The sequence below is a fragment of the Meles meles genome, chromosome 11, assembly GCF_922984935.1.
Source record: "Meles meles chromosome 11, mMelMel3.1 paternal haplotype, whole genome shotgun sequence".
Taxonomy (NCBI): Eukaryota; Metazoa; Chordata; class Mammalia; order Carnivora; family Mustelidae; genus Meles; species Meles meles.
Genome location: NC_060076.1, coordinates 48298899 through 48443077, shown reverse-complemented (window position 1 = coordinate 48443077; position 144179 = coordinate 48298899). Strand labels below are relative to the sequence as shown.

General features: G+C 42.7%; 3 protein-coding genes across 6 annotated transcripts in view; 1 reads left to right on the top strand and 2 right to left on the bottom strand.

The window, feature by feature from the left end:
- The first annotated feature begins 36113 nt into the window (after nt 1–36113).
- On the top strand, nt 36114–81378 carry LOC123953535 (methylthioadenosine phosphorylase). Its single transcript, XM_046023880.1, has 8 exons — nt 36114–36356; nt 47883–47969; nt 49350–49408; nt 52748–52915; nt 68669–68771; nt 73213–73452; nt 77778–77900; nt 80454–81378. The coding sequence occupies exons 1-8, from the start codon at nt 36324–36326 to the stop codon at nt 80490–80492; spliced, it is 852 nt and encodes a 283-aa protein (XP_045879836.1). The 5' UTR covers nt 36114–36323; the 3' UTR covers nt 80493–81378.
- A 23601-nt stretch (nt 81379–104979) lies between these two features.
- Nucleotides 104980–133309, bottom strand: LOC123952882 (cyclin-dependent kinase inhibitor 2A-like). 4 transcript variants are annotated; one of them, XM_046022500.1, is made up of 3 exons: nt 133135–133309; nt 107460–107766; nt 104980–105132 (listed from the first exon to the last, which is right to left on the bottom strand). In XM_046022500.1, the coding sequence occupies exons 1-3, from the start codon at nt 133300–133302 to the stop codon at nt 105107–105109; spliced, it is 501 nt and encodes a 166-aa protein (XP_045878456.1). In that variant the 5' UTR covers nt 133303–133309; the 3' UTR covers nt 104980–105106. The 4 variants fall into 4 exon arrangements, with proteins under 4 accessions (XP_045878456.1, XP_045878459.1, XP_045878458.1 ...); XM_046022503.1 differs by lacking the exon at nt 133135–133309 and adding an exon at nt 132612–132736; XM_046022502.1 differs by lacking the exon at nt 133135–133309 and adding an exon at nt 132510–132637.
- Nucleotides 133310–142186: 8877 nt separating this feature from the next.
- CDKN2B (cyclin dependent kinase inhibitor 2B) overlaps nt 142187–144179 on the bottom strand; it is a 4685-nt gene continuing 2692 nt past the window's right edge. The window contains exon 2 of the mRNA XM_046022504.1: nt 142187–143882. Coding sequence (XP_045878460.1) covers nt 143622–143882 — 261 coding nt within the window. The 3' untranslated portion in view covers nt 142187–143621. The remainder of the gene's footprint in view (nt 143883–144179) is intronic.

Sequence of the window (144179 nt, the reverse complement as noted above, 5' to 3'; positions counted from 1 at the left end):
TTATTTGACAGACAGAGATCACAAGTAGGCAGAGAGGCAGGCAGAGAGAGGAAGCAGGCTCTCCGTGGAACAGAGACCCTGATGTGGGGCTCAATCCCAGGACCCTGAGATCATGACCTGAGCTGAAGGCAGAGGTTTTAAGCCACTGAGCCACCCAGGTGCCCCCACTGGTGTTGGATTTCAAGTGGGATCATTTTTTGATTACTACTAAGGCACTATTTTTCTTCCCAACTTAGTTAAGCTATAATTGACATATAACATTGTAAGATACACTCTTGATGTAGATCTTGGACTAGTCTACCATGACTTGACTTTTTCACCAGCTCATAGCCCTCAATGACATTTTTGAAAGATGCTGACTAACTGTTCAATGAGAAAAATAGTCTACATCCTCCAACTTACCTAACAAACATTCCTCAAGTTTCTAAACCCTTTTAGATATCATTAAAATGGATAATGATAGTGGGATATCAGAAAGCTTCTTTTTCCACTGAAGACAGAGGAATTCAGAAGAGTCTGAAATTGCTACAAATGGGGTTCAAGTTAAACCTAAGGGTTTAATTCCCAACTTGAAGGTTTTAAACTTAGTAGAATAATGAATAGTTTGTCGTGTTCTTTGAGAAGTTTTAGAACAGACAAGACAGGGGTCCCTGGGTGGCTCAGTCAGTTAAGCATCTGCCTATTCATTTTAGTTCAGGTCATGACCTCAGGTCATGAACTCGGGGTCAAGGGGCAGAGCCCCACATTGGGCTCTGCACTCAGTGGAGAGTTGGCTTGAGATTCTCTCTCTTCCTCTCCCCACCTCCTTCTCAAATAATAAATAAATAAATTTTTACAAAAAACAGACAAGACAATTTTTTGTATAAATATTTGTTGAAAACTTACTAAATACCAAGCAACAAGAACCAGTAAGATGCCATCCGAGTTCCCATGGAGCTGGCAATATAGAAGCAAGGCAGCTAACTAACCAAGAAGTTATGATAAAGTTTGATGTATTTTATGACAGAGGATATTCAGAGTACTGTAGCATCAAGGAGAAGTCGAGAAAAGAGCTTGTTGAAGAACATACCCAAAGGGTGGGTGGGAGTTAAGAACAGGAATAGGTAGAAAGATGTTTGAAACACTTTCCAGAGCATTTGTTTGTCTCTGCAAATGTAAACACAGTGAGAACATGGAACCCACAGAAATTCAGAGTTCCTGGAATTCAAAGGGAGAGAGTGGAAGGTGCAAGACGAGGCTAAACCCCAAAGGTGAAAGGGAGAAAACTGGAAACTGTCTTGGGAACTTTTTCCCCTAAAGAATATAGAAACTACTAAAGGAATTCTTGTTTTAGGGGGAAAAATGTTACCGGCAACAATGTGGCCACTGGATTAGGGGTAAATCAGGATGTAGGAAAACAGGTAAGAGGCTGTGAAGGGTAATGGTGACTTGGACTAGGCTAGTGGCAGAGTGGATAAAAAGAAATGGATGGAGTCAGGAGAGTTTTATAAAGTCCAGCTGACTGATTGGAAGGGGAGGGTGAAGGAGAAGAAGGCAGGAAGATGGGAAATGAGTAAGAAAGCATCAAGATAATAGCTTGAAAAATGATGCTGGTACTGAGCTCGAAAATATGATTCCAGGAATTTAAGCATAGAGCTCTGTTTTCATCAAAGACTATAAGTAATTTGATTCACAGCCTTGTTCAACAGTTCTATAAGTATCTCTTAATCATTCATTGCTAAGAGGCAATTTTATTTTTTTTTCAAGTCATCCCTAGCTCTATGTTAAATCCACAGTACTATCTGTGAAACAATGATTTTCATTCAGACCAGTTGGCTACCCCCATATGTCGGAAGAAATCCAATGTTCACACTTTTAACACTATAAAATATATGTGTGTAAATATTGATCAACTTAGCATAATTTAAGAAAGTACAGATTGGGAAAATTTTGATATGAAGTAATTTGAGTTACACAGCAATAAAGCATATTTTTTAAAGATTTTATTTATTTATTTGACAGAGAGATCACAAGTAGGCAGAGAGGCAGGCAGAGAGAGAGGGGGAGGCAGGCTCCCCACTGAGCAGAGACCTCCCAATGCAGGGCTTGAACCCAGGACCCTGGGATCATGACCTGAGCCGAAGGCAGAGGCTTAACCCAATGAGCCACCCAGGCGCCCCAATATAGCATATTTTCTATATGATATTATCCAGTCTCTTAAGAGATATGAAGAATTAACATATTCTTCATGTAAAAATAATTGAAACAAGCAAAATCTTAATGGATCCCATAATTAGATTCCGTTTTAAAGGATCACTAAAAGAATACAGAATATTGATCTTCTCAGGGCATGGGAGATTTTTAAAATATGTGATTCTTTTAAAATATTTATTAGGTGTTCTATATCTATGGAAATTGTTGATGAGGAAAGATACTGGAAAACAGCCACCTACCAAGGGTTCCCATCAGAAGTACAATGAATGTTGAAGAAGAGGGAAAGAAATAAAAAATACTGAAAATAAATGTTAGAATTCTGTCCTGCTCAATATCAATATGCTGGGAATATATTCAAGAAACCCAACATTACTAGAAGGACACATAGTGAATTTGAAGTCCTGGGATCCAGTCCCACATCAGGCTCCCTGCTCAGTGAGGAGACTGCTTCTCCCTCTACCTGCCATTCCCCCTGCTTGTGCCCTCCCTCTCTCTCTCTTTTTCTCTGACAAAGTATTCAAAAAAAAAAAAAAAAAAGGAGTTGTGGGCTCCACTGACTAGAGCCAACCAGGTACTCCAGTCACAAGAGTTCTTAAACATGGAACAGAGAAGGAGAGGAGTCAGTGCCAGAGTGATACAATGTGAAAAATATTTCATTGGTTCTTGCTGGCTTTGAGAAGGGAAGGGGACCACAAGCCAAAGAGTGGTTGCTTCTAGAAACTGGAAAAGGCAAAACAACAGCAAAAAATAAAAGCCCGGATCCTCCCCAAGATCTCCAGAAAGAATGCAGCCCTGTCAACATCTTTTTTTTTTTTTAACATTTTATTTATTTATTTGACAGAGAGAGATCATAAGTAGGCAGAGAGGCAGACAGAGAGTGAGAGGGAAGCAGGCTCCCCGCTGAGCAGAGAGCCCGATGTGGGACTCGATCCCAGAACCCTGAGATCATGACCTGAGCTGAAGGCAGCAGCTTAAACCACTGAGCCACCCAGGCGCCCCCTGTCAACATCTTAATTTTAATCCAGTGAGACCCACATCAGGCTTCTGACCTACAAAACTGAAAAATAAATGTGTGTTGGTTCTAGATTCTGAATTTGTGATACTTCGTTGCAGTAGCAATAGGAAACCAATACAAGGAGATATTATTACTCCCCTGAATTTTAGATGAAAAATTTTGAGTCCCAACCAAGGGGAGCTAATTCCCTGAATACAGAAATACTTTGTTGTAAGATAGTCTCACTTTTGGACTATGAAGAAGACCAAAAAATGAAACTTCTGTTTGTTTTCTTTAATGACATTATTCTTCCTGCCACTCCTACTGAAAACGGGGTGTGAAGCATTGGCTGACTGGGCTTGACAGTCGTATAGCACATGGCACATGACTTTAAAAACTAGAAAATTGGCCTGCTCATATTAAAGGCATTTTTCTGGAAAATCTTCATCTCACAATCATGGGATAAATTCTTCATATAACTCAAGTGGCAAAAGTATCCTCTTAGCTCTAGTACTATTTTCCATGTACGAAGTCCAAGAACAAAAAAAAGGGGGGGGCAATAAAAAGGAATTAGCCATGTAAAGAATCCATCAGAAAATGGTTTAAATCTATCAGAAAATGGTTTAAAACTGGGGACAGCATCTGGATGTTTTTGATGGAGCTAAAGTGGTTTTTGTTTTTTGTTTTGGGGGGTGTTTGTTTTAGTTTTTGTTTTTTTGTGGGTTTGGAGGGGTTTTGGGGTTTTTTGTTTGTTTGTTTGTTTTTCTCTCTATAAATCAAACAGTTGTATCTCTGGAAAAAAACCACCTCATATTAGTGTCTCTGGCACCATGTAGCCGAGCTTTAGTGTTTGTGCCAAATTCCTTAGGCATGTCAGACATAGCACATGGTCTATTTCATGATAAGCCCCATGCCTGTTTTTACTAAATATTACTGTAAATCCTCACCTTCATGAATCTGAATAATACATTTCTGTGGTAAATCCTTCAGCTGATGATGATCTATACTGAGACTAAAATTGCCGCGAGCACCTTCAGTTTTAGTGCTTTGTTCCAGTGACTTTAATCTATCGCTTACTTCATGAGCAAAGTTTATGCCAATATATCTAAGGAGGTCTAAGCCCTAGTTGGCTTAAGATATCATTCTCTAGGGAAATGAGATGTGGTTACTATTATGAAGGCACCTAGTAACATAAAAAGGACGTTTAGCGATTTATTAATTTCGTTTGTAAGGCTGCAGAGCTGAGAGCTGAGACAATGCTTTAATCCTTCTTTCCTTATCGTGTTTCTCCCTCTGACAGTCAACAGCCGCTTGGCTCCCAGGGCAAAGCTTAGGAGTCTGGCTGGGGAACAGCTTTCTCCCTTGGTGAGGCTCCCCTTCAGCCCTCACCTAGCTTACCCTGCTCTTGCAAATAAACATGCAGGAACTGTTCTCCCATGTGCTCGGGCCATGGATTCAAGTCCCCTACTCATGGTCCTTCATTTCTGGCCTTCTGTCTTGTTGATTCAGAAAGAATTAAAATCAGGGAAAGTATCTTTCTTCTCCCTCCAGAATTTTATGTGCTCCTGATGGCTCTGTTAGTCACCTAGAGCCACGAGATTGCTGCATAACAAATGATCCCTAAACTCAGTGGCTTACAGCAATAAACGTTTATTCAACTTACCCGTGGGGATCTTTACAAGATAGGGGCTGGTTCCTCTAGGCTAATTTTAGGCTGTGGGTGGGCTGGCCTTGGCTCCTGGCTGTTGGGAAGGTTCAAGTCTGTCCTAAGTGTCTTTGTTCAGGGGCTGGGCAGGTAGGGAAACAGCTACCCAGGTGAGGTGTGATCTTCTCGAGGTGGAACTCTGGAGCACCAGAGGGCAGCCACAACCATTCAGGTGTGTTTCTGGTGTCTGCTTTTGTCACTATCATTCCGTCACCGAAGTGGGTTACATACATGTCCAAGCCCAAAATTGAAGAGTTGGGAAAATGCACTTCATTCATATGGGAACAAGGCAAGGGAGAGAATGATATAAATCTGCCATGACAGAATGAAGAATTGAGACCCCAAATTCCACCTACCGCAATGGCCCATCTGCGTAGGGCAGGTTGAGCCTCCTGCTGAAATGGTTCCTGGCAGGACTGGGGTAGAGGAGGGTTAAAAAAAGCAAACTGATGTTAAAATGGTAATAAATCAAATTAGGCAGTTATAAAGTTATAAATTGTGTTTGCTAGCATCCTTCATTCTTGCATTTTTAGGATAATTACAATATATCCACACCTTCTCCAGTTACTCTGTTTCCTCCCTGTGGAGACACTCTGCTGTTAGCACTGAAGTGTTTTAAAGCAGTCCTAGCTCTGGAGTTTGAAAGAGCTGAATTTGAATCACAGATCTGCTGTGGATTTGCTAAGTGTCCCTGAATGAATCCTTCTGTGTTTCTTGACCTCAATTTTGTCATCTCTAAATTAGGATAATATCTGTGCCTGTAGAGTTCTTGGGAGGATTCGATGTAAATCTGCAATCCTTCTGGCCCATAGTAGGGATCTAAAAATGGGCCACTGATTTTCTTATCTTTTCCTTAGCCTTTCTCCCTTTTCCCTGTCCTATTATCCAGCATCTACCACAGAAATGTGCTTGTTGGTTCAGCATGACCAGAGGACATTTGACCATTTATCACTAGACAAATAACAATTTGAGTCCCTAACATTGGCCAGGGGTCGGGGGTGGTATTAGGAACACACCATCCGGAGGCTGGCAAGTCTCTGGCTTTGCTGTCATTCCTGTGGGATATCTTCAGGGAAATGTTAAGTACAGAATCTCAAGGCATGTCAGTGACTAATTATACAATCAGTTTTCATCTAGGCTACAAAGAAAAACGGATTTCACCCCCTGGCAGGGGGCTTTAGGTGAATAGGATTTAGAAGCTTTAAATATTTCTTTAGAAGAAAGGATCTCTTGAGATCCTATACTTCACCTCCGATTTAACGTTCAGCCCCCTTCAGCTTCCTGATTACATCATCATTTCAACTCCCCGATAAATGGTGCAATCAGTGGACTAATGTATGGTCTGTTTCAAGAAGCTATGGTTCATCTTCACTTCACCACTGTGTTCTTAGCCCTTGACATCGTGGATGTTCTATCAATACTTACCAAATAAGCAAATAAAACAATTAATGCCTAAACCTGAATTTTAAACAAGCAGAAGGATTTCCTAATTAAAGATTTTATTTGTTTATTTGTCAGACAGAGAGAGAGAGAGCGCGCGCGCGCACACACACACACACACACACACACACACACACAGGCAGGCCCAGTGGCAGGCAGAGGCCGAGAGAGAAGCAGCCTCCCCGAGGAGCCAGGAGCCTGATGCGGGGCTCAATCCCAGGATCCTGGGATCATGGACCGAGCCAAAGGCAGCGGCTCAACTGACTGAGCCACCCAGGCATCCCAGGATTTCCTAATTAAAAAGAAACTAAATCCGTTAGTTTTATTTCTCAACTCCAAATGTATTTTTATTACTCTTTTTCATGTTGTCTTTAAACTGTTATTTCAAATCATGATCAGTCCTAGGCCATAATATTTGAATTATAATAAACTAATCTTTGAGATTTACTGTGGACTAGCTCAATTTTCTACTTTGCGTGCATGCAGCATTTGGGGGTTAAAGAGGAGGTCATTATAATCTACCAGGGATATATTTGAATTTATAAAATGAATAATAATGTTAAAAGGAAGGGAGCTGGGTAGCTCAGTGGGTTAAACCTCTGTCTTCAGCTCAGGTCATAATCCCAGGGTCCTGGGATAGAGCCCCGCGTCAGGCTCTCTGCTCAGCAGGGACCCTGCTTCCTCCTCTCTCTCTCTCTCTCTGCCTGCCTCTCTGACTACTTGTGACCTCTGTCTGCCAAATAAATAAATAAAATCTTAAAAAAAAAGTTAAAAGGAAGCTCCCATTATTCCACACTTCGGTCTTTAAACAACTGATCTTCAACTTTTTAATTCTTGTTAAATGATATAATTGCCCTGAGACTTGTTTATCTTTATTGTATTTTCTTTAGAATAAAAAAAATGGCATTCATTTAAAGGAATTATCATAAAATCATGCTTCAGAATTTGAACTAAAGTACTAGCAGTTCAAAGCTTCCAAGGAATTCACTAATCTATGAAGTTGTATATGTGTATGTATAAATATAATACATGAAATATATTCTAATTTGTTAGGTGATATAAATACATATGTAACACATAGTTATATATAATATTTAATCATATAGTTTCATATGTAATGTGCATATAATGCAGAAGTATAAGTGTAGTTTCAAACAATGCATTAAATCTTGGAGTGTTCTTTCCACGGAAAGGTTTCTAGGTAACATGGCTTTTTATTATAATTAATTTAATTTGAAAAAGTTCATAAGACTATAAAGAAAAAATAAAATCACCCTTAAGGGGGATATTCCTATCGTCTTTTTTGTCACCATACAGGAAAAAAGAAGCTCTATTAAATTTTTGGTGTATTTCTTTTTTTTTTTCCTTGAGAAGATATAGACAGATAGATATGACGATATATACATATACACAAAGAGATAGATACAAAGATACACACACACACAGACACACACACACAGGGAGAGAGGAAGGAGGAGAGATGGGGCAGGGGGAAATTAACAAAATTGGAGTCACACAGCATCAACAACTTCATTCTCAGCTTCTTTCACTCAACAACACACCGTATACAGTAAGCATCATTCAAAGGTTTTTATTGATATCATTTTAGTAACTTCAGTATAATATTCTATACTGTGTATTTACCCGGCCCTCTACTGTTGGAACTTCAAGGTGTTCTAAATGTTCTAAGGCTACAAACCAGCCAGTAATGATGCTCTGCTCCCAGCGCGTCATCGCATCCAGCAGCAGGCTTCAACCTGAGTCCTCATGCCCTTTTTCATCAGATTCGTAAGCCAAGCCAACCAGTTGGTCAGTAATCAACCAACAGATTGTTGCTTCTTTGGCTAGGGTCTCACTCCTGGTTCAACCAGCCAGGGTCAGCAAAGATCCTGTGTTCACGAGGTGGACAATAGAGCCACTATGGTGACTGGGGTCGTGTTCATAGGCAGGTGAGATGGTTTTAGGTGGCACAGACTCCCATGAGTAGTCACTGATTTTTGTTTTGGTTTGGTTTGGGTGGGTTTTTTTTTTTTAGATGTATTTATTTATTTGGTGGGGGGAGCACAAGGAGGGGGAGGGGCAGAGAGAGAGGGAGAAGCAGGCTCCCCACTGAGCAGGGAGCCCGATGCGAGGCTCCATCCCAAGACCCTGAGATCACGACCTGAGCAGAAACCAAGTGTCAGAAGCCCAACAGACTGCACCACCCAGGCACCCCAGGTGACACCTAGACATTTGACTGTGTGCTTCAGGCGATGGTGATGCCATTGCCATTACTGAAAAAGAGAATCTATGTAAAGAGCAGATTGGAGAAGAAAAATTCAATAACTTTGGTTTTAACATGTTATTCTTTTTAGCACATAAGTGCAAGTATCCAGTAGGTAGTGAGATTTTCAAATCTGAATCTGAGGGGAAGGAGGGAGAGGGATTCTCACCAGCAAGAAGATGCTCCTTAAAGCCAGGTGCCTGGATGAGCTTAGCTAGGGAGTGATTCCAGCCTGTGAGGAGGGCAGGACCAAGAACTTGCAGCTGGACCACTCCAACATGGACGGCGCTGGAGGCTGGGAAGGAAAAAAGGTTAGACAGGAGGATGGCCCAGAGAATATCGTGCGCAGGGAGGGCTGAGAAGAGAGTGCTTCCAAAGAGATGATGTATGTGCCAGATATGCTGGGAAGTTGCATAACACAAAGATTAAAAACTGACTGCTGATGCTTGCCAAGGGGGAGGGGGTGGGAGCGGCCAAAATGGGTGAAGGGGATGGGAGATACAAGCTTCCAGTTATGGGATGATGTACGTCACAGGAATAAAAAGCCCAGCACAGGGAATAGAGTCAACAGTGTTGTAATAGCATTGTGTGGTGACCGAGGGGAGCTACCCTTGTGAGCACAGCATAACTACAGAGACGTTGAATCACTGTGCTGTAGAATAAGAAGGAGGCGAAGAAGAAGGGGGGCAGGGAGGGGAAGGAGAAGAAGAAGGAAACTGACCACTGCTTTTGGCAATATGGAGATGGCTGGTGGTGTTCGCAGAGCAATTTTAGGGAAGCAGTGAGGACCAATCCCTACTGAAGTGAGTTAGATCCGTGAGGTCAGAGAGTGTGACAAGGAATACAGGAGAGTCTGTTAAGTTTTGTATAAAGAGGAGCCCAGGGGGCGCCTGGGTGGCTCAGTGGTTTGGGCCTCTGCCTTCAGCTCGGGTCATGATCTCAGGGTCCTGGGATCGGGCCCCGCGTCGGGCTCTCTGCTCAGTGAGGAGCCTGTTTCTCCCTCTCTCTCTGCCTGCCTCTCTGCCTACTTGTGACCCCTCTCTCTGTCAAATAAATAAATAAAATATTTAAAAAAAAAAAAAAAAAAGAGGAGCCCAGGAAGGGAACCAGAGTGTGAGAATAGGTCTAGGAAAGTGTTGCTACTGCATTATTGAGATGGGAGGTCTCTTTGTACCAGTGAGGATGGTCCTGTGAGGCAGAGAAGTAAAGGTGCAGGGAATGGGCTCAGAGTGGAGAGATGGTCCTTAGGAAGAGCAGGAGCTGCTCATTCTTTGGATGGGCGGGAAGACAGAAGATGAGGGCGTGGCACAAGGAGGCTGGTGGATTTTGTGGCGATGCATGCAAAGAAAATGTCCTTTTCTCCCATCCCATCCATTCGGCTGCTTGCATGCAGATGTGGGGAAGACAGAGTTGAATATCACCAGGGTCCGGGTTTTGTCAGGGAAGTACAGCGGAGGTGGAGACAGTCAAAAGAGTTGAGGAGGCATCCAAGGACATTGTGGTGACATTCTGTGGCATCTAACCTGGGTCAGGAAGTAAGCCAAGAGGGGAGAATTAGGCAGGGGAGAGGTCATGAAGTGGATCCCTGAATTACCAGAATGGTGTTTTGGGGTGAGGAAGAGAAGCTGTGGATATCACAGAGTAGGGTGATAGAAAACCACATTTTGGAGGTTGCTGATGTAACAACAAGATCTAAGGTGTAACTGGCCAGAGCAGGTGGGTGTGGGCGGGAGGTGGGTGGAGAGGAGCTGTTGGCATGAGGTTAAGATACTGGAACTGGTATCCTAAGTAAGGGGTTCGGAATCCTGCCTGCACGTTCAGATCAACCAGTGAGCTGAACAAACAAACCAACCTAATGCCTGCATCCCATTTTGACCAATTCAGTCAGTATTTCTGGGGCTTGGAGACGGCCTGGGCACAGGTAATCTTTAATAACATCCTCAAGTGATTCAAATATGCAAGCAAATTTGGGGATCAACCATCAACACATGCATTGAAGTCACCAAAAATGATGTCAGGAGCAGTCATGGTTGGAAATGCAGTGAGCCGGTTGCTAAAATCTGCCAGGCATGAAGCAGAATGAAGGGTGGGTAGGAAATGAAGGCAGTCTAATATCACTACGAGAGAACTGGAGTGTCTGAAGGAGAAGCGGTGAGGAGAAACAAAAATACCTGTTTCCCATTCCCACCCCCGGGACATGGACATGCAGGGCGTGGAAGCAAACATGGCCGCCAGGTCTTAGAGCAAGAAAGTGAAGGTATTCGAAGAAGAGTGTGGAAAGAGGAATCAGAGAAGGGTTTGAAGGGAAGAGAGATGTTGCTATTCAAGCTCTGAGTTCCAAAGGCCACACTGGAAAGGACAGCAATTTGGGAAGGAACAGAGAGTGGCTCAGATAAAGGACTATCCAGAAATGTACGGACGAGAGTTGCCTGTGTTGATCTAAGAGGCTTGCACTTGTGGTGACTAAGGCCAGTGAGGGTGTAAGACACGATCGTTAGTCCCACAACCTCTTAGGGAAAGGGGGAAATTAATTCTAAGTGCGGCTTCCTTCCTGGGGTAGAGTGCGGAAAGGTGGAAATTAATTCTAAGTGCGGCTTCCTTCCTGGGAGAGAGTGCTTAGGTAGTAGGTGATGATGAAGCAGATGGAGGAACTGGGTGGCTAAGGTAGTGGGAGGGGAGCCCATGTGTCTCTAAAGCCCTTTTCTGTCAGACTGGAGACAATATCAAAGAGGGTAGGAGGATAGTCCTACAAAGAATAAAGGGGCCTCCCTTAAAATCTTGGACACAAACAGTTAAATGCTTTGAATCTCAGGACTTGAACTACATTGCAATTATCTGTTTATGTACCTGTCTACAAGTAGGCTTTCAAATGCCTCAGCAAAATCTTTTTCTTATTTATCTTTTTATCCCCAGCACCCTAACATCGTTCCTGGCACAGGGGAGGTACTTAATAAATGTTTGATGTACTGAAATGAAACGCTTAAAAAGCCAAGTCTTTCTGTGTCTACAGTGAAATAACCAAGGGAGACCCAGTATTTTGCTAGAATTTCTGGATCATAACCTTACCAGGCTGGACCTATTGCTTAAGTACACTTACATTTCTAACCGCAAACAGCACTTTTATTTTTTACTCATTAAAAGAATTAAATTAAAATAGTTTCTGCCAGGAATTGGTGCCATAATATATGTGGTTTAAGTAATACATTAAGAAATCAATATTTCTAGCCTACACTAAGTACATTAAGCATCCTTAATTCAGGAGCACGAACAGTGTCTGCACTTAAGATTAATTTCATGAAAAGAAAAGATAAATTAGATCAGCCAAGCCAAGGAGACAGTGAGACCTCAACGTGGTCTTCGGTTCTAAACTCTCTGCTCTCTACTCAAAGAATCAGCTATCTGTTCGCAGCCTCTGAATAGAATCCTGCTGTAGTTCTCCCTTATTTATAATACCTTATCTCAAAAACACAAATAACAGCTGTTTAATGTGGTAGTTTGCTAGAATGTTATTTTTCTAAAAATCTTCCTTATGTTCTCTATCAAAATAAACCCCAAAGTTAAGAATCTACATGTGAGGATAAAAAAGAAAAATGAAGAACAAGGTAATTCTGGGGTGTCTGGGTGGTTCAGTCGGTTAAGCATCTGCTTTGGCTCAGGTCATAATCTTGGGGTCCTGGAATCAAGCCACGCGTTGGGCTCCCTGCCTAGCAGGGAGTCTGCTTCTCCCTCTCCCTCTGGCTCTCCCTGCTGCTTTATTCTCTTTCTCTCTCTCTCTCTCACGTGAATAAAGTCTTAAAAAAAAAATACAAGATAATTCTATCTTGATGCAACCTAGATGCAACAGTAGAGATTCAAAGGAAAATATTCAAATATACAGAAATTTATAAAATCACAAATATGTAAATCACAAAACAATAATTGAAAGGAAAAATATTTTCATCGAATGTGAAGGATTGATATCCATATTCAAGTGTATAAGAAAAAAATCCTAATAATTAAGTATTCAGAGGATATAAGCCGTGACTTTCACACAGAAGGAGATATAAATTGTAAAGAGAATTAACAAAAAACAACAATCAAAATATTAGCTTAAGCCTGTCAGATGAGCCAAACTGGATTATTAGTAATCCACATGCCAGTGAAGATGTGATACAATAGACTAGTCTCCGCTACAGCTTGATTTAGGCAGCGTTAACAGAGCTGCCTCTCTCTCTGTTCTCTGGAACAATCAGCTCCTCCATCCATGCTGGGGTAAAGACGATATTCATGTGCTCTCACTTATCCGGTGAGCACTGCACTCGACCACAGGTGAATGCGCCCATGCTGGAGAAAGAACAGCAATTAAATCACAGAAAATCATGTTTCCTGTGTGGATAAATGCAGAGGAACCGGCTAGAGACAAAGTCTTACAACAACTGGGTATTTTTTTTTCACTTATCATAAATAAAATCCGGTGGGAAATCCTGCCTTGAACATTTTTGCCGGATGTTGCCGCATTCTCTCTCTCTTTTTTTAAGATTTTATTTATTCATTTGAGAGTGTGCACAAGCTGAGGGGAGGAGTAAAGGAAGAATCAGGCTCCTCACTGGGCAGGCATCCTGATGCAGGGCTCGATCCCAGGCCCTCAGAATCATGACCTGAGCTGAAGGCAGACGCTTAACCAACTGAGCCACCCAGGTGCCCCTAGAAATTGCTTTTATTTTATTTATTTATTTTTAAGATTTTATTTATTTATTTGACAGAGAGAGAGAGACAGCGAGAGAGGGAACACAAGCAGGGGGAGTGGGAGACGGAGAAGCAGGCTCCCTACAGAGCAGGGAGCTCGATGCTGAGGCTCCATCAAAGGACCCCGGGATCATGACCTGAGCTGAAGGCAGATGCTTAACGAATGAGTCATCCAGGTGCCCCAGAAATTGTTTTTATTCTCTGGGAGTGCTCACAACTATTTGGACTTGGCAGGGGTTTTTTTTCCCTTGTGATTCCCATCTCGGTGACCTGGATAGTGTATAAGATGTCCAGCAAGTTGTTCAGTAAGTAGGAGGAAATCACTGATTTATCCTCCCTGTTTTACCAACTACCAAGCAAATCCATTTAGAGGCGAGACTCTAGAACTACCTTCTGAATGACTGACCAACAGTTAGACAGTGTGGCCTCTGGGACAGAATGGTGTCGACAGACAGAGTTGAAACTTTGCTGATGCTTCTCAACTTGGCATAAGTCATTTCAGCTCTCAGTGTTGCTTTCTCTTAGTGGCCAGATGAGGAAGAGAACAATGGTTAAAATCTACTCCAGGGCCTTTTTTGTGAAGCATTTTAAGATTCTCCTAATGGGATTTTTTTTTCCTACAAAGGGCAAAACACTTAATTACATTTACTATCTTTAATGCTATACTAAGGGGGAAGTTTTTATGTATATGTATTTAAAGAAGCACTGTTATATTGAGGAAGAAAATGTATACATAATATACATGGCATATATTATCTGATGCTGGTTGAGACTTCCCTTAAAAAAATAGTGTCTTAAATTTATGTTTTAAAAAGTAAGGCTGTTTAGAAAGGACATAAAGATTCATAAAGGTGGAAGATGTTTTGTAAATAAATTATGATTTGGTGTAAGATTTGTAACTTAATTTGAACAAAGGTAGAGGAAGGATTTCACAGCTCTCAATTTTAACAACGTTAAGATACATTTTCTTCAGTCAGTGTGTTTGATTTTCCTCAAAGTGATCTTGAAATGAAATGAATGAGCATCTGCTACCTGGCACGGGAATGAAAATTTACTTCCTTCAAGCTACGGGAGTTTTGCTAGGATTTAATTTCTATATAAAGTGGAAGGTTAGGGGGAGTCAAGATGGCGGGGAAGTAGGAGGAGGCACCATTTCAACCTGTACCCTAAAGTGAGCTGATTACCTACCAAAGAACTCCGACCACCCATGAAATCAGCCTGAGATCAGAATTATACACGTCTGGATCTCTACTGGAGCAGAAGACGCCAGTGGCAGGTAAAGCAGACTGGGAGTGTCGGACTGATATCGGAAGATAAACAAAAGGGGGAGGGAGCCACCAGAGGTGACCGATTGGAAAGTAACACCCCAACACGAGAGTGCTCTGCATCTGGGGACCAGCATTAACTTGGAGTCTGGTTGAAAGCGCTCAAAAAACAAACAGCAAAGGATTGCGGGGGGGTAATAGTGGGAACCTGGGCGGTTAGGGTCAGGGACCTAAGTCCCCGGACCCAGGACAGCCTCCCCTGGCGCGGAGCCAGAGAGAGTGCAGCGGAGAAATCAGGTCTCCGTCCCTGAGCCGCCAGTGCGCGTGAATGCCAGCGCGCCCGAGAACGAGTGGGGTCTGGCTCCCGTGAGGGGCTGGGAGCCTGGCCAGACGGCAATCCTGAAACGCACGCGTCCCACACCCTCCCTTGGGATAGGTGCTCATAGGCGCTAGCCTGGAGCTCTGGCATCCGGAAAAACCAGACATTCCCAGCCCGGGACAGCGGGAAAATCTCAGTGTGCGATCTCTGCTCGGAACCTCTCTGGCGGTCTGGAGCTGCCTAGACAGCCACCGCTGCCCTGGTTTTGGGTACAACGAGGAGCTCCTGCATCCCCAGGGACAGTGACTCAGAACTGACTCTGCCAGCAGCTTTTGCAAAACAGTCTGAGGCTTCTCTCTGAGAGGGAGGTTGGGGTGCTGTTTGCTCTCCTCTAAACCTCCAAAAACCATCAAAAGCTGTCAAGGTGAGAGAAAGCAGATGAAAGAACATAAAAACGCCCAGAGAACAAAAGGCTGAAAAAAAACCAGTTTCCTGAAAAAAAAAGAGCTCACCCCCTTGAGGGGAGCGGGAGGACCTAACTCAGGGAACATCATTGTCTGAAAACCCACGTGGCAAGCCCCTCCCCCAGAAAAGCAACCAGGAAGGAAGGAAAAAAAAAAAAGACTACAAGAGAACAACCACCACTACTTCATAAATACAACTTTTATTTTTAACTCTTTACCAATATTCTGGTTCTTTTTTTTTATACATACAGATAATTTTTTAACCTATTTACCATCACATTGAGATGTCCAGTACATCAAATTCTTTAATAACCTTCTAACCTGAACTTTTTGATACATACACCGTGTTTTTCTTTTGCTTTTCTATTTTTTTAATTCTTTTTAAATTTTCACTTAGTTTAGTCTAGTTTATTCTTTTTTAATTTTTATTTTCTACTATACATATAGAGTTAAACTTCAAGGTAATCCCCTTTCCCCAATCAATGCTACCCCTATAGGCAAACCAGTTTCTAATCCCCCTGTAACTTAGGAAAGTTGAGTCCCTTAACAAAAACATCAAGATACCTTCAGGAAGAATCAAAATAACCTTCCTCACCCACACTGAGAATCTATAACCACTCTCCCAATTTTTCCTTCTGTCAGTGTTTCTGTGAATTTGTGTTTGTCCTGATAATATATAAATCTTATACTTGGGGTTCTTTCTGATGAGGTTCTTCCCTTTTTTTTTTTGCTTATATATACATATTTTTTTCTCTTGTCATATACTTTTATCACTCTTTTTGTTTGTCTGTTTTTGTTTGTATACTCCACAAAATCTTACCTTGTGGCCCATTTGGGCTGAGCCTTCTCTTTTATCTTCCCTTTTTTTCCCTATCTCTCTCTCTCTTCTTTTTTCCTTTTTTCTTTCCCCTTTTTTCTTTTTTCTTCTTCTCTATTTCTTTTTCTTTTCTCTTTTCTCTCATTTGGGTGGGGAATCCTGATTGCACAGAAGCGTTCCAGGGTGCACATTGACTGCACCACAATCAATAAGTCCAGCTGCATCTGTTTAGTCATCTCTTACCAAAATGACTAGGAGGAGGAATACCCAACAGAAGAAAAATACAGAGGATGGGCCTTCTGCAACAGAGCTAATGGCTATCGACATAGACAATATGTCAGAAAAGGAATTCAGACTAACAATTATCCAGGCAATAGCTAGGTTGGAGAAAGCCATGGATGACCAAACAGAATTGATTAGGGCAGAACTGAAAGCCACCAGGGATGATGTTCACAATATTAGGGCAGAACTGAAAGCCACCAGGGATGATGTTCAAAATGCTCTCAATGAGTTCCAATCCAATCTAAATTCTCTAAAAGCTAGGGTAACTGAGACAGAAGATAGAATTAGTGATCTGGAGGACAAACAGATAGAGAGAAAGGATCAGGAGGAAGCCTGGAACAAATAGCTCAGAAGCCACGAAAATAGAATCAGGGAAATAAACGATGCCATGAAACGTTCCAACGTCAGAATTATTGGAATCCCTGAAGGGGAAGAAAAAGAAAGAAGTCCAGAAGATATAGTGGAAGAAGTTGTCTATGAAAATTTTCCCAATCTCACGAATGGAAACAACATTCATGTACTAGAGGCAGAAAGATTTCCTCCCAAGATTTTAGATTCTCGAAAGTCCTCACGGCACCTTATAGTTAGAATGGGGAATTATGTTTCAAGAGAGACCCTCTTAAAAGCAGCTAGGACAAAGAAGCTTCTTACATACAGAGGAAAGCCCATTAGAATAACGTCAGACCTTTCCACAGAGACCTGGAAAGCCAGGAAGGGCTGGCAAAATATATTCAGAGTACTAAATGAGAAGAACATGCAACCAAGAATACTCTATCCAGCAAGACTGACATTTAAAATGGATGGAGAGATAAAGAGTTTCCAAGACCGGCAAGGCTTAAAAGACTATGCAACCACCAAGCCGACACTGCAGGAAATATTAAGGGGGGTCCTATAAAAGAGAAAAAATCCTAAGAATATCATTGAACAGAAATATAGAAACAATCTACAGACAGAAAGACTTCAAAGGCAACACGATGTCAATAAAAACCTATCTCTCAATAATAACTCTCAATGTGAATGGCCTAAATGCGGCCATAAAATGACACAGGGTTGCAGATTGGATAAAACGACAGGACCCATCCATATGTTGTCTACAAGAGACCCATTTTGAACCTAAGGATACACCCAGACTGAAAGTGAAGGGATGGAGAAGCATCTTTCATGCCAATGGGCCTCAAAAGAAGGCCGGGGTAGCGATTCTCATATCAGATAAATTAGATTTTAAACTAAAGACTGTAGTCAGAGATACAGAAGGACACTACATAATTCTTAAAGGGACTATCCGCCAAGACGATCTAACAATTGTGAATATCTATGCCCCCAATATGGGAGCACCCAATTACATAAGAAAACTATTAATCAAGATAAAGAGTCATATTGATATGAATACAATAATAGTAGGAGATCTTAATATGCCTCTCTCAGAAATAGACAGATCATCGAAGCAGAAAATTAATAAAGAAATAAGAACATTGAATGAAACATTGGACCAGATGGACCTCATAGACATATACAGAACATTCCACCCTAAAACAACAGAATACTCATTCTTCTCAAGTGCACATGGAACCTTCTCCAGAATAGACCACATACTGGGTCACAAAGCAGGACTCAACCGATACCAAAAGACTGACATTATTCCCTGCGTACTCTCCGATCACAATGCTTTGAAACTGGAGCTCAATCACAAGGAAAAGTTCAGAAGCAACTCAAACACCTGGAAGCTAAAGATCACCTTGCTTAAGAATGCTTGGATCAACCAGGAGATCAAAGATGAACTAAACAATTCATGGAAACCAATGAGAATGAAGACACCTCGGTCCAAAACCTATGGGATACAGCAAAGGCGGTTCTAAGGGGGAAATACATAGCCATCCAAGCCTCCCTCAAAAACATTGAAAAATCCAGAATACACCAGCTGTCTCTACACCTTAAAGAACTGGAGAATCAACAACAAATCAAACCAACTCCACATGCAAGAAGGGAAATAATCAAGATTAGAGCAGAGATCAATGAGGTAGAAACGAGAGATACAGTAGAATGTATCAATGAAACTAGAAGCTGGTTTTTTGAAAGAATCAATAAGATCAATAAACCATTGGTCACACTAATCCAAAAGAAAAGAGAGAAAGCCCAAATTAATAAAATTATGAATGAAAAGGGAGAGATCACAACTAACACCAAGGAAATAGAAACAATCATCAGAAATTATTACCAACAGTTATATGCCAATAAGTTAAGCAACCTAGATGAAATGGATGCATTCCTGGAAAGCTACAAACTCCCAAAATTGAACCAGGAAGAAATTGACAACCTGAATAGACTGATATCTAGTAATGAGATTGAAGCAGGGATCAAAAACCTCCCAAAAAACAAGAGCCCAGGACCTGACGGATTCCCTGGGGAATTCTACCAAACTTTCAAAGAAGAAATAACACCAATTCTCCTGAAGCTGTTCCAAAAAATTGAAGCAGAAGGAAAACTTCCAGACTCTCTTTATGAAGCCAGCATTACCCTGATCCCCAAACCAGGCAAAGACCCTACCAAAAAGGAGAATTTCAGACCAATATCACTGATGAATATGGATGCAAAGATTCTCAACAAGATCCTAGTAAACAGGATCCAGCAGCACATTAAAAAGATTATCCACCATGACCAGGTGGGATTCATCCCTGGGTTGCAAGGTTGGTTCAACATTCGCAAATCAATCAGTGTGATAGAACAAATCAATAAGAGAAGAGAGAAGAACCACATGGTCCTCTCAATTGATGCAGAAAAAGCATTTGACAAAATCCAGCATCCGTTCGTGATGAAAACGCTTCAAAGTATAGGGATAGAGGGAACATTCCTCAGCTTCATAAAATCTATCTATGAAAGACCCACAGCAAATATCATCCTCAATGGGAAAAAGCTTGCAGCCTTCCCGTTGAGATCAGGAACACGACAAGGATGCCCACTCTCACCACTCTTGTTCAACATAGTATTAGAAGTTCTAGCAACGGCAATCAGACAACAAAGAGAAATAAAAGGTATCCAAATTGGCAAGGAAGAAGTCAAACTCTCTCTCTTCGCAGATGACATGATTCTTTATATGGAAAACCCCAAAGACTCCACCCCCAAACTACTAGAACTCATACAGCAATTCAGTAACGTGGCAGGATACAAAGTCAATGTACAGAAATCAGTGGCTTTCTTATACACTAACAATGAAAATACAGAAAGGGAAATTAGAGAATCGATTCCATTTACTATAGCACCAAGAACCATAAGATACCTGGGAATAAACCTAACCAAAGAAGTAAAGGACCTGTACTCGAGGAACTACAGAACACTCATGAAAGAAATTGAAGAAGACACAAAAAGATGGAAGACCATTCCATGCTCTTGGATTGGAAGAATAAACATTGTTAAAATGTCTATACTGCCTAGAGCAATCTATACTTTTAATGCCATTCCGATCAAAATTCCACCGATATTTTTCAAAGAGCTGGAGCAAATAATCCTAAAATTTGTATGGAGTCAGAAGAGACCCCGAATTGCTAAGGAAATGTTGAAAAACAAAAACAAAACTGGCGGCATCACGTTACCCGATTTCAAGCTTTACTACAAAGCTGTGATCACCAAGACAGCGTGGTACTGGCATAAAAACAGACACATAGACCAGTGGAACAGAGTGGAGAGCCCAGATATGGACCCTCAACTCTATGGTCAAATAATCTTCGACAAAACAGGAAAAAATATTCAATGGAAAAAAGACAGTCTCTTCAATAAATGGTGCTGGGAAAAATGGACAGCGATATGTAGAAGAATGAAATTCGACCATTCTCTTACACCGTACACAAAGATAAACTCGAAATGGATAAAAGACCTCAACGTGAGACAGGAATCTATCAGAATCCTAGAGGAGAACATAGGCAGTAACCTCTTCGATATCAGCCACAGCAACTTCTTTCAAGATATGTCTCCAAAGGCCAAGGAAACAAAAGCAAAAATGAACTTTTGGGACTTCATCAAGATCAAAAGCTTCTGCACAGCAAAGGAAACAGTCAACAAAACAAAGAGGCAACCCACGGAATGGGAGAAGATATTTGCAAATGACAGTACAGACAAAAGGTTGATATCCAGGATCTATAAAGAACTCCTCAAACTCAACACACACAAAACAGATAATCATATCAAAAAATGGGCAGAAGATATGAACAGACACTTCTCCAACGAAGACATACAAATGGCTATCAGACACATGAAAAAATGTTCATCATCACTAGCCATCAGGGAGATTCAAATTAAAACAACATTGAGATACCACCTAACACCAGTTAGAATGGCCAAAATTAGCAAGACAGGAAACAACATGTGTTGGAGAGGATGTGGAGAAAGGGGAACCCTCTTCCACTTTTGGTGGGAATGCAAGTTAGTGCAGCCACTTTGGAGAACAGTGTGGAGATTCCTGAAGAAATTAAGAATAGAGCTTCCCTATGACCCTGCAATTGCGCTGCTGGGTATTTACCCCAAAGATACAGATGTAGTGAAAAGAAGGGCCATTTGTACCCTAATGTTTATTGCAGCAATGGCTACGGTCGCCAAACTGTGGAAAGAACCAAGATGCCCTTCAACGGATGAATGGATAAGGAAGATGTGGTCCATATACACAATGGAGTATTATGCCTCCATCAGAAAGGACGAATACCCAACTTTTGTAGCAACATGGACGGGACTGGAAGAAATTATGCTGAGCGAAATAAGTCAAGCAGAGAGAGTCAAGTATCATATGGTCTCACTTATTTGTGGAGCATAACAAATAACATGGAGGACATGGGGAGATGGAGAGGAGAGGGAGTTGAGGGAAACTGGAAGGGGAGATGAACCATGAGAGACTATGGACTCTGAAAAACAACCAGAGGGTTATGAAGGGGTGGCGGGGGGGGGGGGGGGAGGTTGAGGAACCAGGTGGTGGGTAATAGGGAGGGCACGTACTGCATGGAGCACTGGGTGTGATGCCAAAACAATGAACACTGTTATGCTGTAAATAAACAAATAAAAATAAAAAATATAGTGGAAGGTTAGAATGTATTCATCTCTACTTGGTCTTGTCCAGCTATAAGACAGTATCTCTTTTCTAGGAATTATTCCTAGGCATTCTCACAGAAAATTGGGGGGGGGGGAATGAACTCTCATTTCCTTCTTTCCAAAAACCTAATTGTTTGAGCCTCCCCCCAGATCAGAATTCATGGCTGCTTCTTCTGGGCAGGGAGCTGCCTACTCTGCCCCTTGAGTTCGCTCATGTGCCTCTGCTCCGAACTACAGTTATTTATTTGCAGACTGATTTTCTCCACCAAGTTATAAGCTCCTTGGGGGCCAAACCTTGTGTTTTCTTCATTCAAGTGTCCCCTTCCTCCAGGTACTTAAGACAGCAAGAGACTCCCTAAAGGGTAGAATTTTCCAGAACTTCCCACGTCGCAGGCTTCCTACATTTGTTCAGTGAATATTAGATGTAACTCAGAAGTCGCAGCTTGGTTTCAGAGATGAGCATAGCTCAGTGGCACAGGGGGCTTTCTCTCTCCAGCCCCGGACGCCCAGACAAGCCTGCTTCCTGGCGGGATGATCGGTTTCCCGTCTTATCCATCTGTTTTCTCAGCACCTCAAGCAGGGCCTGGTAGATCATTATCACCTTTAACACACATAGTTCTTACTGCATTCCCAAGGTTTTACACGTGTTAACTTGAACTCTCACCCCAATCGGCTATTATCCTCCTCATCCTACCGATGAGGAAATTGAAGCAGAGAGTGTGACAATATTCAACACCAAAATAGCGCAGGGTCAGAGGCCACGCTTCCAGACCATATTTCCTCCCGCGGGGAGCAGTGTTATTCTTTGGAAACAAATTGAAATCTAAGGGTCATTTCCTGGCAGTTGACCATTCTTCAGGATTGCTAACCATTTTCAATGTATGTTTCAGTTGCTAATCAAACAGAAGAGCTCAGAGCCTGTTTTGCCAAAAAGGCCAAACTTTATTAAAATAGTAGTGTTCAAAGAATCAAAACTCACCTCACTTTCTGAACCCATTTTCCCTCAATTCAGTCCTGGTGAAAAAACAAGAGTGCAGCCTGACCCAGTGATAACCCCATTAGGGAGTTTCTTTCAGGGCAAACAGCAATTTAAGCAAATATGCCCTTCTGTTTTTTCTAGTGCCCTTTGTTATTGTAGTAAAATCCAAATTGGGCTTCATGTGGGAAATCAAAGAGCCGAAGACAGGGGCACTTTCCATTACACGCAGAAATGCAACAGAATGCTTTTTATTCCCATCCAAGCAGTTATTGTTTATCTGCACGGCTAAGGAATGGAAGATCGAAAAAGCAGCCAAGTGCTAGACCGGCCCCTGCTCCTTCACCCAGATGGAAGTCTCCCGCCGTATGCAGAGTCCGGGCAAGTGCCCTGCCTCTCCAAGCCAGCTGGTCTGGGATTGCCCTGGCGGTTCAAGTACGCCAACTACAGACGTTCCTACTTTCAACCTGATTATTAAAAGCCAACTAAAGTAGTTAAATGTTTAAAAAAGGTGAAGACCCGATAAAATGTAAAAGCCTCTGAGTATTCTATTGACACTCAAATAAGGTAGCCAAGGGACAACGCAGGAAGCCATTCAGTGCTATTAATCAGTAATCTGGCAGCATTGTGTAGGTGTGCAAGTGTCTTTCCCTTGGCTAACATCTATGAATTGATCATTGAAACATCTGATAAAGGAACATTCTAAAAGCACACAGTGAAATCCAAATGATTGCCATCAATTACAGCTCACCTTTTGTAAGACTCACACTTGACATTTTAAAACGTTTCGTTATCGCCTTGCTTCCAAATGAACAATGTACCTATGGTTAAAATTCTACCTTTCTTTCAGACCTAGAAGATCGCATCCTCTAATTTGTGCTGATTTTACTTCCCTAGTTCTTAATTTTTTTAATAAACATATAATGTATTTTTATCCCCAGGGGTACAGGTCTGTGAATCGCCAGGTTTACACACTTCACAGCACTCCCCATAGCACATACCCTCCCCAATGTCCATAACCCCACCCCCTTCTCCCCCTAGTTTTTAAAATAAAAAATTCCTGCCCCCCCTGTGCCCAGCTTGAGATTCTTTTTCCATTCCCCTGCTCCTCCCCCTGCTCCTTCTGTCAAATAACTACACACACACACACACACACACACACACACACACACGCATACAATCTAAAAAATAAAGATTTCATGCCCTCTAAAGGCTTTTTCTTCAAACTCTTGTTCTTTAATCCTGACCATGAGAAGTACTGCCATCTGCTGGCCATTGGTATACAATGCAGTATGAACAGTTTGGGGTCCTTGGAGAAAGGATTGTGGAAAAGCACTTGCGTTGTTAGAAGCAACTCAAGTAGAGTCCACTTGTCACTTTAGAATTGACTTTAAATTATAGCACCTCTGTGTGTATGTGTGTGCGTTTGTCTTTCTCATAGAAAATCAATACGACAGTATTGACTTGCTAAGTTTTTTTTTAAAAAAGCTAAGTTTTGCTGCCCCCTGCTGTTCAAGTGCCAGCATTTCTGAGCTTTCATTCTTGCTGAAACTAAAAGCATAATTAATGTGTTTGTTCTTCTACTTATTTACTCATATAGTCATTCAATCGGTTGTTCGTTTAATGACTGACTATAAGCTGTGCTCTGCACCTATGCCCCATGCTTTGTGCGAGATGACTGGGACACAAACCTGACCAATGAGACAAGCAAAGAAAAACGAAGAATTTCAAGGCAAATGACATAAGGATCTGTTTTAAAGTGTCCCTAGATCTAGTCCATAAATTCAGTTGTATCAAATCTCTGACCCCTGCCTTGACAGTAGTCTGAGGAAGAAAGGGACTGGGAAGAGAAGGGGGCGGGAGAAAGAGGGGGAGTAGAGAGGGGATGGGCACGTTGGGCATGACTGTGATCCAGTCGCAGCCGCACCCTGGAAAAACCCGTTGCTTCCTTTTTACTTTAAGTGCATCATAACCGTAAAACTTTTCTATAAAAAGCTGGATGAACTTAACAGGAGTGTGTTCCTTTTGGAGCAAGATTTGTGTCTAATGTCTTAATTTATTTCTCGCTGTTATGGGCAGGTGGTCTAGAATCTGTGGGTCTATAAAATCTGTGGGGAGGTCTCTGGAATTCTCAGCAACACCAAGTTTCCTTTTACTCACCTGTGCTCCATTTGGCCAAAAAGAGGCATTTTCAGTTTGACAGAAGTTATATCAGCGATGGCCGATACTCATTACCTACTCTTCAATTTGGCCGCTTGGAATCTATGGCAGTACCACAGAGGTGCCACATCTCTGGGAAATAATATCCATGGACCTGAAACTTGGCACCTCCCTCCCCCTTACCTCCTCCCTCCCCATTTTACCTAGCTAACTAAGGGTTGTCTTTCATCACCTCTTCTGGGATGTTCCTCCTGATTCTTCCTGAGCTTGACCAGTCTGATTAAGAAATCCTGTCTTCCATTTTCCCTCAGCACTTTATAAACACATTTTCCACTGCACTCTGTAAAATGATTATTTAATTATTAATAAGCTCCTCTACAGGCTCACCCTCCTTCTGGATGGCCCTTTCCACTTCCTTGCCTTTATCGAAACCGAGTCAACCATTTCCCTCCATGACTCTCTCCAGGGGAGGCCAAATGTTGTAGCGTTCCCCATATATCATGGGACTGCTGGTTCCTCACTGACAACTCCAGATTGACTTGCTTCCTGATGTCTGTAAAACTCATACTATTGTGAGGTCTCTGACCAGCCTTGTGGCTCTCTCTTGCCAGCCCCTCTAGCAACTGGATCCTGGCTCACCACCTTCCCCTTTCCCAAGCTCTGTCATCGTTCCAGGAGCCCCAGAATGATCTCAGACAATGTACACAAAAAACACCTTCTGTCCTATCTGAAGACTTGATTCAGTTGTTCACTTTTTGGATCTTGCCATGACCTGAGGTTACAATTCTTCTAAAACCTTGAGTTTCAATATCTCCCTTCAGGACCTGCCCTCTTTCCATCTTTCATACCCTTCATTCTACCACCTCAAAGAAGCTGAGACTTCTTTGAGCTGTTTCTTCAGCATCACCGAGCTCCTCCTTGGCTTCTGCTCCCTGTAAAGCTGGATTCCCATGGTTGATAATACAAAGTCACCCCCAATACCCTCCATTCCTTGAGACTCTATCAAGTTGGACAATAGGGGCCTACCAGGGGAAATTATAAACCCCTGCAGACTGGTACCATTGCAAATTTGTGCTCCATAATTGGACATGGTCTCTCAACCATGCCAGAACTATGCCATCTATCTTCAAAGTCATTTTGCAACCCTATCTCTCACTTTGTTGAGAATATTAGACCATCAGGAGGGATCTCCTCTATGTTCCCAATACCTTCTCTTAAATTTATCTTGAGCCCCCAGTCTTACCTTCGTTTTTCAGACCCATATCTTCTTCCTCTGATACAGGACTATGCTCCCCATCAGTAAAGTCTGATCCCATTCCTCTGGGATACTCTGGGACCCTGCCTCATTAGATGTCCCTCTCATTCATATCTTCCATTTTTTCCGTCTGTGTGAACTTCTTGCCCTCTGCTTCCCTCTCTCATCATGAAAGAAAAGAGGAAGAAAACCAACATTGACTTCCTATCCTTATGTTTCAGTGTCTCTCCTTTTTCATCCCGACTTTATGAAGGAGGTATCTGTTGTCTCTTTCCCTCACTCCCAGACCATTCCTTATGCTCTTCAATCTGGTCAGTTTCCTCTCTGGATGGACTAATCACTGTGTGTTGTTTTTATGTTTCATATTCTAGAGTCAGGTGGAGTCTGGAGCTTGGTATGTATAAAGAAGTGTTTATTTGGTTTTAAAATTAATATTCAATTTATTAGGGCCACAAAATAAAAAACAAGTCATAAGTGTTTCTTAAACAAATTGTTATTCTATTTCTATATTGGGTACAATGAGAAATACTATCTGTGGTTTTTCACTGATGATTGTATTAACTATTATTGGTTAACATTTCCATAATAAACAGAATAATTTTCCTCAGTTCTCTTTTACAATTATATTCAATTCAGTATTTTAAACATTTTTCAAAAATTTTACGTATTTTATTTCACGTTGAAGCCTTTCACATTCCTGACAGGACAAATTTGTTACACCTATAAGCAAAGAATTTCCAAGAACTCAAATATTTTTAAATGAAATTATTTAAATACTTATAGAATTACCTATATTACTCAGAAATAGAGTAAATCAATTTTTTTTGTTTTTGGGGGGGGGGGGGTGGTTGCACACAGCTTACTGTCATCAGGCCAGAAAGGAAATGCAAAGATTTCAATAGCAGCAGCTTCTTTCACATTCAGATATTTCCCAACTTTGTTCATCCCATCAGAAATCATTACTTCTGCACCATGAATGGTTGCAGGAAACAATTTCACTTTCTTCTCAGCAGTGCAAGGTGGCAGTAGTTTTCTCTAAGATGATTTGACTCTATGAGGTGCTTGCAAGTGCCCACTCCTTCTGAGTCCCCATCCCCACTTCTAGAAATTTTTTTTAAAGATTTTATTTATTTATTTGACAGAGAGAGAGAGAGAAAGACCACAAGTAGGCAGAGAAGCAGGCGGAGAGAGAGTGGGGGAAGCAGGCTCCCTGCCGAACAGAGAGCCTGATGTGGGGCTCGATCCCAGGACCCTGAGATCACGACCTGACCTGAAGGCAGAGGCTTAACCTACTGAGACAGGCAGGCGCCCCCCCCCCCCCACTTCTAGAAATTTATCCTTAGGAAAAAAATTACATTTAAACAAATATTTATAAAAAATAGAAATAACACGAACGTCCAATTAAAGGAAATATTGATTAATTAAATGGCTACACAAAGTATCTTTTATAATCCAATATTGCGTAAAAATGTATAGTGAAATTATCTTTATCTTTTAGCTTAAAATCAATTGTACATTAAATTAGAATTATAGGAGGGCCTGGGTGGCTCAGTGGGTTAAAGCCTCTGCCTTCGGCTCAGGTCATGATCCCAGGGTCCTGGGATTGAGCCCCGCATCCAGCTCTCTGCTCAGCGGGGAGCCTGCTTCCTCTTCTCTCTCCACCTGCCTCTCTGCCTACTTGTGATCTCTGTCTGTCAAATAAATAAATAAAATATTTAAAAATAAATAAATAAATTAGAATTATAAGGCTAATCTGTGAAATTTTATGCATTTGATACACTTTACAACGTTTAAATAAGAAACAGAGATTTAACATGAAGGTATTAATACTATGTTTACTTTATTTCATTTCTATATTTCATCTAAAACTTTCCCTGGGATTGCAAGGCACTTACTTAGGGATATCATAAAATTTATTTTCTGAACTCGGACACTTCGGTGAGGGAAAGTGGTAATAATAACAAGAATTAAAATGTGATAATTGATTTATATCAGAGATAAACTACGATTGTCCCAAGCAAACCAGGTCATCCCATATTTACCCAAGTACAGGGAATAGTTCACTACTTGGGTGAGCAGACCTTCCTGGATCATGTGTTCATGACCACACACAGTTGGAGAGGTCAGAGTTCAGACCAGGTCCCAGGACCTGAGTTTCACCTGCTTTCTAAATGGTTCTATCAGTGCTACAGGTGGACCACGAAGTCTTTTTACAATGGCTGAATCAGTCAGGGCCTTCAAGTTGATATGCTTCGTAATGATTTTGCAATTTATACCTCTCAGGTTCTCATTTAATTCTTTCTTACTCCCTTTTATTTCCTGATTTGAGTAGGCCGTGTCTCCTGCCACCACCAGCATAGATTGCTTTTACTGTTTCCAACCAGCCACAACTCTGTGAAGTTATTTTAATCTCAGCTCATTGGCTTTGGCTTTTCCTTCCTTTTTTTTTTTCTTTTGGCTTTGATCTGAAACCACAAATTTTTGTTCATGCTTAGGATAAAGGTCACGAACAACTTCCTAATAATCAAACAATCAAATCAAATCAATCATTTTCATTCCAGATCTTAACGGACCACCTGGTAGTTAATCACCTGAACCACTCTCTCTAGCAACTTCCGTTCCTTTCATACCCACGCTCACACACACACCCACACACACACACACACACCCTCACTCTCTCTCACACACACACCTCACACACCCACACACACCCTCACACACACACCCTCACTCTCTCTCACACACACCTCACACACCCACACCCACACACACCCTCACACACACACCCTCACTCTCTCTCACACACACCCTCACACACACACACACACACACCCTCACTCTCTCTCACACACACCCTCACACACACACCCTCACTCTCTCTCACACACACCCTCACACACACACACACACACACATCACTTCCATAATTTCTTGGCTCATCCCTTAAGACCCAGCTTGAATATCACTTTCTCCAGGAAGAGGAGGTAATGAGCCCTGCTCTGTACTTTCAAAGGACGAAGTAGGCAGTCTCAAAGCTCATTGTACCACACCGCCTCACAATCTCTGGTGCCTGCACCCAGACCGCAGTTTCTTATGGGCTGAGAGAGTAGAAGTCACGCATCTTTCTATCTTCAGAACTTAGCTAAAAACCAGTGCACGGTAGGAAGCATAATGTTGGAATCAAGGGTTCAGGCTTTGCTGTTATGACAGATTTAGGACTGAATCCCAGTTACCCCAATTATAAAAATTTGAGAAGACTTCACATGACAATAGTGATACTAACTCCCTTCCTTGTGCTTTCTCCAACTTCACATCCCATCCAGAGTTTTATTATCCTAGTTTGCTTTAATCTTGTAAGATCTGCAGGCCCCGGGAGAGGTAACACTTTTTTTATTTATTTTTAAAGATTTTATTTATTTATTTATTTGACAGACAGAGATCACAAGTAGGCAGAAAGGCAGGCAGAGAGAGGGGGAAGCAGGCTCCCTGCTGAGCAGAGAGCCCGACGCGGGGCTCAATCCCAGGACCCTGGGATCATGATCTGAGCTGAAGGCAGAGGCTTAACCCACTGAGCCACCCAGGTGCCTGAGAGGTACATTTTAAACTGCTATTGGACGTTTACACCTTAACAGGAATAATAGATTTGATTGACTTCTCCATGGGTCAGGGAAGACTTGAAGGCCCCAAACAATCAAGGAAGCTTTTGCCAGAGGCAGATCAGCCAAAAAAAAAAAAAAAAAAAAGAGGGGTCAGGGTAAACCAATGTCTCCTAATCTCATCTGTGGAATGGAAGTTAGAACAGCGTATGAGGATTAAATGAAGAACAGATTGTTTTTTTTTTTTTGTTGTTTTTTTTTTTTTTTTTTAAGATTTATTTATTCGACAGAGAGAAATCACAAGAGAGGCAGGCAGAGAGAGAGGAAGGGAAGCAGGCTCTCCGCGGAGCAGAGAGCCCGACGCGGGACTCGATCCCAGGACCCCGAGATCATGACCCGAGCCGAAGGCAGCGGCTTAACCCACTGAGCCACCCAGGCGCCCCCAGATTGTTTTCAATAAAGACTAACTATTTTATTGCTGCTTTTGAAGATGCTCAGAAGACAAAAATGACCCCACTCCCAGTTTATTTTTAAGACTTTATTTTTTTTTAAAAAGACTATTTCCAGAAAATACATGGATTTAGCAATGAAAGTAAGAAATGCTAATAATTTCCTATAATTTAATTTTTCTCGGCTGCCCCTAGGCATGCTTTAAGTTCTAAAAGCAGAATGAAGAGCAGAAACCACTGAAAGACCCAATCTCTGAGTCTCTCATTGCCTTGATTTGGGCTGCTGTAACAAAAACACCACGGACTGGTGGTATAAGCAAACGTTCCTTGCAGTTATGGAGACTGGGAAGTTGAAGACGAAGGTGCTGACGAATTCAGTTCCTGTTGAGGGCTTGCTTCCTGGTTTACAGACGGCCATCTTCTCATTGTGTCCTCACATGGCAGAAGGGGCTGGGGAGCTCTCTTGGTCTCTTCTACAAAAGCACTGATCCCCTGGGGAGCCTTGGTGGCTCAGTCCATTAAGCTTCCAACTCAGGTCATGATCTCCTGGGTCATACGATGAAGCCCCAAGTCCTCAGGCTCTGTGCTCAGCAGGGAGTCTGCTTGAAGATTCTCTCCCTCTGACCCTACCCCGACTTGCGCACTCTCTCTCTAAAATAAGTAAATAAATAAATAAATCTTTTTAGAATTTTTAAAAATAAAAAAAAAAAGCACTAATCCCATTCAGGAGGGCTCCACCCTTATGACCTAATCACCTCCCAAGGATCTTACTTCCTAATAGTCTCAGCACCAGGGTGTTGGGGGGGGAGGGGTCATGATTTCAACACACAAATTTTGAAAGGACGCAAAGATTCCCTGCATAATACTTGTCATAGTGCTGACTGTGACACACTGAACAGAACAGATTATGTTGCAACTGCAGTATTAAAACACATCCGAACATTACAACTTCCTGCTCCTTTCCTATATGGAGCACAAGAAGGTTCTTGCCTCCTTAGAATAAGATCAAACATCCTCTCCCTCACCAAGGGAGGTGTGTCAGGCTGTAGCCTGCTTATCCTATTACAGAAATAATAATATCTGCCTCACAGGATGTGAGGTTCCTGGGATTCCAAGATAGAGGATCATTCCGTTAATCAGAATATGTTCTTGGTGAGCATTATTCTAGGGACAGTGGAAAACTAGACATGATTTTTCTTCCATAAATCCAAATTAAATGCAGCTTGAGTCATCTTCCGTAGGGTCTCCAGAAATGAAAGGATAGATCCAATTTGAAGTGAACACTGAAGAAGAAATAAGATGAGTTGGAATGAAAGCTATTTCCAGCCATTTCCGGGGTCAAATGGACTTGGAACAGAAGGAAGAGATGGAGAAAACTGGGTGAGTAGTACTTGACTGGGTTGCAGCAAGACAGTTCAATAGTGGGGCACCGCCAGCTGTCTCCAGCACACCGAGTTAAATATAGACCGTTGGAATTGACTTGATTGTCTCATTTCAAAGCATGTGGTTCTTCCTTCAACCAGAAATACAGATGCCGAGTTATATTTATTGTTGGACACTCTACTTTCATTAAAGGTCATTCTTGGGGATTGCCACCTAAAATGTGTTACAGATATTTTTTAAGGAAGTTAATTTCTAATTCCTTCTACAAAGTGTCCTGCAATAAATGCATTATAAATATTAGATTTAAGTTCTATTTTCTTCTCTTGTGACATAAACCTACACTTCTTTACTCTGGCAACAGGAGCATGAAGCATTTTTCTTTATTTTTTTCTGAAAATTTTAGTCCAAGTAATAATTACTGACCTATAAGAGAAGTATACGTAATTTAGAAAGGTCAAATTAATTAAGCCTTCTGTGACAAAATAAACCCCAGTATCTAGTACTAAAATATTCATGTTAAATGGTATTATGGCCTACACTATATGGTGTCAGAGAGAAGATACATAACTGTATTTTTAAGAAACTAGTAAAATAGTTTAATTCATTCAGTTATTTCCCACAATCAGGAGTGTTAAAGAACTTGAATTATAGATAAATATTTTATTTACATACCAAATATATATATTTATATATTTTAACAAAACATTACCTGAAGGCTGGTTTGGTACATATTTACATACCTTTTACTTTTTATCCTAATAAACACCAACCACTACTCCCCATGGCAGGGGAAAGAGAAGTTAATTATTTTGAACACTGCCTATGGAAAAATTTCTCTGAACACAATTTTGTTAAGGTTTGTCATGTCTATTTGGGGTTAATTTTTTTTCAGTGGCCACACTGTATACAATGATGACATTAACGTTTCTGAATCTGAATCTCTATCAATTCAGACATCTCTGGGAGTCTTTGTGCCTTCATCAAGGGCTTGCCTAGCTGGAAATCTGAAGGGCAACAATTGTTAAAATGTATTATTATTACTATTAATTTTCTGGTTGTCCTCTGAAGAGATTTTGTTGACAATGTTCTGCTACATCCAGAGTAGCTTTCCTTAGCTTCCAATGCCAGCCTGGAATGGCCGAAACGTCCCTACCCATAGTACCTGTGATACAGGAATACTGTAAAAAAGATCGAACCCACAAGAAATCGGGGCTCTGCAGGGACACTCTCTGGTCATTTAGAATTGTTATTTTGTGAGTTGCTTCAGCCATCACAGTTCAACAGCTTTGACACGCCCACTTGAGGAGTCCCCATCCAGCACGGACACGCTGGGCAGGAGCAAGAGATGTGACCATTCACTGGGAAAGCTAATGTGGTTGACTGAGATAATACACTGCACGAATTTGTGTGAATTTCCTCTTGGATACTTGATGATCTGGGATGCTTAAAATCTTAAAAAAGTCTTTTAAAAAATAGCATGTCATATAGTCATATTTAAAGACACAAATTAGTGGAGGTTCTCCCCCTACAAAGGGACCATGGGATGGTGAAGAACCATTGCTCGAGACATGGTATGGACATCTATGGGCAATACCGGCTCAGTACGCTGCTGGCTAGGAGCTAGAAGCTGGGGAGGTGTGCATGAGGGACTACCCAGAAAGGAAGAAGCTATTGAAATATCTGTCCAGTGTCATAATCAGAAGGTGGCCTGGGTATTCCTTTAGGACTATCTTAGAAAAACAAGGGTACAGGTGAACAGAGGGAATTTATAGGGCAAGAACATTAGGGCAGAGCAAGATGTTACTTTCATAGACAGATTCTTGAGATACCTGTTGTCCTGTTGAGAATTCCCCACACCGATCATAAAGAGACCACAAACAATTACAAATTTTGTTTTCCATTGATTTTAGGGCCTGTTAAGAAGAAATTATCTAAAACGGGGAAATAAGCCAAAAAGATTACTGTCTATCTTTTCAAAGACACATTAAGGCCTATCCAACAAGTCTGCCCAAGGGTCGTCTGCTTCCAGGGTGGGTGGCAAACAACGGCCCTCACCCTTAGCCAAACCAGCTCTCTGTTTCTGCATAGATTCAAACTAAGAATGATTTTTACAATCATAAGTGGTTGGGGGGAAAATCCAAAGAAGACTAATATTTTGTCATATGTAAACCATATAAAATTCAAATTTTAGTTTCCATAAAACTATATTAGAATATAGCTATGTTCATTTGGTTAGACCTTGTCTATGTTTTCAAGCTTCACACACTCCTTGATTTTTGCCTCTTAATGGACAAGGTTTGCAGACCCCTAACTTAAGGGCTATAACTTTGTTTTATTTTTCTTTTTGAATAGTGTTCAGATTCTGAACAAATTACTATTTGTTATGATTACCTTTTTTTTTTTTTTTTGCAAAGCTGAAAATGGTATCTGTTGGTAGACAAGGCAACCCCAAAGGCTGCAGTTTATTTTTTTGTAAAACATAAATCAGTTTTGTATCTAATTTTGCCATCTTATTCTAACATTCTCTTTTCTGTTGTTTCAGCTTCTTACATCCTCCTTTGAACTAGCTTTGCCACCCCGCTAAGTACATCTTCTGACACAGGCTGACTCTGTATTTATTTACTATGTTTTTAACTTTCTGACAACTTATTTTGACACATTCTTCTAAAATGAATTTTTATGAAAAGAACCCTGTAGTTTTTTCATTTTTATGAAAAGAACCCTGCATGGGTGGCTCAGTTGGTTAAGCATCTGTCTTCAGATTAGGTCATGATCCCAGAGTCATGATCTTGGGATTCAGCCCTATGTTGGTTTCCCTGTTCAGCAGGGAGTCTGCTTCTCCATCTGCCCCTCAGCCCATTTTCATGCTCTCTCTCACTTTCACTCTCAAATAAACAAATAAAATCTTAAAAAAAAAAAACAAAAAAACTGTAATGGCTGTTGCGAGTTCAAATCACCTATAGTTTGCCGGTCCTGTGCTCCTAAGTATTTGTATGCTTTTTTTCTCATCATTGTGCATAATGATGAAAAGTCCCCTTGGGAGGTGGGTGAATTTGTCTTGAACTACCTGTCACACACACACACACACACACACACACAAATAGTGCCTGACAACCAGCAGGTGGGTGGGTGCCTGGGTTTCTTACAAGAGATTAGAAAATTGCTTAAATTTTGTCTAGAATTGCTAATTTCCCCCTCTTAATGGCTTGTGAATTACATCCCTCAAGAAAAAAAAAAAAAAAACAGATTTGTGACAATTTTCCCTTCACAGACCTCACATGTTCAAGAGCAAATGATTGAGCGCAGACCTGCAAGTTACGGTAGAAAAGTCCAGAAGTCCAGTTTACCCCCTTCCAAGTTTCCACCTCCTTCTCCGAGGGTCTCCTAATGCTTCCAGGATCTAACCTGTTTACAGGGTCAAACGTTTGTCAGAGACACAATACTGAGTAGAAACTGGACTTGCTGGTCATATCAAAGCACAGAAACTGATCAAGGACTCCTAATTACCAAGCCCCCGTAAACCCAAGGGTATCAGGTCCCCCCAATAGTTACCTGCTGATCAGTGGGCTTCCTGCTCCCCAGTAGAGCAATCAGCAGAAAGGCTCCTAAAAAAACACATTGAGGGACTTCCAGCCTTCTGCCCTTTCAAAAGAACACCCCAATCTTCTACTTTCTATTCCTTAGCTACTTCATTTTATAACTTAAGAGAAATCAAAAAACAAAACAAAACAAAACTTTACACCGTAAGAAAAGTTAGACCTAGAGCAAAATATAACAAGGGAGTGAAAGTCTTTACTATATCGGTAAACAGGTTGTATGGGCGCCCCACCCCCGCAGTGATATTTTAAATGAAATTGTGTTTGTGTCTTGTGTCCCTGTTTCGCTGCTGATGGGAAAGAGGCAGTATATTCTCCCACAGCCATCCTCCCACCCCCGGGTAATGTGCAGTATTTTTGTGTCTCAGAACACGACTGCCATCCACCATGTCGTTTTGGAGAGCTTAATTCATCAATGGAGGATGAACTGGATTATCCCAGCAGGGAAGGGGTGGGGACTTTGAGAAGGGATTATCCAAGTGGAGTGCTGGTGCGGTGCGCTCGGGGAGCGGGAATGACGAGTGTAGAACGATGAACCCACGCGTCTGGATTTCGAATCTGTGTGTGCCTGACATCCGCCGGGGTGGGAGAGGTTAAAGATGGCCTTGGCCGCCTCGAGCCAAACTGGGGGTTGGCAGTGTCTCACCCTCTTAAAGGCCTCCTCCTCCCAAATTTAAGATGAATAAGCACATCAGAAAGGTTATCCGGTAGCCGGTTACTCTGTTTCTTTCCTCTTTGTCATTCCTGAGTCTGGGGTACCCCAATCTCTGCTCCGTCCCCCAGGAATTAGGACAGGGGCAAACCCCTGGTGGCGGTGGCGGGAAGAGCAAGGCGCGGCCGCCGGGTGTCAGCAGCTGGAAGGAAGGTCGGCGCACAGCCAGTTCCCTCCGGAGGAGTCTCCCTCCCGCGAGAACTTCTGGAAAGCGGACCGGCCGGATTTCCCCCGGGAGGCCGAGAACGCAGCTACCGGTGTGCAGAGTGCGGGGTGGCGCTCTTCCTCGTTAGGGATCTCGCAAAAGTTAACGGATCTGGCTCAAGTACAGGCACAGAGTGTGGGCCAACGTCAAGGCTAACCAACGGTCTCCGCTATTACCCTAGTCGTGAACCCGTTACTTAAAACCGAGCTGGAGAGAGAAACCACGGAGAACCGGAAAGGTCTGCAAAAGGGGCGGGACGCGGGAACCTCGAATTGAGGAAGGGGGTGGCGGGGGCGATCCCACGCTAGCAGCCAATCCAGCTGTCCCGGGGAGGAAGAGGAGGAGCCAGGGCCATCAGCGGGACTCCGCACTGCTTAGTTCCGCGCTGCCGCTCCAACCTCCTCCGCTGCTGGGCCCCGCGAATCCGCCACCGCAGCCGCCACCCCACGCAGACATGGCCTCGTGTGCCACCCCCACGGCAGTGAAGGTGAGAGTAGCCGTCCCGGCGGCTGCGGTCCGCCCTGCTCTGTGCGCTCGCTCCCGCCCCGGGGGACCGCGCCCCAGGGCCACGCGCCTGGCCTGTGCGCCCCCACCACCGCGGCCAGGGTCTCGGGCCCGGCCTCGGGGTCGCTTGTCCAGGGGCGGGGGTTGGGGGAGAGGGAACGCTTGCAGTCTCCCCCCACCGCCCACCACCACCCACCACCACCACCACCACCACCACGGGTCAGCGAACCCGCGCCGCGCCGAGAATGGGCAAGCCCCTTTGGAGAATAGCAGTGGGCGGAGGCTGCGCCCGCCCCCCAGCCTTCCCCTGCACCACTCCTTTCCCGGGGCCAGCGCGGGGTGGTCGCCTGCAGCTGCTGAGACCAACTCCTCGTGCCTGCCGGACTCAGTCTTCCGCTCCGACTCGGCTCGCTGAGCCCACGTGAACTGGGTGCTTGCTTTTTTGCAGGCTTCCGGCTTTTTTCTTATTCTTCCAAACGTAGGACTTTTCTGGCCTAAAGTTTTCCCTGCAGCGCAACGCTTGGGGAATTCTGAGACTTTGGCACCTCACCGAAATGGAGCACAGGGCCGCTCCCTGATTGGAGGCCTCTGGGTTTAAACTGCATTGTTTGCAACCTTGGAAGTTAGAGATCAGTTTCCTTGTGCCCTCAGATCGCACAGGTCTCTGTACAAGGCATCATTGTTCAGTAAGAGCTTTGGCCAGAGGAGTGCACGAGTTCTGAAGGGTGCAGCGAGCTTCCCTGAGGCTTTTAAACACTTACATCCTGGTTGGTGTCTTGGGAGAGAGTGTGTAGAATTACAGTGCAATGGAAAAATTGATGCTAAAACTCAAGATCTCTTCCAGGTTGTTGATTGGCCAAGAACTCAGTTAATTTGTTTGACTTTCGAAATTCTTGGTGGGTGGGATAGAAAGGTCTGGGATAGATCCTTCCTCATTCTTCCTGATGAATCAGCTCCTGATTCCCGCCTTTGTGTTGGCTCTTCTGGGAGAAGGCAGGTCTCTGCCCTGTGTATTCAGCCAGAATGATGAGTTTATCAGGCTCTCGTGGCTCTTAATGAGACACTTACAAGGAGAAGGGGTAGGGTGGAGAGTGTTGCTTTCTTACTCAGAGACATGAAATTCGTTTTTCCATTGTGAAAAGAATCTTGGATTTAACAAATACTGGCAGAACGCCTCTCCCTTATCAGTAACAGAGAACAAGGCAGAGCGCTGTTATGATGCTTATGTGCAGCTTAGGGGTCCTTCTCTAAGTGGGGATTTTCCTGCAGGGTCTGCCAGGCTGGTTACAATGATCTGTTAAATGACTGAAACTTACTAAATGTCAGTGCTTATAAGGGGGAGGGGAAGCGGAAATTAATTTTCCGTGTCTTTTCTCCAGCAGTTATTGTCATAGGTCTTATTAGGCCACCCTTCCAATGGGTAAGCAGGAGGTGATCACCTTTTCCTCGCAGGAATATGCTTAAAGTGACATTAAAAGCAGAGAGGGATGATTTTTCAAAATTTTTTTATTTAAATTCAATTTAATGAACATATACTGTATTAATTTCAAGGGAGAATTCAGCAATTTATCATTTGCATGTAATACCCAGTGCTCATTGCATCCCGTGCCCTCCTTAGTGCCCATCACCCAGTTACCCCATCCCCCACTCGCCTCCCCTCCAGCGACCCTCTGTCCCTTCCCTAGAGTTAGGAGTCTTTTATGGTTTGCCTGGCTCACAGAGGATGATGTTGAACATGGTCTCACTTCAGTCTTGTTTGGCATTCTCCAGCCACGCAGCTTCCAGGGCAAATTAGTGCGGTGCATTTAACTGCAGAATGGGCGCTGATTAGGGCCCTGCTGTAAATATTGAATGACGTATATTTTTGGTCTTGGCGAGCTGCTGAATGTAAAATTAAGAGGGACAAATAGTGCTAGGCCTGCCTGCTGATTGCTCTTTTTTTTTTTTTTAAGATTTTATTTATTTATTTGACAGACAGATCACAAGTAGGCAGAGAGGCAGGCGGAGAGAGAGGGGGAAGCAGGCTCCCCACTGAGCAGAGAGCGCAACACGGGGCTCAATCCCAGGACCCTGAGATCATGACCTAGGCCGAAGGCAGAGGCTTAACCCACTGAGCCACCCAGGCGCCCCTGCTGATTGCTCTTTGAGCTTAGAAAGGTGACGGTTCCACGACGGCAACACTGAATGCCCCAGACTGCTGAGGGGACATCCAGTACGGGGGACAGCAGTTGCTAGTGCATAGAGCAAACCAGGGTCATAAAAACCATACTCTGTCCCCAGATCATGGACTGGAGAGCTGGAACATTCTGAAGACCACATAGCTACACAAACCCCTTTTTGCAGACATCAAGCTGAGGCCTGGAGAGGTTGACGGAGGTGTCCAGAACAATACAGCTGGACCTGGATAGTGACAAAACTGGGCCTAGAGCCTCCTTCCACCAACCAGATGCTATGAGGCAGTTCTGAAATTGGACATACGGTCTCTGGGCCCTGTTTTATTGTGTGAATAGGGAGATCATGCAGCCTCCCCTGCCCGCCCCCTCCTCCCCGTGCCCCCTTGATGCTCTCCCATGGTGTTAATGACAGCTGTTGTCTGGGAGGACCTCAGGGAGACAGCGTTCCCCAGCATCAGCCATGGGCAGGTGGTCTGCATGACCATGCAGAGGGCCGAACAGGTCTTTGGCACCCTGACAGAACATTCTGAAGGGCTCTTTCAGTGGCCTGTGGCTCCCCCAGGCAGCTGCCCAGCCTTTGCTCTGGGGGATTAAACATAAGCCTTATTAATCATGGTGGTTACAACAAGGAGGACATATGGTCCCATCAGAAGTAGGTAGTGGGCTATTAACAAAATGGTATTAAGAGAGACAGATAAGTCATGGCATCTAGACTGGGATGAATGGGCCTTTTAAGCTCTCCTTTTGATACCTGAGAGTGGCTGGCAAAGGCCTTCATGCTGGAAGTCCTTGAGTGACCCTCGGAAACCAGGGGACAACCGACCCACTGGTCCCAGTTGGAAGCCAGAGGACCAGCGAGCCTTCATTTTTACACTTAGGACCACGGTGGCATTTTGGGCAGGACAGCATTGCCGGACCTGTGGTGCATCCTGCCCGCCCTCCCACAAAGTGCCGGGCCGGTAACCCTCCCCCCAGTCCTCATGGCAGCCAGAAATGTCCCCATGGGTTCCCAGACACTCCCAGGAGAGCCAGTACATGCCGGGTGAGGGACCTGGGCCAGATCCCTGAGACAGGGACTGCCTGGTGAGGAAATGGGAGAGCAGCCTGGTGTGTGTCCTGAGCAGCAGAGAAAGAGCAGGAGAAGGGGCCTTCTGTTGTTGCCTGGAGGGATCTGTATTTTTATTTTGTTTTGCTGGAGGTGGGAGGATAGACGGAAACAGTGACAGACACTAATGTGTTATTTCACTTGATTCTCATCATTCCACGGAGTAAGGAAAAATCCTAACCTTGTCAGTACAGATGAGCAAACAGGAGATAGAAATTTTTGTGTGTAGTGGACCCTCGTCCATCACTGGGACTGTGATAGTGGTATTCTAGTCTGTGTCTCAGAAGCATCTAAGGCGGTATTTGTCAAAGTGTGTGATGCGTCTGCACCCATCTGGGGATGTGTTAGAAATGCACATTCTCAGGCTCCATCCCAGTCCTGCCGAACCGGGGGACCGGGGGGAATCTCTGCAGTCTGGGTTTTAAGACCCTCGGTACATTCAGATGTCCACGAAAGTGTGACCGCTGCTGACCTAGAGAGCTTTGAAGGGGCGAGGCATCTGCATTTTTATTTTTTAAATTTTTTTAAAGATTATTTATGTATTTACGTACCAGAGAGAGAGAGAATACAAGCAGGAGGAGCTGCAGAGGCAGAGGGAGAAGCAGGCTCCCCGCTGAGCAAGGAGCCCGATGCGCAGGACTCCATCCCAGGACCTCGGGATCCTGATCTGAGCCCAAGGAAGATGCTTAACCGACTGAGCCACCCAGGCACTCCAGGCATCCGCATTTTTAGCAGCCTTGTCAGGTGATTCTTGGTATGTGAATTTCTGTGGCTGCTTTAACAGTCAACACAGACTGGGTGGCTTAAAAGCCTGCCCAGGTATTCTGTCACCGTTCTAGAGGTTAGAAGTACAGGATGAGCCTTGCTGGACTCAAGCCTGGGTGTTAAGGCACCTTCTCTTGGAAGATCCAAGGGAGAGTCTGTTTCCTTGCTTTTCCAGCTTCTAGAAATCACGTTGCCTTCTTCCGTACATGACTGTCTTATAAAGACACTTACGGTTACATTTAGGGCTGACCTGGATAATCCAGGGTGATCTCCCTCTCTCCAGACCTTTGACTTACTCAGGTGAGGTAACACGTGCAGGTTCTGGGAATTAGGATGCAGACAGGACCTCTTTCGGGAGCATTCTTAGGCCTGTGACACTCAGCTAGCCCAGACAGTGGAAGTTCATGGTCTAGGCCCTGGGGTGAGGGTACTCAGTGCCGGGAACATGTTTGAACTACCCACATGTTTGAACTACCCGAGGAGCTTTAAGAAAACAAACCCTGCCCCGCCCAATTTATGGAGTCTCTAGAATCTGCAACCTGAGCTTTGGTATGGAAAGCTCCCCGAGGGACTCTCAGATCCAGGAGCTGCCCTAGGGGGATCCCTGGGAAGATTCCTGCTGTCCGACAAGTGGAGAGCTCTACAGAATACAGGAGTGTTGAGGAAAAGACTTCTCCAAAACTGGCCATTTCAGGAGGCGAACTGTATCTTCAAGAGGGTGTCTGCCCATTAGAGTAACATGCTGACTTTGCGAGGGGAGGTCTGCTAAGTAAAAGCAATGGATGTTCTGAGCCCTAAGGTTTTCTCTGACCAGAATATCATATTCCTGTGTTAGTGTGCTAGAGCCGCGCTAACAAAGTACCACCCTCTGGGTGACTTAACCAATAGAAATGTCTTTTCTCTGGATCCTGGAGGTGGTGGGAGGGCCAAGATCAAGGTAGGGCCACAGTTCAGAGTGGATTAGGGCTCTCCCTTGGGGGTTCATTTAACCTTAATTATCAAAGATCCTCTAAAAATCGTTACATTCTGAGGTAATTGGGTGTTGGGGCTTCATCGTAGGATTTGGGGCGGGGACGGTGCAGCCCGTAAGCGGCACCTACAGGGGCGGCTCACAGAGAGGCGCATCTTGTCAGAGATGGAGCCACCAGCAATCTCTGTGGACCGTATTGCAGGTTTGGAACAGGCCACCCAGACTGAGACATTTGGCCAGGCTCCCCACACAGTTGGGCTTCTGGGATTTTACAAGGCCTCCTGGGAGGCTTTGAAGCCAGGTTGGCTCAGTAAAGGAAGAACTTTTGTCTGTTGGCTTGCCAGATATGTCCGTGGCACCAGAGCTGAAGCCCTGAAGTGCTCAGGGATCGCCACCAGCTTGAGCTCTGGTCCTCGCGCCTCATTGTGAGTGAAGCCCTTAGAGGCAGCCCACCTCCCCGGCATGAGCTAGCCTCAACTGCTTGGGCTTCTGTGTTTTGAGAATGCCATCATGGAGTGCTAGGTTCTTTAAGGTAGTGTATCCGGGCCTCAAAGTGATGGTGAGGGGTTATTGAAACCAATTGGGATATCCTGGGTCCAGGTACTAGGGGAAATAGACACAGGGTAAGGGTTCATAGGAGCCCTTTCAGCCTTGCTGGATATAACCATTCTGGCCAGGTTAAGCCAACATTTAAAGTGCTTTTGCACTCTCAGGGAGGAAGTCAAACCCTCTTCTCTTTTAAAGGAAATTGACTCAGTTGTCTGTCAGGGAGAAAGTGTGGGATGAACCAGTAGCTGTTAGAAGTTGGCAGTGACCGTGACTGACCAGGGGTTCTCCGTTTCAGAACTTTATCTCATGTAAGGAAATCCTGACTGGGCAGGATTGGACCAGAAATTCCATCCCAGTCCTCAAATATAGTTCTAGGCAGTCTAGGATAACCTGGACTGAAGGGCTGAAGCTTCTGGCCCAGGAGGCCTGTTAAGGTTGTGTCGTTGCTTCCCGAGTGTGTATGAGGTCACTGATGGAGAGGCCCCTCCCTTTTGAGGTATCTGCTTAGATCCCTAGCTCTGTGACCTTGGCCCAGAACTTGACCTCTCTGAGCATGTTTCCTTAGTACATGGAGAGAGTAAAACTTTCCTGATGGGGTGTGATGTAATAAAGGACTCCTTTATTTTTATTACAAATTATTTATTTGTAATAAAGGGGATATTGGGAGGCAGTTCATCATAGCAGTTGCGTGTGACATGGGTTTCTATTCCAGCTTCCCTTCTTATGATTTGTTCTTCAAGTTTCTTAATTTGATGCTTTTCCTTTGTCTTTGGGAAAATGGGTATAATACTGGAGGGCGTATCTTACGGGGTGGTTGTGAAGATCAAATGAGGTAAAGTGGCTGGAGCACTTAGCAGTGCCTGGGACATCTAAGTACTCAGACACAGTGACTTTATTACCAAGGTAGGTACTGATCAGCTGTTGCATTAAGAGGCTGCAAGGTGACACATAATTAGGCCAAGGTGCTTGGGAGTTCCATCCTAGTTGTACTTTGCTGTGGAGCCAGCAGGTGGCGACATTGCCCCATCTTGACACGGATGGCCTCCCTCTGCTGCAGGAAAATGGTTATAGAGGTCCATTTCCCGGTGTGGCAGTAGCAGTTGCTACACTTGTCCTGTGTACCTTGCAAGATACGATTTTCTGGAGCCATTTGGGTGACTGGACATGCTCGCCTACAGATAATTCCAGTGCCAGAGACCCCATCCCAGCCTCTGAGGGGCGCAGCAGCACCTTTTGCTTTCATGCCCAGTACATGTTCCTCTCGAGGGCTGAGTTACCAGCTACCTAACGCAGTCATGCAGCCGAGGTGCTGTGACTGAAGCTTGTGGCTGCTGACCGTGGGCTCAAAGGCACTGAACTTGGGCAGGACCCCTGGTCAGCATTTCTTAAAACACTGCTACAGTGCTGGGCTAGCTTGCCCTAAACTGAGAGGTGGTTCAGCAGAGTCAGTTTTGTTGTGTATGTACAGGTCTGAGAGTCCAGTGTTGAATCCAGAGTGTGAGATGCCATGGCCCAGGGCACATCCAGAAACAGCCAAGTCCAATTGGTAATAAAGCCTTATGGGGAAAAAAAAAAAAAAAGGCAGAGGTTTTCAAGAGCAACAGAATTCCCCCACGATTAGGCTGAGAATAATTTCAGAGTCAGCAGTTTGGTTTTGTGACCTGTGGTGATGGTGCAGAGATGTATGAGATGAAGGATAAACTAGAGAAGGCAGCTGGAAGAAGGGTTAGGATTGTATAAAACCAGTTTACAATTTTTTTCTAGTGGATGGGCATGATTTAAGTGTACTGACTTAAACACTTCTGTTGGCTTAAAAGCCGTCATGTTGGCTGGTCTTAGGATGATCTGTGGTGGCAAGGTAGGAGAGAGAGGTGGGGTTGGCCAGGTGTGACCTGCTGTGGTTTCAACAACATGCCACAAGGTGGCACCAACTTCAAAAACTGGTTTAGTCACTTTAGGAAGTGGTGGGGACGCTTTTAAGGTTCTGAATCCTGTCACTAGCAGTTCTTCAGTGAGATCTCAATAAATTGTCCCTCCTGTTTTTTGTTTGTTTGTTTGTTTCCAGAAAATGGGGGGGGGGGGGGGCGGGGGCAGAGAGGTAGCCATTCATAATACTATAAAATCAACCTGTGTAACTTGATCTAAAAATTAACCTGGAATTTTTTCTCAAGGAGCTGCTGTCTTCCATGAGTAGAAATTTTGCTCAAGTGGTAATAGATTTAAAGCTTTGCATTGAAAAAAAAAAATGCTCAGGTCACTTTCCATTTGGTTTCTAAGAAAATGTCCTCTCTCTAACCTTTCCCTGAATGTTTAAATACTAATTTTCCTTTAGGAAGTATCAGCTCAAAGAAGCCTTAATGATTTCCATCATTTAATTTTTTAGTTAACAATTCAGTTAATATTTAGCTGTCTTTGTAATTGTTCTTGTTTGTGTTTCTTAGTCACCAAATCAGATTAACTCTGGAGTTGCAGAACCAGGTTCCTGTAACTCGGATTAGCCCCGGGAAGACAAGGGCTGATGAGTTCATCTCTGGAAAATACAACACAACTCTTGAACTTAAAAAAAAAAAAAAAAATCAGAACTGCCTCTGTGTTACTTATTTATATTTACATAGATAGGAAGGATAGTTTGATTTTATAAATATCCACGAGACTAACTTTCCATGCTCTTCCAGACTCTTCTATCCATGAACTCTTACAACTCTGATTTTAGTGGCATAGGAAAGAAAATCTTTCTCCTTTCTTTATCAAATGGTATAATGAGGAAGACACATGACCAGCTGGGTGTACAGAGTATTTTCTGTCCTGGAGGTCTTTTGAACATTCCTTGTTCCATTTAGTGGAAAAAATAAAATTGGTTAGAAAGTACTATCTGCAACCATATGCCTGTATTTTAGGTTTGGTTTTGTTACTTAAGCTAGCTAAAGTATCTTTCTGTGCTGATTTGTTATTTGTATGGTAAGCAAAACATGACCCCTGCTTTGGTTAATTCTGCAGTATGGAGGGCCCTCAAATGTTTATTGAATGGGTGATTGTTTTTCAGTAATGTGCAGTTTTGAAAAACGCCTATAGGGCTGGGAGGAGTTAAGATGGTGGAAGAGTAGAGGATCCCAAGTTCATGTGGCCCCAAGAGTTCAGGTAGACAGCTCTGACTTCATTCTGAACACCTACTAACTCACCTGGAAATTGAAGGAAAGAGTAGCTGCAACTCTGCAAATAGAAAAGCTACCACTTTCTGCAAGACAGAAGGTACCCAGATGAGAATCCCAGCGTTATAAGGGAAGATAAACGTAGGGGGCGGAGCGCGGAGGGAGCCTCTGTCAGCCAGCTACCCGCAGGTGATAGAGCGGCGGAGCACAAAATCGGAACTTTCAGAAGTCGGTTCTGGTGAGGGACTTCCTGCCTGAAAGGTACTTGGACGGCAAAGCAGGGAGGAATCCTAGGTGGTGACAGTGTGGTCCCAGGATCTCCGGGGTCACAGGAAGACCGGGGGTGCCCGAGGGCAGCAGAGCTCCCAGGCATCGGAGTGGGGAAGCCGGTTGCGATCAGAGCCCAGGAGTGGCTCTCAGCTTGGGATTGCAATAAACAGAACCACAGCAGGATCAGGCCACCGCTCTGCGAGCAGCTGCCCAACGAGCAGCAGAACCAGCAGGAACCCCCTCTGTCTGCAGTGTAGGGATAGAGGGAACATACCTCAGTATCACAGAAGCCATCTACAGATGAAGCCATCTACAGAAACCCCACAGCTAATATCATCCTCAAATGGGAATAACTTTTCCCCTAAGGTCAGGAACACGGCAGGGATGTCACTATCACCACTGCTGTTCAGCATAGCACCCTGAGTCCTAGCCTCAGCTGCCCGACAACAGAAAGAAAATAAGGGCATCCAAATTGGCAGAGAAGCCATACTCATTCTTCACAGACGACAGGACACTCTGTGTAGAAAGCCCAAAGACTCCATCTCAAAACTGCTAGAACTCATACAGGAATTCAGCAAAGTGGCAGGATATAAAATCAATGCACAGAAGTCAGTTGCATTTCTATACACTAACAATGAGGCAGAAGAAAGAGAAACCAAGGAATCAATCCCATTTACAGTTGCACCCAAAACCATAAGATTCCCAGGAATAAACCTAACCAAAGAGGTGAAGGATGTGACTCATGAAAGAAATTGAGGATGGAAACACATTCCATGCTCATGGGAACAAATACTGTTAAAATGTCTACACTATCCAAAGCAATCTACATATTCAGTGCAATCCCTCTTAGAGTACCGTCAGCATGTTTCATAGAGTTGGAACAAACAATCCTAAAATTTGTATGGAACCAGAAAAGACCCTGAATAGCCAAAGGAATGTTGAAAAAGAAAACCAAAGTGGGCATTATCACCATTCCAGACTTCAAGCTCTGTTACAAAGCTGTCATCATCAAGACAGTATGGTACTGGCACAAAAACAGACACATTGATCCAGAGAACAGAATAGAGAGCCCAGAAATAGACCCTCAACTCTATGGTCAACTAATCTTCGACAAAGCAGGAAAGAATGTCCAATGGAAAAAAGACAGTCTCTTCAACAAATGGTGTTGAGAAAATTGGACAGCCACATGCAGAAAAATGAAACTGGACCATTTCCTTACATCACACACAAAAATAGACTCAAAATGGATGAAAGACCTCAATGTGAGAAAGGAATCCATCAAAATCCTTGAGAAGAACACAGGCAGCAACGCTGCAGCAACTTCTTCCTAGAAACATCGCCAAGGGCAGTGGAAGCAAGGGTAAAAATGAACTACTGGGACTTCATCCAGATCAAAAGCTTTTACACAGCAAAGGAAACAGTCAACAAAACTAAAAGGCAACCTACAGAATGGGAGAAGATGTTTGCAAATGTCTTATCAGACAAAGGACTATTTTCCAAATCTATAAAGAACTTATCAAACTCAACACCCAAAAAAACAAAAATAATCAGTCAAGAAATGGACAGAAGAAGACATGAACAGATATTTCTGCAAAGAAGACATCCATATGGCCAATAGATACATGAAAAAGTGTTCAACATCACTTCGCTTCAGGGAAATATAAATCAAAACCACATTGAGATACCACCTCATACCAGTCAGAATTGGCTAGAATTAGCCAGTCAGGAAAGGACAGATGTTGGTGAGGATGCAGAGAAAGGGGAACCCTCCTATACTGTTGGTGGGAATGGAAGCTGGTGCAGCCACTCGGAAAACAGCATGGAGGTTCCTCAAAATGTTGAAAATAGAGCTACCCTACAACCCAGCAATCGCACTACTGGGTATTTACCCTGAAGATACAAACGTAGTGATCCGAAGGGGCACGCGCACTCAAATGTTTATAGCATCAATGTCCACAATAGCCAAACTATGAAAAGAGCCCAGATGTCCACTCACAGATGAATGGATGAGGAATATTACTCAGCCATCAAAAAACCCCAGGAAATCTTGCCATTTGCAATGATGTGGATGGACCTAGAGGGTATTACCTTAAATGAGATAAGTCAGAGAAAGACAAATACCATATGATTTCACTCAATATGTGGAATTTAAGAAACAAAAGAGTTTGAACATAGGGGAAGGGAAGGAAAAATAAAATAGGATGAAAATAGAGAGGGAGGCAAACCATGAGAGACTCTGAACTCTAGGAAACTGAGTTTTGCGGGCAAGGGGTAGGGGACTGGGGTAACTGGGTGAGGGTTATTAAGGAGGGCAGGTTGATGTAATGACCACTAGGTGTTACATGCAACTGATGAATCACTAAATTCCACCCTGAAACTAATTTTTAAAAAAAAAAAAAAAAGCAACTGGGGCTTAGCAGGAATGGAAATGAGTGTATATATGTGAATAAATGAATTTGCTTGAATTAATGATTTTGTTTCTAATGAAAAATGACCAAATATGTTGTCTTTTCATTGTCTCCTTCAGATTGGAATAATTGGTGGAACAGGCCTGGATGATCCAGAAATCTTAGAAGGAAGAACTGAAAAATACGTGGATACTCCCTTTGGCAAGGTTAATATCCATCCATTTAGTGGAGATGTGCCAGCTTTTCCCTTTCTTGCTGGTTTGGTTCAGTCGGTTGAACGTCCGCCTTTGGCTCAGGTCATGATCCCAGGGTTCTGGGATCAAGTCCCACATGGGGCTTCTTAGTCATCGGGGAGCCTGCTTCTCCCTCGGCCTGCCACTCTCCCTGCTAGTGCCCTCTCTCTTTCTCTTACACATAAATAAAATCTTTCAATATAAATATGCATATTTATATTTACTATTTTTGTCTTGGCAGTGCAGGGCTGTCTGCCCCAGGCTGAGGGCCCAGCAGTCCTGTCATTGGTTCTTCCAGTTGAGACAGAGTCCCTGAGAATGCCTGGGACCTCACAGGATTGAGAACTTGCACACGTAACTTCTCAGTTTTTATCTCTAGAAGCCAGAGACTCCTTTCTGAGATAGCAACTGTGCATCTTCAGATCACTGGCATTCAAATTAGCTTCTAATTCGGGGCCTATAGGTCTTCCACACTAATTATGCAGACATACGGCAAGCAGGAACAGATAATGCAAAGTGGCCTTTTCTTAGTAAGTCCTGGCCCAAGGGGCAGCCGAGTAAGGGGGTGGGGGGATTTCCTGAGAATCCAGAAAGCAATAGCATGACCGAACTGGAAATAAGACACTTTTCCTTTTCTATTAAAAGGGGGCTGCTGCTTCTCCCAGGTCCTGTGTCATCGGCTAGGATGAGATGTCTGCCTTCTCCTAATTCCACAGTGCTGCTTCCAGACACAGTGGTTCTGGTCCTCCTCCGAGGATCCCTGTATCCCACAGTTGCCACCCAACCCTCCTTTCCAGCCAGGTCTTCGACTGACCTCATGTTCTCTACATCCTGCTCTCAGCTTAGCTCATCTCATGGCCTAGTGTTTTCTGACCCTCTCCAGTTCTCAGGACCTCCCCCTTCATTACCTCAGGTCATCCCCTGGCCACCTTAGACTTGGTGAACATGGCAAGTGGTTCTGCGGCTGAGTTCTTAAATTCTGTGGCAGTTCCCTCCTTACTGCGTTACACTCTCACACCCGTTCTCGGACCTGCCAGATGCCCTCGACACATCTGTATTTGACCAGCGTGACACCAGAGTCCCCCGGGGTGCTTGCTACAAATAAATCTTACTAAGTGCTACCTGCCCACGCACCTGAGGCCCCCTCCTGCTCCTGTAAACCCCATGCCTGCAGAGGGCTCGGTGTTTATGGGGGGATTACGTCAGTCAAATCTGACTCCCTTCTTTCAAGTGTGTCTTCCAGGTTTCTGTGGATCTTGTTATGGCTGAACGATTGAAATAGCAGTTTTTTAAATTGTTTATATGTGAATGTTTTCAAGTCATTGAGTTGTAACCATTCTTCATTACGTTCAGCCTTCTGATGCCTTAATTTTGGGGAAGATCAAGAATGTTGATTGCGTCCTCCTTGCAAGGTAAGATATTTTAAGATTTTTTAATGTTGCTATTAACAGAGGGTTTAAATTTAACTCAGATCCTGGAGAGAGTGACGGTGTGGTCTTGAGGTTTTAGGGGTGGTAGACTTAGAGCATCTTGTCACCTTTATTTACTGCTTGTAGTTTTGGGGTAAATTATAGAGGTCAGGGAGCTCACCCCACTCCCTTTAGCCTGGGAAAGCGGTTGGACTAATCAGGAGGCAATAGAAAGGGTCTGACCAAAATTGAAGCTTCTGGTTTCAGTTCTAACTGTGAGAAGAGAGGTGCTTTCCCTTGTTTATTGTTTTTCTTCTAATTAAACTGTTTCATTCATGACCCCTTGTGTGGTCATAGCTACAGCTTTGCAGGGAGCGGGTTCCCGGTGGTATCCACACTCTGTGTCCTTGACAAGACCAGTGCCATTCCACTATGACCGGGGGGCAGGGCGTGCAAATCATATTTATCACACAGTTGGCAATCAGACCACATGTACTCGTTTTCTCATGCTGTGCACAAATTACCACATGTTTTCGTTTTCTCATGCTGTGCACAAATTACCACATGTACTCGTTTTCTCATGCTGTGCACAAATTACCACATGTACTCGTTTTCTCATGCTGTGCACAAATTACCACATGTACTCGTTTTCTCATGCTGTGCACAGGTTGAGCTGCTTTGAACACGGTGTCCCACGTTTTCTCAGCATCGTGAGTGTGAGCTAGGACCTTAGCTAGGTCCCCTGCTCAGGGTTACACAAGGTCATGCAAGGTTTCCTCAGGGACTTGTTCTCCTCTGGAGCCCCAGGTTCTCAGTCAGGCTTACCCGCGTGTGGGCAGAATGCAGTTCCTCATAGTTGTAGGCCTGAGGCCTTCAGCTCCTGTAGGCTTGTCCACGGTCCCTGTCATGTGGTACCTTCCCGTGACAGTGGCTTGTTTCCCCAAGGCCAGCAGGAGGGGCTCCCTGGGGCCAGCTGGTGAGGTGGCCCCTGATCGTGGGAGTGACCCCCGGCACCTTCGGTGGAGCCCATGGCGGGAAGCAAATCACAGGTGCACCTGCAGTGGGGGGAGGAGGGAACTACAACACTGAGCATGAAAATGGGGATCAGCCTAGAGTCTGTCTGCCACACTACATTTTTGAAACAAAAGTGATTTGCTGAATCCGGTGAAACTAAGTTTTAGTTTCAGATGGTCACATGGGGGCGATTTCAGGCAGCCTTCTTTGTTGGTCCGTGGTCATTGCTGGAGGATTGGTGCATTTTTTTTCCAGTCTCCCAACAGAAGGCACCTGGCGGTGTGGCCCTCCGGTGAGGGTTTTGTCACACTCCTGCCCATTGAACTGAACTGTGTTGGACTGTGAACGGTTTGTCCCTTGAGTGCAAGTGTTTCTTAATGACTTTGGGTTTTTGAATTTCTTTTGAAAATTCTTATTAGTGTTTTGGAGACCAGCCTTAGGAAAATGCAGACACTGTGTGTGCATTCATGGACCTCCGCCTTCTGAGAGGTTGTCTGTGCACTCGGCGTAAGAACCCGACAGGCTGTGCCTGTCTGAAATTACGGTCAAAGTATTTTGATGTTTTTCCCAATTCTGTTGGGGAACAGAAACGACTGATAAAGTTTTCCTTCTACTGTTAACATGGGATGACGCAAGAGATATTTAGTAACAGCCTATGGTGTAGGTGATACGATTAACCATTTTCTAGGTGGAAAAAATTGGATGGAGAGCGTGGAGTGGCTATGAGGAGGTCACATCGCTAGTAAATGGCAAAACTAGGATTGAACCCAGGTGCTTTTACTGCAAAGCCCAAACTTAATCGTCATTGTAGAAAGTGAGATTTTTGTGTATTCACCTACTTCCTTGAAAGCCTGTTTCTGCATTATCACACGTGAAGGACACTGGACTTGACAGTTGGCCTTTCCGTGGCGGACCATTACAACATTATATTGGTAGTTTTCAAGCAGGCCAGAATGATTTTTAACTCGATGAAATACTGCTTATATAAGTCTGTGACCTAACATGTGAATTTTTAAAAATAATTTTAGAAATTGGGTTCCCTTGACTGGCCGTTTACTGACGCTCCCAGTCGTGTTCTGCGTTCCAGCGAGGAGCACAGACGAGGGCCTCAACCTCTCGGGCTGATTCTAGCAGGAAAGATAGACACGGAAAAGGAGCTGTAGTTTGAGTTCCATCAGAGGCTAGAAAGAAAATGGGACAGTGGTGTGACTTTGACTCAGGGGTCCTGCAGAGTATTTCTCTGTGTGGAGGTAACATTGGAATGGAGACCTCGGTGGGCTCGAGACCTGAGCAGGAACGAGCAAGAAGGCCAGTGAGGCTGACATGGGATAAGAGCTGAGGCTGTGTTAGGACACTGGTACCGAGTGACGTGAGAGCCGTGCTTAGGTGTTTGGATTGTATTTGAAGTGTGGTAGGAAACCGTTGGTGGTTGTGTTAGTTTGCTCAAGCCGACAGAGACTGGGTGGACACACAGATTTGCTCACAGTTAGCTCGTAGTTAGGCTAGAATTCATAGTTAGGCTAGCTCATAGTTAGGCTAGAATTCCAACATAAGGTGTCAGCAGGATTGGTTTCTTCTGAGGGCTTGGGGCCGGGGAGTAGGGAAGGAACTATTCCAGGCCTCTCTTGTTTTGGCTCATGGATGACTATCTTCTCCCTGTGTCATCACACCTTCTCCCCAGTGTGCAGGTGTAGGACAGTGGATTGGGATCCACCCTAAGGACCTCTTTTTAACCTCATTACCATATTAAAGACCCTCTCTGCAAGTACAGTTGCATTCTGGGGATTAGCACTTTCAAATATGAACTCTGGCAGGGGAAGGGGGCACCATTCAGCCACTAACAGTAGTCATGCGTGAGGTGACTAGTTCTTGGACGAAACCTGCTAGTGTCCTAACAGCTGGGAGCTCTTAATTTTGAGTTTATTTACTAACTTATTTGGGTGATCAGACAAAGGAGTGAAGAGAGTCAACTGGAGGCTTGAGCTTCTCCTTCGATTTTGTGTCTTTCTTCACTGGCACCTCTTGTTTTCCATGTTGTGGCTTGTGTGAAACCATCTGCCTCAGATTCTGGGGTGTTGGGGTGCCAGAGGACAGACACAGTACATCTTCCATACCGGCTGTTGATAGGAAAATAAACACATACCACATAAAGGTGGCCTGCATTTGAAGACCAAGTGGTTTGTATTTATGGTAGGCTAGTTACGCCCTGGCCTCGGCCCATAAAAGTATTTTGATGGAAAGGACTGGAAGACGCTGCCATAAACTGAGTTTTCTAACAGCATTCGAGTGCCCCGCTCGCTCACCGGCTGCATTTGCTCCTTCCCACAGGCATGGGAGACAGCATACCATTATGCCTTCAAAAGTCAACTACCAGGCAAACATCTGGGCTCTGAAGGAGGAAGGCTGTACACACATCGTAGTGACCACGGCCTGTGGCTCCTTGAGGGAGGAGATTCAGCCCGGTGATATCGTCATTATTGATCAGTTCATCGACAGGTGAGCAGGTCCTCTAAGGTGCTTAAGGCTCGGGGGAGATCATTCCCAGTTCAAATGGAGGTTGTATGGGGGCCTGGGAAGGAGCAGAGGGCAGGCCCACAGATGTGCTTGAAGCTTTGCATTGTGGGAAGTTGTTAAACAGCTGCAGACCAGAGTAAGAATCAGCTGTCCGGTGACCAGTTCCCAGCTCTGCCATTCCTCAGTTCGCTGTGGCCTGTAATGTGACTAGGTATGAACACCCGTAGACCCAAGCAGATGGCTTCAGGTTTCCTTAGTATTCGCTGTCAGGGACAAGTCTCAGGGACTTTTTTTAAGTTGTTTTTTTCAAGTAAGATTCCAGAGGGGGTCCACTCGTGACATGTGTGAGCTAATAACGTTTCAGCCACCACCTTTTAATCTTTCTCTTGTTGTCCTGTAGCGTCCCTGTAGCAGATTTTACAGATTGCCCCCTTAAGTGTCAGTGTCTTCTCCTGTCCCCTGTGTTTGCTGTAAACCAGTCGGTAAATCTGGAGGCCTGAGGAGAACCAGGTCCACATTCTTGGCAAGATCCCTCCCTTCTGCATCATACCGGCAGGCTCGTCATGTCTGATTGTCTTTACATGGTGTTACGATCGACCAGTTGGTTCAAGAGCTACGGGCTTTTTTATTATTTAATTGTATAAGTAATATATAACATTCCTTTACCCAAAAAAAAAAATAAATTCAGCAATAATAAACTGCCACAATCCTAGACTTTTTCTGAATTTAGAAATTGTTCAAGAGAATTTAGAAATTGTTCAAGAATTTTGAAATTGTTCAAGACCTGATATGAGCTCAGGTCGTGATTTCAGGGTGGTGAGATCAAGCTCCGCATCGGTCTCCACCCTCAGCATGGGGTCTGTTTGAGGTTCTCTCGCTCTCTCTCCCCTCCCCCCCCTTTCTAAAAGAAACAAATAAAATCTTAAAAAATAATGAGGTAGTTAAAGAAATCACAAGGGAAAGTGAGTGGTCTCCTAGGGGTCCCTTTCCATTGCCCCCAGTCCCCCCAGAATTCCTGGTGAAAGGAACCACCTCCCAGAGTGGTATTCCAGATGGACACAGGTGGCTACACTCTGCGTCTTGCATCAGTGGGGGGGAGAAGTAGCGCAGAGTTTAAGCCATCCGGTGGCTCCTGCTAAAGTCCCCAGACGATCACCTCTGTCCATCCCACCCTCCCCATCTGCTGTCGCTGAGTTTTTTCCACCCAAGCACTGCTCTCACCTCTTCCACAGGAGGAAAGTTTATTCAGTCCAGTTCTCTGTGTTTTCTGTCCATCAGGGGACTGTTCTAATTTAGAGTCCGTCAGAAGCATTCCTGATGGTTTCCGGTGGAGTGAAACTGTTAGGTGGAAGTGTATGAAACTGACCATTCTCTAGGTTAGAAATGGTTGAATATCAGCAGTTTCTGGTGGCTCAGCCTAACAAATAATGGGGGTAGACTGAAATTCGTACATGCCCCTCACCTATCATTTTTCCTGTTACTATTTCAGCGCCTGACACCATGTGTGTATTGTTCATCTTTTCCTCTAGAACATAGGCTGTGTGAGGGCAAAGACCCTATTTGCCACTTTACCCCTAACACACACACACGCCAGTAGTTGCTCGGTTAGTATTTTTATGATACTTGTTTTTTATTTATTTGTTTGTTTGTTTGTTTTAGATTTTATTTATTTATTTGACAGAGATACAAGTAGGTAGAGAAGCAGACAGAGAGAGAGGAGGAAGCAGGCTCCCTGCTGAGCAGAGAGCCTGATGCAGGGCTCCATCCCAGGACCCTGGGATCATGACCTGAGCCAAAGGCAGAGGCTTAACCCACTGAGCCACCCAGGCGCCCCGGTTAGTATTTTTAGAGCAATTGAATGAATATGATCATTCGAAGGAAGAGGGAGGCCGGGATTCTTAATCAAGATCTCTGTGGTTGTCAAAGTCCATGTGTTTGGAGGTAATGACTTAAGAAAATGGTTGTAATATGCTTGTTCAATAAAGCAGAGTACATTGGGCGCCTGGCAGGCTCAGTCAGCAGAGCATGGCACACTTGGTCTCAGGGTCGTGAGTTCAAGCCCCACGTTGGGCATGGGACCTTCTTAAAAAAATAAAGCAGCATACAAAACTCCCTAGTCAGACTGGTCCAGATTTATAAAGTATCATGGAAGTTCCTGGTAAGAAAAGTCTGACTTTGGTCTTAAGCCTCAGATTAATTTTTACTTAAATGGTGTAAGTGTACACTCACATTTGCCAGATCTTTTCCTCGTACATAGTAAATGTAGGTGTTTCATTTACCAGCTCTTTCAAGAAAGCAGTTGGAGCAGAAAGATGGAGAGTAGAAAAGAGAACAGGTATTGCATCCTATCTGGTTTCATCTTAGTAGTCCTTAGCCCTGTAACCTTAAGATCTTCTGGTGTCTGTTTTCTTTTATGTCCTATGTGGATAACCTGACTCCTTACTCTTTTTTTTTTCTTTTTAAAGATTTTACTTATTTATTCGAGAGAGTGTGAGTAAGAGGGTGAGAGAGAGCATGAACAGAGCAGGGGCAGAGGGAGAAGCAGACTCCCCACTGAGCAGGGAGCCCGGTGCAGGGCTTGACCCCAGGACCCTGGGATCATGACTTGAGCCACCTAGATGCCCCCTAACTCCTTACTCTTGCCTTGGAAGTTCAAAGTCTCTAGCAAGTGCCTTTTATGGGATCTAGCACTGCTACTTGCCCAGTTCATGGGTGCCATTATCATGGATGTGGCGTGTGGGCTGGAGGGGTCTGTAGTTAACACTATTCTGTAAGGAGAGAAGAAACATTCTCTTTTTTTTTTTTTTAAAGATTTTATTTATTTATTTGACAGACAGAGATCACAAGTAGGCAGTGAGACAGGCAGAGAGAGAGAGAGGAGGAGGCAGGCTCCAGGCACAGCAGAGAGCCCGATGTGGGGCTCGATCCCAGGACCCTGAGATCATGAGCTGAGCCAAAGGCAGAGGCTTTAACCCACTGAGCCACTCAGGCGCCCCCCCCCCTTTTTTTTTTAGGATTTTATTTATTTATTTGACAGACAGAGATCACAAGTAGACAGAGAGGCAGGCCGGGGCAGGGGGAGCAGGCTCCCTGCTGAGCAGAGAGCCCGATGCAGGGCTCGATCCCAGGACCCTGAGATCATGACTGAGCTGAAGGCAGAGGCTTTAACCCACTGAGCTACCCAGATGCCCCAGAAGAAACGTTCTCTTTAGAGGAGGAACCCTAAGGGAATATCATTTAGAAGAAATCTCAAATTTTATATTGATGACATATTGCAATGGTAACATTTTGGATTTACTGGGCTAGATATGAGATTAAAGCTAATTTTACCTCTTTTCCCTTTTTTAATGCATCTCTTAGAAAATTTAAGATGGCACTGGGTGGCTTGTGTTCGATTGCTGTTGGACGGTGTTTCTGAATGATACTGCTGCTGGCTGAGTCAGTTCACCAGGCTTGGGCACATACGGGATTTACTGTATGTTTGTCTCATAAGAGAAGAGAATCAGCATTTTTTTGCATTATAAGTAGTGGCCTTCTTGTGTTGTACTAATAATGGCGCTTTGTTGGAGGTGAATCAGGTTCAGGCAGGCACCTGATGTGTCCTCTCGGTGCCACACGCTGAGCTAGAGGCTGAGCTGCCTGCAGCCTAACACCCCGCCCCAGCTTGCGGAGCGAAATCCCAGCGTTCTGTGAAGCCGCCCAGTGGATTAAAGCCACGGGGACGGCAGCCCTGGATCATGTTTTGTCTTGGCTCTGTTTAGCCTCAGACACATCAGTGGCCCGTGGCCCTCTCTTCAGAATCTAAAGTTGAGCTCCACCATCGTGGAGTCGTCTTCTACCCAGTCACCTCTCCAGGGACTGATCTGGAAACACACATTTGCTTACTGCTGCCACTTTCCTGGCACATTATCCTGGAACAAATATCCTCGTGCTAAAGGGGCCTTCAGAGGTTGAGAGGGATCTTTTTAATCTCCCTAACATAAACGTGTGATAAAGAGTCAGGATTGGGGTGGGGGGGAGCGTCAGGGTGGCTCAAGTCGGTTAAGCTCCTGCCTTCGGCTCAGGTCATGATCCTGGGGTCCTGGGTTTGAGCCCCGCATCGGGCTCCCTGCTCGGCGGGGAGCTTGCTCCTCCCTCTCCCTCTGCCTACAGCTCCCCCGGCTCGTGTGCTCTCACTCTCTCTCAAATAAAGTATTAAAAAAAAAAAAAATTCAAGATGGAGTCGTGTGGCTGTTCTCACTTAATAGACGGCAGAACTGAAGCACCTTACTTCCTCTGCCCTTGGTGCCCAGCGTAGAGAAGACCACCCCCGACCGGGTCCCTCAGCCCTGCCGTGCGTACCTGAGAAGCCATCTAGGTTGAAGAGTGACAGGTGGCTCTGACTTCATGGTGGTTTTTAAAAAACATTTAGATTTCTACTCTAGAAACGGAATACACCTTTAAAGGAGTCTGATGGGCTGGAAACTCTTTTAATAAGCTCATTGTCTTCTGAAAATAGTTTGTTTTTCTCTCTGCTGTGTTCCTGCCTGTGAAGAGCTGAAAGCCCGGGCCTGAGAGAAGGGGAGTTGGGTGTGGCTGACCTGGAGAGAGCAGGACAACAGACCGGTGGGGAGGGGAGCGGCTCCAGCTATTTTTGGGGTGTGTGCCCTTGTGCGTCTCTTCCTCAGACACGCAAGGAAATGCCTTAGCTAATATTTAAAGTAAAAATAATCTTCTTGTGTTTGTGATTAGGGCAGCTGTAGAAAGCAAAATGGATCTTGGTCTAGAATTTTTTTTTTTTAAATATTTTATTTATTTGACAGAGAGAAATCACAACTAGGCAGAGAGAGAGGAGGAAGCAGGCTCCCTGCGGAGAAGAGAGCCCGATGTGGGGCTCGATCTCAGGACCCTGGGATCATGACCTGAGCCGAGGGCAGAGGCTTTAACCCACTGAGCCACCCAGGCGCCCCTTGGTCTAGAATTTAAATACCAGAAATGTGTTGTTGGTTTTGTGGTTTTCCCATTCTTACTGGAGAGGGATAGGTTACTTGACTGTGCCCTGGCCCCGGGTCCGGGGCTCCTTGGGCGATGTTCCTCACAAACCAAAGTTGAAAATAGCGCCTGATAACCAAGAACTTGGAGGATGCTCGCCCACGGTGTCTTTGGTGCCTCATACCCCCTGATGAATGGGGTTTGATGAATCCATTTCTTTTGCCTCAGTGGAGGTCCTTATTTTAGAGCCACGGGTCATTTGACAATTCAGGACCAAACCTGATTAAGAGTGGGACTTGTTTCTCTTCTGGGTGGTCCTTCCACAATCCCATCTGAACCCCAGAAAGAATTTGTCTGACCTTTCGTCTGTCCCAAGAGACCATTTATACTTTAAAAGGATCTTACAACGGAGATGCTCCAAGATTTATAATTTGGGGATTCTTCTGTGGTACAAACCTTTGTATGTGCAGCGTGTGCCTGTCACCCCAAACTACTCTCCACGCTGTGCAAGGTTCCCACAGGTAGAGGATTCCAGCAGTTCCATATGTAACCGACCTTCTCACCATCCGTCCTAATTGTTACTGTGGAAAGAAATTGAATTCACCAGATATCTACAAGCTCTTGGGAAAGATGCCCACATTCTATTAAACTGGTTTTTTAAAAGATGCAGTTTAGTAGGACCCATTCACCCACGAGGGCTGTGAGAACTCTCTCAGGCTGTACCCAGCACACATATCTGTTAAGGACAAGGATAGGATTCTTAAATTTACCTATTTGTTTGTTTGTTTATTATTTATCTGTTTATTTATTTATGATTTTATTTATTTATCTGGCAGAGACACAGTGAGAGAGGGAGCACAGCCCAAGCAGGGAGAGTGGGAGAGGGAGAAGCAGGCTTCCTGCCCGCCGAGCAGGGAGCACAATGCGGGGCTGGATCCCAGAACCCTGGAATCAGGACCTGAGCCAAAGGCAGACACTTAATGACTGAGCCACCCAGGTGCCCAGATTCTTACTTTCTAATAGTGGTCTTTATCAGGAATGTTTTACAGATAAGGACCTTTTTTTTTTTTTTGACAATGAGACAAATAAAATAAAAAAATTACAATGAAAAACATCAGGGTGTGATCCCTGGCGGCAGATGTTTTCTGCCCAATGCTGTTCCCACGTTGGCCTGACGTGCCTGAGGCCCCCAGTTAGATTCTGCTGGAAGAATCCAGTGGGAGAAGCCCCAGCGTGGAAGTGTGAACATCCAGAATTGTTTCCTGGCTCTGCCCCCAGATTCTTTGGCCACTTAGCGTTCTTGCTGCTAGATGAGGGTGCTGTGCTCTGATGTCTGAGCTGTGATGTCTTCCCTTTTCGGAGAGTCCTGCACTCGTTACGTTAGGGAAAGTTTTGACTAAGCGTGGCTGCAATACTTGCTGGCTTATTCATAGGAAAGTCCCACTGTAAACATGGCGGTAAGGGATTATGTCAGTTTGTTTCCCTCTCCCAAAGCCCTGGGCTTCCCCTCTCGGCCTCAGTGCCATGATGTAAGATTGCTCGTGCCCGCCCCTTTCGCAGACTGGTCTGAAAGTTGGGGTGTTTCTGATGTCCATTAATCACCAGTCTTTGGACCTCTGGGGCAGGGTGTGGATTTTTATCCACACTCGCTGCAGTTATGGTAAGCAATTGCCCAGGAAGCCCTCCTTTGGCTCTTTTCCCATTCCTCTTAGCAGCTATTTGAAAATCTTTACTGTTCTCATGGCATCCTCCCCATCTCCTTCACTCTTGGTTGAAAATGTTTCTTCTTTATGTGAAAACGAAGCTATTTGGCCTAAACTGACCATGTTCCTTCTCCTTCCCTCTCACCAGTTTACTTGTATGCTCGCCCTCTGTCATCTTCCTGCCTACACCTGTCCTGCGAGCCAGGCGGCTACTCCCATGTTCCCCGGACTTCCCGCATTCTGCTCTGCAGCCTGGCTTTATGTCCTTTCTCTTAATAAAATTGCTGATAAGCTCCCAATTTTTGAGGTACTACTAAGTGCCACAAATCACTTAATCCTGTTCACTACATATGAGGGTAGTTTCCTGGGTTATAGTCAAGGAAACTTAAGACTCAAAAATACCGGTCATTTGCTAGTAAGTGGGACCTGTGGATTTTGTATTCTGTTAATGTCCAAAGCCTGTGACCTCACCCACCCCTCACACACAGACTCCAGTCCTGCCCTCCCCCTTCACAGTCACACTGGCCACTAGATCCAGGACAGGATCCCATAGATACCTCACACTTTATAATTCAAGATTAAATTATCCTTGGGGGGTGCCTGGGTGGCTCAGTCAGTTAAACATCTGCCTTCAGCTCAGGTCACAATCCCGGGGTCCTGAGATCGAGCCCCACATCGGGCTCTCCACTTACTGGGGAGTTTGCTTCTCCCTCTGCCTCTGCCTCTGCCTGCTGCTGCCCCTGCTCATGCGCATGCTCACTCACTCTGTCAAATAAATAAAATATGTTTTAAAAACTAAAAAAATAGATTCTCCTCCTTGGATATCTTCCAACCCCACACTCTCAGTCTCACCCCACCCTGGTTCCCTGTTCCCTACTTGGAAAGTTGCTAGGTTGATACAGTGGTGCTGCTGTCCACTTGGTGGCCGCTGCCGTGGCCCTGTGTCGCCGGTGCACAGAGTCCGTCTTTGGGTCATGCCTGTGCTTGCTTTGAACCACCTTCTGTTCTCCATCCCCACTGCTTTCATCTGGTCATTGCTTTTCTTCCCAACCCTTTTTCTGCCCAGCATGCCTCCTGCAAAGCCAGTTTTGACATGACTCCCTGAAAACATAAGAGAAAGACATGATCAGGAAAATGCTGGAGCACCTGGGTGGCTCCGTCCGTTGAGTGACCGATCAAGCTCAGGTCTTGATCTCAGGGTTGTGAGTTCAAGACCTACATTGTGCTCCATGACCAGCATGGAACCCACTTAAAAAAAAAAAAAAGGTGCTGGAAGCGGAGCATCCACACATCCCTGGGAGGGGTTGCCTCAGAACCTTTATTTGGTTGGGTTTTTTGTTTTTTTTAAGATTTTGTTTATTTGACAGAAATCACAAGAAGGCAGAGAGGCAGGCAGGGGCAGGGGGCGAAGCAGGCTCCCTGCTGAGCAGAAAGCCGGGTGGGGGGCTCGATCCCAGGACCCTGAGATCATGACCAGAGCCGAAGGCAGAGGCTTAAGCCACTGAGCCACCCAGGTGCCCCATTGGTTGGGGTTTTACCAAGCAGTGATTAGTACCAGCCGAGTTCACATCACAGTCCAGGGGGAAGGAATGTCCTAACAAGCTCTGTATGCAGAACACCTCAGCACTTAACTGTAATATGATGTCATTTTTTCCTATTTCCTTTTCTCATCAATGCTGATGATCTTTGACATGTACTTAGAAATATATTGTCTCCTCCGCCGTGGTTTCTTCCATTGCCTTTGTACTGCCCATTTCCCTCTCCCCAGTGAAGTATTAATGCTTATTATCTAGTTACATCTATTCTTTTGAACGTGAAGTTGTTATTTCTGGATAATTTTGAAGTGAAAGAAAATATTAAGCTCTTCCCACATGTCAGATGCTCTTGGGTCCTGGGTAATTAAGCTTCACGTACCTATTGCTGGTAGAGATAGTTACAACTCTTTTCTTTTATCTTTTTTCTTTTTTTTTAAGATTTTATTTATTTGACAGACAGAGATCACAAGTAGGCAGAGAGGCAGGCAGAGAGAGAGAGGAGGAAACAGGCTCCCCGCGAACCAGAGAACCCTATGCGGGGCTCGATCCCAGGACCCTGGGACCATGACCCGAGCCAAAGGCAGAGGCTTTAACCCACTGAGCCACCCAGGCGCCCCTTTCTTTTATTTTCTTTTCAAGATTTATTTATTTTTAAAGAGCGAGAGCATGCAAGTCAGGGGCAGAGGGAACGAATCTTCCAAGTAGACTTTGTGCTGAGCTCAGAGCCCGGCACGGGGCTCCATCTCACTGCCCGTGAAAGCATGACCTGAGCCACAGTCGAGAGTTGGACACTTAACTGACTAAGCCACCCAGGTGCCCCTTTTTTAAAAGGCAGTCTGACTCAGGAAGGTTTAAAAAATTTATGCCTTTCCAACGAGACTTCCTTTTGTGGTTTGTGGTTCTAAGAATAAAAGCACCAAATGGTGTATTTTTCTAGACACATGTAACCAGAATGTGTGTGTGTTGTTTCTGAGCAGCCTCAGGCAGTGGTTGAACAGCTATCCTGTGGAATACGGTGAAGTTGTAAACAGGATTTGTTCAAGTTACCTACACTGACCTGGAGCCATGTCCATGATACTTTATGGTGAAGCAAAACTGCTTCTCTGGTCCTCTGTTCCTGGTGCTGCAAATTATCACAGCACTAGGAAACATCATGGATATACCTTTTATGACCCCCTTGTACAGATGAGAAAACTGAGGCCCATAGAGATTTTACTCAGCACCTATGTCAGAGCCAGGATTTTACTATTATGTTGCTGGTCTGCATGCCCTGTTTCACAAGTCCTCATGAAAAGTATGAAATGGGAGGAGAAAACTGTACATGTTTATTAAACAGTCTTGCCTCCTCGATGGGATATAAATATAGGTTTCTCTCATTTCCTGTGGCACCGTAAGCTCTCATTAGGTCAGAGCAATGGAGGGATCTTCATTAAGTGTCCAAATTTAGAAGCTCTCAGTTCCTTCTGGTGAAGAGAACAGATTCATTCCATGTCATAATGGGTTGCCATTCATGTTGTTTGTGTCAAAATTTCCTGTACTTTTCCCCACTATAGTTTTACTGGTTTTTTTTTTTTTTTTTAGGATTTTATTTATTTGTTTGACAGACAGAGATCACAAGTAGGCAGAGAGGCAGGCGGCGGGGGGGGGAGCAGGCTCCCCGCTGAGCAGAGAGCCCGATGCGGGGCTCGATCCCAGGACCCTAGGATCATGACCTAAGGCAGAGGCTTTAACCCACTGAGCCACCGAGACGCCCCTATAGTTTTATTTTTATTTACTTACTTAAGAGAAAGAGTACAAGCAGAATGGGGTGGGAGGGGTAGGATGGAAAGGGAGAGACAGAATCTTAAACAGACTCCATTCTCGGCTAAGAACCCAGACATGGGGCTCGATCTCAGGACCCTGAGATCATGACCTGAGCTGAAATCGCGTCAGACGCTTAACACACTGAGCCACCCAGACTCCCCTCCCCACTGCAGTGTTAAACTCTCTTCTTCTCCCTCAGCACTCTACCTTTCTCCTCTAGATAGGAACTCTTTGTACCCTAACTCCATGACCCCTAAATCTTCTAGGATTTGACCCTTCACTTATACGTATGCTCATAACAGGGGCACCAGGGTGGTGTGGTTGGCTGAGCATCTTCTGATTCTTGGTTTTGGCTCAGATCATGATCTCAGGGATGTGAGATTGAGCCCCGTGTTGGGCTCTGCACTCAGTATGGAGTCTGCTTGAGATTCACTTTCCCTCTCCCTCTGCCCCTCCCACTCGTGCTTCCTCTCTCTCAAATAAATAAATAAATCTTAAAATAAATAAATAAACAGGGATGCCTGGGTGGCTTAGTTGTTAAGTGTCTGCCTTCAGCTCAGGTCCTGACCAAGTCCTGAATCGGGCTCCCTGCTCAGCGGGGAACCTGCTTCTTCCTCTCCCACTCCCCCTGCTTGTGTTCCCTCTCTCACTGTGTCTCTCTCTGTCAAAGAAATAAAATCTTTAAATAAGTAGATAAGTAAAAATGCTCACAACAGCGCTGTCCAAGTGTGCATACCCACACATAATATATATACCTGGAAATTTAGAAAGCTTATTCTTAATCATATTGGTCTTAAAATTATGCATATTTCCTAGAATATAAATGTTCTTTTGATCTAACCAGTTGGTGACTTGGCCTTTTTTTTTTTTTTTTTTTTTTTGCTATCTTCTATTTGTATACTTTAAAAATTTTTAACTTAAATTGTCTTTGGTGTTATAGTGTATGTTAAAACTAAAATGCTATCCAACCTAACTTGTGTTTTAGAGCATTTACAAGTAATACATAACTTGTGATGAGATAAAATGAAAATAGTACAGGAAAGTATATGGTAAAAAGTGAAACCCTCCTCTGTTTCCAGTGGGTGTATGCCTTACCGTAGCCCTTTCAAGGGGAATTGGGTGAAATCTGTCCATTAAACTTGAAAATGTGGGAGGCCTTTGCATCAGTTCCTTGACTGTTTTTGAGGAACATGTACAGAGATATGAGTTGTACCATTTTTAATTGCCTGTTTCTTTGTATAATAACTTAAATATACTGATACATCCATGGCTTTCTATTCAGAACCTTAAACAAATAAATTTCTATGTGCTGATACAAAAATGTCTTAAAGATCTATCATCATTAACTAAATTGAGCATATTGTCCACATTACCTACCATTTATATATTTTTTTAACACACACACAAAAATGTTTGTGTGACTCTGTAGGAATTCTAGAAAAAGAACAGTTTGTCTTTTTCTTCTATCCTAGCTCACAATGTGCAGTCTTCCCTTTAAACCATCTCTCTCAGCTTCCCACATGTGTAGTCAGATGCCACTGTGTTCTTCCTTACAGACATACTCTCTTCCATTGTTGGCAGTGTGGTTCATTTAAGCTGCTTTCTGAGTGGAAGTGGGTTGTTTTCAGTTTCCTGTTTGTATTAACTTGAGTCAGTTAACATTGGTATGCCCAGTTATCTTTGTGTTTGTATGAACATCCCCATGGGATAAATTGCTAGCAGAACTACTGGGCATCAAGGTGGCCGCGACGCCTTGCTATATAGAACACTTCCACTTTCCCTCAGAACTCCGGCTTTAATAAAAAGAGGGTGTGGGGGCGTCTGGGTGGCTCAGTCAGTTGGGGGTCCGAATCTTGATTTTGGTTCAGGTCATGATCTCAGGGTTGTGGGATCAAACCCCACTTCAGACTCTGAGCTCAGTGGGGAGTGTGCTTGAAAATTGTCTCTCTCCTCTCCCTCTGCCCCTCCCCCTGCTCACATTCTTTCTCTCTCCCTCTCCTTGTCTTTGGGATAAATAAGTCTTTAAAAAAAGAAAAGAGGGATTGGATTTTTTGTTTCATTTTGGTTTCTTAGAAACTGAGTTTGAGCCACCCAGGCACCCCTTTCTTTTTTTTTGAAACTGAGTTTGAGTTTGTCCATGCGCATTACTATTTAGATATCTTTTAAGTGACGTGGGTGGAATCATTTCCCCAAAACCACGCTACTTATAAGCAGCCATCGGCCCTGCTTTGCCAATAGATTAATTGACTCATGTTCCTGCTTGTTGGGGACATGTGCTGCCTCACAGATGTGCGGTTGTGTTTGCTTCCGCTGTAGGACAAGTGTTCTTGTTTGCAGCTCCACTTTTCCTCAGAGGGAAATTACTAACAAATGGCTGTCCGAGAGCCGACTCAAGTCTACTAGTCAGTTATCAGCCGACTCAACAACCTACCAGTCTCTTTTTTTTCTGGGCTTTTCGCTGTTCTGTGTGTGAAAGTGCTCAGTGTTCTCTCCTTGGAAGTCTTGAACTCACTTCTCTTGCCAGTACACAACACAGTTTTGCCTCCTTCACTCTTCCATGCACAGTTTTTTGTTCGGGCGCACACTTCACTTCCCTTAGTATGTGTCCCTGAGAGCCTCAGACTGTTTTTTTGTGTACCTTCAACTTGAGGTCCATACATGTGTCAGGCCCTGAGGTGGGCACTTGAGTACAGAAGCAGATTTTCCATAAATAGTGGTTGCTAGTGCTGAGCACTTGTTTTCCATGTCTCATTCAGTCTTCACATTGACCTTTAGAAGGTAGGTGGTATTCGTTATTCCCCCATTTTAAATATGAGGAAATGGATACAAACTGAGGTACAGTGAGATCAGATTGACTTTTCTCTGAGGCACGGAGTTCCTGAGTGAGTGGTAAAGCCAGCCAAATCAGTCAGTCCCAGAGTATTTTCCCTTGGGGTCCCAAGCTAGCAGGGAAGTGAAATTCGCAGTCCCCTTGCCTCACTGGGAGGGTTTGCTAATGAAGCTAGAGTTGGGGCCGACCTTCAGCATCATTTCTTTATAACTGGTGGAAGCCACAGCTGGGGTTGGCTGTATCTTAAACCACATAAGCACGTGTATTAGTGTCCTGTTGCTGCTGTAACAAATTACTGTTGACCCTTATACATCATGGGGTTAGGGGTGCTGAGCCCTATTCAGTTGAAAATCCATGTGTAACTTTTGACCTCCCAAAAACTCAACTGCTGATAGCCTCCTGTTGACCAGAAGCCTTACTGATAACATAAATAGTTGATTAACATACTTTATTTGTTATATGCATTGTGTCCTATATTCTTATGATAAAGTATGCTACAAGAAAAGGTGTTATTAAGAAAATCATAAGGAAGAGAAAATACATTTACACACTGTACTTTTTATGGGAAAAAATGTGCTCCATTCCCCCCCGCCCCTCCATGACTGTAAATCCCATTGCTCTTGGTCAGAATTGCATTCAGCATCAATCATGTCTTACCATTTTATGCTGGACAGGAGTATTTCTGTTTACAGTGATTTCAGTTTAAGTCATTAAATCTTTCATTGAATGTGTTGACACTTAAGTTAATTATATGAACAGGACAGATAGGTGGGCAGGCTGTGTGAAGAAGTGTTTTCTCACACGCTCCTTCTCCTGGATCTTGACAGCACAGCCCTGAAACCATTAGAAATATTGGTATTAAAGTGTTCATGTCTTCCTCAGGGCCCAGCCCTTCACTTGCCCCTCCAGGGCTGAGTTCTCTGAGGCTCCGGCCTCAACCGTAGATTCTCCTTGGGGCTGGCTCCTCGTTTGTCTCTAGCTTCCGACCTTGCTTCCGAGCTGCTGTCGGTCATCTAGACATCTTGGTTGACTCCATGTCACAATGCCTGTGCATATGGGTGGATGAACTACATTTTATGATTGGAAATAGAGACTGAAACAGATACAGCAGTTGTAGCTAGTAGTTCAAGAGCTTTGCATAAAGAGAAAAGTGTAAGATGTTCCAATTGACAGAGGGAATGAACTGTAGTTAATTAGCACTGTGTGTATGTGACATAACATAAAGCATAACTAATTCATGTTTTGTCTCAAGGTCGAAGGTCAGAACAAACAGGAATGATTAGGCAAAGAAGGAGTAGAAAGAGGAGAGAGGAACAGAAAGTGGGGGTGTTGTTGCATGGACATTTATGGGGATACAGTTGCTGGAGGTTTTTGTGGCTCTGTTTTCCTACTTCATCACAGTTGTAAATGGGGATATTGCTAATACTTGACTCATGGAAGGCTGATACCAAGCCAGGGCTGGAATACGTGGCACCCTTTTATTGGTTAGTTTCACCAAAAGAGGAAAGCCTCTGTTCATGGGGAGTAGGACAGCCATTTGACCTGTTCTTCAACCCCATCTGGAATTGCTTGAGGGTCAACTGGGCCTTGCCCTAAGACAGAGGACAGAGGGCTGGGAGGAGCACAGGCTAGGTTTTCATCCCTGCCCAGCATGGAGGCATCATTATGGAGCCAGGTGGCTTTGGTGCCAGCTGAGAGTCAGTGTTTTCTATGTGACAGGATGGAAGTAACAGATGAATTCTGGTAGGTGGATGCACCAGCGGTATAAATCGAACCAGTATATTTCTCCATGCTCTTCCCTTCCCTCCCGCTCCCGGAAGGAGACATGAAGTGATCCAGCTTCCCCTGCTTTCCCTTGGTCTGTCCCTCCCCTGCCCTCCCCTCTATAGAAAAGATGAAGACTTTCTTTCCTGTATTACTCATGAGTTCAAGTTGAGAACAATATAAAGGACACAGAAAGTGCTTTATTCTGAGAACTTTGGGTGAAAAATTGCAGGGTGACTTGGCTCTGGGTTAATTTTAGCCTTTTTTGGATTCAAAAATGTTTCACCAAGAAGTTGAACTAAGGTTTCAGAACTAATTACAGTGGGTAGAGGAACAAGCTAAATTAGGTGGCAACGAGATTCCTAAAAGTGGAGCAGGACAAATGGCTCTTTTCGTCAGTGGGCCAAACGTCAGGGATGGAGGGCAGGAACTACCCTCATGAGAGACAGGCCCATCAAATGCAAGGTTAGAACATTATTTGGAACTTGAAACTAAAAAAGCATTAGTTAAAACATTAAAAAGAAGTAAAAAAAAAAAAAAAAAAAAGATTTTTGAGGCCATCGGGGAAATTTGCATCTCATCCGTTAGTTGGGATTGAGGAATTGATTTTTATCAAATGTGATCATGACATTACAGTGAAAAATCCACATATTTTTGTTCTTCTGAAGTTGGCGTGAAATAACAAAGTCTGAGATTTGCAACCACGGAAAAGCTAACAGGTGAAGCAAGTGTGACGAAGTTTGCGTTGTTGAATCAAAGTGATGGATATCTGTGGGGTTCACTGCACAACCCCTCTACGTCTACAGCGATTGAGAATTCTATAGTGACTTCTTAGGGCCTCCCGAGCCCAAAGTTGAGTTGTACCTGCAATCTGCTGTGGTTGTCCTCTCGGTCACCGGACCACACACTTGAATTCCTGTTGGAAAGCATGTTGCTACCAACCCAGAGCCAGAAAAGCGGGACACCATCCTGTAAGCGGCTTTTCCAGCAGTTGCCTTCAGCTTATCCAGAGCTTTCGATTCCAGAGAAAGGACCAAGGTGTTGACCTAGGTACTGTGGATTCACCGGCCCCCACAGGATGGACTGAGGGCTTTTTTAAAAAACAAAACCTTTTCACTTTATTTTGTAGGACCACTAAAAGGCCTCAGACCTTCTATGATGGAAGTCATTCCTGTACCAGAGGAGTGTGCCATATTCCCATGGCTGAGCCGTTCTGCCCCAAAACAAGAGAGGTTCGTAGTCTTTCTGGAAGGTGTACCAAAATAAGTCATAAGGGCTTGGGGTGGCATCTAGAGAGTTCAGTTAATTGGCTAACAAGCAAGTGGCCCTCTTCCCCTCTCCAGCTTGCCTCTTCTACAAGGTTTTTAGAAGACTTTCCCTTTGTTAGTACTGCTTCCACTACTCTCAGTCATTGATAAGCTGAGCCACTCAAAGTTGCAGCCTATCGTTTTCATAGGTTTTGATTTTGCTGTCAGAATACCTTCATGTCATTTAGTGTAGGACAGCCTATTAGTCAAGAGTGGACAGTCTGGAGCCAGATTACTTGGGATCAAATCTCTGCTCTTGTTCTTAATAGTTGTGTCTTGTTGGATAAGATATTTAATGCCACTGGGCCTCAGTTTCCTCGTTTGGAAAATGAAGGTAATGAGAATGTATACCTCACAGCACTGTGTGAAGGATAAATGAGTGATTTGTGATTTATAAAGTGCTTTGAGCTGTATCTCTCAGTTATGAGATATCCAGCAACTGCTAACTACTTTTAAGAATTCAGTTTCTGATAATGTGTGAATTGTCAGATTGGCATCATTGGCCTTTGAGCTGAGTTTGGCTATTACTGTCCAGCCTTCTCTCCAGGATTACAGTAAAATCTTTGAACTAAGGGGTAGCCCTTAGTGGAATTATCTAAGCACTGTACTCATTCAGATAGTTTTAAACACTGCATATGGAAAGTAGATGATTTATTGCAGCTTTTGTGTTCAGCCCTACGTAATTATGTAAAAGTATTTAACTTAGAGTTAACAACGAGGGCTTCTTTTTTTTTTTTTTTTTTAAATATTTTATTTATTTTATTTGACAGAGAGAGAGGTCACAAGTAGGCAGAGAGGCAGGCAGAGAGAGAGGGAGAAACAGGCTCCCCACTGAGCAGAGAGCCCGATGTGGGGCTCGATCCCAGGACCCTGAGATCATGACCTGAGCCGAAGGCAGGGGCTTAAACCACTGAGCCACCCAGGTGCCCCAACAACAAGGGCTTCTTAACCTCACGGTGGTCTTAAACAAAAATCTAGAATCTGAAGCCAGGACTTAGGGGGAGCCTTTTTAGATAGACCACCACTTCTTGATTCTCTCTGATTTGTGTGAAAATATTTTTTATTTATTTTTTAAAAATGGCAGGTTAAGTTTGTATTTGGGTATTTGGGATATATATGTTTCTAGGTAATTATCAACAGACTCTATCAGAACGTTGCTGCTAGTTTTCCCTCTGAAATGCAGAACTGTCCATGTAATACATTTGCTTTCCAGGGGTAATTAGATGTATATAAGATTCTTGTCCATTTCTAAATGGGGGCGGCCTAAGAATAGGCCTGAGATCATGTACCACAAAAAACACTGAATTCAGGTACCAGCAGTAGAAGGGAGGGAGGGGAAATACTAATGATGTATGCGGAAACATGCAAATGTGGTGGCTTGGCAATTGGGGATCATTTCCAATAGCAGTTGGCCTCCCTTGAGACCACATTAACTCAGCTATTCTTGGTCTAGCCAAGCCAGGGGGGGACCCCCACCCTTCTCCCATGTAAGACTAAAAGAATGCTAGCAGAGGCGATTTAAGAAGTGGGGCACCTGGGTGGGAAATGAGAAATGGGGCGCCTGGGTGGCTCAGTTGGTTAAGGGTCTGCCCTCAGCTCAGGTCATGATCCCGGGGTCCTGGGATTGAGCCCCACGTTGGGCTCCCTTTGCCACTCCCCTTGCTTGTGCTTGTGCTCGGTCTCTCTGTCAAAAGAAATTTTAAAAAAGAAAATGGGAAAAATAAGGCTTCGGAATATAACTTTATTCTTACATGCTCTGAAAGAGATTTATAAATACTGTCCAGAAATGTAGAGGAGATGGTGCTGCCCCTTGGCGATGATCACTGTAACTTAAAACATTCACGGGACCTTTTGTGTACAGATAAGGAAGGATTGTCAAGGTGAATTGTCAAATGGCGAGCAAGATTTCTGCCACTTGTGTTATATATAAAGAGGTAAATATGACAATATCCACATGCAGATAGAGTGTTTTTAGAAATTTACCCAAAGACGCTGGTGGTTTCCCTTGGGGAGGTGAAATGGTTCCCCAGAGCCTGGATAGAAAAAACATTTGTCACACATGGGGTTAATATTTTTTCCCCATCACTTCTACCCCTAAAATATTTTCACTTCTCATCATTTTAAGAGGTAATCGGAAGGAAAGTGTTTCAGAGTCTAGACACATAAAATATATTTAGCTTGGTGGTCTGATATTGTTAATATATTTGAAGAATGGTCGTAGATTCAGGAATTCCATTATTATTGCTCAAAACATGCAAATGAAAGCATGTTTGCCTCAGACCCAGAGATCTCTCAGCCTGTGGTTTGTATTACTGATACATGATGTTGCAGCTTTCTGTTCTTGTGGTTGTGGGGGTGCAAAGTGCTGATTCAAGTGAGAAGACCCCATGTCTTATGGATGTGGTTGGTCCACATCCATAATCCTTCACTTCCTCTTCCTCACCATCATGGCATCCCCAACTAGGGGGATGTGAGAACGGAACATGCCACAGCCCAGTGTACAAGGTGGTTGTGATATTCCTCTAGTCATCTCTGGAAGTACTGAAGTTTGGCCAAAATATACAGCTTGATTATTCAGGATTTTAAAAGACATTGAATGAAGATGAGACTGGGCTGGCTATATTTTAATTTGGGGGTGGGGGAGGGAGAGGTGAAGGAGGAGTGATTTAGCCCTCAAATTTATAACCTGTACTCAAGGGGAAAGTTTTTATTAAGCATAATCTTATTTTCAACATATAGTATAAATATAGTATAAATAAACATGATATAACATCAACTTATACATTGTCTGTGACTTGTCATGCTTCTAAATTTGGTGTTGCCAAGGCTCTTATTAAAACTGTTTCTCACATTGCTGTATCAAAATTTTTTAAAAAATAGGTTAATTTGCTTATGTGGTTCCAACATGTGCAGGCTAGACTTTGGCCTAATTTGGAGCCTTTATTGATGTTGAGTCACACCATTTTATATATAAAGTACTCCAGGAATCTTTGCCAGTTATTTGGCAAACAAATGTAGAAGGTGCCAGGATTAGTAATTGTTAGAAGAGTAGTTTAGCTTTTATCCAGTGTTTATAGTGTGCCCGACACAATCCTTTGCTGTATTATTCTTTAACTCGTTTAATCTTCACAGTACTTCTGTAATACAATCTCATTATTCCCATTTTACAGATGGGAAAATGAAAACATACAAAGATTAAGTGAATTTTTGGCAGTGCTTAAGTGGGTTAACAGTTAATTTTTTTTTTAATTATAAAGGAATGTTGAAGCAAAGGCCAGAAATTAAAACCTGAGAATTAGATGTGTGTTATTAATTAGTCACTGGAAAAAGTGATCAAACTCTCAAATAATGTTCTTAAAACCCACGCATGGCCTTGCCATTAAAGTAATGCCATGATAAGTTTATCCCTAGAGAGAAAAAACCAGCACAGTCCCGTTCTGTTTTTGCCTGTGGGAGAGACAACAGGCAAAAGAGATTATGAAGAAATCAGTTTCTTTGTTCTGGAGGTGGGGAGATCGAGAGAGAATCGTAAGCAGGCTCCACACCCAGTTCGGAGCTAGCCACAGAGCTTGATCTCATACCCCTGAGATCATAACCTGAGCCAAAATTAATAAGAGTTAGACACTAACCAGCTGAGCCACCCAGGAACCCCTCAAATCATTTTCTAATTAAAAAAAAAAAAGCTCCTATTAAAGTCTTTAGATTGTGTGTGAAAGACCAGTCAGGAGCTTGGAAATCATTCTTAACGTGTCTTTGAGGAGATGTGAATAGGATTGGCACCTTAAGCTCAGCCTGTGGCGTGAATGACTCAGACTCAAGTCCATGTTCCCAACCCAGGTTAGTCTCTTCAAGCTGCTGAGAAATAAGTGAAATTAAACTGTATAAACAAATGCCTGGTGTAGAGAAGACGCTCACTGTTTGCTCTTGTAGCTGTAAGCTGTGTGTGCAAGGGGTTGGGGAACAGGGTTATATGATGGGGTGAGGATCTAGGAAACACCCTTCCGTGGTCTCCAGGCTATCTGAGGGACTGCAGGTACTAGCCATTTATAGTCAAACAAGAGGGGGAAAAAACCAAAATAGTTGGGGTGCCTGGGTAGCTCAGTTGTTAAGTGTCTGCCTTCAGCTCAGGTCATGATCCCAGGGTCCTGGGATCGAGCCCCGCATCGGGCTTCTTGCTCAGCGGGAAGCCTGCTTCTCCCTGCCCCATTCCCTCTGCTTGTATTCCCTCTCTCGCTGTCTCTCTCTCTCTCTTTGTCTCTGTCAAATAAATAAATAAAATCTTAAAAAAAAAAAAAAACACCAAAATGGTAAGTAAGCTGTTAACTTACATTTGTATGTTTTGAGTTTGTGGTTCTTTGTTTTCTAGGTCCTCATAGAGACTGCTAAAAAGTTAGGACTCCGATGCCACTCAAAAGGGACAATGGTCACAATCGAGGGACCTCGTTTTAGCTCCCGGGCAGAAAGCTTCATGTTCCGCAGCTGGGGGGCAGATGTTATCAACATGACCACAGTTCCAGAGGTGGTTCTCGCTAAGGAGGCTGGGATTTGCTATGCAAGTATCGCCATGGCGACAGATTATGACTGCTGGAAGGAGCACGAGGAAGCGGTAGGTGGAATTTTCTTCCCAACATGTACTGCCTGGGTTTCTGGACCCTGTGGGAGCTGTTGAGAGAGTGTCTTCACCATTTGTTCTCTTATATTAGTTCCAGAAAGTGCCTTTCTGCCAGGTTTTAAAGTCAGCCCTGTATATATGGTCAGGTATTTTCTTTATAGTTCTCTTTGAAAGATACAAAGATCTCCACAGAGAAGAAAAAGACACTTTTATCCAGAGATAAACAGTACATCGTGAACATGTAGGTGTGACGGGAATCATAGTGAGATGGACCTTATTTTAAGGATGAAAGTATGTTTTGGTTATAATTAACTTATCATGTGCTCCTGGTGTGTGTTTTCATTACCTCTGCCTGGTAAGAGTACTCTCTATGTCTGTTTAACCTACCGTGACTACAAGATGTTGGTGTGGGACTATGATAGCAGAGAGACAAGCCTGTGAGGAACGAATATTCTGGGGCTTTTGGGGGGTTAGCAGGGAAGGGCCAAGATAAGCCAACCAATGTAAGAAAGCTCAGGGTGATAGAGAGTTAGTGTGGTGAGAAGCACATAGCCAGTTGACCCAACCAAATATTTGAAGTCTGGGAAGCCTTTCCAGTGGAAGGGTGGTGGGAAAGACAGGCACACTTGGGTGGGGTAGAGAGGAGGGAGGGAGACAGCACCGTGTAGACTATGGAAGAAGTATTTCACAGGGAGGTCAGTGAGGGGTTCTGGGCTGGAAAGATACCGAGGTCTAGCTGGTATGTGAAGACACTGGACCACTTCTGTCAGGCTTCCAAAATAAATATGTTCACTGTGGAAAACTTGAAACGTCAATAAAAGGAGAAAGGCTAGTATAAGGAACCCCCAGTTACCCATCACACAACGTTACCAGCCACAGCCAATCTTAGGTCCTATATATGCTCCTACTCACTTCTCTCTCCCCTGCCGTCATGATTTTGATGTATTTTTCCATAAAAAAAAAAATTTCCAGAAGGCCTTTATTGAAAAATTAAATAATAAAATAACTACAATACCACTATTATACGAAAAAATATTGATACTACTTCCTTAGTATAACCAAATCTAGACTGTTTACATTCTCCTTCTTGTCTGATAAACCTCGTACTCCTTATAATCCACATATTGCATTTAAACGATCTGCCTCTTAAATCTCTTTTCATCTAAGATTCCCCTGTCTTTTCACTCCTTGCATTTCACTTGAAGAAACTGGATCATTTGTCTTGTCCCCAGTCTCATTTTATAATGGGGGGGGGGGGGGCGGTGGCATCTGGGTGGCTCAGTTCGTTGAGCACCTGACTCTTAATTTCGGGATCATGGGGTTGAGCTCCAGGTCAGACTCACCACTCAGCAGGGAGTCTGCTAGAGATCTCCTCTCTTCCTCGCTCTCTGCCCCGCCTTCTGCTCGTGCATACGCACATACACACACACACTCTCTCTCAACTAAATAAAAATCTTTAAGAAATAAAATAGAGAAAGGGCCAAAATTACAGTCAAGGGGTTTTAAAGTAAAGAACAAGCATCGGGTGTCTGTTGTGAGCACATTTATGGGAGGTGACCTCTTCTCCTTCCCACCATCTCAGAGCGGCTTGTTGCACTGTCTGTTTTCCTGTAAAACAGTAAGATAGCCTTATTGTCAGTCCATCTGTGTATATGGAGTTTGGTTGGACTTGAACACAGGTTCTTTGTTTTGTGTGAATACCTTGTACCAACTCCTCAGTGTAATAAACCGTTGCTGACTACTGGGGTATTTTGTGTGTAAGAAACTTCCAGATCCTGATACAGCAGCATCTCTGACTTGGCAGCTCTGGTCACCTAAGGGACAGCTCAGCCTCATGGTGTCGAGAAGCTGCTTCCAGTTAGCAGGAGGCTCCAGCCTCTTGCTTCCTGCCTTTGACTTTCTGCTCAGTCTGGTGACACTTGTCTCCTCTGCAGAGCACATGGTGCTTTCCTTTACTACGTGAGGTTTGGAAAGCTGTCAGTTGGAGCCACTTGAGTTGAGAGCAGAGAGACTGAGCTGTTTGTCAGCGGTAAGGCATGAAGGCAGGTAATGATGCTAAGTGCCACAAGGAAAGCACAGACGCAGATGGTGTCATCAACCAGCCATGCATGTCACTGTGCTTTAAACCAGATGTGCAGCTTGAGGTGGTACAAAGATTTTCAAGTTGCCGACACCCACCTTCAGATTCCTGTTGCTCCATTTACTTGGAACACTGGGCACATTCTTTGATCCATTTACTCTTCAGTGGGATGGAGCCAGAGGTGAGGGGTGGAGGTTGTTTACTTACAGTTCTGACCATGCAGGATTTCTGGGAGAATGGAGCCAAATCCTGTATGTAGAGCAGCTCCTATAGCTTCTATAGTTCACATGGCCTCTATGATGGAGGGGGATGTGTGTGCGGAAATGTTTGAGAACTTGACATTTCAACTGGACTTTCAACAGAGGGTTAGATTTTATTGTGAGGAGGTTAGTAGAGCAGGCATTTTGGGTGGAGCCCAACACCTGGAATAAAGACCAGGAAAAGATCAGAGTCTGTACAGAAATACCAGTCAAAGGAAGGGGTGCCTGGGTAGCTCAGTTGGCTAAGCATCTGCCTTCAGCTCAGGTCATGATCTGTCTTGGGATCGAGTGCCACATCGGGCTTCCTGCTCAGTGGAGTCTGCTTCTCCCTCTCCTTCCACCCCTCCCCCCCAACTCTTGCACTCTCTCTCGCTTGCTCTCAAATAAATAAAACCTTTTAAAAAAGAAAGAAAGAAAGAAATATCAGTCAAAGGAAAAGTGTGAAAAGTGTAAGGAAAAAAAATAAATACAAGGTAAATTTCTTGGGTGCTTCATGAGCCTGCACTGGAAGACTGCTTCAAGCAAGCCTCTGCATGTACCTGGCAGCTCCCATCTGGTCACTGCATTGTAGTCCCACAGTGATGGGACTCCCACCTGCTCCAGTACTCGTCAGTTTTTTCTAAACACAACTCAGTGTTTGTGGGACGGATCTGGACTTTGTATAAACTCCAGGAAATAGACAGGTGTAATCTTTGTGCCCCTCAACCTCAGATACCCTTGAGGTGTGGCAAGTACTCCACCTCTGATCATTGATTTTATATTCACAACTTGTTTCGACATCCTTATGAAGCAATTTCAGTCATATACAATAAGTCGATGGACAGTATGAGCTTTTGTAAATCAATATCCAGCTTCAACTGTGAACATATCAGCTTAGGGCCAGTTATATTTCATCTGGACTCTGATCCGTGATTTTAGCCATAAACATCTAACATAACCACGTCATCATTGTCACATTCCAGCAGCAACTCCTTAATACATCGAAGCGTAGTTCATGTTTCTAGTGATCTCAAGTATCACAGTTTTTTACTTCCAAGTGTTCTGAAAAGAAACTAGGTCATCTGTCCTCTAGAGTTTCCCACAGGAAACCTTCTGGATCACTGAAATCATCTCCTTGGGGTAGTTTGACAGATTTCTCAGTCCTCTGTGTTTTTTGTAAATTGACAGCTGGTTCCAGAGATTTGATCCAATTTAGATGTCAAAACGTGTTCAGTTTTCCTGTCAGGAAGCTCATTAAAGTGGATTGTTTGTTTGGTTTGGGATTTTTGTTGTTCTGTGATGTTAGCCGCCCATCCATTAATTCACTGGGAGCTGTAGAAATGACAATACTCTGATTCCAGCATTTCTCTTCATTAACTCAAAGTCTTCTCAAGAAGAGCCATGTGCTGGGGCGCCTGGGTGGCTCAGTGGGTTAAAGCCTCTGTCTTCGACTCGGGTCGTGATCCCAGGGTCCTGGGATTGAGCCCTGCATCGGGCTCTCTACTCAGTAGGGAGCCTGCTTCCTCCTCTCTCTCTCTCTCTCTCTCTCTCTCTCTGCCTGTCTCTCTGCCTACTTGTGTTCTCTGTCAAATAAATAAAATCTTAAAAAAAAAAAAAAAAAGAAGAAGAAGAGCCATGTGCTTATCTTATGATTGGTTAGCCAGTATAGGAGCAATTTTAAGACTGGAATCCATTTTACTATGGACAGGAGGAGAATTGGCCACATCTTTCCAGACCATGCTAACACATTATACATCTGAGACAGTGTCTCAGACATTTATATTGAAAACCAACAGTGCTCTTCAGAGATGTCGTTGGGTTTCTCCCAAGACCTCCCCTGCTGGGACCAAGTCTGCCTTGAAAGATGCAGAACTGGTGTTCAGGGGATTGGAATTGGCATAAACTGACTTTACAGATTGGGTCGGAGCTCAGGAAAATGTTCTGCGGAGAACGGTAGGATGATAAATTGCCAGTAACATCCTGTGCTGTTGTTTGTCTAGGTTTCGGTGGACCGGGTCCTAAAGACCCTGAAAGAAAATGCCAATAAAGCCAAAAGTCTACTCCTCACTACCATACCTCAGATAGGGTCCATGGAATGGTCAGAAACCCTCCATAACCTGAAGGTAAGTACCCTCAGCCATCTGCAAGCAGACACTTGCACAGCTGCCTTTCTCTCTTACTTGCATTTCACCCTTGGGCCAGCTCGTCTTGTATTTTCTCTACAAGTTTTCATGCTCTTAACAACCATACTAACCAGTGTGAAATTGAGTAGTTACATATTTGGGCAAGTCATGCAAGACTTGAAAGTTGAGGTGGTGAGAGTTTTACTGTCTAGTCTGCCAACCTCTTAACATTGTCCTGCTTTGCAGGGCATCCCTAAATAATGCTTCAGGAGGTTGAGAGTGCTTGTTCTGTACATGGCTTACATTGCTGACAAAGCTGTTTGCTCTTGGGCAAAGTGTTGGCAGCCTTTAAAGCCAAAGCACTAATAGGAATACCAAAACGGTGCCAAGGAATGTCTGCTTAGTGTTGACACTGTATCAGACCAAGACAGTGATTAATGATAAACACGAGATGGGTTGTAGATTGGTAGCTTTTCAACTCTAGTATTAATTCCCAGAATATAATTTAAACTGAGTGCTCAAGCTCAGAGATGCATGCTTTTTATTTGGATGTTTTGTGACTCTATTGACTAACCACATTGGATAAGGTGTTGCCTCAAGCCAGTTGGATATTAAATTCCCCTAGTATCCAGGGAAGGAAGCCAGCCTGTCCTAAGGTCTAGAACACACCTAGACACTTGGGTCTTATGACAAGTAGTTGAGAGACGATTTGAAAAGTTCATAAAAGCCCTCCCTTGCCTGAACTGCTAACCACCAAGGAGCCGTGGAATGAGAGCCACAATTTTAGTATGATGAAGACACTGTGTGGTGGTCAGTGGTTGACAGCTGCTGGGCACTGAGGAGCCATGATTTTAATTGATACCGAATGCCTGGTGGAAGTGCTGCAGCCCAGCTAATTTCAGACTATCAGTAAAAACCACTGATCGATACAAAGAGCCGGTTGTCACAAGCGGATGCAGCCCCCTGTAACAAGGTATCTCTCAGCTCTATGCCCTGGCCAAGGCAAGAATATTGGAACTTGTATTCCGTCTTTTCCCACTAGACTTTAAGTCCCTAAGGGACAGGAAACACATGTTTGGTTTCAGCCTATAGACCTAGAAGCTAAATGTTCTTTAATGAGTAAATGATAGCCCCTCTTTCTCCCATGAAGTGTTTCATTGTAACTGAAACACAGGCAAGCCTTATTATAATTATGAAGAAAGGGGAAACAAATTAATTTCTAAGAACTGAGGAAAGTTAGTTTAAACTGGAAACTGTTACATTGTCCTGAGTGCAGTGCAATAGAAACAGCAGGTCGTTAGCTTGTCGAAATAAGCAAGCTATTGATTATAGGAACTGTGACTCATACTTTTGCTACTGCAAAGGCAATTGTCACCTGCAAGGTGTGATGGGCTGTTGTGGTTTTGTTTTGTTTTTTAAGTTTTTCAGCTGACCCATTTTAACCACAGTCTTTTTTGAATTTGAAGATAATTTCTCAAGCAATAAATTTATTGTTTCAGCTTCATTTTTAAGTAAAAAATGCTTGAATGGGGTGCCTGGGTGGCTCAGTGGGTTAAAGCCTCTGCCTTCGGCTCAGGTCATGATCCCAGGGTCCTGGATCGAGCCCCCCATCGGGCTCTCTGCTCAGCGGGGAGCCTGCTTCCTCCTCTCTCTCTGCCTGCCTCTCTGCCTACTTGTGATCTCTATCAAACAAATAAATAGAATCTTTAAAAAAAAATGCTTGAATGGTAGAAATTCATGTTCTCCTTTCCTGTGAAGTTTCTGAAAGTATGTAAAAATAGTGTGTTTCTGTATGTATGCATTTTTAAAGAGGGTTAATGTGTATAGCTTTCATCAGATTCTCAAAGACATATATGATCTAAAGAAAGAAAATGAAGAATTGCTGCTCTAGACAATACTGAGACTCATGGCCTCCATTCTGTTGCATTAAGGAACATCCTACTAATAACCCCTTATTCTGGGGTAGCATGTTCAGTCCCCTCTACACTGAAATGTGTATTATCCATTCACTCATTCATTTCAGAAACACTTAGTAAGCACCCACTATATGGTCAGCCATGGTTTACAAAGATATATAAGGCTCGGAGTGATGAAGAAGATCCTGTTATGTTTAGAGAGGAGTAATGTACTAAAATTTCAAGGATTTTTATCCACTGGGATAAGGTGAATATCAGAGGTTGATTTACATTAATCCAGGCTGGAGGTTGGTGTATGAAACATATCCTAGTGGAGGTGAAAGGGGGTGGAGGTCCGTGAGAATCTGAACAGTCCTCTTGAAATAAGCACAGCTCACTCTACAGGAAAGGAGAGAGAGGAACTAAGAGTTAGGGGCTGTCGCTAGTCCCACATGTGGTTGGTTGTTTTTAAAGTTTGGTAAACTTGAGAATTTCCTGGGGGAGTTTATTGAAAGTGTGTATACCATGACTCCTCAGTCTTTGAAACCAAAATACGATTTTTAATTAAATACTCCTGGTGATTATCCTGATCTTCAGAATCACTGCCTCTAGCAAATGCTTGGTTAAATGTGACCTGTGCCTGTTTTCTTCCTTTTAGAATATGGCCCAGTTTTCTGTTTTATTACCAAGACATTAAACCAGCATGGCTGCCTAGGTGACAGGAAGACTTCCTAATTCTAGTCATTTGAGAAATTTCGGCTTAACTTGGAAAAAACATGGAAAGGACATCCAGTCCTCATGCCCTTGCCTGATAAGGAAGAACATGATAAGAAGACATGCATGTACCAGAGATGCCTTCTAGAAGGCTTAGACTGCTTCGGAAATGACCGGTAATCGTGGAAAAATTCTGACACTTTAGAAAAAAAGAAAAGACCCCACCTTCCCTCCCCCAGTAAATTTGTAAGAATAAGGTTGGGAGGTAATATCCAGTTCCTATGTTACCAAGGAAATACGAAGAAGAAATGGGAATTATTAGGCTATTTATTGATGTTACTATAAATCTGTAGTCTTTTTGGAGGGCAGTTTGCTAAAATGTATCGAAAGGCTTAAAAATACTTAGACCCTTTGTGCTGGTTACTCTAGGAATTTATCTTTAAAAAATTTTCAGAGATACAAAGAATTATGTATAGGGAAGGATGTCTAGTATACCATTAGTTATAATAGTAAATATTCAGAACAATCTGAATATCCAACGGTTGTAAGTAAATTACAGCATAGCTCTAATTGGGTTGTGAAGCAGCCAACTGAAGATCATGTTTTCACATAATATTTAATGTCCTAAAGAAATGGTTGCTCTATAATACGAAACGAAAAAAGGATATGTGCACACACTTTGCATCACTAATTTCATTTTAAAGTTCTACATTAATGCACAAAAATACCAGAAATGGATATATAATCTTTTGTTACTGTATTTGGGGTTGGGACACTGAATCATTTTAATTTTCTTTATATTTTTCTGTGTCTTCACATTTTTCTACAATGAATATAATCAAATAATAAAGTTGTCTTAAAAATAAAAAGGTCCAGTTCTTGAAAACATACTGATGTGAAGCAGGGTTTAAGATGGTAATTCTAAGAAGAGTTCTGTTTGAGTTCCGTCTTCAGATTGTGGTAAAAAAGAGGATCATTAATTACTGTCTAGTGAGACCGATACTTGGGGCTGCAACAACTTGAGAAAAGCTGGGTGTTTAATCCTCAGAGGGTCTGAACTATAAGAGACTAGACACACGTGCTAGTGTGTCAGGTATTTTTAAAATTAATATTTGACCTTTGTTTCTACTTTTGATGCGTTGGTGAGTTATTTTACATGCGTTAGTGGTTTGGAGTGTTTCATAAAATGGAAGTTTGCTTCTTCCTCTGCTTTTTGTTGTTCATTTTATAGGAGTATGTTTTGTTTTCTCTCACAGGGAGATCCTTTTTTTCCCTCAGAGTTAACTCCTATTCACTGTGGTCTGTTACTGGGTCCTTTAGTCATATAGCCTGTCTGTTTAAAGAAGAGTCTGTAAAGTCAATGTGTTTGTGTCTAGGAGACTGTCTTCAAGATAATAAGCTACTAATTGTAAGCAACAAAATAAAACCGGTTACTCCCCAGCATTGATATTGAGCTGTTTGGGTTACGTGGGATTATGAGTCTTTCATTGCCAGCGCAGGGATCCAACCCTGGTCGCACATTAGAGATACACAGATGATAGAACAGGCCTGAACCCAGGGCTCCCTGTAGCTGTAAGCCCTGCACTACTCTGTAATACCATATGTACCTTCTTTCCTTCGTTCTTAGTATATGTCTGAGGATGTCAAGGCAAAAACCTGTGGGCATTTTTCTTGCTGCCTTCAGAAAGTACAGGTCTCCCTGATAGCTTTCAGGGGTGTCTTTCTTGATTCAGTAGCCTTTTCTAGCAACCTAATTTTCAGACTTCGCATATGGAGTATATTTCTGTTTTGCTGTTGTTACCCATCAGCCACTCCTGATACAAAGCCAATATAATCTTCTAGATACCTTTTTCTTGAGGACTTTGCTGAGCATTTCTTCCTGGGTTGTGTTTTACTTACATCATCTTTCACTTTTCTTTTTTAAGCTATGAAATAAGGGAACACGGCAATCGGTTTGAGTATTTTAGTTTCCCCAGTGGATTATGGGCATAATGGAAAAGTTGTAGCTTAGTGACTTAGCCCTTTGGAATAGTGCCAAGTTATTGAGATGTGCATTTGCATCTACTTAGAAAACTTTATTGGTAATGCATTGTTTTGCATTGTTTTTCATAATTTTGTGGATGAAACAGAATAGTTCATATGTAGAGTGTAACCAAAAAAGATGGAGAAGGCTGGAATACCAAGGTTATATTTGAGACCTGAAATGTTTTGCACATCAGCCCCAGTCATTCTGCAGTTGTTTGTAATAGGTGAAAGCTTAGGAATGGCTAAAATTCTCAATGGTGGCATCTAAATAAGGTATGTCAATTCAAATAAATGATGCATTTTCTTTATGAACTACTATGGAATCATGTCTGGTTAAAGTGGAAGTCAGAAAAATATGTGGACTAAAATAGGAATGCAGTTCAGATGTGTGGATAGCATATTTATGTTTTATGTTCCTAGAAAGTTTCTGGTAAGAAACTTAGGAATAGGGGCTGCTGGGTGGCTCAAATCAGTTAAGCATCTGCCTTCTGCTTAGGTGATGATTCCAGGGTCCTGGATTAAGCCCAGTCAGGCTCCTTGCTCAGTGGAAAGTCTGCTTCTGCCTCTTCCTCTGTCCCTCCCTCCCTCTCATTTTCTCTTTCTCTCAAATAAATCTTTAAAAAAAAAAAAAAAGCATAGTGATAATCTCTGAGATGTGAAGGGTGTGAGCACTGGGAAGATCATAACACGTAAGTAATGGTTAAATTATAAATAGAGTATCTCTAACCATTGAAAGGAAAACAGAATTTCAAATATTTGAAGGGCTGTCACTCAGTTAAGGACTTCCCCCATCTCCCTATTTGATAGACTCCATAAAAGCAGGAACTTCATCTTTTTCACTTGGGATCTTCAGTTCCTTGTACTCAGCACAAGTTCAACGAACATTTGTGTACATGAGAATTAAATCCTGTCTTTCCTCTGTGACTCTCACCTAGTCCAAGACCTCACTCTAGTGGTTGCCTATCTCTCCATGCTCAAATTTTCCCTCATTGTATCATTTCTCCCAGTGCACAAATTTAAAAAAATTTTAATTTGTACCTACCCCATTAAAAAAAATTCTTGGGGCGCCTGGGTGGCTCAGTGGGTTAAAGCCTCTGCTTTCAGCTCAGGTCATGATCCCAGGGTCCTGGGATCGAGCCCCACATCAGGCTCCATGCTCAGCAGGGAGCCTGCTTCCCCCCTCTCTCTCTGCCTGCCTCTGTGCCTACTCGTCATCTCTGTCTGTCAAATAAATAAAATAAAATAAAATAAAAATTCTTGGCCACAAATCAGTGTGCTGTTTGTCTTACTGCTTTGCCTTTCACTGGAATATAGCTCCCAAAGATCTCTCTGTCTCCAGTTCCTCTTCCTTGTTTCTTCAGTTCACTTCAATCCAGATTTTTCCAGCACCCCACTTTCAACACCACCACCACCACTCTCAAGGTCACCTCCTTACTAAATCTTCTGGTCAGTTCTGAGACTTCATCTTTCTTTTCCTGTCAGCAGCATATGATACATTGATTTAATCCCTCCCTTCTCCTTCATAAATACTCTTCACATGGCTTCCAAAGACACCACACTCCATTTTCTTTCTACCTCAGTGGTTGCTACTCAGTCTTTTCTGGTTTCTGCTGTTCTCTCAGATCTTTTAAAGTTACCTGATCCAGGCCTCAACTCTTGGACTTCTCCATCTTCACTCATTCCTCAGTGACTGGTTCCAGTCCCCAACCTCCCACCCCCAGATCTCTCTTAGCACTCCCTCATCTTGGTTGTTGGCAGTTTCATCCTTCCAGTCCCTCAGACCAAAAACATGGAGTTACTCTTGACTCTTCAAAACCCACATGCACACCAGGAATAACAGCACATCTCAAATCAGATGCTAAATTTTCATCAGCAATAATCTGATTTGTATTAAATTTTATAAATTTTACTATGAAAGGTAGATCCAAGGGTGCCTGTGTAGCTCAGTTAAGCATCTGCCTTCTGCTCAGGTCATGATCCTAGTGTCCTGGGATCCAGGCCCACATTAGGATCCCTGCTTAGTGGGGAATCTGCTTCTCCCTCTCCTGCTCCCTCTGCTTGTGCTCTCTCGTGCATGCACTCTGTTTCTCTCTCTGTCCAAAAAAAATGGTTTCTGCTCTGGACTTAATAAAATCTATTTTTTTAAATAATTTTTTAAATTATTTATTTGACAGAGCGAGAGAGCACGACGAGCAGGGGAAACAGAGAGTGGGGAAGGGGGAGAGAGAAAGAGAGAGGGAGAAGCAGACTCCCTGCTGAGCAGGGAGCCCAGTGCAGGTCTCCCAGCATGCCAGGATCATGACCTGAGCCGAAGGCAGACGCTTAACCAATTGAGCCACCCAGGCACTCCTAGAATCTATTGAAAAAAAAAAAGAGAGAGAGGAAGATCCACATACACAAGTCCTTGCAAGTATATTGAAACACCAATTTTTAAATTTCAGTTGAATTAAAATCATATACTAAAGTTATAAATTCAGGGGTGCCTGGGGGGCTTAGTCGTCAAGCAGCCAGCTCTTCATTTCGGCCCAGGTCATGATCTCAGGGTTGTGGGATGGGAGCCCAGCAAGAAGTCTGCTTGTCCTCCCATCCCCCGCTCACTCTCTTGTCTCTCAAATAGGTAAAATCTTTTAAAAAATAAAATTATAAATTCAGTTTCTCAATTAGCTACATTTCAAGTGTTTGACAGCCACACATGTCTAAATGGCCCCAGTATGGGACAGAGCAGCTCTTAGACCTCAGCTCCAAGCTGGCTGGTCTCCCTCTTGCTTCTGCCCTTTGTTGTCTCTCCACCTGAAAGACTCTGGTCCACCACCACCTCCTTTATCTGGCTCACTGGCAGGCTGGCCTTTCTCTGTGTTCCCCAAACACCCTGTTTTGTTATAGTACTTGCCTATTAAAGTTCTATTGTAGTACTTGTCACACTATAATTGTCCGATTCATTGTCTAATTAGCATAGTAACTGACACATAAATGTTACTATATATATTGGTTAAATATATAAATCCTTGACACTTCTGCCTATGGAAATTTTAGTCATGCTTCCATTTCCAAATCACTTCTCCCTAAGCCTAGAGTTTGGCTCCTTGTAACAGTTCAATTCATGGTAAGTATCATAGTGTCCTGGCATGGCAGAAACCAAAAGTCCATGTTTACCAAGAAGGAAATGAATATATTTACAGATATTATGTTGGTGCCTTAATGAATGTTACTAGAGCCCTCTACCCATTCTAATTTTCCAATTTATGTCCCCTTGCTATCTTAGAGGTTGGGATTGATCAGGGTTTAATACTACTTAAGGGTTTAAGATTACTACTACTACTTCAGGGTTTAATATTACTAAAATGGAAGGAATTAGGAATTCTGGGTCTGGGTACCAAATTTTGAGTTAACAAAAAAAGGCATATAAAATGTATTCTGATGCCTTGACAATTATTTACATCTTTCCCTTGTTCATCTTGTCACGTAATTTGTCTTCCCAGTGAGACTGTAGGTTTTTTTTTTGTTTTGTTTTGTTTTTTTTAGATTTTATTTATTTGACACAGCGAGAGAGGAAACACAAGCAGAGGGAGTGGAAGAAGGAGAAGCAGGCATCCCGCTGAGCAGGGAGCCTGATGAGGGGTTCGATCTCAGGACCCTGGGATCATGACCTGAATCGAAGGCAGACACTTAAAAACTGAGCAACCCAGCTGCCCCTGGAGACTGTATATTTCTATAAATGGTAGACTGATTCCTAAGGGCCTGGCCGATGCCTTACATTTAATGAGCAACCAGTAGGGATGCCTTGGTAGGTCACATGGTTAAGCGTCAGCCTTCAGCTTGGGTCATGATCTCCAAGTCCTGGGGTCAAGCCCCATGTCCGGCTCCCAGCTCAGCGGGGATTCTGCTTTTCCCTCTCCCCCTGCTCATGCTCTCTCTGCCTCTCTCTCAAATGAATAAATAAAATCTTTTTTAAAAATGAGCAATCAATAAAAAGTTGTTGGTTTTACCTCACTCAGCAAACTGAACACACACAGAAATTGAACAGCTAATCATATCAGTAGGATCTTGAGGAAATGATTTTTGAAAAAGTACAAACACCAAAATACCTAAGTGTTTTAGAATTCAGCATGTAATTTAAAATGTGCTTGATTTCTTAGGTATTTTGTTGCAGAGCACATTTTTTTTAATAAAAACAAAAGCATTTGATGATTTCATTTAGGGAAAATTAACAGGAAGTTGTCAGTATTTTCAAACGATGCCTTCAGCTTTAAAGATGATTCAGGTTTAAAAAGTCTACACATCGGAATGTGATGATGCATCCTTTAACTGCTCTTTTTGACCTCATTTTAGTTTACAAATTCCCTCCCTGTAAGAATCAAGATCACAAGGTTGAAGCAGGAAGGAATAGGAAAGTCAATTCCAAATGTATACACAAATACAAAGAATAGTAATGAACCTTTGTCTATTACCCAGCTTCAAGAATTATCATCTCATAGCTGATGTGTTTCTTCTATATTCCCACCCCCTACACTCCTCCGATGTTATTTTGAAGCATTTCACATCCGTCGTATGTAATTTCTTCCATGAGTATTTCCATGTTACTTCAAGGGGTAACTATTTTTAAGGGAGCTGCAATTTCATTAGTACACATTTGAAAATAAATTAAAATTCCCTCATGGCACCAAATATGCAGTGAATATTCAAAAGTTCAAATATCTTGGGGTGCCTGGCTGGCTCATTCAGTTAAGCGTTTGGCTTGTGATTTCGGCGCAGGTCATGATCGATCTTGGGGCCATGAGATACAGCCCTCGACAGGCTCTGCACTGAATGTGGTGCATGCTTGAGATTCTTTATCTCCCTCTCCCTCTGTCCCATCCCCCCACCAATAAATAAATAAATAAAATTTAATTACATTTGTCTTAATACATACACAAAGTATTTCATAAAATTTAGTAGTCAGTCATGGCAAACAAGTTTAGTAAACTAGAAATTCTTTAGAATTTAAGAACAGATCAGATATATACTATGAAATACATACTGGATAAATGGTTAGAAACAAAGCCATAAGGAAAGAAAATATAAGGAAACAATGAGACTCTATCTTAAAATACCAGGCAGATTTTAAAAAAACTAAACGGGCGCCTGGGTGGCTTAGTCGTTAGGCATCCACCTTCGGCTCAGGTCATGATACCAGGGTCCTGGGTTCCAGCCCTGCGTTGGGCTCCCTGCTCAGTGGGGAGTCTGCTTTTCCCTCTCCCACTCCCTCCACTTGTGATCCCTCTCTCACTGTCTCTCTCTCTCTCTCTCTCTCTCTCTCTGCCAAATAAATAAATAAAATCTTTAAAACAAACAAAAAACTAATACTAAGGGAAATTTAAAATATAGTCAGTACAATTAAAAACTCAAAAGAGTTATTCAGAACATTAGAGTTGGAAAGAAAATTGGTTAGCTGGATTATGAACTAAAAATAACTTCAGAATATAGAGAGAAATTGGGATGGAAGACACAGTAGACAGCTTGAAATGGAAGACACAGCAGAAGTCCCAATATAAATCTTACTGGAGAGGATACATGTTCCAGAAAGAGGAAATAAAAAAGACGGGTGTAGCATAAGGAATTCTGTGGACAACCTCACCAGCAAAATCAGTGAAAATTATTTCAAAACAACTGATCAAAATCTCTGGATATGGCTGAAGAACACTTAGCAACAAAATAAACACGCATCTGAGAGAATTTACTAGAACATATTAGGAAGGATGGCTGGCTGTGGTATTTGAACTGAAAAATCTGCTTCCCCTTTCCTCCCTCCCAGTTCAGCAAGATGGAAACTTAACTTTAGACAGGTACAGCCAAGAACACAAGAGTTTCATCTCCCCTAGTTGGAGAACTGTCATCCCAGGAGGGGCAGGATGTCAGTATTTCTCATCCTGTCCCCCACCTCTCTGCAACTGAGGCTACATTAAAGGCAAGTGTCAGTGAGAGATGAAGTCTTTCTTCTACCCAGCCCCTGAGGAACTCTACCTTGTATGTGGTGTTACTGAGAATACAGGGACACTAATCATCCTTCCCCCAGCCTGTAACATGGGGAGAGTCAAGCAAAAAAATAAATAAAAGCTGAAGCTACTGCCCTCCCATCCCCACAACCAACCACTACCACTGGCATTCAGCTCCTCAACTGTCATTCTGAGTATCTCATGTCTGAGTGTCATTCAGAGAGACGCTTGCTGTTATCCTCACTTCCAGCCCCATAGCCATAACTCGAGATTTTGCCTTGAAGGAGAGTAAGTAATAAACCAGAGAACTCCAGTTCTTTACCTAAAGGAACTGCCTTCATTTGCAACAGAGTGTGGAGAAGTTCAAGCCTAAGGGTGCTCCCGCAAAACAGTGAAGGTAGTAGTGAAGGGCAATTTGGATGATAGGGAAGGGAAACTTGGATGATACTGGTAGAATAATTTGACATAGAAGCTAAAGTGGACTAGCTTAAGGTCCAGGAAAAACATTGCTGACAGAAGACTGTCTGGGATCAGAACAAATGTCAGTAACCGACTTCAGAACTACTCTTTCGAAGGAGTCCCAATTTCATTGGTTTAGTTCATAAGCATTTATGCCCCAGCGTATTGTTGTAAGCAATTAAAAAAAAAAATCACCCAGCAATAGTTTAACAGCTGGGTATGACCAGGGAAAGGGACAACCATAGAGAACCTTGAAAAAAAAAAACCACTGTTGGGGACGCCTGGGTGGCTCAGTCAAGCATCCGCCTTCAGCTCAGGTCACGGTCCCAGAGTCCTGGGATTGAGCCCCACATTGGGCTTCCTGCTCGTGGGGAAGCAGAGAGCCGGATGCGGGGCTACTTCTCCTCCCACTCTCCCTGCTTGTGTTACCTCTCTCCCTGTGTCTCTCGCTGTCAAATAAATAAAATCTTAAAAGACAAACAACCACTATTAACCCAGGGTGGCTGTGCACATAACCCAAGGATATGCTCTCTAAAGAACAATATCAGAAGCTTACTGGTGCAAGAGACAAATAGACTCCAATAAAATAATGTGTTACTAAACAAATAAAGAACAATAAGGAGCAGCAGAGGGGAGACACCAGAACTCAGATTTGCGGCAATATATTATCTAAAGTGTCCTGATTTCAATAAAAGCGATTAGTCATGCAAGGAAACAGGAAAGTATGACCCATACGCTGGAAAAAAGCAGACAACAGAAACTGCCTGTAGAGCAATCAGATGTCGAGTTGAACAAAGTTTTCAAAGTAGCCATTAAAAACATGTTCAAAGAACTGAAGGGAACCATGATTAAAGAGTTAAGATGGTATGATGAACACGTTGCAGCAAATAGAAGATATCAATAAAGGGATAGGAATTATTTTTTAAAAAAGGAAATTCTAGAGTAGAAAAGTACAATGACTAATGTGAAAAATTCACTAAAGAGGCAGCAACAGTAGATTTGATTTAGAAGAAGAAATTAGCAAATTTTAATAAAGTTCAATAGAAATTATACAACCTGAAGAGCAGAGATAAAAGAATGAAGAAAAATGAAGAGAGCTTCAAAGCAAAATAAACCTACAGCAAGATGAAAGGAAATAGATTAGAATGGAAATTAATAAAACAGAATAGAAAAAATATATAGAAAATCAAAAAGCTGATTCTCTGAAAAGAACAACAAAATTCATAAAACTTCAGCTTGATTAATCAAGACAAAAAAGATGGCATTCAAATTGCTGGAATTAGAAATGAAAAATGAGACGTCCTACTGTTGTCAGAGAAATAAAGAGGATTATAAAAGAGTACTATAAATAATTCTATGCAACAAATTAGATATCCCAAATAAAATAGGCAAAGTCCTGGAAACACAAATTTCTAAATTGACTTGAGAATAAAAAGACAATCTGAGTAGACCTACAATAAGAGATTAAATAGGGGTGCCTGGGTGGCTCAGTGGGTTAAAGTCTCTGCCTTCAGCTCAGGTCATGATCCCAGGGTCCTGGGATCAAGCCCCACATCGGGTTCTCTGCTCAGCAGGGAGCCTTGCTTCCCCCTCTCTCCCTCTGCCTGCCTCTCTGCCTACTTGTGATCTCTATCTGTCAAATAAATAAATAAAATCTTTTTTAAAAAGATTAAATAATAATAGATACAGAAAAAACATCTGACAAAATTCAATACCCTTTTGTGATAAAACTGTCAATAAACTAGGAATTTAGGGAAAATTCCCGTAACATAATAAAGGTCATATATGAATAGCCCACAGTTAACATCACACTGAGCAGTGAAATATGGAAAGCTGTTTCTAAAACTGAAAAATCAGCAAAAAGACAAGGATGCCTATTCTTTCCACCTCAATTCAACATAATACTGGAAATCTTAGTCACCGCAATTAAACAAGAAAATAAAAGGCACCCAAATTGGAAAGGAAGAAGTAAAATTATCTCTGCGGATGGCATAATCTTACATGTAGAAAACTCTGAAGACTAAAATGAAACAAACAAAAAAACCCAACTATTAGAATTATTAATTCAGTAATGTGGTATGATACAAAGTCAATGTAGAAAAATCAGTTTGTTTCTATACACTAAGGGTGAACTATGTAGAAAGAAAAAGTCCCATTAGCAATTAGCATCAAAAAGAAGAAAATGCTTTGAAATAAACTTAGCTAACGAGATTAAAGACTTGTATGGGGGGGGCGCCTGGGTGGGTTAAGCCTCTGCCTTGGCTCAGGTCATGATCCCAGGTCCTGGGATAGAGCCCCCATAGGGCTCTCTGCTCAGCGGGGAGCCTGCTTCCTCCTCCCTGCCTGCCTCTCTGCCTACTTGTGATCTCTCTGTCAAAAAAATAAATAAAATCTTTTTAAAAAGACTTATATATGGAATACTTCAAAACATTGATAAATGAAGGGTGCCTGGCTGGCTCAGCCAGTAGAGCATGTGACTCTTAATCTCAGGATCGTGAGTTCAAGACCCACATTGGGCCCAGAGCCTACTTAAAAAAATTGATAAATGACTTTAAGGAGACATAAATCAATGGAAAGACATCCTGTATCCATGGATTAGAATAATTGATATTGTTAAAATGTCCATGCTACCCAAAGCGATCTACCAAATCAAAGCATTCCCTATCAAAATCCTACTGGCTTTTTTTCAGAAGAAGAAAAAAAATCCTAAAATTCAAATAGAACCACAAAGGACACAGCCAAACAATTTTGAGAAGGAAGAACAAAGTAAAGACATCACAATCAAGAGGGACTATACCAAACTAAAAAGCTTCTGCACAGCAATGGCAACAATTAGCAGAGCAAAAAGACAACTTATGGAATGGGAGAAAATATGTGTGAACCGTATATCTGGTAAAGGGTTAATATCCAAAATATACAAGAAACTCTTACAACTCAATAGTAAAAAAATAAACAACAACAACAGAACCCACAGAACTTGATTTAAAAATGAGCTAAAGTGGGATGCCTGGGTGGCTCAGTGGGTTAAGCCTCTGCCTCTGGCTCAGGTCATGATCTCAGGGTTCTGGGAACGAGCCCCACATTGTGCTCTTTTCTCAGCGGGGAGCCTGCTTCCCCCCCCCCCGCCCTCTGCCTGCCTCTGCCTACTTGTGATCTCTCTGTTGGATAAATAAATAAAATCTTTAAAAAAAAAAAAGAGCTAAAGAGTGAATGGATATTTCTCTAAAGAAGACATATAAATGGTTATCAGGTATATGAAAAAATGCTCCAACATCACTAATTACTAGGGAACGTAAATCAAAGCGACAATGAACTAATACTTCACTTTGTTAGGGTGACTATTATAAACAAAACAAAACAAAAACAAACCCACAAGTGTGGGTGAGGATATAGGGAATGTGGAACACCTGTACACTGGTGGTGGGAATGCAAAATGGTGTAACCACTATGGCAAATAGAATGAAGATTAAAATTAAAAATTAAACTACATGATCCAGCAATCCCACTTCTGGATATTTCCAAAAGAATTGAAAGAAGATCTTAAAAAATATTAGCATTCCCATATTCATTGCAACACCATGCACAATAATCAAGATGTGGAAGCAACACAGATACTCATCAACAGAAAAATGGATAAAGAAATTGTGGTATACACATATAATGGAAAAGAAGCCTTTAAAAAGAAAGTAATTCTTTGGGGTAAATACCCAGTAGGGCAATTGCTGGGTATTTATCCTAAAGATACAAATGTAGTGATCTGAAGGGACATGTACACCCAAATATTTATAGCAGCAATGTCCACAATAGCCAAACTATGGAATGAACTTAGGTGTTCATCAACAGAAGAATGGATAAAGAAGATGTGGTATATATCTACAATGGAATATTATGCAGCCATCAAAAAATGAAATCTTGGGCGCCTGGGTGGCTCAGTGGGTTAAGCTGCTGCCTTCGGCTCAGGTCATGATCTCAGGGTCCTGGGATCGAGTCCCACATCGGGCTTTCTGCTCAGTAGGGAGCCTGCTTCCCTCTCTCTCTCTCTGCCTGCCTCTCTATCTGCTTGTGATCTCTCGCTGTCAAATAAATAAATAAAATATTTTAAAAAAAAATTAAAAAAAAAATCTTGCCATCTGCAAGGACGTGGATGGAACTAGAGGGTATTATGCGAAGCGAATCAGAGCATTATGCTAAGTCAATCAGAGTAAGACAATTACATGATCTCACTATTTTGAGGAATTTGAGAAACAAGACAGAGGATCATTGGGGAAGGGAGGGGAAAATGAAACAAGATGAAACCAGAGAGGGAGACAAACCATAGGAGACTCCTAATCTCAGGAAACAAACTGAGGGCTGCTGGAGTGGAGGGGGGTGGGTGACATGGGGTGGCTGGGTGATGGACACTGAGGAGGGTATGCGCTATGGTGAGTGCTGTGAATTGTGTAAGACTGATGAGTCACAGGGGCACCTGGGTGGCTCAGCTGGTAAAGCTTCTGCCTTTGGCTTAGGTCATGATCCCAGGGTCCTGGGGTTGAGCCCACATCAGGCTTCCTGCTCAGCCGGGAGCCTGCTTCTCCTTCTCCCACTTCCCCTGCTTGTGTTCCCTCTCTCGATGTGTCTCTCTCTGTTAAATAAATAAAATCTTCAAAAAAAAAAAAAAAGACTGATGACTCACAGACCTATATCCCTGAAACAAGTAATATATGTTAATAAGAGAAAAAAAAAGAAGGCAGTTCTGCCATATGCAACAACATAAATGAACCTTGAAGACATTATGCTATGTGGAATAAACCAGTCACAGAAAGACAAAATATTGTATGATTTTACTTATATGAGGTATCTAAAATAGTCAAATTCGTAAAATCAAAATGTGTAACTGTGGTTGCCAGGGACTGGAGAAAGGGGAAATGTGAATTATTAATCAACAGCTGTAAAGTTTCAGTAATCACAAGATGAGTAAGTTCTAGAGATTTCCTCTACAACATTATACCTACAGTCAGTAATACCATATTGTGTGCTTAAAAAATTGTTAAGAGGAGGGGCGCCTGGGTGGCTCAGCGGGTTAAAGCCTCTGCCTTCAGCTCAGGTCATGATCCCAGGGTCCTGGGATCGAGCCCCGCATCGGGCTCTCTGCTTGGCTGGGAGCCTGCTTCCTCCTCTCTCTCTCTCTGCCTGCCTCTCTGCCTACTTGTAATCTCTATCTGTCAAATAAATAAATCTTTAAAAAAAAAAAAAAAAAAAATTGTTAAGAGGAGTGCTTGGGTTGCTCAGTCAGTTAAGCATCTAACTCTTGATTTTGGTTCAGGTCATGAGCTCAAGTTTGTGGGGAAAAGCCCCACATGGAGCTCTACACTCAGCAGGGATTCTGCTTGATATTCTCTCTCACCCTCTCCCTCTGTTCCTCTCCCCACACCTGCCGCATGCGTGAGCTCTCTCTCTCTCTTTCTGTAGAGTAAATAAATTTTTTTAAAGATTTTATTTATTTGAGAAAGAGGATGAACACAAGCTGGGGAAGGAGCAGAGGGACAAACAGACTCCACATTGAGCAGGGAGCCTAACATAGGGCTTGATCCCAGGACCCTGAGATCATGACCTGAGCCGATATCAGACTGCTTACCCAACTGAGCCGTCCAAGGCACCCTAATAAATAAGTCTTTAAAAAACACTGTTAAGAGGTAAATCTCATGTTAAGTGTTCTTACTAAAATTAAAGCTTTTTAAAAAATGATTTATTGGGGTGCCTGGGTGGCTCAGTGGGTTAAGCTGCTGCCTTTGGCTCAGGTCATGATCCCAGGGTCTTGGGATTGAGCCCCACGTCGGACTCTGCTCAGCAGGGAGCCTGCTTCTCTCTCCGCTTCTGCCTGCCTCTCTGCCTGCTTGTGTGCTCTCTCTCCCTCTCTCTTTCTCTCTGACAAATAAATAAGTAAAATCTTTAAAAATAAATAAATAATAAAAAATTTAAAAAGATTTATTTATTTATTCGAGAGAGAGAGAGAGCACACACACGAGGGGGGGGGCAGAGGGAGAGAGAGAGAGAATCCCAAGCAGAGTCCCCGCTGAGAAAAGAGCCTGATGTGGGTTGAGATGAGACCCTGTGATCATGACCTGAGCCAAAAGCAAGCGCTGGGTGCTCAACTGAGTGAGCCACCCAGGCCCCTCCTAAAATAAAAGTTTTTAAAAAGAATGCTAAGATGGGTCTACTGGGTTAGAATAAATGTGTTAACATGGCTGTGTTCCCTTTTGAGAATCTAGGTATAATTTGTTTCTTGTCTTTGTGGGTGACTCTCTAGAGGTCACCCTCATTCCTTGATTTATTGCATCCTCCTTCCATCTTGAAAGCCAGTAATATTAAGCTGTGTCCTTTTCACACTGCTATTTCTCTGGTTCTCTTTGTTCTGGCTCCCTCTTTTATTCCTAAGAATTGTGATATGTTGGGCCCATCTGGATAATCCAGAATAAGCTCTCTATATGTGGCAGACTGATTAGTGTCCCTCCAAATTCCTGGAATTCCTGGAATCTATGATTGTTATTTTCATGGAAAAAAAGGGACTTTGCATAGTAATTAAGTTAAGGATCCTGGAATGAGGAAATTATCCTGGATTATCTAGGTGAGCTTTAAATATAATCACAAGCTCCTTATAAGAGAGAGACCAAGGAGATTTGACAACAGGAAGGTGAAGGAGATATGATGACAGAAGCAGAGATTAGAGAGATGTGCTTTAAAGGCAGAGGAAGTCATGCAATACAAGTAGCCACTTGTTGAAAAAAGCAAGGTATGGGACTTTCCCCTCAGAGCCTCCAGAAAGAACCAGCCCTACATTTTCAATCTAGCCCACTGAAACTTATTTCATTCAGTCTTCTGAACTCCAGAACTGTAAGTGTATAAAAACTGTGCTGTTTTAAGCTACTAAATGTGTGGTGATTTGTCATAGCAGCAATAGGAAACTAATACATCATCTGAAAGTCTGCTGATTACCAACCTTAATTCCATCTCTAACTTTAATTTCCTTTGCCTTGAAACCTAATGTATTCACAGGTTCTAGAGATTAGGACACACACATCTTGTGGGGGAAAGCATTATACTGCTTACCACAACTTGACATACACTGAAAATAAATTCTAGGTGGACAAAATATGTAAATGTCAAATAATAACTGAATATATAGGAAAATGTGTGTGTATAATCCTGGGTGTGTAAAACACCTTAAACATGACAACAAACTTATCTTTTTTAAAGATTGGTTGGCACATTTGTTTCCATCAAAAAATTTAAATTCTGTATGTTGAATATGTATTATTCAATGTATATACTACCATACACAAAGTAATAATACAAGCAACAAGCTGGCAGACATTTGTAATGTATATAACCAAGGACTAATAGCCTCAGAGGGAAAGGAAGAAAGAAAAAGTGAGTGTCTGAATATATGAAACAGATGCATGTATAACTATGTTCTTTAGGGCACCCTATACCTGTAAAAATTGAAAGCAAATGTCCATCAGTAGGGGAATGATTAAGTAAATGGTATACTTTCCCATATGATGGGCTATCTTCAGCAGTTTAAAAGAATAGGGGAGAATCTTTATGACCTGTAAAAATCTCCAAGACATATTGATATTTTAGCCAGTTACAGAACAGTGCAGACTTTATGATGCATATCATATAAGGGGAGAACCAACATGCACCAAACAAAACCACAAGTCTTAAAGGATCTCCCCCACCTTTATGAGAGTATCGGCAGTTACCCCTGTGGAGCAGCAAAGGGAAACGTTAGTTTTGTTCTATATGATTCAAATGCACATTCACTCATGTATAAACTGCCTAATATAGCTTAAAGCGCAGAGTTTTGTCTTGCTTATCATTGTATCTAAGCACCTAGCTCAGTACTGCAAGTACTGCAAAGGTAATGTTTGTTTAATAACAGAAGTCCAAGGGGGTGGGACTTAACTGCTAATGCTAAATCCTATGCTGGTGAGAAGTTGGGTGGTATGCTTAAATTCTTCCTGCTTCAAGTCCAGCTTGGTCTTTCTCTGGGAACTATTTTGGATAAACTGAAGGCTCAACCGGGGAGAGTGTGTGTATGTGTGTGTGTGTATGTGTACTAATATGTATAATAATTTTTATGTCTAATCCAGGCAACAACTCTGCAAAATAGTCACCCTTGTACCCATTTTACAAATGAGGAAACTAAGGCTGAGATAAGGCCTCACTAACTGAAATACCCTGATGTCTCTTCTTTTTTTATCTTCCTGTTAATGCAACGTTGACAGTTGCAGAATTCTTATGAAATAGAATGTGGTCAGTTCTAGAAAAACTTCCTGCTACCAGTGCTTGGCTTACTTTAATGGTTATTTATTTGTATTAGGTAGTTCAAACACTTGATTTTAAAACTGGTAGCAAATTATATTCTGTACAAAATAAATCTCCTTCCACACGACCCCCAGCTATCCATGTCCTTCCCCTAAGGCAACACTCAACAATATTTTGCATGTCTTTCCAGAAATATTTTATGTATGAACAGCACATATACAAATATTTCTCAAATTTAATTTGAACTATTTCACATAATTTATCCTCTACCACTCTTTTTTACTTTCACAATGTATCTTGAAAATCACTACATTTTTGCTAGATCTGCTGCATTCTGTTTAACAGCTATATATTATGAATATTAGGGAAGCCTCATAAATTCATTAATCCCTCCCCATTTATGGCCCTTGAAATTGTCTTATGTCTTTTGTTATTTCAAAACTATAGTTACTATTCTTACACATGGGCCATTTTGCACACATATAAATGTGTCTTCAGAATAATTTCTCGAGATAGAATTACTGAATCAAAGAGATGTCCCTGTAAATTTTTCATCAGTACTGCTGATTTTTCTCTGTGGTTGTTATATAAATTTATCCCCTTCAACAATATTATCCACACTCTACACTACAAAAACACTTTGCACAAGAGGAAAAAGAATGAAAAGAAAATTGATTTTATTTGCATGTAGGTTTATTTTTAACCTTGCCCAGGGGTTGGTAACACAGTTGCATCAAAGACCCATTTCCTGGGACAGTACTACCTTCTAACTGAATTGTGAAATCGAGTCCCTTCTCTTTCTTTTACTTTATACATGATTGATCTACTTCATTCAGGATGGGCATGGAAATTATTAATTCTATTCTTCCGTATAACAGAAAACTCTGCTTTGGGGCTGACTGGTCCCTCACAACCCTGGATCACTTTCTGATTGCACATTCCAGAAGTATCCACCTTTGGTTCAGTGATGGACCCAGTGGACAACTGCCCCTTTCTGAGAACTATTTATTTGAGGTACTTTCCCTGGCAAAAAGAGATACACAGTCTCCCATTTCTCTCTTCCCTCCTTTCATCAATCTCATTTCAAAGATCCTTAGGAAAACATTTTGATTATTGTTTAGCTTTATGCAAAGTAGTTTTCTCAGTTACCCACCTATATAGATTCCTTGATGTGTAAGGCCAAATTTTATTTTGCCTTACTCTTCCTATCTAAAGCTTGAGAGTATGGCAACTAATAAAACCTCTTTACATGTTAGGGATGCCTGGGTGGCTCAGTCAGTTAAGCAGCTAGCTGCCTTCGGCTCGGGTCATGATCCCAGGGTCCTGGTTGCCAGCCCTGTGTTGGGATCCCTGCTTGGTGGGGAGCCTGCTTCTCTCTTTGCCTCTGCCTGCCACTCTGCCTGCTTGTGTTTTCTCTCTCTCTGACAAATGGATAAATAAAATCTTTAGCAAAAAAACTTTTTACATGTTAAAATAGCTTTAAAATAGTATAGAGATTTATCAGACTTGGTCACTTAGAAGTTGGGTTAGAAGAATCCTCAGATTTATTTCCTGGGTTGCTAACTTCGTATTTCATCTGTAACAACAGTTTTCACACCTAAACCAGTGTCAACAATAGAAAATCAGTCCATTAAATGATTTATAATGAGAGGAACACGATTTCTCTCTCTTTCATCTCCAATAAAGAGAAAGCACTGGGTGCTTGGGTGGCTCGGCCTGTTAAGTGTCTGCTTTGGGCTCAGGTCCTGGCATCCCAGGGACATAGGACCAAGGCCCACATGGGGCTTCTTGCTCAGCGAGGAGCCTGGTTCTCCCTCTGCCTACCGCTCCTCCTACTTGTGCGCTCTCGCGCGCGCGCTCTCTCTCTCTTTCTCTCTCTCTCTGACAAATAAATAAAATCTTTGAAAAAGAAAGAAAAAATACTATCAGTAGCTTCTTCTGGGTAGAACATGTTGATTTGTTTTCTTACTCATTAAAAATTATCTTTGGTGATCTTTACCAAATCAAGAAGGCTCAGCTTGGTTGGGGAACAGGTATGGTTTTATTAGCACCACGGTCTAACCAACTGAGCTAACCGGCCAGCTGGAACAGGTATGGTTTTAGTCTGTTAATAATTTTTTGCCCCGCAGTAAGGAGAAAGGACTCTCTCAGGGGAGAACTAGAACAGAACATAGGAAGACTTATGACCACCACATATACCTCCTGTTTTGTTTTTAATATATATATATATATATATATATTTTTTTTTTTTTTTTGAGATGATGAGCCCTTTGCTCCTATTGCCTAACACAGTGTCTGGCATACAACAGGTACTCAGTGATTATTTCTGGAATGAATTAGTGAATGGGTAAATTACAGTTAGAATTCTTCACTATCTCTCCTTCAGATCTCACATACATTTTTTTTTTTTTCCCCCTAGTAACAGGAGTGCAAGCGCGATCTGGAGCCGTTACATCATCCATCTAAATGGAGACAGAAGTTAGGGATTGATTGTTCTCCGAAAAACTGTTCAGAAAAACTTTGAAGATAACTTAATCTCAAAAGAGTAGTCCAAAGAGAAACGTTTAAGAGCTATTTTCTCAGACTTGTTCTTTGGCTGCAACCTCTCAAGAGAAAGTTTTCTAAGACCAAATTATCTACAGATACGGCTGTGGTAACGCCAAAGTATTGTGTCTGCTATTTGATGAAAAGAGGACTGAGAATTCAGAAAACGGTCATTCAGACATTCAGACAATTCATTTAAAGAAAAGCTCAAGTAGGGGAAAAGGTGGCTTATGATAATGAAGTATTCACTTAAAAATATGTTTATTTGCTTATTTACTTGAGTGTTACTGCTTAAACCAGCCCTGAGACCTGAAAAGGAGGTGCAAGAGGTGGGGAGCCAGCCCTTCGCACCCGGCCGCTTGGGGGTGCGCGGGGCCCGGGTTAGATCACCGCCGCTTTACGTCTTAGAGGCGTGGCCGCGTCCAGGACCGTTTCCCGGTTCCCAGTTCCCGGGCCAGGCTGCGCTCCAGCCTTAGCTTAAAAATGCTGCGTGCGGTCCAGCACCGCCTTCTCTGTTTTATCTTTGTTCCCTGCCCGCCCGCCCGCTCCCCTCACCCTTATACACCCCACTGCTGGTTGGCTCGGACATCTGGTCGGTTACCACGGGAAAGCCCCTGTCAGCGCAGAGCTGCGGTCTTGCCGCCGCGCCTAGCTCTTTTTTCTTCCTCTCCCGTTCTCGCACCTTCCTCTCTTTCCCCCCTCTTCCTTTTCTATCCATGGAAAGTCGACCTCGCGTTTCTGAAACGCACCTATGTGACCCAGGCCCATGCCGAAGCTTCACTCCCAGATCCCTCCGCGAAGGTGCGGGCGGGCGCGCGGGCGCGGACGTGGGCGTGCGCGCGGGTCGGCGTGCGCGCGGGTGGCGTGCGGGGAGCCGCGCACGTGGAGCCTCGGCGAGCTCGCAGCAGCTGCGGGCCTCGGAGGGAAGCACCGCCTGACCCTAGGGCCGCGGGGCTTCCGAGTAGGCGCCAGTGCAGTTCCTGAGGCGCCCACGCCACAGCGGAGCCTGCTGGCTAAGGGTAGGAGAGTGACTCTGTGTCTGGGGGGGTGGGGGTGGGGGGGACTCGCGGACGCGCACGCGTGCGCAGGACAGTTGAGCAAGGAGGAGTGAGCTCCTACAATCCGGAGGAGCGGGAGGAGGAGAAGGAAATGTGGGAAACATTTGAAGGGACATAGCTTAGTATCAGAGCTAGATAGATTCAGAGAAGTGGTGAGGGACAGATACCCACATGGTGGTAAGGTCAGTAGTGGGGCACTGAATCACAGTCAAGCGGGATGTATGGGGGAAGGAACTTGGCCCATCAGAAGCAGTTGGCCATTATACTCTAACAGAAAACAAAAAATAGAAGTGACATCAGTGCAAATAGAAGGGTTGGAAGCGCCAAGAGCCCATCCCTAAACAGAAGCACCAAAATGATCAGCGTCAGAATTGACTTTGTGGGAACTCTAGAAAGTAGTTGCAGGTTTGCAGCAACCAAGGAACTCTTGATCAAGAAAAAGAGGACTTAAACACAGCATAATGGGGACATCACTAGCAACCTTAAAGGAATAAAAGAGATCATAAAACTATGAACAATGTATGCTAACAAACCTCAATAAAACAGACAGATTCCTTAGAAACACACAACCTACCAAAACTGACTCAAGAGAAAAAAGGAGGCGGGGCGGGGGGGGGGGGGGAGGGATGGGAACAAACTTAAAGCAAAAGATTGAATCTGTCCTCAAAACTTCCTGACTGAAGAAAAGTCCAGGACAAGATGGCTTCACTAGTGACTTGTATCAAATGTTTAAAGAACAATTAACACCAGTCCTTCCCTAGCTCTCCTAAGAAATAGAATATTGAGCACTTCCTAACTCATTTGATATGGCCAACATTACCCTGATACCAAAATTGGGCGAAGACATTACAAGAAAAGAAAACTACAGACCAATACCCCTTGTGAATATAGATTAAAAAAAAAAAAAAAAAAACCCTCAACAAAGTCTTTGCAAACCAAACCCAACAGAATGTTAAAATAATTATACACCATGATCAAGTGAAATTTATCCCAGAAATGCAAGGCTTTTACAATAGAAGTCAATCCATGTAATATATTAATAGAATGAAGAAAAAAACATACCATCATGTCCATACAGAAAAAGAATTTGAGACAATCCAACACTCTTCCATGATTAAAAAAAAAAATTCAACAAAATAGGAATGAACAGAACTTGTTCAATCTGATTAAGGGCACTTTTGAAAAAACTGTAGGCTAACATCATAATGGTGAAAGATAGAGATTTCCTGCTAATATCAGGCAACAAGAAAAGATTGCCTGCTTTTGTTTCTTCTGTTCAAAGTTTTACAAGCAACATTGTCCTGAAAGTTTTAAACCTGAGAAATTAGGCAAGGAAAAAAGAAATGAGACTTCCACATTGGAAAGAAATAAGTAAATCTATCTTTCTTTGCAGATATCATGATCTTATATGTAGAACATCCTAAAGAATCCACTAAAAAACTATTAGGGTCAATAAGCAGTTTTAGTGAGGCTGCAGGATAAAAGACCAACATTCCAGAATCAGTTGTATTTCTATACATTAGCAATGAACAGTCCAAAAAGATTAAGAAAACAATTCAGTTTTCAGTAACATCAAAAAGAGTAAAATAGGAATAAATTTAGCCAAACATGCAATACCTGTGCACTGAAAATATGAAACATTGCTGGAATTAAAGACTAAATGAATGGAAAAACATCCTATGTTCATGACTTGGAAGACTTAATATTGAAAGATAGAAGACCCCAAATGATCTACATATACAATTCAGTCTCCATGAAATTCCAGTGACCTTTTTTTTTTTTTTTTTTGGTAGAAATGGGAAAGCTGATCCATAAATGTGTATGGAATTGCAACGGACCCTAGATGCAAGCTTAAAACAAATTAAAATAATTTTGAAAAAGAACAAAGTTGGAGTACTCACAGTTCTCATTTTCAAAACATACTACAAAGCTAAAGTAAAATAGTGTAGAACTGACATAAAGACAGACATACATTTCATGGACTAGAACTGAGAGTCTAGAAATAAGCCAATACCTCTATAACAATTGATTTTTGACAAGGATCCTAGATCATTCAATTGGCAAAGAATAGCTTCTTTAACAAATGGTGCTAGGACAATTGGATATCCACAAGAAAAAGAATGAAGTTAGAGTCCTACCTCATACAATAGGGGGAAACATACTCAATCAAAATTAAAGTCTTTTGTGCATCAAAGGACACTATCAAGAATGTGAAATGACAGCACATAGAATGAGAGAAAATATTTATAAATCATATGTTTGATAAAAGTCTAATATCCATAATATACAAAGAACACTTACAACTTAAGAACAAAAAGAAAACTCAATTTAAAAATGGGTAAAGGACTTGAATAGACATTTCTCCTGAGAAAATATGTGAATGACCAATAAACACATGAAAAGATGCTCAACATCTATGGTCATTAAAGAAATGCAAATTAAACCCACAATTAGATCCCACTTTATAGCCACTAGGATGGCTTCTAAAAAAAAAACCAAAAACTAGAAAATAAATATTATTGAGGATATGGAGGTATTAGAACCCTGGTATATTGTTGTGGGAATATTTAATGGTGCAGCTCCTGTGGAAAACAGTTTTACAGTTCCTCAGAAAGTTAAACACAGTACTATTACATGAGCCAGTCATTCTACTCCTAGGTATATGCCCCAAAGAATTGAAAACAAGTATTTAAACAAACACTTGTATATGAATATAGTACTGGTCACAACAGCTAAAAGGTGGAAATGACCCAAATATTCATTATGAGATGAAGTAAGTAATGGCATACCAGTCAGCCATAAAAAGGAATGAAGTCCTGGTACATGCTACAACATGGAAGAGCAGCAAACACATTATGCTAAACGAAAGAAGCCAAACACAAAAGGCAATATATTGTATGCTTCCACTTATATGGAATGTCCAGAATAGATAAATCCATAGAGACAAAAGATTAGTGGTGCCCAGGTCTTGAGGACAGAGAGGATTTAATGAGTATGCTTAACAGGTATAGGGTCGCCTTTGGAAGTGATCAAAATGTTTTGGAACTAGATAAATGGTGATGGCTACACAACATTGTGAGTTTATCAAATGCCACCAAGTTGTACAGTTTAAAATTGTTAATTTTATGTTACATGAATTGCACCTTGAAAAATAAGTCATGGAGTTATGGCACTGCTACTGCAGAGGAGGCAGCATGACCTCAGCTGGGTCTCAGCTGAAGTTGGAGCCATGGCCCTCCCCCTGTTGTGGTAGAGAAGCTGGAATTGCTTTTGGTTTGAGTGGTAGTCAGTAGCTACTTCACAGCCCTCTGGAGCTGCTGTGGGGGAGTTTCCAAAAGCTGGGTGGGACATGGTTGGGGGCAGTTCAGTCAAACACCCAAGCAGGCTGCGGAGCCTGGCTCTGTGGTTGTAGACCACGGTGTGCTGGTTCTGTCACATGCTTGCCGCAGAGCTTAGGGCAAAATATCCCAAACCTTGAGAGGCTCAGCTCCTACAGCCAGCTAAGTAGTGTGAGTCTGTCATTCTGAGGTCTCCATAGAGTTTCTCTTCACCAAATTTTTACCCCATTTCATCCATCTTAAGACCCAGCTCCTGACATTTTATCATCTAAAATCCAGAAGTCTGAAATCCAGTCCATGCTGTGCACTCTTACTGCAGCCTACACATATCTTTTGGGGAAAAAATACTAGCTTCCAGTCAGTGAAATTGGTGTTAAAATGTCTAGTCATGTGTTAATTGATGTCTTTCTCCTCCCTCCTCATGGTGAGGTTCCATAAGGGGTGCTCCATAAATGTTGGCTGAATAAATGAGTAAACAAAATAACACTTTTTTAAAAAAAGTGAACCTTGGCACTACCACTTGATGGCTGTTTGACACAGGAAAGGCCATGTAACCCATTTAAGTTTCGGATCCGTAGTTCGCTAAATGCCTGTAATAACAACAGTGTCCTGCGGGTGCGAGGCTGGAAAGAGGAACTGCCCACAGAGGCCTAAAGGACTTGTTCCAGAAGACTCCGGCCCAATAATAAAAAGGCAGAAACAGTGTTGATTTTTTTCTTTTATAGCAATGTATAAATGGAAATACAAATGGAAATTTAGGGGACGAATTAGGCAGATTTATCTGAAGCAGTCTACAGTTTAAAAAGCTTTATTTGATAAATGCCAATTAAGGTGGGGTGGGGTAATTCACTTTGGTTGATTGAAGATCAGACCATTTTGAGGTGTCTTTAGATCTCAATCATTCTTGAAGTCCTGGCTGTCTGCAGATGGCAGAAAGAAAAAACACATTAGAAACTAGAAATGTGCGACCCATCCCTCCTTCCCCTCTTGATCTCCCCCACCTGGTATTCCAATGCTTACGAGCAAGGTTCTCAGCCAGCTTCGCAGGCCTCTAATCCAGGTCCACCACCCCTCAGCACAGGTCTGTCCATGAAGGCTGGACCTTGCCAGCCGCCCGCCTCCCCAGCCCCGCCGACAGCGCGTCGCGTCCACTGCGCGGCTGGCGAAGCTCGCCGAGCTCCGGGCCCGCCAGGCGAGGGCAGGCAGGGCGCGGCCACGTGGGGCCGGCGAGTTTGCGACAGGGAAACCCAGGTATATAAGGCGTGCTGAGGGCATGCCACACTCAGTGCCAGGCACCGGCCATGAAAATGCCGCCTGGCTTTTCGCATATAGGCAGGCGTCTCTTGCACCTGGCGCGGAGCGACTCAGCGACACGCGTAAGCTGAGGGGCCCTGAGGCTCCGGAGCGGCGGGGCAGTATAGGAACATTGGGCTCCAGTCCTGTCGTCTTTCTCCCCAGGGTCCTCCGCCTGAACCCGCTAATGGCTTTCTAAAGTTTCTCAAACAAAATCCACGTTTCGACCTAACATCCTTTCTTTGACCTTCCTCTCTGATGGCGCTGTGTGCACGCTCCAGCCCTCCTTTCTGTCCTCCTAAACCAGCGGCTTTAACCTTAAGAGTGCGTAGGCTTCCAGTAGCTAATCTCTTTTCATCCGTCAGCGCTCTGACCACTCTGAGCCCCCCTTCCCGTTCAGACTTCACTCGTATCCATCACATTGGTCTTAACAAACTAAATCTCTGAAAATACGCTTATTGCTTAAAGTATGTTTCCCAGAATGTAAGCTCTATGAGGGCAGGACTCCTGTTTTGTCTCATTTACTTTAAGTCCCATCTAAAATGGAGCTGATTATGTAGTTGGATAAAGAGGAGGAAGGAGGGAGGGAGGGTAGGAAGAAAGAAGTGGACGGACTTGTGTGCTTGGGTCAGATCTCCTAGTTTTGCTTATAAAGGTTTACTCTCTCGGCCTATGGCCCAGTTAGTGCTCTAATCCTCCTCGGCTCTTCAGCTCCTCCCCGTTCTCGCTCCGCGCAACAGGCCCTGTGATTGGTCCCTTGCCCTGCGCTGTTGTTCCAACGGGAACTACAGTTGGTGGAGAGGGAGGGTGGGCAGGCCAAAGGAGATCTTCGAACTTCCCACGCCGAAAGCGCAAAACTCGCTGCATCTCTGGTCTAGTGCCCGAATTCTGAGCCCGAATGGGATAGATCTTGGAATCTATCTTGGTTTACCTTACATATCATGTTAATTTCACATATATAAAATCGTTCTCCCTTCAGAAAAAATCGGTAAAGTTGGTACGTCGGGCAAATAGGAGTGGAGGTGGAGAAGGGGTGCCGCAAGAGAAGAAGGCTTTGTGGTTGTAGAAGGAGAAGGCAAAGAGGATCACATGGCCATCTCCCTTTCTCAGCGATTTCTCTCGAAGAGAAGAAAAAGCTTAAGAGAGGCTCTCTGTTTCTCAGAGAATGCAGCAAATCCCCACGTACAGACTGCCAGAGTTGGAGAGGTCTCTCTCCCTTGGGCAGCTCTGGAAAACAACACCGCATAGAGTAGAGGGTCAGATTTAGTCAAATTTTGCAGTAGAGTTGGGGGTGATGGATTTCTGCCAGACGATGCCACATGCAAATGCTTGTGGGGCTGGTCCAGCTACCTGGGTATGCTAATGCGGAAACCGAGGGTAGCCGAATGGATGCTGCTGCCAGCTAGTTTGGAGGAAGAGGGGCCACTAGACCCTAGCTTCCTGAGTCGTCAATATTACACAGTCTAGGGCTTGAGGTCGGGGACGGTGAGTGTTTGCGGGAATAGGGGCACGGTTTGTGGGATGGGCTTAAACTTGTGGAATCCATCTAGGCTATTTCCTGTCCGCAGCCCAAGCGAGGCAGTCCATTGGGACAGTGGAATTGTCCTACAGGGTGGCAGTGTGAGAGCTGAGGCGAGACCCGAGACCTTGCTCTCCCGGAGCCAAGGTTCTTTTCTGAAAAAGAAGTGCAGTGGGTTGCAGAAGCTCTCTGAGTTTCAACTCTTTTTTTTTTTAATTTTATTTATTTATTTCACAGATCGTAAGTAGGCAGAGAGGCAGGCAGAGAGGGAGACAGAGAGAGAGAGGAGGAAGCAGGCTCCCTGCTGAGCAAAGAGCCCGATGTGGGGCTCGATCCCAGAACCCTGGGACCATGACCCGAGCCGATGGCAGAGGCTTAACCCACTGAGCCACCCAGGTGCCCCCTGAGTTTCAACTCTTAAATCTGCCACCTCACCTGCAGGACCTTCCGCAACTTCCGTATGGGAGTGGCTACCGCCTTCGGTGCCCCCCGCGGTTGCGCCCAGGTACTGGGCGACAGCGCGGTGGCCCCGCTCCTCAGCCAGGTCCACGGGCAGGCGGCCCCAGGCATCGCGCACATCCAGCCGCGCCCCGGCTCGGTGCAACACGAGGAGCGTGTCTAGGAAGCCCTCCCGGGCCGCGTCGTGCACAGGTCGGGTGAGAGTGATGGGGTCCGCGCAGTTGGGATCGGCGCCATGGAGCAGCAGCAGCTCGGCCACGCGGGTGCTGCCCATCATCATGACCTGCCAGAGAGAGCAGAGTGGTCAGGGCAGGGACGGGTGGCAGGGGGAAGAAAAAAGAAGCTAGGGTGCCTGGGTGGCCCAGGTCATGATCTCAGGGTCCTGGAATCAAGCATCGGGTTCTCTGCTCAGCAGGAAGCCTGCTTCCCCGCTCTGTCTCTGCCTGCTGCTCTGCCTACTTGTGATCTCTCTCTATCTGTGTCAAATAAATAAATAAAATCTTAAAAAAAAAAGAATAAAGAAGCTATTTGTGAAGCCTCCACCCCGTGCAGATGCCCAATACAAGCCACAGGTATCTAGTTACTCTATTTGCTTTCAGTTGCCAGCTCCCTTAGCCAGGTCTCCTACTCATTCCATTTTTCTGTACACACTGAATTCCATTATATTCTGCAAACTTTTGCGAAAAAGTTTTTTGCGAAAAAGTTCCAGCCACACACACAACATTGCCAGAGCGACAGACAATAACAAAAGGGTGAGAGACAAACTAGCTTCTAAGCCTAACCTCCTGTATTTCCCCTCTCATTTTGATAAAAAATTATGTAAGGTCCAGAGATTTTATATGGTTTCCTGCTGTATATCCAAGCCCAGAACACGGTAAATGTTAAAAAGTGAAAAATGAAAACAACAACAGAACTTTAATTCTTGTAAAACTTTTTTTTTTAAATTCTTGTAAAACTTTTAATCTACACTTAGCTTCCCAAAATGTTGAATTCTGACCAGCCTCCAAATACCTTCTTGTGGTAAGCTAAATAATGCTCCCAAAGATGTCTACTAACTCACACTTGAAAGCTGTAACTATATTACCTTACATGGGAGAAGAGACTTGGCAGGTGTAATTAAATTAAGTATTTTGAGGAAGATTAATGTGAATTGTCAGGAAGGGCCCAATGTAATCATAAGTTTCCTTATAAGAAGGTTACAGAAGAAAGAACTAAGAATGGAGGTTAGAAGAAGATGCAGGGGCCATGAGCCAAGGAATGCTGATGGTCACTAGAAGCTGGAAAAGACAGGGAAACAGATTTCCTCTAGAACTTCCAAAAAAAAAAAAAATGCAGCCCTATGGATCCATTTTAGACTATTGACCTCCAGAACTACAAGATAATAAATTTATGTTGGTTTGAGACTCGAAAGTTGTGGTAATTTGTCACAGCAGAAAGGAAACTAAGAAACTTCCCAAGTTTACACTTTGAGATCAAACAGGAGGTGGTCCCCTCATTTTGTTCATAAATCATCTTTGAAACAAAGTCACTACCAAAGGGGAATTTTTTTAAATTTCTTTATTTACAGCATAACAGTGTTCATTGTTTTGGCATCACACCCAGTGCTCCATGCAGTACGTGCCCTCCCTATTACCCACCACCTGGTTCCTCAACCTCCCCCCCCGCCCCCCCCCCCCCGCCCCTTCAAAACCCTCTGGTTGTTTTTCAGAGTCCAAAGGGGAATTTTTAAATAGTATCCACAATCACAGAAACCTTAAAATTTGAGTGTTGCATGGTGGATAGTGAGACAATTCTTTTTTAGGTCAACCATTATTAGATATTAGCTAGAAAATAGTGATTGTATAAAGAACAATTATTTTTAACTACATTCTACATTAAACATTAATTATTTAATTTCTCTAAACCAAGGAAACATAATAAGTTATAGTATACTGGTTGCTCCTTGTCCTGGAGAAAGTGAAACTGATTTAATTTTCAAAAAGAGAGAAAATATAAATGAACCAAATTACAGCTACAAAAATAAAAACTATTGCAGTGGATTAGAACAATTCACTGTTTTAAAAGAAAAACTTAGTCCATTACTTACTTATGCAAGACTTCTAATAGATTATGGTGTCAGTTTCTAGAACAAAGGGACCACACCCAAGGATGCCATAATCTTGGGAGCTGTACGGCAAGTGCCAGAGTTAGAAAACTCATGTCTAAAATTTGTTCTTAGGAGAAGTCAACTTCCATGCTATGTATAATGCAGATGAAAATATAATAGATGAAACATTTTTTGAATCCAATGAAGTACTTCATCATTTAAATGATTTTACAGGTTTTCATTATACCTTTGCAGTATTGAAGTATGAAAGGAAACCTAACATTTAAATATTTTAATAGCAATCCAAAACAAAAAAAAAAATAAATGAATTTTTGTAGAGTGCTTAAATCCATTTGGTAAGACATTAACTTTAATTAAAATTTTCTATAAACTAATTAGTTTTATATTAAACACAAGTTTGGTTAGGATTCTAAACCAAAATCATGACCCCTTTTCTCTACGTTCTTATCTTCCCTAGTTTTTAAAAAAAAAATTGTTAAAACTAATTATCCAATTCTCATTTTTTCTTTTTGTATTTAAACACATGAAGTCTCTTCTAACATATTCCAGAACTTCAAGGTTAAACTCACAGTCTCCAAGCAAAATTAGGGGAAATTAGGAATCATGCATGCATTCTTTTTAAAGGACTCATGCTTTTCTTTTACCATCACACGATCTCTCGCCTCTCAAAATCTTTTCACACTTTAAATCCCAAATAACCTCAGACTTTAAGGCATTTTGGTTTTATTTTTATATCTGTATTTTAAAGTATAAAATTTATCCTATGTAGCATAATTTTGGGAAAGGAAGATCGACTTGGAAATCTGTGAAGTTGCAGGTACAGTTACTTTCCTTTGTCTTGTTATGCTGGAATTTGTGCAGTAAGCCTTTGTTTCACATACATTTAATTTTTCAGAATCAGAAATCACTATTGACACTAGGAATAAAACTAGGGTGGTGACTGCCAAGAAGAAATCGTTTTTTTAGCCTGGATTTAGGAAGTTAGTGAAGGCAAACAACCACCACAAATAATAAACACCCCCCCACGCCCACTCCTACACACAACTGAAGCGAGGAGGGGAGAAACGACATTTTTGAACAGCGAGGAATTGAAAACTCTGTCCCAAATAAGTTAATCTATAACAAGCAAGTAAAAAATGAGAAAAATAATAGGAGATTCCTTCAAAATGGTAACTAAGTTGACGACATTATTTCAGGCAAGATCACACAAATGTTTTTCTTCATATATATCTGTGTTACCAAAATTCTTAGAACAAGCATATATTTTCCTTACTCGGTTAAAGTAAAAATAACACAATATATAGTTGCTTCTGAATAATTTCAACTGGTATTTATTCAATTTACACGGCAGAAGGTTTCAATTGCAATTCCCCCCCCCCCCCCCCCAAGGCAGACGATCAGCTCCCTTCGGGGATCTTTGAGTGCCGGGCTAGTGGGCCAAACAAACCTTCCATTCTTTAAAATCTTGCTTTTTACAGCAAACTTTCGCAACCGTGTATCAGATAAAGAACATACCTCGGACTGTATTAACACGAGTAGGTTCACCCCCTCCCCATCTCCATACCACTCTAGGGATCTTCACCCCACGTGCCTCCTCGTTTTGCTCTATGGCTTCCTAAGCTCCCAGGACGTGGACACGGGGAGGTCTCGGCTCCAAGATCCACCTGAGAACTCACCAAGAAGCCTCCCCTTCACGGAGAATCGAAACGCTGGTTGGTTCCGACTCTCTTACAAACCTTGTGCTCCAAAGTCGCCCGCCGTTCCCCCTCCTCCGGCAGGGCGGCTGGCTCACCCACCTGAATCGGGCTCCGACCCTGGCGGTTCAGCGCGTTGGGCTGCACCCCAGCCTCGAGCAGCGCCCGCACCTCGTCGGCCCGGCCCCGGGCTGCGGCCGTGGCTAGCCTGTCTGCGGAGGGCTCCATGCTGCTCCCCAGCGCTCGCCCCCCTGGCTGGCTCCCTCCCTCCTTCCCTCCCCTCCGCCGCACTCGGGCGCCAGTGGCCCGCCCCAGCCTCGCGTGACCAGCCCGCCCCTCCTCTCTCCACCTCCGGGACCGGCGGAAGCCACCCCCAGACTCTTGCCCCCTGGAGGAGTCCTGCGGGAGTCTTGCCATCCCGGAGAGCGCCGTTCTGCTTCCCCGAGGAGGCGCCTTTCGCTCTGAACTCGCTGTGAACGTGAAGCCCGCCTCTCCACCCCCCCCCCCCGCCCGAAATCGCCCCACGCGGGGCCTCTGCTGTCCGGGCTTGCCCCGGAGGCTGGCGCCGGGAGCGTGACAAAGCCGTTGGGGGAGGGAGCCCGGGGCCCGCCGCCGCCACCCCTACCCCGCGTCCCCCGCCCGCGTTCCCCCTCCCCCCCCCCGGCGGGTGCTCCCCCTGCCCCCAGCTTAGACGCTCGAGATCTCAGAGCGAGTTCAGTGGGTTAAGGCGACTTTGCTCTTTCCTTCCTCCCCTGCACAACCTCTCGCATTTGAAAGCCGCACAGGATTCCTAACAGCTTATTTTCGAACCAGGGTGTTTGATGTCGTAGGCAAAGCATTGCTTCCTCTTTTAATCAGAAGAAACAGCAAACTCCTGGTAGTCAGAGTCCTGCCGAGGTATCACTGGTGTCACTATGAGGCTTCCCTACTTTTAGATAACTCTCCCTCTTCTACCGTTCAACACCTGCGTTCACGTGCTGAGTCCACCGTGCTAGAAATCCTTGCTCAAACATTCATTTGGGGGAGTTTGCCCACCTGCCAGCAGCCTGTCCTCACACACACACACACACACACACATACACACACACACACACTGTGAAATAGATGACGAGGGCGAAGGTTTCCCAAACTTGTGCAATGCCCAGTACTGGTGCTTTGTACAGGGGTTGGTCTGTACTGAGAAGATGAGGTCTATTTTAACAGAGATGATGGAGATTTCTGCCAACAAGGAGGAAGCTGGCGAGAGAGTTATTGGGCTGACAGACTCTGCTCTTAATAAATTATTACTCTTACACAAGAAAAAAGTGCTCAGAGCTCTAGAAACAGAGTTGCTTAGTGAGTCAGAGTCTATCATATTCACTTGTGTCCAGAGCCTCCTCGGGAGAAGAGCAGAAAGGCGCTCTCCCCTGATGGAAAGACTCCCGCTCCTCTCCCGCCCATCCCCCCAATCTCTCTTTCCTACTGGAAAAACCTCACAATTATCTTAGTTATTAAATGGGAGGCTATGAATCGTCCCTACTTCATCCGGCTGTTGTTTTAAATGAACTGATGAACATATTTAGAACAGCGTGGCACATCTTAAGCTAATACCTTAGCTCTTAAATTTTACATTTTGAGGATTCTCTTACAGGCTTGCTGTGAGGCACAGAGAATAAAATGGTTTGGAGAGAATTATGAATATTATATGAAAGGGAAGACCAAGAAGACCCTAATCACTGAAAAGATAAAGGACACCCTCCACCACCCTCATATTTAGTAAAAAGTTAAACAGAACTAAGAGTGAAAGAAAATCCAGCATGGTTCTAATTTTACCTGTGGTTATTACTTTTTCCTGTGGCTAATATATTTTAAAATACATATTATTTTTAAAAGTTGGATCGCTCAGGCTTTGATGTCTTAAAGCACACGCTTAATCTTTACTAGATAACACAGCCTACTCAAAATTTATGTTTCAGTCCCTGGTTGACTTCTCTTCAAGCCCCCAAAACACTTTCAGTTGCTGTTAGTTCAGGCAAAACATGGAGTTTTAAAATGATACCCATTGGGAGACCTGGGTGGCTCAGCCAATTAAATGTCTGCCTTTAGCTCAGGTCATGATCCCAGGGTCCTGGGATAGAGCCCCAAGTCCAGTCGGGCTTCCTGCTCAGTGGGGAGTCTGACTCTCCCTCTGCCCCCTCACCCTGGGCAGAAAGAGAGCTTGTGCTCTCTTTCAAATAAATAAATAAAACCTTTAAAAAAATAAAATGAGGGGCGCCTGGGTGGCTCAGTGGGTTAAAGCCTCTGCCTTCGGCTCAGGTCATGATCTCAGGGTACTGGGATCGAGCTCCAAGCCCCCACATCTGGCTCTCTGCTCAGCAGGGAGCCTGCTTCTTCCTCTCTCTCTCTTTCTCTCTGCCTGCCTCTCAGCCTACTTGTGATCTCTGTCAAATAAATAAATAAATCTTTAAAAATAAATAAATAAATAAAATGATGCCACTTAAGGGACATCTGCCTGCCTCTGTCAGTAGAGAATATGAGTGTTGATTGCTAGAATATGATTGTTGATTGCTAGCTCATGAGTTTGAGCCCCCATTGGGCTTAGAGATTACTAAAAAAAAATTAAATGATGCCAGTTAAAACACTTACAGGATGTAAAATCTGTTCTAAAAATATGAATTGTTGTGCTTTCTACACTTTCTTCCAGGCACCTCCCAGTAATCTGGGCAGCAATGGTGTGGGAAAATCAAACTGTGGTTGAGAACATAAAATTCTTTAACGTAGCTTAAGGTATGGTATGACAGGGAAGGGGGAAATAGTGGTTGTGGTATTGGGAAGGAGGGAACAGATTTCCCTTATAATGTGTCTGGCTTTAAGACCAGTATTAATATTAGCCTCCATCACTAAAATAATGGCTCTTAATCTTGGAGCAGGGGGAGTAGGCCTTTGATAATCCGTTGAAAACTATAGACCATCGCCTCAAAAAATAAAGTGTGCCATAATTTTTTAAAGTAGTGTGTTCAGTTGCATATGTATTTTTAAAAAGATTTATATGTTTATTTTAGAGAGAAAGAGCTCCCTCCAGCACAGGCAAGCAAGGGGTGAGGTGAGGCACAGGGAGAGGGAGAGAGAGAATCTCAAGCAGTTTCCTTGTTGAGCTAAGGGGAGGGGTGCTTGATCTCATGACACTGAGATCATGATTTGAGCTGAAATCAAGAGTCAGATGCTAAACTGACTGAGCCACTGAGGCAACCCTATTTGCACATGTATTTCTGAATATAACTTTCAGGGAATTCAGAAGTTCTTCTAAAACTCACCTATTGATTCCTATTTGAGAACTCATTAAACTCTTATGCAATATATTTGATTACTGTTGTTGAAGGAAATGCATGAGGGAACCAAATAAAACCACCCTTGGATGAATTATATACAGACATGGAGGCTGCCTTTTTCCAAGAACAGGTTTTAGACAGGTATATCCTAGCTCTGACACCTGCAGTAGAGCTCCCAAAAGATTATGGCATCCTTGGGTGTGGCCCCTTAGTTCTAGAAATTGATCCCTACTCCATTAGAAATCTTGTGTAAATAAGTGGTTAATAATAGTGTAAAACTTTCTTGGTTTTTCTTTTAAAGAACCTACCATACGCCTAACTTACTCTTCCATATCGGCTCAGACTGAGGGCCAGTACCTTTGAAGAAATAAAATATAAATCCCAGGATCCTGGTGCTGGATATTCCAGCCTCAGATTGCCCGGGACTCATAATATATTTCACAGGTTGATTAAATGAGATCATGAAGCCAAAGAGCTTTATGAATCCTAAACTTTGTTCCATATTGATATTATCATTCCCAAACTTAATTTTCCTCCTCCTTGAGAATGCCGTGGCCTTATTTAAGTTTGTGCTCCCTTGGCAGTTTTGCAAATCTATGCTATGAAATTTTAACTTAGTTCAATTTTGATCTGTTTTTTAAGAAAAAGTGTAACACTCGTTCATTCATTCAACAAACTCAGAGGCTAAGGGCGGGGTGTGGTGGCGGTGGGGTGTTAAACATATGGGTTCTAGAGTAGGACTGCTTGAGTTCAAAGCTGTACTTTTCATTTAATGCTCTATAATTTTGAACAAAGTTACTGCATCTAGGTTTGCTTTCCCATCCTTATACATGAGATAATAATAGTACTTGCTTCAAACAGTTGTTGTAGGTATTAAATTGGCATTACACGTAATGTGTGTTGAAGAGCAAAGGGGAAGCAGAGGATGACACAAGAAAATGAAAAGGGAACCAAACTTCTGGTGGCTTGGGCAGAGGCCGCATGGATGCTGAAAGCAGACCCAAGTCTTGGAGAGAGGCCTATTGTCTTGGAGTATGAAGACAATAAAAGGAAGAGAAAGATGCTCCAAGCAGAGGTGAGAGCATGTGAAAAGGCATAAAAGTTTGGGACCCCTGAAAATTGTTCACTGGGATATATGGTAAGAAGCTGGAGATATAAGCTCCTGGAAAAAGAGCCTTTCAAAGGAGCCTAGGAAGGGCAGCTCAGATTGTCAGAAGGAAAACCAGGGATGTATGGGATGGCAAGGAAGTGGGGGACACTTTGTGGACTGTTTTTCCCCAGCTTAGCTGTGATAGTTCATAGCAATATAGTGAGACGGGAGGTAAGTGGAAGGGTGGAGAAAACCTAAGCACTCACAAGGAAAGGTGCCAGGTGAAGAGAAGGACAGCTAGAAGGGAGAAAAGGGCAGTTGAGGACCCAGGAAAGATAAGGTGTTTCTGAGGACCCGAGGTCCCTAAAAAGGAAGAAAAGGAGTACAAGGCACAGGGAGTGGTCATAAATTTGGACACAGAAGATATAGCTAGATTTGAGAAAGGAGAAAAGGTCAGGGCAGGGAGGAAGTTGAAGCACTTCCTTTCATGAACGAAGAGGCTGGCTTGTTTGCAGTGAGGATAAGATGGTGGGTTAGGAAGCGAGAGTAAATGGCATATCTTTATCAGGGCTAGTATCCAAAATATATAAAGAACTTAGCAAATGCAATACCACCCCCCCAAAAAACAAATAATCCACTTTAAAAATGGGCAGAAGACATGAATAGCCATTTCTCCAAAGAAGACATATGGATGGCCAACAGACACATGAAAAGATGCTCAACATCACTCATCATCACAGAAATGCAAATCAAAACTACAATGAGATATCATCTCACACCTGTCAGAATGACTAAAATTTTTAAAAAGATTTCGTTTATTTGACAGAGAGAGCAGCAGAGGGCGAGAGAAGCAGACTCCCTGCTGAGCAGGAAGCCTGATGTGGGACTCAGTCCCAGGATCCCAGGATCATAACCTGAGCTGAAGGCAGATGCTTAACTGACTGAGCCACCCAGTCGCCCCAGAATGGCTAAAGTTAACACAAGAAACAACATGTATTGGTGAGGATGTGGAGAAAGGGGAACCCTCTTACACTGTTGGTGGGAATGCAAACTGGTGCAGCCGCTCTGGAAAACAATATGGAGGTTCCTCAAAAAGTTAAAAATAGAGCTACCCTGGGGCGCCTGGGTGGCTCAGTTGGTTAAATGTCGGGCTCTTGATTTCAGTTCAGTTCAGTTCATGATCTCAGGGTTGCGAGATTGAGCCCTGCATGGGGCTCCAGGGTCTGCTCTGAGATTCTCTCTCCCTCTGTCCCTCCCTCTCTCTAAAAAAAAAGAAGAAGAAAGAAAGAAAGAAAGAAAGAATTACCCTTTGATCCAGCAATCATACTACTAGGTATTTACCCAAAGAATACAAAATTATAATTCAAAGGGATACATGTACCCTGATGTTTATAGCGGTGATATCTGCAAAAGTCAATTATGGAAAGAGGCCAAGTGTCCAGCAACTGATGAATGGATAAAGAAGACACACAGACAGACACATACACTGGAATATTACTCAGCCATCAAAAAGAATGAAATTTTGGCATTTGTAATGATGTGGATGGAATTTGAGAGTATTACACTAAGGGAAATAAGTTGGTCTGAGAAAGACAAATACCATATATTTCACTCATATGTGGAATTTAAGAAACAAAAAAAATGATCATAGGGGAAATAAATGAGAATCAAACCAAGAAACAGACTCTTAGGTATATAGAACAAACTGATGGTTACCAGGGGGAGAGGGGTGGGGGATGGATGAAATGGGTGATGGGGATGAAGGAGGACACTTGTGATGGCCACCAGGTATCGTATGTAAGCAATCATACGATCACTAAATGTACACCCAAAACTAATATTAGTATTAGTGAATCACTAAGTTGTACACCTGCAACTAATATTACACTGTATGTTAACTAACTGGAACTTAAATGAAAATTATGCTTAAAAAAGGAAGTGAGAGTGGTGGAGATTTAGAATATCTGTGATGAGGAGAGAGGGATGGGCTGAGTAGGACTTAGAGAAATATTTCATCAGGCTGGAGAACCCAGCTGAGGGTAGAGATCATGACACGACAAGAGAACCTATTTTACTTAAAGAAAGCCTTGCAATGGTGCTACCCCAGTAACCCTACAAATCTAAGGATTTGGTGGAAAGCGTGGGGAAGTTTGGGAACACTGAAAATAATTCACTGGGATGTATGGGGAGAAGTTGGAAAATAAAATGGAAAAATAGCCTTCGGGGCACCTGGGTGGCTCAGTCATTAAGTGCTGCCTTTGGCTCAGGTCGTGGTCTCAGGGTCCAGGGATGGAGCCCCACATCAAGCTCCCTGCTGGCTGGGAAGCCTGCTTCTTCTCCCACTCCCACTCCCACTCCCCCTGCTGGTGTTCCCTCTCTGGCTGTGTCTCTCTGTCAAATAAATAAAATCTTAAAAAAAAAAAAAAAAAGCCTTCAGAGGAGCCTGGAAGGGGCTGCTCAGATTGTCATTCTAGATGTGACTATTAATTTAACACATCACCAGAAAGAGATACAAAGATATTTGAGAAGGTAATATCTTGAAATTGGGTTCTGATTCTGACAAGGCATTGCAGGATTGGCAAGGTATGATATGCATTGTGTGCAAACGTATCATGTAATATTACTTTATTTGGAAAATAAAAAGTGTTGGAGAAGCAGCTCTGAACTGGGACCAAGTGACAGTCCTGATGTATCTAGTGAACTGCTTTTTTGACTATGAACTCCTTCGAGACTATTTTAGCTTCAATGTCCATATCTTTAAAATGAGATCTATCTTGCTCTATTCTTTGTACTTCTTGAGGTTATGATATCAAGGGAAACACACACAAAAGCTGTGTTTAAAAGCATGTGTCTCTTTACCATATTCAATATTAGTATTGTCATTAAACGGTTACCCAAAATACAGTTTGAGGTTAAAAATAAAATATACATAGAATATCTCTGGAAAGATACGGAAAAATCTGTTAACTGTGGGGGAAGGAAATGAGGAATTGGAATGGACCTGAGACTTTCTTTTTCACATTCTGCAACTTGTAATGCTTGAATTTTGTACTATGTGCATACATTAGCCATTCTAATTAATTAAATGAATATTATACATTTATTAGACAAGAGTTGCCTTTCTGAAAACCATCATTCATAATTTTGACAAAGAGTAACTGAAGACAGATACTGTATTCAGGCACTTAGCTTTAAGCTGTGGGTGCAAAAGAAGGGTCCTTAGTCAAGAGGGTGTATTGGTAACAACCATGAACATGTTTGCTTCTCTGGAGGGGGAAGGTGGTTTTGAAATGGGATGAGCTCTTGAGGGGAGTCTGCATCAAGAATAGAGGAGAAGGAGGGGCGCCTGGGTGGCTCAGTGGGTTAAGCCTCTGCCTTCGGCTCAGGTCATAATCTCAGGGTCCTGGGATCGAGCCCCGCATCGAGCCCCGCATCGAGCCCCGCATCGAGCCCCGCATCGAGGCCCATATCGAGGCCCGCATCAAGCCCCACATCGGGCTCTCTGCTCAGCAGGGAGCCTGCTTCCTCCTCTCTCTCTGCCTGCCTCTCTGCCTACTTGTGCTCTCTCTGTCAAATAAATAAATAAAATCTTAAAAAAAAAAGAATAGAGGAGAAGGAAAATGCACTCTGGTAACTGACACCTCAGACCTGTGTTACCGGAGAAAAGATGCTGTATTTCCGGCTCCGGAGAGGATCCCATAATTAAGGAAAAGTTCTTAGGAAATACCTTATCAGAGCAAGGTATGCTCTGTGAAAGAGCTTCTGGACACAGCTGAGTTAAGTCTTTAGAGATGGGCTCTAGGATTGAATGCTGGACTATTTGAAGACTAAGGCAATGGGAGAATAATGTCATGCGCCCCTTTAATTTAGAAGAAATTAATAATGTAAGGAAAATAGAGCCCCAGGCCTAGCTCCACCACCTATCACCTTGAGCACGCCATACATTATTCTGGCTTCAATATCCCCATTTACAAAGCAAGTATAATAAAGACTGTGTCTCAAAAGATTATTGTTCAACCAAGAAACAGCTCCTTCCTTGAAGAACCCTTGCATAAGAATTCTGAGGTTTCAGTGTCCAATCTGGGTATTTTAAATGAGAAACAAGGCCTTCCTTACAAGAAAAATGGTAAAGAATTAAAGACTAAGTTTTCCTTTATTTATTTTTCCACAAGAAGAAAAGGCACCTTTAACATGAAAGCGACACCCCTGAGAAAACAGAGCAGACCTCCAACAAGTTTGCTGAGAAAAGGGGATCCAGGATGGATCTATGGAAGATCCAAGATGGAAGATGTTTCCTTCTCCCTTGTAATATTCTCTAATTGAGTTCAATAAAGCACAACTATTGAATATTTGCTATAAGTAAGGCATTCTTTTAGGGACTCCATGACATCTCCATTCACTCAGAATTACTATAATTTTTCTCCTCTTTCTCAGACAGGACTTTGGCAAGGAACACGAAACTCAAAATGACTTCACTTATAATGAACTTGATGCATAATTATAGGTAAGTCACAATTTTTCAACTTTAGTTTCCAAAGTATTAACTGGGTATAGAATCTGCAGTGTCTGTCATCTTCCCAAGATCGTTTTGAGGACGGCTTAGCAGTGTAGTACATGTTATATAGCAGATGTCTTTTCCCAGTTGTGTGCAAAACAAGTGTGATTTTAAATCCATGTAGGGAGTTGCTGTTAAAAGAATCGATAGAGTGGGTACTTATGAAATGAGGAATCTTTGCAGCTCATGAAAACAATCATTCCAGAATTCAGCTGTTTTGTAAATGTCTGCTTTTGCCTATTGAGAAGTTTCTGAAGTGAATTACTTATATCTATCTGTTGCTATTTGGCCAGTTAGGAAAACTAAAACATTAACATAGTTTGTGTGTATATGTGCATCTATCAATCTATCTATAGTGTGTATTTGTGTATATAATTTGTTTACCCGCACAGATTTTGAGAATTAGCCTCATCCTGAGGAATAAAATAAGTAATAAGGCATATAATTAAGGGAAATAGGGACAATAGGAAATTCATTCAAAATTGCCAAGAAAATCACAATGGCTGCCATTTATTGAACACCCAACTATGTGACAAGCATTAAACAGCTTTACATATATCAATTCTAATCCCAAAACTGTCTTGTGGGATAGAGAGTATTATCCCTCCTTCATAGATCAGAAAAGAAAAGCCCAGAGGCACCTGGGTGGCTCAGTGGATTGAGCCTCTGCCTTTGGCTCAGGTAATGATCTCAGGGTCCTGGGATGGAGCCCTGCATTGGGCTCTCTGCTTGGCAGGGAGCCTGCTTCCCCCTCTCTCTCTGCCTACTTGTAATCTCTCTGTGTGTCAAATAAATAAATAAAATCTTAAAAAAAAAAAAAAAAGCCCAGAGTGCTTAAGGAACAATGCACAAGGAGATGGAATTTGAACTCAAGGTTAGCGGTTCTGTCTGAGTGGTCCACACTCTCCGTGGTATGTCTCCCTGTTGACTGATTTGTAGAGTATGGGGTGGGCAACTCAGCAATGTTTTCTTTTCTTTGAAAATTTTGCCCACCAGCAGGTGGCAAATCCTGGACTAAGGTGACAGGATCTCCACTTCAGGAACTATTGTGTTTCTGAGTGCTGTATTGGCGGTTAATAATACACATAATGATAGAAATTTGGGCTTTGATGTCCTTTCAAAGTTAATCCATCGTTTTAAAATAATTTTTTCCTGATTATAGTTCCCATGTATCAATAATTTTTAAGGAATGAGATAAATAAAGAAAATGAAAAATTACACTGCTCAGAAGCAATGACTGTTAATATTTTGAAATATTTTCTTTCTTTTTCCTTACTTAGTTCTTACAGATATAATACAATTCTGAAATAAGCTTTTCCTCTCACCTACCATTAAAACATTTCCCTAAATTCTCTAAAAAATCACTTTATAAACACTACTTTTAACAGTTGCAACGCATTCTATTGAGACGGTATTATAGTTTACTTAGTGATGTCAGATATTTTAGGGGTTTCTAATTGCTACAATAAAGAGTATTGCAGTTTTTCAAAAAGTATAAGAGCTCTTGCCTCATATTGCAAATTTGCTTTTCAAAAAGTTACCCCCTTGATTTATAAATAAGAAAATGGAAGGGTGGTACATTACCATTGTTGCACAGTTAATAAATATTAGTTGCAGGTCTTGAAATCAATCCTCTCTCCATAATTCTTCTGTGGCTACAGCTACTTACTCTAACTTGAACAGACATGGTTGGTGAGAATGTCAAACATATCCTTAATTGTCTTGGAATGAAGCATGGTAATGAGACAATCTGTCTTGATACCCTCATAGACCTGATCCTTCCTTTACTAGCTCTGTGGGCTTGAACAGTTATGGATTTTTAAAATCCGTTTTAAATTTTTTAAAATTTCAGTTTGGTTAATAAACATATAATGTATTAGTAGTTTCAGAGGTAGAGTTTAGTGATTCATCAGTTGTATATAACACCCAATGCTCATTATATCATGAGATTCTATCTTCCCACCTCTCAAAAGTGGGGAAAACAAAACTTACTTCATAGGATATTATAATATAATATAATATAATATATATTACATTATATATTATATATAAATCTATTTTATATATATATAATATATATTATATATATATAATTATATATATATAATTATATATATATAATATATATTATATATATATATATATTATATATATATTATATATATTTTATATATATTATAGATTTCATATATATAAAACTATATTATATATAAATCTGTTATAAAGAATAAAGAATGTCAGATATATAAAATCTAAGCACACAGTAGACTCTTAATAAATAGAACCTCCTTTCCTGGACACTAGATGACATTTACTATCTCATGTTACTGATTTAGGCCATCAAAGTCAATTTCCTCTGGGGTATTTCTGTCGTTGTTACTATACATTCTGGTGGGTACCTGTGGTTTGAACAGGCCAACCCCCTTCCACAAGGGATGATTAATTTTGTCTTCTTTGAATTCTAACCCCTGGAGGACAGAGCTGTGTTAAAACAAAACAACTTGCACAAAACCTTCATTAAATCATGGGAAGTAACAATAAAGTGTGTGAGTGTTCAGTGCTTTCCTTTCATTCACTGCCACTCACCGGCACTCCTTGGTGTGCAGGTCCAATACCAGGTACAGTGCGGACACTACAGGCAAAACTGAGGGATATAAAGTTTCCTTCTCTAAACCTCTGTTCCTAACCTCCCTCTTTTTCCTACTGATGGGATAGATTTTCTCCTTGCAAACACATGCTGCTCTCTTAGTTGCTAAGCTTGGACACATACACTACTCTATTTTTGCTTATGCTGCTGATGTTATGGATGTGCTATTAGAAAGCAAAGAAACTATTGGAACTCACAGAGAAATAATATTGTATTAAGTTTTTCACTCTTGGGGGTGGGAATTGACTTTTCATGGTTGATTGGATTTAACAGTGACTTAGGATATTCTAATTTCAGGGGGAATCATCTAAGTTGAAGCTTTCTTCTTCAAATGGAGAACTGGTTGCCCTCTTTAAGAGTAGCCTGCTTTCTTGGGGATCTATAGTCCTACTGTTATGTTCAAACATTTTTTTTTTGGCTTTCCCTGGATTTCTGAAGCCAAAATGTCACCTGATATTATAAAAGATTATAAGAAATAATTCTTGTTTGGGGGAATCACTCTTCCTCAAGTGACATTTTTCACCTAATATGTGATTAAAGTCCTCTAGGAGGAATTAACCTCATAATGCATATGTATGAATTCTGAATAAATCAGGAAATGCTTCCTGTTCATGTTTAGCACCTTTTACTTACAGATGTAATATCTCCACTCACATTCTCCTTTGAGTCTTTGGGTTAAAAGTACAGCCTTACATTTTTCTTTCTTATGAGTGAGATGATAACCTCTAAACTCCATTTTTAAAATGGCAATGAGGAGTGCCTGAGTGGCTTAGTTGTTTAAGCATCTGCCTTCAGCTCAATGATCTCAGGGTCCTGGGATTGAGTCCCGCATCTGGCTCTCTGCTCAGTGGGGAGCCTGCTTCTCCCTCTCTTCTGCTGCTCTGCCTGTTTGTATCTCTTGCTCTCTCTGTCAAATAAATAAAATTTTATTTATTTAAAAAAATAAAACAAAATAAATAAATTGGCAATGATACATAATACGTTTTAAGTTACTTTGCACCAGTTTTATACACCTAAGTCAATTTTGCCTTAAGGAAGTTAACATAATATATTTAACCTTTTTGATATCCTTCTAAATTTAAATAACTGCATGCCACCTTCCAAGGCAGAGATGCTGAAGGTTCTGAGGATGACTTTAATGTTTCTATTCCTCTTTCCTTGCATTCTCTCTCTCACAAACACACAGAATTCTTTATACTATTTTTTTTTTCTTTTTACAAAATACTATGCCAAGACTATTGATTCAGATGTCAGACTGGTAGCAACCTTCTGGAGGAATTAAGAGTCTACTATCTCAGTGCTCCCTCCAGAAATTATTATTATATTGAGTTTTTTTGATAATTGAAGGCTCTTTTTTCAGCTCTTTAAAATTAATTTGATATCTTATATTAGAAAACAGAGCTTCATGAATATTGTTTAATATCTACTTAATGATCATGAATACTATAGTTCAGAGTCCTACTGTAAAGGCCATAATATAGGGCTTCTGTACAGGTATGGGTTAAAAAACGTAGGCAAATTCACACTGATTTTACATGGCAGGGATTTGAATTAATAAATATATTTTTATTATGATATGTACATTCTTTAAAGTGGAGTTCAGAAATTTCCAGCTAATCTGGATAATTAAAGTCAAATTAAGTAGGCACTTACTGTAAAAGTAAACTAATGTGCTTTTAAGGGCATAGTTTCATTTGGCACTTTAACAACAACTGGCAAATACATGCCAACTGAAAGTTCTTAATGTATCTTTACATATACTATTACATCTAGTTTTTATTAGATGAATGCTATAGGCTACTGTCTCAGGTTTATAGATGAGGAAGTGGAAACATGGAGTATTTAATACTGTATAACTGGTAAGTAAAGGAAACAATCTAATCCCAGGTCATGTATTCCAAGGAAGTGACTTTTCTACCTCATGCTTTAAGTGATTCCTATGCTTGTGCACAGGTTTCCCATTTATTGCTCTTGAGTCAAAGTGGAAATAAGTAATTTATACTTTATATATATATATGGAAATTTTAAAGTTGTAAGTGGAGGCATTTGGGGGCAAGAAGCAAACCCAGTCCAACTGTACACAAATTACTGGCGAATGACTTTTAGCAGATCATACTACAACTAATCTGAACCCCAGTCTCCAGTGTATAAAATGAGAAAATAAAAATCTCTAAAACAGAAGGATAATGTGACAATTGAAGGAGATGATGTGCGTTGATGTGCTCTATTACTGTTAAGTTCCTTATAATTATTTTGAAGGAATAGAGGAAGCAAACCTTTGGAAGAAAGTTTCAATAAGCTTCTTTTAAAAATCATATGTTAGATAAAATATATTCAGCTTTAGTTATTCAGCATGTAAACCGAATGGAGTGAAATTCAAGGTGTCCCATGTTCTGTGGGCATTTACCAATCATTTCAAAGTTAAAATACACTATTTCTTCCACAGGTAAGAGAGATTTGCATTTGGGGGGGGTCATTGTTCTTTGGATGGCTGCTGTTTCTTTAAATTGGGTGAAAGAGTTGTACGGTTGCTGAGTCAGATCATCTGGCAGCCTCGGAGATTTCAGAGCAAGAAAATGGTGGCACTCAAAAAAAAAAAAAAAGAAAGCAAAACATAAGCTTCCCTAATACACCAGCAAAGTTGGTATGACATTAGACAAAATGTACGTTAGAGACAGAAAAATTATAATTTGGAAGGCATAACAATTTAGTTTTTCTTATAATGGCTAATGATTTTTTAGCTTGCATTAGTTACATATATTTCTTCTCTGGTCATTGTGCTGTTACACAGATACAGAGACCCATAATTTCATCCACAAGTGCTTTATTCTGTTACGGCTACATTTTACTGTGATTTTGCTGTGATCGATAAACGTCATTTAAACCTGTGAAACATTTGTTTTGTTTTTCCTCTCTTACATAATTTTAGGTTGTTGGGTTTACCAGTCTGGTTTCTGTTTGGATAATAAAATGAACTGAAAGAAACCCCTTATTTTCTATTTATCTACCTATCCATCTTGAACTATTCAACAATGTAAGCAGGGGTAAGTATGTATAGTGTTTCAAAAAAAATTATATCATAAATGTTTATGTGGAAATTTTCTGTCTAGGGCTTTAACACACAAGGATAAGTGTATCCTATTATATCCTTCACCCCAGAATATGTTTTGACAGTAAAAATCTGGCATCTAAGAGATAATCTTCCAATTCAGATGAAGGATCACATAATAATAAAAAGTCTCCTTTATTTAGGAAATTAGCTCCTTCATTGATTTCTCAGACTCTCAGTATCCTTCCTGGGACCCAAAGTGTGACTGACCAATTCTAAAATTTAAATCTTACCTAAAAGGCCAGAACCTTGATTTAAAAATAAATAAGCAAAAATAAGGTTTAAAAAGCAACACTGTCCATATTTGCCAATGATGTTGCAGAAAGGGCACCAGTAACAGACTCTCCCTCAAGTGCTTGTTAAAATGCAGATTCTTGGGTGCCTGGGTGCTCAGTGGGTTAAGCCTCTGCCTTGGCTCATGTCATGTTCTCTGGGTCCTGGGATCCAGATTTCTGCTCAGTGGGGAGCCTGCTTCCCCCTCTCTCTCTGCCTGCCTCTCTGCCTACTTGTGACCTGTCAAATAAATAAAAATAAAATCTTTAAAAAATAAAATAAAATGCAGATTCTTGAGACTTACATCGAATATGCTATATCAGATTTTCTGGGAGTGAGCCTCAGAAGTATATATTTTAAACAGCAGTTCAGGTAATGATGCTGCTAATAAGCCTTGCCTTAGTTCCTTGACTTCTCACTAATCTCATGCTTAAATTGAGAAAGTAAAGGCATATTTATTTACACCACTCTGATTGCACAATTTTATTAGTTTCAGTTTGTTTAAGAGATTACATATCTTTGTTCATATAGTTCTGAACCATTACAAAACCTTTCTTCTTACTGGCTTTAAAACTATTTAAATAAATTCTGAGTTGGTTTTTTTTTTTTTTTTTTGAGGTGAAGGGAAAAACTGCGATCTTGTTGAAGAATTAAATCATTTGTGATAAAATTTTTATATTTTCTTTTTTTAAAAACCTGCAATGACAAGCAAAGATTTTCTTCAATTTTCCTTTCTCTAAAAAACAAGTGTTACTGACCCATACATAGTAAGTTCAACAATTGTCAACATTAAGTGTTTTTGCTGAATACATTGAAATAGCATGAAGTAGGACCTGGTGAATCTGTGCGGGTCCCAAGTTGGTGGGCATTTTCTAGGCTGGAGAAGAGCCTTCTAGAGAGGCCTTCTTTCCCTTACTGAACAAAGCCTTTATTTATTCTCAAGGTTTTCTCCATTGGTTGGCTTACTGTCATAGAAGTTGATCTTGTATTAGTACTTTTTTTTTTTTTTTTTAACGGAGGGAAAGTGCTCAAACAGGAGGAAAGCTGCAGTATGAGAAAAAAACAGTTGAGAGAAGAATTTGAGGCAAATTCTTCATCACTGGAAAAATATTAGGGGTCATTCTCCTTACCCTCTTGTACCGCAAACAGAGGAACAAAGAGGAGGGGCCTTTTCAGTACTCTCTGGGCGCCACCTGGCAGAGAAGAGTTTTGGACATTTTCCCCACCGCGTCTCAAAATCAACCTGATCCACTCCCTGATCTTCCTCTCCAGAAGAAAGGGCTAGCCAGTTCCTAGCTGGGGAGGTGACCAAGAGACGTTCTCTGTCCTACCTTGCACCTCTCCTGGCGCAAGACCAGGAGACCACCTCAGCCTCTGCCTGCCCCCACTTCCTCCTTCACCTAGCGAAGCCCCATTCCCGCTCTACGTGTAATCCCTTGTGTTATTCTGACCAAATCTTACTTGAGGAAATATTGGGGTGTGAGAGGAGGCCTAGGGGCGGCTGAAAGCAGAAGGGGTGCATTCGCGGAGTGGGGTGATGAGTGGGCTCTGCCTCTCAACTCTTGTTTAGAGGGCCCTACCCCAGCTGCCAATCAAGTTTCCGGCATCCGCAGCGTCTCTAGGAATTGAGAGGATGGGGAGGAGGTAGGGTCCGGGAGGCTGGTTGCAGCCCAGAGGCGGAGGAGGCGAGGTCGCAGCAGCTTCGAGTCTCGAGTCTCGCTTCCTGCTGGCTGGCGGGCCATTTCTCCCCAGCAGGTCCTTGGGAGGCCCGCTGCAACCCTCACCCGGCTCTGGGGGGCGGTGAGCCTCAGCTTGAAGTGGTCGGGAGCGGACTCCTGAGAGGGAGTCCTAGAAGGGGGCTGGAAGTATGTGACAGGAGGCCTAAAACACAGGCCCTTGGAAAATAGGCACAGCTATGCATCTAACCTCTAGGTAAAAACGAAGGTTGTGAGCGGCGTGCGTCAGTCTGAAGCCACAGCTTTCTCGTGCTGTCTCCAGACTTTACAAGAACCTTCTTACACATGATACTTGCACAACTCGGTTTCCTTACTGCCATCCCCCAATCTAACGCTAAGCAGGCTCTAGTTCATCCGTAATACACGCATCATTTCAGGCTTTGAAAATGACTATATTTTTTTACTGGTGATGGTCATGACACTTTGGAAAACTCGAAAAGTATAACGAAGAAATGATAGATTACCATTCCCAGTCCCCCCCCCCCCCCCGCATTCTAAGGAAAGCACTGTAGCAAAATATTTTCGTACATAAACAGGGTGTGTGTGTGTGTGTGTGTGAGTGTGTGTGTGTTCCGAGAGAGAAAAAGAGGAAAAGCAAAAATAAGAATTATTTACTGTTTTGAATCTTGAAAAATCACCTACTTTTTAATGCCATCATTTCACATTCCATTAAACATTCTTCAAAAATGATTGTCCATAACAGTCCAGAGTCTAGAATATTTCAGACCATTATTCCAGTGTATAGTTTTGTGCCACAATTTAACATCTTATTGCTAGTATTCAAGGGATTTTTAAATTCTTGCTACTATTTGTCTATTGATCTTTGTCATAATCTTTCTTCTGTTGGATAATGCCTACCCAGAGAGTAACTGAATAAAATGTTTGAATTTTTTTTCTGATTAAAAAAAATTTTTTTAAGTAAACACTATGCCCTATGTGGAGCTTGAACTTATGGGACCCCAAGATCAAGAGTCATGTGTCCTTGGGACTGAGCCAACCACAGTGTCTCCAAAAATGCATGGATATTTTAAAAATTCCTCATACCTACAATAAGACTGTCCTTGCCAGTAGGGTGTTTAACAAGTGCATTAAGCTCATTAGTCAATAAACAGATACAATATTAGTGATCATTATGTGAGAATGAGAATTTTGAAATCTGTAGCTTTTTTTAAAAAGCTATTCAATACTATAATTTTATATTTAGAAAGTGAAAGCATACCCATTGTTTACATAATTTAAACTGTAGAAATAAAGCATCACAAAAATTTTTTCTCAAGTTAGATTTTGTAGCAGATAGAAGGATTCTCTGGCCTAAGGTGTTTTAATATGTAGGAGGGATGTGAGATTTTTAAGCTTCTCAAAAAGGATGAAAAACTAAAAAGAATAAAAATACTGGGTCAAATGTTCAGCCTTATTTAAGAAAGTATTTTTGAGATGGTTTGGATCACTCTACTAACAGGAGTCATTCACATGTTGGAAAAATGGTTTAGCTTAACTCTACCATAGTAGTTACTAATGATGAACTAACATGTAATTAAAGAGACATATAAAATGTTACGGACATAGACAAGGTTATGTCCTCTCTATCTTACGATGACAATGGACTTTTTAAAATTCAAGAGTCACCAAAGAAGTAAATGGATATTAAATTTTGGTTACTGAAAGTGTCATTGTTTCTTTAGAACATAATACAACCTGGGGATCATGTACACATTGGGAATAATTGTTTATGCTAGCTGTACAGTGCCTACCTTGAGAGAACTCTATGCTGTTAAAGGTGATTAAAAAAAAACAACAACACCCTAAGGGTTCCCAAATAGGAGTAAACAAATAAATACTTCATGCCACAAAAATATGACTGTTTTGTAAACACACCAAAATAGAAGTAACAAATCAATTAATGTAATTCATCAGGCATGTGTGAATAAGAAACTAGTAATATGGAATTTTATTATATACATTTTCTAGTCACATAAAAATAAAAAGTCATAATTAACATAGTTGCAGAAACCCTAAAATTAAAAAATAATTACATCTTATATATTTGTATTAATATTAATTCATACAAATAATTTTTAGCATTGTTCTTAAGAAAGTGAATGAGTCCCAACATAATTACCATCCATATATATTTTTAAGTCAGTATAACCATAGGCATAATATATATTTATTTGAAATATATAATCAAACATTTATAATTAATAATTCCATATGTCACATATAGTGTATAATTTCACAAATAAAGTTGGGTAATTGCACAACCTTTTAAAAAAGATTTTATTTATTTATTTGATAGAAAGAGAGACAGCGAGGGCAGGAACACAAGCAGGGGGGGTGGGAGAGAGAGAAGCAGGTTTCCCGCCGAGCAGGGAGCTCCTATGTGGGGCTTGATCTGAGGACCCTGGAAACATGACCTGAGCCAAAGGCAGACGCCCGACCATCTGAGACACCCAGGGGCCCCTGCCCATCTTTTTAAGACATATTCTATTCTAAGTTGCACTCTAAGTTCCAATTTTTGTAAATTGAGGCACCTAACTTAAAATTGGGCCAGATATTTACTAAAAATTGGGCTTTTTAAATAGCCAATATATTTTTAAAATAACTTCACATATTATTCCTGAAAATTGATTTATACTTAAGTAACAAGAAATAAAGGGATACTTTCAATGGACCTATTATTTTTATATTTTTAACATCTCAAAAAAATATAAAATGAATGCTGTATCTAACTTAAAGTAGTTCTATTACATTGTGTATTCCTAAAAATAGAAAACACATAACTAAGATTAAATAGATTAAAATTTTCAAGAAGCAACCTAACAGTTTAAGTAACATAGCTTTAAGTAGAGAGTAGGAGTAACAACTCTGATATTAAAAAAATATGGTGGCTAAACATTTGCTGGTCAGAATAAAGCACCATAAAACAACAAACAAACAAAGTCTTGTTAATGTTTTAAAATGAAGTGAAGGGGCATCTGGGTGGCTCAGTGGGTTGTCTCTGCCTTCAGCTTAGGTCATGATCTCAGGGTTCTGGGATCGAACCTCTTCGGGCTCTCTGCCCAGCAGGGAGCCTGTTTCCTCCTCCTCTCTCTCTCTCTCTGCCTGCCTCTCTGCCTACTTGTGATCTCTTTCTCTCTGTCAAATAAATAAATATAATCTTTTAAAAAATAATAAAATGAAGTCCAGCAACATAGCATGTTTTTCAAGCTCTTTTCAAGCTCTAATTCTTAAAAAAACCTGAAGTTTCATAATAATGTGAAAAAGCAAGTATGTATTTACTCTATAAGTTGTTTGTAAATGTTCTAAAAGATTTATTTTTAAGTAATTTCTACGCAAACATGGGGCTTGTACTTACAACCCGCAGATCAAGAGTTGCCAGCTCTGCCGACTGAGCCGGCAGGCGCCCCTGCTTGGAAATTTTTGTAAATTGAGGCATCTAACTAAACACCCCTAGTTTTAAGCTTTACATTTACATGACAAAGGCCTATTAACGTTACAATAAAAAAAATAATTCCCCTTCCCCTGGCCTTTGTTTTTTCAAAACATCTATTCCCGAGAAAATGGATGCCCCAATTAAGGTCACAAAAATGAAACCTCATTAAGCTGCTTTTAGATTTCTATCCAAATTCTAACTAAGAGTCTGGATATTGTAGCAATATATGTTTTCAATTATTCTGGTCATAGGAAATTACACGGAGTAAAAGATTTGTCTGATGTGTGGACAAAACTACCTAGGATTTTGTGTTTCAAGAAGTAGGCCTCATTTTTTAAAAAGTGTTAATTGTGGCCTGAGATGATTAAAACGTGATGGGTTGTGATTTCTCAGATTCACCACTATAGGTCTATTTTTTGCTAAACATTTTGCTAAGTATCATCCCGAGCAGTCTGAATCTGTTAGGGCTCCAAATATGAGATCTCCACCTTACTACCAAAGCCCAACTCTCTACTGACCTCAAAGACAAGTGTTTGCTCCTCCGATCAGTGTTACTATTTAGGGAAGTCAAACCATGTGCGACCCCCCCCCCCAACATCCTCCATCTACTGTAAGCCGAGAGGGTTGACCTGGGTGGGGAGAAAACAGGTGGCCCCCATAAAACCGAGACCGTTAGTAATACTTTCCTCCAGGGCGAAGTAAAGCGCCCTAGAAATACACCTTCACTCTGTGTGTGTGCGTGTGTGTGTGTGTGTGTGTGTGTGTGTGTTTACTGACTCCCACCCAGGAAATTCAGGAGTGCCTGACTTCTAAGGTGGAATAGAATCTCCCGGTTCTCCCCGGAGTTTTCATGGGATTGAGGAGGTGTGTGAAGGGGGCTCTGGGCTCAATATATCGGGAGCCACACACCTCTAAGTAACTGTAACCCGAATGGGGAAAGAGGGGTGAGAGCTTCCACCCCTAAAAACCTCCTCCTCCTATCCTCGTCCGGAAGATGGTTTATCTGTATTAAATCATAACAAACAAATTCTTCCAAGGGCCGACTGCGCCCGGGACTTTTCAGGCCTTTCTTACCTGCTCTTCCTCTAGGATGCGGCTGCTGCGCTCTGCGACGGCTCCTCACTAGCTTTAACACCAGGGCCGCAGCGGCCCGCACACCCGGCTCTGCCCACTCACCCGCGGGCCGCGTGATCCGCACCACGAAAGCCCTCACTCGCGGCGGGCCACCAGCGCGCCGAATCCGCACTGTGATCAAAAACGCGCGCACCATACTCTCGCTGCCGCCACCTCCGCTGTGCTCCGCGACTGCTGCGCCGCCTTTTGGCATCAGAGGTAGGCAGAGCCGCGTCCGCCCCCCGATCGCCGACGGGGACCCACGCACCGCCCCCCGCCCCTCCCCGCCCCGCAGGCGCGCCCCCCGCGTTCCCTGCGCGCCCTCGCGCGCCCCCCGACCTCCCCCGGGCTCAGAACCGTTCTGCGCCCGGCGCGCGCGGGAAAAGCCGGCGGTGAAGCCCGAGGGCTGCGCGCGCGCGGGCCGCAAGCACCCAAGGCTCGCCTCCCCCGCTCCTCCTCTTTCCCGCCCGATCCGCGCTCTCCCCCACCTTCCCACCCTCCGCGCCGGCGCCCCACGAGGTGACAGCTCAAGGGCCTGTCGCCAGAACGCATCTCCAGGCCCCCGCCCCCTCGCAACATTTGTCACCTGACACGGTCGTAAGCAGGAACCACCGCGTTGCGGCAGCTCCCAGTCCTGCTCGCGCCCCGGTTCCCCTACCCGCCTTCTTTTATTCCTCGCGCCACTGGCTAAGGCTCTTCCATCTCTCCAAACCGGATTATTTAAAAGAGAAAAGGAAAGGAAAAGCAAGGTCATCTCCGCGCTGCATCAGCCATTCAGGAGGCTGGATGTTGGTTTTGAAAGAAATGGCGCTAAGCTCCTCTTCTACATTTGGGAAACGAGCGAAATTAAAGGAAACCGCTGCCTGCAGCCGAAGCGACATCTGGACACTGAGTGGCGCTGGCGCCGCGGGAGCAAGCGGGCCGGGCGCCCCACCAGGTAGGTGGAGCCGAACCCCAACGCCGGGGTCCCTGCTGGGTCGGGGGCGCCCCTTCCACGCTCTGCTCCCCGCGTCGCCGAGGGCGCGGGGCTGGGCGGAGAAGGCAGGCAGTTTTTATTTTCGGTTTTAACCTTCGACAAGCAGCGCAACATCAGAACGCTTCTTCCTCTTTCCTCCGCCCGCGGCACTCCCCTCCCCCATGGGCTGCTCCCCGCTTTTCCCGGTTTCCCCGCAGTCACTGATTCCCGGCCGGCGGCCCTCCTCCTCCTCCTCCATCCCTCCCGGCGCTCCGACACCCTTCGCTTTCGCCGCGTGGTCGCTCTCCCCGCTCCTCCCTTGCTCCGCCGCCGCCTCTCGTCTTCCACACGGATTATTTACTGCCCGCCACCGTCCCCCCTCCTCCTCCCCCTTCCCCGCCGTGGTCCACTCAGCACAGGAAAAGCGGGGGAAGGAAAGGAAGCGGCAGCATAAAGGAGGGGTGAGTCGAGGATACAGAGGCGGCCTGAGGACGAGGAGCTCAGCTCCGGAGCGCAGTCCGGCAGGTCCCCGGCTGCCGGGCTGGATGGAGCTCGGACGCGGGCTCGCTGGCTCCCCGAAGGCGGGAGGTCGAGCCCAGGACGCGGCTTTCAGGCGGGCGGTGCTGACCCGGTGCCCCAACCTCCCCGGCCTGCAGCCAGTCGCGATCGATCTAGAGCGTCGCTGGCTGCCGGCGCGGCCAGGCCGGCTGGGCGTGTGGCAGAGGATGTGGGACTAGCTAGGCCCAGCCTTCGCGGAACCTTAACGGTGGCCCGCCGCGCTGCGGCTTCTACTTGTGCCCGGGCCTGGTGGCTTAGCTGCAGACGAGGACTCGCAGCACCAGAGCCGACAGGGCCTTAGAGATCAGGTGCCAAGCCCCGCGGTACGTGGAGAAAGCGAGTTTTGCATTGCCCGAGCCGCCGCACACTCCAGAGAGGCCGGGTCTGGCGGCAAGCTTCTTCCCGTTCCCCATCCCTCCCCACATCGCAGGACTTAGCCGTCGACCAGGCCGGCTGGACAAAGTGAGACTTAGGTACAGTTTTAAATAGCTGCTCTAAATGTCTAGATCTTCACAAACGCACCTCTCCGCTCTCCTGTAGGATTCACTCGGAATTTCCCAAACACCGTGCTCCTTGCTGGGGCTACTCGCCCCTCCTCGGTCCGGAGTGAACGCCCTCTCTCGCTCTTCATAAGGCTAGCTGTTTCTCCTTCAGATCTCTTCTCAAGTTTCCTTGCCCGGAGACTCTCCCTCTTTCAGGCCCCATCTTATCACCATGGGGTTTGTTTTTCCTGTATTTAGCGGACAGAAATTATCCTATGTAATTGTTTACTTGCTTGTGGTTTTGTCTCCTGCAGTAGTCTGTAAGCTCCAAGGGGAGCAAATCCTGCTCTCTTGCACTACACCGACGACCCTCCCCCCCCCAAATACTCTGAATAGTATATAGTAAATAGCCCCCCCAAAACTTCAGAGGAGAGATGAATTAGTAAAAATATACAATTATAGTGAGGGGATTTCATTTTATGGCCCAGAGAAGGGGCACTTTAGAGGGTGGGTAGTTCAGAGAAAGCATCTTGGAGGAAAAATGCTCCGCTATTCCAGCCCAGTATTACTGAAGGTACCTTGGAGAAGTGAAAGAATGAGGGTTTCCAGGCAGGGGATTAGCTGTGGCAGTAAACCATGGAAGAAGACATGTGTTGCACACCTCTTGAAACTATTAGTGTTCTCCAGAGAAACGTAACCAATAGGATGGGTGTGCGTGTGCCTGTGTGTATGTATGATTTACTCTAAGGAACCAGCGGACCTGATTGTAGGGGCTGGCAAGTCTGAAATCTTCAGGACAGGCCAGTGAGCCTGGAGACCCAGGGAGGAGCTGATGCTGCAGTTTTGAGTCAAGCCGCCTGGAGAAAGAATTGTTTCTTCTTCGGAAAGCTTGTCTTTGCACTTAAGGCCTTGGTCAGTTCTGCACACATTATGGAGGGTCATCTGCCTTCTTCAAAGTCTATGGATTTAAATGTCAATTGTACCTAAAAAGTACCTTCCCAGCAACATCTTGACTGGTGTTTGACAAAACAGCTAGTACTGTAACCTAGCCCAGGTGACATCTGAGTATTAAATATATAATCCCATTATGTCTGTGGGGGCTGCTGACAAGTTTAAATTCAGGAATCTGTCTCTATTGGTTGGGCCTGTATAACTTTTAAAAGAAATTATGTTATGTTAATCCCCATACAGTACATCGTTAGGTGTTTTTTTTTTTTTTGGTAGGGGATTTTATTTTATTTTATTTTAAATAATTTTTTCATTATGTTATGTTAGTCACCATACAGTACAACATTGGTTTTTTGTTTTTGGGTTGTTTTTTTTTTTTCAGCATAACAGTATTTATTGTTTTTGCACAACACCCAGTGCTCCATCGTTAGTTTTTGTTGTAGCATTCCATGATTCATCGTTTGCTATAAGGCCCAGTGCTCCATGCGATCCGTGCCCTCCTTAATACCCATCACCAGGCTCATTCACACTCCCCACCCCCTCCCTTCTAAAACTCTCATTTTGTCTCCCAGAGACCATAGTCTCTCATGGTTCCTCTCCCACTCCGATTTCTCCTCCTTCATTTCCCCCTTCCTTCTCCTAATGTCCTCCATGTTATTCCTTATGCTCCACAGATAAGTGAAACCATATAATTGACTTTCTCTGCTTGACTTATTTCTCTTTTCATAATCTCCTCCAGTCCCATGTTGTTGCAAATCCTGTAGCCCTATCATCTCCACCCAGACTTGTTCTGAGCATAGGAAAGTTGCCCACTTCAGAGGAATGCCATTTGAGTAAGAGCATTAAGTAAGGTTATTATAATAAGCTCCAAGTTCAATGAATATAAGTTTTAAAATTTAAACTTACATTCCATCTTGGTTTTCCCCTGCTTCCCAACACCTGTGTTTTGTAAGTTGTGGCATGCAGGGGAATTCTATGCAATTTAAATAGTAGACTAAGGAAAATACAATTATGAAGATGAATCTTTAGCAAAACAACCGATTTGTGGCATTACAAAGACTTTTGGAATTCCACATGACTTTTGGCTGTGTGCTCTCTTCAAAAAATGTAGGATCAAGGACTGAGCATTAGTATGTACACACACTTTTACCTGTATTACTTATTGTATCCTCACAGTGGCCCTTTGAATTTGGGATTACTACTTCTATTTTACAGGTGAGAAAACTGAATCCCAGAGGGGCTCAGATCTTGGACAGTCTATGGTCAGCAAGTGCTAGGGCTGGAATCATCAAGAAGAATTTTGGGTACAAGCCTTGTGCTCTTTCTGTTGTACTAAAGGCTGGAGTCAATAGGGACTGAGCTATCAGTGGGTCATTTGTGCAAATAGAGAATCACTGAATGTGATTTATTTTCTTTGCTCTTTTCTTTTGGCCTAAAAAATGGATCTCTCTTAGTTTTTTTTCTTACTCATTAGTTTAAGACATAGATCTTAGTTTTTTTAATGGAAGAAAATTATTTTCTATTTTGGATCAGCAAATTCATCCCACAGGCAGAGATAGAAGAGGATATTTTACTTAATATGACTTCTTTTGTACCACTTGCCTCCCCTTCCCATCGTGCACAGTATATTAGTTTCTTCTCTCAGGTAACTCCTGATGATCAGAATTCATGAGAAACTTCCACAATATTGCACATGTTCAAACTGAACACCCCGAAGATATAAGACAAAAGTCACCATAAGCAAGATTTAAAAACTATCATTGAACATATGACAAAAGATTAAGTTTTAGAATATATAAATAAATACATATAGGAACAAAAGTTAAACCAGTAGAAAAATGAGCAAAGAATACAATGGGTAGCTTATAGTGAAGCATATACAAATGGTTAGAAAAATATATGAAAAGATACTCAGTTGTACTCATTAGTAAAGAAAGGTAACAGAAAGAGTGACGTATTTATGGGTGTGGCAAAAATTTAAAAAGGAGTGATAATGTTGGTAAAGTCGTCAGGAAACAATCACATACACTATTGTAACTTGGTGTGATTGTTTTGGGAGGCAACTTCAGAGTATTTATGAAAATTGAACGTGCATATATGTCCCTTTGACTTAGCAATTCCTCTCCTATAACTCATGTAAGTATGCAAAGATACACATACATAAACATATGCATAGAAATATATATACCATATATGTACAGTGTATATATATGTTTGGAAAAAGATATGCATGCATGCATATATTTGTATTTATATTTGTATTTTTATATATACAGATATATGTTTATACACATATATAAAGATATATGTCCCTTTAACTCAGCACTTCCACTCAATAACTCATACCAGCATGTATGTATACATATATATGTGCATATATACACACACACTTATATGTAATATTGAAGATATACAGACACACACATATACACATGCACATAGAAGTTTGGAAAGATTTGACACAAAGACACACAGATGCACACACTTTGTGTGCATGGGTGTGTGAGAGAGAGACGTATTCTTTTTTTTGGAGAGAGATGTATTCTTAACACTTGAAGTTTGCCTCCCATAAATTTCTGTAGATTGCTCCTGTAAGGATCCAAAAATATTCCTTATGGCACCATATATAGTAGCAAAAAAAAAAAAAAAAAGCAAGAAAGGAAAAAGGAGATAATTTATATGTTTGTCAATAAATTTCTTTTTTAAACTGGGTTTCATCCATAAGATATAAAATTATACAGCCGTACAAAAATGAAGTGCATCTCTCTGTACTGATAGTGGAAGTTGTCAAAGATCTATTACTAATAAAAAAAAAAGTTGCGGAATAGTATGGTCCCATTTATGTTTTCCAAATGTGTGCATTGGGTGAGAGGTGTTTGCAATTGTATGTACGTATATTTCTGGAAGGTTAATTTAAAACATTTAAAAATAGTCATTACCCCTTGGTAGTGACAATGGGGAGGGGTAATGAGATTTTAGGAGATTTTTACTTAAGTTTATTTTTTGTACTGTTTGAAAGTGTACCATAAGCAAAAATTTTAAAGTAACCACCACAGACAGCTCACACCTAGAGATGCTAATTCTGTCGACCTGATGGATAGTACATCTAAATTTTAAACCATTTCTCTATGTAGATGATTCTCAAATGGAGCCAAGATCGAGAACCACGTCCCTATCTTTACAGGTCTCCAATGACTGGCAGGGACAGCACTATCTTTGTAAAGATATAAATAATACCTGAGGTGAATGTAAAATGAAATGTCATTTAATTTTTCTCTAGAGAGGGGATGACATTACTTTTGTTGTTGTTGTTGTATGTGGTGAGATTTCGGCAGATCAAAAGGCTCCTGCAATCCTGGATAGACCTGTATGTGGTAACTCTATCAGAGGCAGTCCAGAGATTAGAGAGTAGTCAAAGATGGCCGAATATTTTAGGCAAGGGTAGTGTTTATAACTCCAGGTGGCATTTTGGGAAGAGATACAGGGGACTACAGAGGTTTCTCCTGTGCCCGAGGGGAGGTGGTAGAACCCAGCAACTCAGACCCACAGGTGCTGGAACTCTCATGTCCAGGGCTTCTGAGTGGGAAAGGGATTAACAGGTGGTTTGGGCTTCCTTTGTACACTTCCACTATACCACAGATGGCTGTGAGTAGGCATGTCATCTTCACACTTCTCTCAGGGTTTTTTTCCCCAGCAAAATCTTTGGTTTCTATTTATTTCAAACTTTAAATTAGTGAATCAGAGTTGGATGCTCAGTTTCGAGGTACAGGTTGACTTATATTAGTGAGCTTAGTATGTAATCCATGCTAGTTACATATTATTTCACTAGCAGCACTAGTTTCAAAGCAAATTTGTGAGAAAATTAATAATGAAATTATAAATACATGTAAATTTAAATATTTAAATTTATAGTTAAATTAAAATTTTAAAATTAAATGCATATAAATTTAAATACTTAATTTAGAGTTATATATATTATACATGATACATATTATGCATAATTCTATAATTAAATATTAATGACATGCAAATGGTACCACTTCTAAAAGTAAAGTAATTCTTTTCCTTATGCAAGGAATGATAGTAAAATCTGAGTGCAAGAGTCAAGAGGCAAGAAAGGAGCCATCCTATTTCTCATAGCTGAACTTGAGACAAGTTTTATAGAAAACCAAGGCAGTAAGGAATGAGCAGATTCTCATTATTTTAGTCCTGGGATCATTTCACAAATCCCATCAGTATGTAGATCAAACAAGTTTGTTTTGTTTTGATTTAATTCCGTTGAATTACTGGCCCTTTTTCCACAAAACACCACCCGGCTATTCCTCCTTGTATTCCTTTTGTTGCTTTCATCTCCTTCTCTGCCCTCCTGAAGAGTTGGCAGGTGCACACTTAGGTGATGTAGAAGTCTTCCCTAACCAGCTGGTTTCTACAATCTCCGAGGCAAAATGTAACGCCCTAAAGTTTCAAGGAATCCAAGAGAAACAAACCAGAAAGTACAATCCTGGATAGATCTGTATGTGGTAACTCTATCAGAAAACAGAAAGTACAGATCCTTAGAAATGGGTCTGTCAGATCCATGACAGCTGTTTCCGGAGTTACTTATCTTCTAATGACTACATATTTTAGCATTTTCTCATCTTTAGCACTTTGTTCTTTCTGATACCCCCAACTCACACACACACACACACACACACCCTTTCTCTCCCTCTTTTTAAGTAAGCTCTACAGCCCAGCCTGGGGCTTGAACTCACCACCCCATGATCAAGACTCAGAAATCGAGAGTCACATGCTCTACTGACTGACCCAGCTAGGTCCCCCAGAACATTTTCTCTTGGTTCTAATTCCTAAACCAACCCATTCTAGGCCAGAATCCCTTGTTACGTGCTCACTTTAAGACCACTTTTTCTTTCAGAACATTTATATTAGTTTGTATTGCCTACTTCAGTATTACTTTATAAATCTATTTGGTCTACTTGCTTATCTCATTTTAAGAAGTTAATTCCTCTAGTGGCTTCCAGTAGAATAAGAGAAATGCAGAAAGCAACAGGGAAAATGAGAGGTAAAACAAAGTGAGAAAGACATCAACTTTTAAACTGTTAATTTGCAAAGCATTCTTTCTGCTCCTAGTTCTTACAAATTTATCTGTAACTTTTCAACTAATTGGTGGAGGTGGTGCTTAAATAAGATTTTTCTCCCCTCCTAGGGCTCCAGAATTTTAAAATAGGTCTTTCCTCTCTATTCTTCTATATATCTTTCCTTGACTTGTGATATGGCACAATTATTACTAATAAAATATAAGACCCCACTCAGTCATCTATGCCACAAATTCATAAAGGCATAACGCCTTTGGAGTAATCTAGTCTAATTCCCATCTTTTATAAATGAAGGAAATTGAGACTAATCTAAGTTGCAGGACTCAGGACTCATCTATGCCACAAATTCATAAAGGCATAATGCCTTTGGAGTAATCTAGTCTAATTCCCATCTTTTATAAATGAAGGAAATTGAGACTAATCTAAGTTGCAGGACTCAGGTTGTGTAGTTGGAGAACTAATACTGGGATCCAGGTTCCATTTTCCAATCAGGCCCTAACTTCATTCCCTCTTTCTTCCCTGGCATTATAAATAGAACAGGAGAAGATCATGGGAAGTATGGTGACATGGTTGCTCCTTCAACTAATTTTTAAAATTAAAATTGTATCTTCTTACATATGATCTATCATCTGTCATCTCCATGTTCATGTCTATTTGCAGCTTAGTTAATTGAACACTATGAAATTATACCAACCCCCAAATTATTCAAGTTTTCACAGAATGAATGACTTAATAGGTTGTTAATAATGAAAACTTAGGATGTCAGAATTTGGAGTAATTATCTGCTAGCACATACATGGAAGCGGAACTCTTTTATTTCAGTTTTAAAAATAAATAAATTAAATAAAATCTCTGCACCCAGTGTGGTGCTTCAACTCATGACCCCAAGATCAAGAGTCACATGCTCTACCAACTGAGCCAGTGAAGCACCCCAGACATTCTGTATTTTAAGTGACACTGACTTTTGTATTTTCTACATCAGGGCAATCCACAGAATTGCTTCTTCAGATGCCTTCTATCATTTTTCCAGATCACCAATTCTACTTGCTCTTCTTCAGGTAGAATCTTGAACCATGTCTTGAACACTGGAAAAATTATACCCTACTATAAAAAATTATCAACTAATATTTCTCTATCTTGTTCTCATCTGGAAAATGACTTCTATCAGATTTAAATATTAAATGAACAAATGTATTTTAGTATATGCCTGGAACAAGTTACATCAATAAGTGCTTCCACATTTTTCCCAATAAGAAATGCTCTGATTCTCAACTAAATTTCCCCAGTAATGTATTCATCTGGGTATAAAGAATTGATGGGGAAGTAAAGATTTTTTAATTCAATTTAGAGAATCCCCTTCTTTTGATCTCTCAAATTAGTTTTTTTTTCTTCTGTTTCTCTCTCTCTCTCTCCCCCACACTTCATAAATCTTTTCCTAGTATATATAGCAGTGTTTTAAAATAAATTGTTGCTGGTATCATTTATCAATAATTATTACAAAGAGTGAGAGTAGTGAACCTCTTTGAGTCTTTAACATTTCTCAGGAATTAGTGGTAAATCCATGATCATACATTTTTAAACCAAAATATCCACATCTTAGAATCCAATCTATTGTTTTTGTTTATTAAAGCATTGAAGTATCAGTTGTTCCAATGCCGTAAGGAATCAAGAAACACTGGACATAAAATCTCAAAGCCGTGCACCTTTAGTTTGTTCTGCAGATATGAAGACATTCTGTGAGCTATCATCATATATTTTCAACAATTTTACATTCAATTTACTCTTTCAGCAACTCTTTGGGAAATACCCTGAGAGAATTTACTGGGTAAGTGCATCAGTTGTCTACAAGATAATTGGAGTATTTCATAGTTTGATCCCCTGACACACTCTAGTAAAGGATACAGTCAGAAAATTTAACAAAGAAATAAATAGGTTAAGGATGAAAGGGTCTAAGCTTTGGCACTGTGCCAGAGCTTCATTTAAAAGCTATAGTTCTTCCTCACCTCCTTACCCCCAAGCGCAAGTTACTTTGTTATTTAAAGCCTCCCCAGTAAGAGTGTTACAGAAGAACAACTCAAAAATACAAAATATCGCAAAATCTTTTCATCTCATGGGGGAGGGGGGGGGTCCTTTATCCTATCGTATATAGATGGAGCAAATCGTTACAGTTAATCGTGACAGTCGCTCTCCCTGCAATCCACCACATCACCCTGTGCGCTGACTTCTGAACTCTCCAAGAGCCTCCTCTGGATTGAGTAACAAACACCAAGCACCCGCCCCTCTCCAGAGCTGTTTGGTGTCCTCTTGACCCAGGGATCCTAGAAACCGTGGGCAAATTCCAGGTGGCTCTCGAATCCTCCTTTCGGGTCACTATCCGGTGGAGCTGGGTGCAAGTCCCCAGGGCTTCGCAGGTGACTTGGATGGCAACACACAGCCTGTAAAACCCTGGGCACCTGCTGATGCTGTCTACTGTCGAACTCGTCTTCAGCATCGTCATTGTCATCTCCTCAGTCTTCAGAGTTTTCCTTCTAGCCCCAGGCACCTCAAACCTCAAGTAGGGGCTTCCAGTACCCTCCTTCAAGGTCAGTGGGGCAAAAGTGTCTTCTGCCTCCCGCTCAAATGCCCATCATGGCCGCCTCCCACTCTGCCGCCAGCGTCTTTCCAGTGAAGTTTGGCAGACACCTGGGGTCGTTAGGGACTTTATGGGCCGCTTTTTGCCAGAAAACCCTGAAAAGTGAGCGACACTCGGGAGCTTCACATTCAGCTCTTGAATCTCTCTGGAATTCCATTTGCATCACCTCTGCGTGTGGCTGCGCCCGTGAGTGTGAGGGCAGGATCCAGAGGAAAAGAACAAAGACAAAAAAAAAAAAAAAATTGTATTCACTGTCTGCTTCTCCTCCCGGACGGTGAGTCAAGTCTCCTGGAAGGCTTTCAGGCTTTCCGCCGCTCCACATTTGTAGCCTCCCTTGCACTAAGTTGGGGGTAGGGAACAGGGGAGAAAAGAAATGTCGTTGTGGGCGGCTGGGGGTACCTGCCATCAGTCTCCTGCAGCTGCGCGCAGGTACCGGGCAACAGCTCGATGGCCCCGCTCCTCAGCCAGGTCCACGGGCAGGCGGCCCCAGGCATCGCGCACGTCCAGCTGCGCCCCGGCTCGGTGCAGTACCACGAGCGTGTCCAGGAAGCCCTCCCGGGCCGCGTCGTGCACTGGTCGGGTGAGGGTGGCTTCGTCCGCACAGTTGGGCTCCGCGCCGTGGAGCAGCAGCAGCTCGGCCACGCGGGTGCTGCCCATCATCATGACCTGCCGGAGAGAGCAGAGTGGTCAGGGTGGTGAGATGCAGGCCTGGGCCAGGGCAGGTAGAACCATTTCAAAGAAATACCTGTTCACGAAGTAGCCACCTAATGCAAGGGCGCTTACAAGTCTCAGGAGTCTGGTTATGCTTCCTGTTTTGATGAAATCCCGACACCGTCCCCTACCCCGCCCTATAACTCTTTACTCAGCCCTAATTGAGTTTCATTTTATTCTCCAAGCTGCAGAGACAAGAAAGAGCTGATAATAGAGCGCTAATAGTCGTTGTGTGACAAAGAAAATTTTGAT

Coding starts and splice junctions, on each gene's coding strand:
- LOC123953535 (XM_046023880.1), top strand. CDS start 36,324: ATGGCCTCGTGTGCCACCCCCACGGCAGTGAAG. Junction 36,357..47,882: donor CCACCCCCACGGCAGTGAAG/GTGAGAGTAGCC, acceptor TGTCTCCTTCAG/ATTGGAATAATTGGTGGAAC. Junction 52,916..68,668: donor ATTGATCAGTTCATCGACAG/GTGAGCAGGTCC, acceptor TTTATTTTGTAG/GACCACTAAAAGGCCTCAGA.
- LOC123952882 (XM_046022500.1), bottom strand. CDS start 133,302: ATGACCTTGCTTTTCCTTTCCTTTTCTCTTTTAAATAATCCGGTTTGG. Junction 107,767..133,134: donor CCTGCTTACGACCGTGTCAG/GTGACAAATGTT, acceptor TCTCTCTGGCAG/GTCATGATGATGGGCAGCAC. Junction 105,133..107,459: donor AGTTGCGGAAGGTCCTGCAG/GTGAGGTGGCAG, acceptor TGCCATCTGCAG/ACAGCCAGGACTTCAAGAAT.